The 144,179-nt window shown below is 37.4% G+C and overlaps 1 protein-coding gene and 1 long non-coding RNA gene across 10 annotated transcripts; one reads left to right on the forward strand and one right to left on the reverse strand.

Annotated features, from left to right (window-relative positions):
• The first annotated feature begins 44,356 nt into the window (after positions 1–44,356).
• LOC105488605 (microtubule associated protein 9) lies at positions 44,357–76,226 on the forward strand. Of its 3 annotated transcripts, none has more exons than XM_011752822.3 (14): positions 44,357–44,541; positions 45,473–45,615; positions 46,369–46,453; positions 47,956–48,276; positions 52,463–52,689; positions 58,996–59,095; positions 60,725–60,972; positions 63,575–63,645; positions 65,181–65,349; positions 65,910–65,999; positions 67,832–67,993; positions 68,115–68,260; positions 68,442–68,574; positions 73,984–76,226. In XM_011752822.3, the coding sequence occupies exons 2-14, from the start codon at positions 45,541–45,543 to the stop codon at positions 74,104–74,106; spliced, it is 1,950 nt and encodes a 649-aa protein (XP_011751124.2). In that variant the 5' UTR covers positions 44,357–44,541; positions 45,473–45,540; the 3' UTR covers positions 74,107–76,226. The 3 variants fall into 3 exon arrangements, with proteins under 3 accessions (XP_011751124.2, XP_070949005.1, XP_070949004.1); XM_071092904.1 differs by having other exon boundaries at positions 44,358–44,541; positions 52,466–52,689; XM_071092903.1 differs by lacking the exon at positions 44,357–44,541 and adding an exon at positions 44,678–44,977.
• LOC105488606 (uncharacterized) lies at positions 53,881–119,302 on the reverse strand. Of its 7 annotated transcripts, none has more exons than XR_011620878.1 (9): positions 119,130–119,302; positions 85,713–85,784; positions 84,728–84,809; positions 82,298–82,462; positions 71,668–71,744; positions 69,936–70,123; positions 63,894–64,007; positions 60,675–60,855; positions 53,886–54,009 (listed from the first exon to the last, which is right to left on the reverse strand). It is a non-coding gene; the product is annotated as an uncharacterized lncRNA (long non-coding RNA). The 7 variants fall into 7 exon arrangements; XR_011620880.1 differs by having other exon boundaries at positions 69,936–70,167; XR_011620879.1 differs by having other exon boundaries at positions 71,668–71,789.
• Between the last annotated feature and the right edge of the window lie 24,877 nt (positions 119,303–144,179).

Consider the following 144,179-nt stretch of genomic DNA (forward strand, 5'->3'; position numbering starts at 1 on the left):
TTTTTCTTTTTTTTTTAAGTTTAAAGGAAACAGTTGAAGAATCCAAAAATGATGTAATTATATCAAAAAAGGGAAACTGGTGGCAGGGAATGAGTAGGCTCAATCATATCTGTCATAACAGAAAGTAAAAAAAGATTTTAAAATTATATATTAAAATATGGTAGCTGAATTATATTAAAGATGGTTTTTATGAAAATTCATTACAACTAAACCAATTGCTGGGGTCTGTCCCGCAGACCCTGACCCAAAGACGGACGAATAACATATACTGACACAGATATTTTGGCTGTCAGGCCCGCTGAGGGTCCAGGCCACTTACAGACACCAAGGAGGGTGCTGTAAAGAGTTGTAGCCCCGGCCTCTCTTGGCCAGCAAAGCTCACATTTATTTAGTAGAAATTAAATGACAAAGGTTTTAAGTGAACACCGCTATAGGGTAATTGACATTGCTGACCTCCTGCATTGAGAGCAATTACGCACCTGGGGTAATCAAAGGTTGGTCTTAGGACCACATGAGTAAACAAGCTATTTGGATAAGCTCCCTTAAATTCCTGTGTACGTACTCTAAGTTATTTACTCAAGGTAAGGATTAGGCTGCCTTCAGCCAGATTTATTACTGGAGCTTATGCAAACCGCCTGGCCTTCCAAGAAGGTTTGTGCCTATTTTTTATAACTATCTTTAAAATGTTTCCCACTAGCCTGACTGAACTCCCACACTCTTAAACATTATTTATTGCCTTTAGAAAGACTGGGTGCCAAAAGTGTTGGATTGAGAGACCAAGGGTATCATTGCCTGTTATTGTAAGTTCTTTAGTTCTCTTTGATTTTTATATTGTATACTAGTCATTTTAATTAAAAGGTTGAAGATTTTCAATAAAGTGAAAGCCACGGTTATTTGAAAAGATGTAGATCAAAAGCTACAAAGAGTCTCAAGGTACACTGTAATCTGATCTAAACTTTCTGTTGGTCAAGTGATGCTTCAAAGAGCAGAAAGGAGCCCTGTTGTTCTCAGGCTGAAGATTGCTAATATTTTTACAGAGAACAGGAGCATCTAAGAAGTTCTCATCAAGTAAAGTAAAATGACATTTCCTGACAATACAAAGGCTGCCTGCAGAAGAATATGAAAGGCAATCCAGGAATCATCTTAATGTTTAAACAAAGAAAAAATGTATCCAAAATCTCTTGGATTAAGAGTACCTTCAATGTCCACACAAAAGATATGGACACAATCCCATATTAAAAGAATACACACTGTAATAGTTGCCCCTATAAGCAAGAAGCTTTGTTGCCTCTACAAGCAAGAATCTTTGCAACAGATGCAAAATCTTTAGAGATGCTTGCGTTTTCAGAACCTCTGCCATCCTCCTGAAGTGAAAATGGGTTTAAAATAAAAGATAATAAAATCTTCTGAATTAGGCAAATTTCCTGGGAAGTACAGCTATGAAGCATCCCAAAATATGTATATCATTCTTAATCATTTTAAGAAAGCCAGAAAAAGCAATGGAAAGAAAATTAAATTGAATGTGTGGGATTCAAATATGGGAATGCAAATTGGACATACTTGAATGACTCTTAGTATAACAAGCTATTTTGGTGTTCCTTATGTAAATAAGTTCAAACAAATTGCAGAGTTTGAAAAGAAAATCAAGCCTCATGCCTGCAAAATCTCACATCAAAACCAAAAATATTTTAAGTGGAATCATCTAATATTATGCAAAAAGATAAAACCTTTCATGCTCATGTATATATTCATAAACTGTACATTATAAGGAACTACATGCCTTAATGATGTTACTATATGCATTAATGAATGAAATGGCATTACAATAAATTTTGCTACTTCTAAATTCATTTAATATTTTCTTTTTTGGCACAATAAGACAATGAGGTTTTTCAAGACATTTGTCCTGTGCCACTACTTTTTACTTTGCCTTTCAGCTGATTTCTATTGTATTAATTTTACAAAAAAAAAAAAAAAAGTTTCTTGGGTAACACAGCATCAGACTTCTGAATTTGCAAGAAATTAAGCATTTAATAAAATAAAGTGCTTTTTTTGTTTTAATTTTTTAGAATAAAAGCTATTTTAAGACAAATAGCATGAACTAAATAGCCTATAAGCCTTTTAATGCCTGTGTGCCCATATCCTATAGCTCCCTTCTAAAGGGATTGTTAAACTGAGGGTCAAACTAGAGACCACTTATTCTCACCCTCCTTGGCCACAGCTAATTGTAGCAAGCCTGATTATCTAACCCAAGAATTGACAATCTACAGGCTGACGGGCTGTAGATTGAATTTGGTAGATTGAATTTGAATTTGGTGCCTAAATTTTGCCCAAGAGGATCATGCTACTAACTGGACCAATCAGGTCATCATTGTCTCTACTGAAGTAAGAAATTAAGCCTTGAAGATACATGATGTAAGTAGCAAGAATAGGAGCCAAAATATCACAAAATGCTAGCTGAAATTTAATAAAATAGGGCCTTAGAAAATGGATCAGAAAACAGTAGTTAAGTGAATATCTTAAGTCAGTTTCCCCAGAAGCACACTCTGAAACAACTTCGTGTGCAAATCATTTATTAAGGAATAAGTCCTAATAGACACTAATAAGGGTTAAGGAAAGCAGGACAGTGGAGAGGAAGATAATAATATGAACTCAAGCAAAGTACCAAGTAGGTTTGCATGGGCCTGAAGGGGGTTCCAGGACATGAGAATTTCAGTGCTAAAAGTGGAAAAGTTGGGGGCAAACTGGGATGAATTGGTCACCCAGCTTCAGACTGCTCTGGCAGGGAACTCAGGAATGTAAATCAGGTCTCGGAGTTATCTGATGGGAGGAAAGGGAGTTAAGGCTCTTCTAATCTCAGGCCAGTTGGTCATTTTTTAAAGGACTATCTGGAAGGAACATAATTTTCTAGGGATTTCGGGATTCCAGAACACGAACAAAGAAAAGATCCAGTAGCCCAAAGGCTACTGAAAAACATTTGCAAATTCTAGCTATTAGATGTGGAAAATGTCAAAGGAGAGGAAAGAGGTGACAAGCAAATAAAAAAACAAGCAAATAAAACAACCCCTAAGGGATATGGGTGGAGCACCATTAATATGTAATCTGTCTCCAGTGCTATTTGAATCTCTATTTGGAGCTTTCCAGTTGTAAAAATAGATTCTAATCAAGGCTTCACTGTTCCTGGATTCCCAACTGTATTCTAGAGATGTTTGCCTTCCCTATTTTTATAAGTATATTTTCCAATAAACCTCCTAAATATAGCCTGAAAGAATCTCTGTTTGTTGAAAGGTGAAAGATCTAATAGCATGCAATATTTATTTGTGAGTATAAATCAACAAGGCAGAGACAAGAAGCCCAACAGATATATGAACAAGACATATGATCATGCAATTCACAGAAGGGAAGCCCAATTGGCCCATACAGTTTTTGAAAATATGGTCTGAAAAAAATACTCAAATGTACTATTACTAATATTAATAATAGCAAGTGTTACCAAGATCGTGGAATTTAGACATTCTGATACTCTGCTGGTGCAAATACTAACTGGTAGAGTCATTTTGGAAAACAATCTGATAGTATTTAATTACGTACTCATATATCCAGTTACTTATGATGTATGTAATTATGTTAAACATACTTCGGCACAGAAAGTATTAATTTATGTATATGTCAGTTTGATTTGTAACCTAGATGGGATTGTTACAGTAGGTACTTACAGGGACATGAGCAGGCAAGAGAGGCTCCCCACCTCCAAGGAATGGCAAGTGACCATCAGGTGATGGTCAGGAGGTTGTTAAACTCTCTCTCTAAAACAATAATTGGTTGCAACCGGCACCAGAGAAAGGTAGCCTCGCAACAGAGAGAAAACACCTGAAGCTGATGATTAGCAGCTTCTCAATAAGATCTCAGGAGTTAGGTGAGCAGGCTCAAGCATGCGCAGTAAGAGAAAAAATGGCTGAGTTTAAACAGTATACGACCTTCCTCTAGGAAGGCTCAACTGGTAAGGGAAAAACACCTCAAGCGAGCATGTGCACAACTTCAGTAAACGCACTGCATGCGGCCACTCCCCAGTACTGGCTGGCCACCATGCATGAGGACAGTCCACCCAAGGGAAAAATCAAGGGAGGAGAAATGGAAACCTCGAACTACGCCGATGTATAAAACCCCAAGTCCAAATAGCGCACTTGGATCTCTCAAGTCACCCACTTGGCCCTCTTCCAAGTATATTTTAGTTCCTTTCATTCCTGCTCTAAAGCTGTTTGTTTGTTTTTGTTTTTGTTTTTTTTTTCTGAGACGGAGTCTCACTCTGTCTCCCAGGCTGGAGTGCAGTGGCGCGATCTAGGCTCCCTGCAAGCTCCGCCTCCCGGATTCATGCCATTCTCCTGCCTCAGCCTCCCGAGTAGCTGGGACTACAGGCGCCCGCCACCACGTCTGGCTAGTTTTTCTGTATTTTTAGTAGAGACGGGGTTTCACCGTGTTAGCCAGGACGGTCTTGATTTCCTGACCTTGTGATCCTCCCGCCTCGGCCTCCCACAGTGCTGGGATTACAGGAGTGAGCCACCGCACCCAGCCTCTAAAACTTTTTAATAAACTTCCCCTCTTGCTCTAAAACTTACCTTGGGCTCTCACTCTGCCTTGTGTACCCCTGCCTAATTCTTTCCTCTGAGGAGGCGAGAATCAAGTTTACTGCAGACCCGTTGGACTTGGCTGCTGCTAACAGGATCGATTGCCCTACTTGGGAAAGGAGACTCTGTCATTGGTCAGCCAGAATTCTAAGCAGGAAGTCACCAGGAGTTATCTACTACAAAAATTTCAATGATTTTTATTTCCAACACTAGAGGATTTGCTAAGTTGCTTGATACATATTGGAAATGGATTTTCATTGGTAAAATTAATAGTATCATGATCTTTCTGATCCTTGCACAAATGGCATTAAGAGTTTAGTGAGTCAAGGAGATTGTACCCTTTGGTTGTGGTAAGTAATACTTGATCCTTAAAATGTCTTTCATCCTTTTGTAATGCCTAAGGTTCTTGTCTAGCCACGCCAAAGAATTGGTGTGGCGGCTGACCGCGGCGGGGGATAGAGACACGGACGGAGGGTGAGAAAAAGCTGTGGGCTTTATTGAGCAGAGTGAAAGTACAAAGCTTCCACAGCATGGAAAGTGTCCCAACAGGTAGCCAGACTTAGATTATACGATTGCCTTTTAAACTCTTTAAGGTGGGAAATCCGTGCGGCGGGAAGATGTTACCAGAGCCAGAAACAAAGACAATTAACCATTTGTGACATGTCCTAGAGCTTGAGGAAAACCGGAATTGCAACTTAGGTTTTATTTACTTTATGACCTTGCAGCAGCATGGCAAAGGAGGCAGGATCTTACAGGACTTTTCAAAGTAGGTTCACAAAGAATTGGAACTGGGAGTATAGATAAGGTCCGCTGGTCACAGAAAAACGGGCAGTTAACATTTCCTTTACTTTAGTTTCAGAGGAGGGGGAAGGGAGAGAGGGAGAGAAGACACAGGGAAAATTACGAAATTTTCGCTGTTTATAGCTTTCTTGGGGAAGAAAACACATGCACAAATCCTGGTGTTAGGAAAAGTTTAAGCACATATCTGCAATATTATTTATCCAGGACCAAAGTAAGTCCTGATGCAGGAAATGAGTGAGTTTCACAGCTTTCTGAGTCCCTACTCGACCCAGGAAGCCCAGCTGGCACCTCCTCTCACTTTCATCAGTTCTCAGAGGATTTTGAGTTTTTTTACTTCAGTGGATGATGGGCCATAGTCTGCCATGGGAATCTTGTTTTGTTTTCTTGAAGTAGAAATTTCGAATAAGATATTTTTGAAGCCCCAAAGAAGACAGGAAGCTTGGATTTTGATTGAGATTATACAAAATATTACATGACCTTCTGTTGTCTGTGTAGCAGAATGTGCCATGAAACTTATATTCATGGTAACTTTATGACAAGGGTGTAGAAAAGCAGTTGATCCTAATCTGCATTTAACTATTGCTAGGTTTTGAGTTCTATCACAAGTAGGCTAATGGTCCTATAGGCCAAGGTGAAAGGCCAGTTCAGTGGTCTGTAAACATTTTGCTTATAATCCCCTAAATGACTATGTATAAACTGTGTTCTCTCACAAACATTAGTTAACCTTCAAAAGTTGTGTTAATTTCAATGAGATAGAATTTCTAGATTTTTCTAAATATTGGTATTAAAAATAAATTATAAGATACTCTATCCAATGTATCCAATAGAAATTAAGTAGTTTACAATTATGCACTTGAAAGAATTAAAACAACATATCAACATCTGAGAAAAAGACATATCCTAATTAAACTACTCTGGTTTTATGAAATTCAGGGACAATTTTTTAAGATAAGACTTGGGGAGCATTTTCTCTGAAACTCTAATAGAAGTTCTGCCTTGAAGACTGCAACTGAATGATCTTTGTTGAAATAAATAGCAAACCAAGGAATGGCATTGGTCCACTGGTAATTTTAAAGCTTACCAAATGTGTATTGATTATCTTAATAAATACATTATTGACAGAAGATTTCAAAGCTTGTTTTTATTTTGTTAATCTAAATGTAACAAATACATGGTGTCAAATCTGCTAACATTCCATTGGCCAAAGCAAGTCATATGCCAGACACCAAAATCAAGAAGCAAGGAAATATGCTCGTTTTTCATGAGAAAAATAGAGAAGTCATGTAGCAAAGGACAGGATACAGGCAGAGGTAAAGAACTGGTGCTATTTCTGCAATTAAATAGGTAATAGGCTCTTGCACTGTTCTGAATGGAGCAAGCATAAAGAGAGCAAGCCTCTTACTTCCAAATTTTAAGGTAATTATTTCCAATCAAATGAAAAATGAACCAATCACTTTGATGAGGCAACTGATTCAAATTCTGTGGAGGAGCAAGACATGGGTTAAGAGGCTATAAGGAAAATTCTTTCTTTTTGTAACCAGAAAGTAAAAAAATAAAATAAAATAAAACATTCTTCTTTGAGCTATAAGAACAAATGTTTATTTTTTATTTTAAAATCATTCTTATCAAAAGCTATCAATTTGGCATTTATTAAATGTTGAATTATTTTCTCACAATCCTTCTCATTTTATTTTTTTAGGTCTCTTGTGAAAATGAGAAAAGCATTGACTCCTAGATTAAGCATTTGTAATAGTCTATGTAACATTGGTAAGGGTTAACAAACTAAGAATGAAAATAGTCCATAATTGAAAATGTTTATATTTTATTTGGATTTTTGTTTTGCATTCTTTTTATTTTAGTGTTCTTGTTTACTTAATCAAAATAAATTGTGTGCTTGTTTCTGAAGGCATACAATAGTTTTGATTACCCCATTAAAGGGAGCCAAACAGAGACATTTCATGGTTGAAGTAACTCCTTTGAAGCATATTATTGGAAATGCTAGACGGTATCTGGAAAAGAGCACCCCCTTTCTAATCTGCTCCTGGGAACCTCCTATGAACCAGCCATTGTGCTGCTTCAGGCAGAAAAGATCATTTGCAGTTGTTCCTGGTGAGTCATGCACCATCTGAGTTCCTTAACATCGGCAATGACTTCCAGTCCTTCCTACCCAAAGGCTTTTCTGTAGTTTTGTAATCCTCTAATTCTCTGTATCACATTCCTTCTTGCCTGAAATGTTTGGAGTAGTTTCTGTACTCCTATGCAACTCTGGCTGATGCAGTCAGTATTTGCTACTAGAAGTAGATCTAGGTCCATCAGAAAGCTCCTATGACTACCCTAAAAGAGTTTCTTCGGCCGGGCGCGGTGGCTCACGCCTGTAATCCCAGCACTTTGGTCGGCGGAGGCAGGCAGATCATAAGGCCAGGAGATCGAGACCATCCTGGCTAACACGGTGAAACCCCATCTGTACTAAAAATACAAAAAAATTAGCCGGGCATGGTGGTGGGCGGCTGTAATCCCAGCTACTCGGGAGACTGAGGCAGGAGAACCACTTGAACCCGGGAGGCGGAGCTTACAGTGAGCCGAGATCGCCCCACTGCACTCCGGGCTGGGTGACAGAGCGAGACTCTGTCTCAAAAAAAAAAAAAAAAAAAAAAAAAGAGAGAGAGAGAGATTATCTTCACCCTTGTGCCCCAAGGACATTGTTTACCAAAGCAAACCTAATTTTATCTCGGTACTTACATAATTACAGTGCAAGTTGAATTCATAGTCTTACCAGATTTCCTTTATGAAAATTAAGACATGGTTGGGAAAGTGTGTTCCTGAAGAACTGAACTTGAGTAATAAGGACGGATTCAGAATGATTTGTTTATCCTTGTGCTTTGGGTTCTATTGTGCCTGTTTAGAAGAAATTAGTTGACTTCCTTGGTCTCAGGGTTAGATTTCTTCTCTTGGAAACCTTTTACTATCTTGATTTGAGGCAGTTATCCTATTATTTGAAATGTGCTTTCCCTACTTCTTGTTGTCTCTAGATCCATAACTAGAGTTAGATCTCAGCATGCTGCATGCAAACAAGTAGAAAGTATGTAAAACATTAAGATCCCAAACTATAAAACCACTATGGAAAAATATAGAGAAAATACCTCAAGACATCAGTCTGGCGAAGATTTTATGGGTAAGACCTCAAAAGCACAGACAACTATAACAAAATAGACAAATCAGATTATATTAAACTTAAAAGCTTTTATACAGCAAAGGAAACAACAGAGTGAAGAGATACCTCTTGAATGGGATAAAATATTTGCAAACTATTCATCTGACAAGAGACTCATATCCAGAATATACAAGGAACTCAAGCAATCAACAATTGAAAAAGTCCCATTAAAAAGCAGGCAAAGGAATAGATGTTTCTCAAAAGAAGACATACAAATGGCCAACAGGTATATGAAAAATTGTTCAACATCACTAATCAGGGAAATGTAAATCAAAACCAGAGTAAGATATCACCTTACTCCAGTTAGAATGGCTGTTATTAAAAAGACAAAACATAGCAGATGCTGGCAAGGATGGAGAGAAAAGTAAACGCTTACACACTGTTGGGAATGTAAACTAGTGCAGCCACTGTGAAAAACACTATGAAGATTTCTTAAAACTAAAAATAGAAGCACTACATTATCCAGGAATCCTACTACTGGGCATTTATACAAAGGAAAAGAAATCTATACATCAAAGGTCTACCTACACTTACAAGCTTACTGCAGCACTATTCACAATAGCAAAGATATGAAATCAATCTGTGTCTATCGGCAGACAAATGGATAAAGAAAATATGGCATATATGCACAATGGTATCCTATTTGGAAATAGAAAAATAATGAAATTATGCCATTTGCAGCAACAGGGATATAATTGGAGGACATTATATTAAGTGAAATAAACCAGGCACAGAAAGACAGATACAGTGTTCTCACTCACATGTGGGAGCTCAAATCGTTGATCTCATGGAGATAGAGTCTAGAATGATAGATACCAGAGGGTGTAGAGGGCAGGTGGGTGGGAGTGGGGGATAAAAAGAAGTTGGTTAGTGGTTGCAAACACAGAGTTAGATAAAAGTAAGCTCCAATATTATCTAGTAGAGTAGACTGACTACAGTTAGAAACAATGTATCGTATATAACAAAGTAGCTAGAAGACAACACTGGGAATGTTCCCAATACATAGAAATGATAAACACTCAAGGTAATCAATACCCCAAATATCCTGACTTAATTATTACCCATTCTATGCATGCAACAAATACTCACATGTACCTCACAAATATATAAAATATTTTGCAGCAATTTTAAAATGTGTGTGAAAGTAAAAGGGAGAGAGAGCACGAATACCAAAATAATCACAATATATTTTTAATTTATTTTAGTTCAAACCTGAGGAATACTGGTGGGAATAGATTCTAAGGGTGTTAAACTGGGGAGGAACTCATCTAACATTCTATCAGGCAGAAGATATTAACAGACTACATTTATCAGAAGTGCTTTATTTAATGAGCAAGCTCAAGCAGCTAAGAGTAGTTCCAATGGTTGATTGTTTGATGGAAATCTGGACTCAACAGTGTCTTATATTAGTGAACTTGAGATTCCAGAACTTTGTGTATTCCAAAGAAGTCAAAAGAAAAAAAGGAGATAAAAATGTTGTTGTAGCTTTGTTATGCGGATCTTGTTCACCCAACGCCTGCTATATACCCTAAGAAGTCCTAGAATATATTCCCTCTGCAGCACTAAGACATATAGTGGGAAAGGGAGCTCTATTGCCCTTGGAAAGCTCTAAAGTGGTTCTTTGCAGGTCAAGAATTATGGCAGATATGATTCAATAAAACGTACTCCTTGATTTTACGGGTGAAAAGTGGAATCTGAGAGAGGCAGAGGCCAAGTGACAGCACTTAATCTCTAGATACAAGGTGTCTTCTGATTCTGGAATAGGCATCAAAGTTGGAGCAATAACCAGAACAATGTAACCTGTAGAGATCTTTAGAGGCAGCTAACTGCTGATGTCAATTAGATTGATGGGAAGCCTACAGAAGTCTCATGGGATCTCTAAAACAAATACACATAAGTCTAGGTTTTTAAACAGAGACCAGATATAGGTCACTACAGTTGCCCCTAAATCAGTTTCCAGACCCGAGCCATTTCACGAAGCCACTTGAAGGGGAGGATGAATATTATTGAGGAAGGGCCATGCAAAAGTACAAGTATGAGCTGTGAATCTCCTTCTAATCTCCCTGAAGGGGACCTGTAGCCATTCTATCATGGTGACTAAGCACCGGGGAAAGAGAAACACTGAACACTGGTTCTAAGAGAAAGCTAATATCTGGGGATCCAAAATATCATAGTGCTCCATTAGTTAAAGGAAAGGCATACTGGAAATGCTCCCAATACATAGAAATAATAAACACTCAGGTAATAAATGTTTCACCCAAATGTTTCACTGTAGGCCCATTTAGTCTGAGAGTCAACCTTCTGCTAGTTTTCAAATTTGCAGTTTGGCAGAGACATATTCTTCAACTTGCAAAATCCCTACCTTGGTTCTCTCAGTGTGGATTGAGGGCTATGGTGGGAGGAAAAGTAAACAGGAAGACCTGGAATTGGCTTCCCTTCCAAATAATCAGTCAAAAGTAATAGTGCATTACTGAGGGAATGGTAAAGGGCACTGCTTTTAACAAAGACCAGAAGAATGTAGGGGTAGGGATTCCTTTACTTAATCTTTATTGAACTCACCTATTTATTCTGTATGGAAGACAGACTGATCTTGGAAAATAACAATGATTTACGGTAGACATTTTAAGTGGTAACTTTAATTGCAACTGTTGTTTCAGATGTGATCTCATTATGGAATGAAATCCCCAGAGCTCATGACTTGCAGCGATAGATCACTAAGAGCCTTTTTTCTTCTACATATTGATTACCAAAGACAATTGGATCAGTTTATTTTCATGTGGCAGAAAGAGTACCATACCTTCTCTGTCCTTACTTAGGGCTACATGATCTTGTTCTGTCATAACCTAGGGCACAAAATAATTAGTAGATGTTCTTAGAATACCACATTGACCACCATATTTAGACCTACTGAACAGGAAGTAGCAAATATCTTAGATGTCCTGGTAAGATACATGCATACCAAAGAGTGGGAGGTATATCTCCATGAATATTAATGAGCCACCCATCTCAGGAAAGTGTCTAGAGGTCCAATGTCCTGGATATATTAAGATGTTAACTTCAAACATAAAGATATATTATTATATAAAGATATATTGTTGTATCTTGTAACTCTTCCCACCAAGAGAAAAGACATTATGCTTGGTGGGTATCTGTGTATTTTGGAAGCAACACATAAAACAAGTGAATTTGTTGCTCCAACCCAGTTACTAAGTACCTATAAGGCCACCAGTTTTGGATGGGCCCAGAGGAAGAAAAGACCACAGTTACATGCCACTTTGAAACCTGACTTAATGACCCAGTAGATACCATGGTGCTCAAAGTATCTGTGGCATATAGGTTGGTTGCATGGGGCTTCTGACAAGCCTTGATAAGACCAATGCACAAAAGCCAGAGCCATACTTACTTCTGCAAACAGCTATTTCTTTGAGAAAGCCTCTGGCTTGCTACTCATTCCTGGTTGAAATTGATAATCTTAAAAACATGAATTGTTGCCTGACTTTCCAAGTGGTTAAGTTGAGGGTATAAAGCAGCACACTATTATCAAAGTGAAATATTTCATGCAAAATTGGGCTCAAACAATTTTGGAAGCAAAAGTAGAGCTACATGAGTAGGTGCTTCCTATTTCCATGGCAACTACTCCACTCAAGCTGCATTTCACTTTCTCTTCATCCTAAACAAATACCTCACTGGGGATTTCTTATGACCAGTTGACTGAAGAAAAAAATGTAGGCTGAATATTAATATCAAACAGAAGTGGACTGTGGTTGCACTATTTCAGCCCCTGAAAGTTAGCGAGAGTGGAAAATCCTCCAGTGGACAGTGCTCCAGTGATCTGTTTATTCACGTTTCATGGAGTAAAAGAGGGATTATGATTTCTCTACACCAATTCGTGGGTTAATAATTTTTCTTATGATCTCTTAGGAATGAAAAGATTAGAGAATTGGTGACATGGAGGTCTGTGAATAAACGGTTTAAAATGGGTGCAAAGTTTGAGTACAGGTACATCTCAATTTATTATGCATCATCTTGTTGAGCTTCAGAGATATTACATAGTTTACAAATTGAAGTTCTGCTCCCACAAGTATATCAGCACTACTTGTCACACAGTGTGTGCTCACTTTGTGTTTCTGTGTCATATTTTGGTAATTCTCACAGTATTTCAAGTTTTTAAATGATTATTTTATATTTAATGGTGATCTGTGATCAGGTATCTTTGATATTACTATTGAATTGTTTTGGGGTACCTCAAACTGAGCCCATATAAGACATCAGACTCAATCGATAAATATTGTATGTGCTCTCACTGCTCCACTGATCAGCCATTCCCTCATCTCTCTCCCTCTCCTCAGGCCTCCTTATTCCTTCAGACACACAGTATTGATATTAGCCTGATAAATAAATCTACAATGCCCTCTGAGTGTTCAAGTGAAAGGAAGAGTTGTACATATCTCACTTTAAATCAGAGACTAAAAATGATTAAGCTTAGTGAGAAAGACAGGTCAAAAGCTGAAATAGGCTGAAAGCTAGACCTCTTGTGCCAGACAGTTAGCTAAGCTGTGAGTACAAAGGAAAAGTTCTTGAAGGAAAATGAATGTGCTACACCAGTGAATATACAGCTTTATTGCTGATTTGGAGAAAGTTTTAATGGTCTAGATAGAAGATCAAACCAGCCACAACATTCGCTTAAGCCAAAGCCTAATGCAGAACAAGACCCTAACTCTTGAATTCTATGAAGGCTGAGAGTGGTCAGGAAGTTGCAGAAGAAGAGTTAGAAGATAGCAGAGATTAGTTCATGAGGATTAAGGAACTGAGCCATCTCCATAACATGAAAGTGCAAGGTGAAGTAGCAAGTCCTAATAGAGAAACTGCAGCAAATTATACAGAAGATCTACCCAACATCATTCATGAATTGAATGGCTACATTAAACAATAGATTTACCACGTAGATGAAGCAGCTCTACTGGAAGAAAATGCCATCTAGGACTTTCATAGCTAGAAGAGAAGTCAAGCCTGGCTTCAAAGCTCCAAAGGACAAGCTGGCTCTCTTGTTAGGGGCTAATGCAGCTGGTGACTTTAAGGTGAAACCAATGTGCATTTACCATTCAAAAAATCCCAAGGTCCTTCAGAATTAATGTTAAATAGACTCTGCCCATGCTCTGTAAATGGATCAACAAAGCTGGGATGATGGTACATCTCTTCATAGCATGGTTACTGAAGATATCAAGCCCACCATTGAGAACTACTGCTCAAAAAAACAAAAAGGATTCCTTTCAAAATATTACTGCTCACTGACAATGGATCTGGTCACACAAGAACTCTGATGAAGATGCATAAGGAGATTAATGTCTTTTTATGGCTGCAAACACACCATCCATTCTGCAACCCATTCATTGACAAGTAATTTTGATTTTAATGTTGTATTATTTAAGAGGCATATTTCGTAAGTTTATAGCTGCCATAGATAGTGATTCCTCTGATGGCTCTGGGCAAAGTAAATTGAAAACTTCTGGAAAAGATTCACCACTATAGCTGCCACTAAGAACACTTATGATTCATGGGAGGAGGTAAAAAAAAAATCAATATTAACAGGAATTTTTAAAAAGTCGACTCCAACCCTGGTAGATAACTTTGATGGATTTAAGATTTTAGTGGAGGAAGTAACTGTGGATATAGAAATAGCAAGAGAATTAGCATCAGGGGTGGAGCCTGAAGATGTGACTGAATTGTTGCAATCTCATGATAAAACTTGAATGGATGAGGAGTTGCTTCTTACGGATGAGCAAATAAAGCGGTTTCTTTAGATGGAGTTTACTTCTGGTGAAGACGGTGTGAACATTGTTGAAATGATAAGAAAAGATTTTAAGTATTACATAAACTTAGTTGCTAAATAGCAGCAGGGCTTGAGAGGACTGACTACAATTTGGAAACAAGTTCTACCATGGATGAAGTGCTAACAAACAGTACAAATACTGCAGAGAGACCTTTCATGGAAGGAAGAGTCAATCAATGAGGCAAACTTCACTGTTGCCTTATTTTAAGAAATTGGCACAGCCACTTCAGCCTTCAGCAATGACCATCCTGATCAGTCAGCAGAAGCAGCCATCAACATTGAGGCAAGGCCTTCCACCAGCAAAAAGATTATGAATCCTTAATTCTCAAATTATCATTAGTACTTTTTTATCAATAATGTATTTTTTAAGGTATGTCCAATTTTTTAGACAAATACTTTTATGAATTATGAAAGAATAATTATGAATTATTCATAATGGTGATGAATCCTTCATTCTTAAGATTAAGAATTTATGAATTCTTAATTCTCAAATGATCATTAGCGGTTTTTATTAATAATGTATTTTTAAGGTGTGTCCAATCTTTTAGACAAAATGATATTTCCCACTTAATAGACTACAATATAGTATGAATATAAGTTTTATATGCATTGGCAAGCCAAAAAACTGGTGTGACTCACTTAATTGTGATATTTCCTTTATTGTGGTGGTCTGGAACCAAATCCCCTATATCTGAGGTATGCCTGTGTTTTTGCTTTAAATGAATCCTCTGTGTAAAAGCCAGGACTGTTGACAGTCTGTGAACATTAGCCGGTCTTTCTTTAGCCACCACAGTGTTTGCCCAAAGGAATCCTTAATAAGTGGCTGTCGCAGCAAGGATGGAAGTTATGCATGAGCTCAGCAAATTAAACTCACCTTCATCATGCTGATTTGACTATTTTTACTACTGAATGCCTAACCTTGCAACAGCAGACACTAACACCAAGCCTTTGCTAGGACACCATATTCAGAGGTGACCAATTGGCCACCTTTATTCAGTAAGGTTGTTTTGAATTGTACCCATCATAGAATGAGTTGATGTTTGTGCTCAATACAATTTGCGTATTTATTCTGTATCTGGATTTGTCTTCTGTTTAGATTCCTGTGTCAGCGTCACCACCCATTTGACTGAGGAATTCCTTTTACAGAAGGAATAAGTGATGCACTGGCCTGACCCCATGAGATTCCCGGTTGTATTGTGAATCTCCTTACTGCAAAGCAATGTGCCTAATGTTGCAGTTGAATGTCTTATTGAAGTTTCAATGGCTGCATTGGTCAGGGCAGGGTGCTCTCCTACAAGATGCAGTGCATGCAGTCAATCAGTTCTGATATCTATGGCTGATTCTCCCAGAGGTAAGTCGGGTTCAGGAAAAAAGGGTTGAAGTAGAAATGAATAAATAATCTGAACACTTTGTGCTTTTTGTATCTGAAATATTAAGCTCTGCTCATATGAAGATCTTGTTTCCTAAAGGATTAATGCTTGCATAACTAGACAAAACAATGGTTCCATTGAACTGGAAGCCGAGACTGTGACCTGGCCATTTTGGACTACTTTTGCCACCACATAAACACTGGAGTGATTTATCTTGATTATCAAGGGGGGAAATGGGGTTGTTTCTACACAATGGAGGCAGGGAGGGGTTCATCTGGAATGTATAGTATGCATTATATGACATAGAATAGGTGATTGACTATGTAATAAAAAACACGTAAGGTATATCACACATAAATATGTATTCACAGCTCCATAACACTTATTGACTCTTCAGGCTGTGCATTAGGGGAATGTGTTACATGTTTATCTCTAACTTTTCAACATCAGTCAGAAATAGAGATTTCCAATTTTTTCTTCTGTTTTGCAGAAGAAGACACTGAAACTCAGAGAGGTTGAGTAACTTACCCAAGGTCACAAAGCTACATCATGGAAGAGTCAGGGTTTGAGCACAGGGCCCTGATCCTAAAGCCAAAACTTATTTAATACATTTACAAAAACAAAGTATCACTATTTAAGACACACAAACACAGTGGCAACTTGCAACTTCTTGTTGAAATTCCAGATATAAAGAAAAGTAAAATATAAAACAAGTATTTAAAAACAGAAATTATAAAACTATAATTTTATATGTAGTCATGGAAATTATAAAAAGAAAAAGCAAACATAAGGAAAACAGTGGATTAAATCTATTGAGATAATAGCAGAAATTAATGCATCAGGACCAAACATAACATAAATCTAAGATCTGGTTCTGTTAATAAATAAAATTTGGTAAGTTTAAATCTAGTTTTGACAAGCATCAAGAGCATTTATAAAACTGTCCACTAATTTAAAAACTAAACAGGTGGTGACAGAGTGACAGGTGTAATCTGTACAATATTATTTCTGTTGATTGATTACAATTCTTCCATCTCTGACATTGATTTACAACCTTGCTTATTATCTTCCTTCTGATCTTTCCCTCTCTAAAATATAATTTAATTCATTTTTCTTGCAAAAATATATTTTCTTCTACTTACTGCCATAAATGTCCAACAATAAGAATATTCTAAACTCAAAGGGAACATTAGTTACTCATGCCATCTTTGAAATACACACAAGACATTCTGTTTTGTAAGATCTCTCTGGGCTCCCTGAAAGAGTAATATTAGCACCTACAAATAAATAAGTAAAATCCAGAATACAGAAAGATAAGCAGAGGCAAGCTCACAGACTTTTAAATAATTCATGCTGAAAAAGATATGAAGTACAGATTACTGAAATAGGTATGGTAGCTGATTCAAGAAATAGTCTGTCTCTTGAAGACAAAATTAACACCATTATTATCATTACCATAATCTAAAAGTACTTAAGCTCTCATAAATTCACTGTACTCTCCTGGGAAAAGACTGTTAAAGTTTACCCCTCTCCAATAACAAATACAAAACTGAAAACAAATACAAATAGTATATAAGGTAGCATTTAACTAAAGAGGTACGTAACCACCTAAGGTTTACAGCACACACGCAAACCACACACACACACACACACACACACACACACACACACACTCCACATAATATCACTTAATTACCATTCATCAAAATTATATACAAGAATTATTTTGCCTTCCTCTATAAATGCCCCCCATATGTTAGAGATTAAATGATAGAATCTCTTTTATTATTTTTATTTTTATTTTTTCTTTTTTTTTTGAGACGGAGTCCTCTCTGTCGCCCAGGCTGGAGTGCAGTGGTGCGATCTCTGCTCACTGCAAGCTCCGCCTCCCGGGTTCACGCCGTTCTCCTGCCTCAGCCTTCTGAGTATCTGGGACTACAGGCGCCCGCCACCTCGCCCGGCTAATTTTTTGTATTTTTAATAGAGACGGGGTTTCACCGTGTTAGCCAGGGTGGTCTCGATCTCCTGACCTCGTGATCTGCACACCTCTGCCTCCCAAAGTGCTGGGATTACAGGCGTGAGCCACCGCGCCCCACCAAATCTCTTTATTTTAAGATTAGGACAGCAAAGAATAAAGATAGATATACACAGAGAAATTATCACATTGTATTGGGTTAATAATGAAAAGTTTCCTGGAGGATGTGAAACTGGAAAGGCTTTTGAGTGATGGTATATAGGAAGATTGGAATAAGAGATGTTTCTCTTTAAAAAATGCTTCCAAAATGAAGTGTATGTACAACAATAAAGCATAGATTGTCAGAAAAGAGTGACACAACAGGCTAAGAAGCAGATTTGCAGTCACAGAGTTATGTATTTCTTTTAACATTCATTTACAATTTTATTACTATTAATTACATGTTTAGTCCATTTCCAGTTACAAGTTGTCATAGGAAATGAAATTGTCTTTTAATAATAGTAGACAAATTAAGTATTATGGTTTTAGGGTAACTAGTTTTCAGGTTTCACACAACCCCAGGAAATTACTTTAACTTTCTTTTTCTGTTCCCTTTGAAAAGAGTAGTCTATATTCACCACATCAGTGGCTATCAACATTTTTGTCACTGAATACTGTAAAAAATATATTTTATACCACAACCCAAGTGCACATATATACATATACACATAAATATATCTTATATATGCACATAAATGTACATGGTCTACTTTTCATACACAGTATATTTTTATATATGGAAACACAATCTTTCTGAAATGGTCCATACCTTTTCAATTTGTAATGCGCTGAGTATTTTTTATTAATCTAGTCTAGTTTATGCTAAAAACTTCTTTTTAATCATGATTCCAATTATATAAATGTGATGACCTACTAGATGGTCCCCATTCGTAATTTGAAAAATGTTGCACCTCTTAGTACAGCACTCACTGGTTTAGTCTACAGCATTGGCTGTTTACCCCGTGCCTCATTCTTTCTACCCTCTGTGCATTATTCTGCAGTTTTCAAGCTCTTCATCTATCCATACATATGGCCACATTGCTTCTGTTTTAAGTGTGCAGGTTAATCAATATCAAATAGGTTTGTTGAACATTTGAGGTAATCATCAATTTTTCTTTTTTTGTATATAGTCTGACTGCTCAACTACACTGTGAATTTCTGGTGAAAGCAATAGGAACTATATTATAGCTTTCACTGCATTGCTCCCAATTCTATTCATATTGAAAGTGTTAAAAATTTACAGCTCCATATGTTTCCTTCTTTCAAGATTTAGACTTATATTGACATGGATATAGAGCATATGCTTGAGCTTTTATAGGAATAAATACAATAAAGGTAGTATAATAGGAACATAGCAAAATCTAATCCCAGAAAATAGAAAGCAATGCATAAAGTGACAAATACTTTACACAACAAGAGTAGAATCCTATTTAAAAACTGGTAAAGTTTTTCTGTGTGTGTACCAAAAGTATGATCATGAAATCAAGCAGAGTTAAATATTCTCACCAATAACAAAATGTCTAAAGTTAAAAAATAAAATAAATGGAAACACATTTATTGGTGTTTCCTGTAACAGAAATGTAGTTTATTCTGTGATTTTGGATAATTCAGTGTGTAATATTCAAAAATAGAATGCTTACATTCCATGAAATTTAGTCAGCTTAGTCTATCACTGTCTCCTAATTCATCTTAAAACCATTTGGACGATTTCCTTTTGCACTTTTACTCCATGACTAAATTCTTTATTTGCTAAAATAAAAGAAAATTATTAATGCCTTTTAATAGTTCAATTACTGAAATATCTCGTAATAGTAACTTTCTGTAGCACAATTCTGTCCTCCCAAAAATCACCTTAAATATAACAGAGTTCAGGAAGCTTTGGAAAGGAAAAGCAACTTCCAAAAAATCGCAGCAGAGAGCAGGCAGATCACCTCAGGTCAGGAGTTTGAGACCAGACTGGCCAGTATGGTGAAACCCCGTCTCTGCTAAAAATACAAAAATTAACTGGGTCTGGCGTCATGTGCCTATCGTCCCAGCTACTCGGGAGGCTGAGGCAGAAGAATCACTCGAACCCGGAAGGAGGAGGTTGCAGCGAGCCAAGATTGCGCCACTGCACTCTGGACTGGGCAACAGAGTGAGACTCTGTCTCAAAAAAAAAAAAAAAAAAAAAAAGGTTCATCAAATAAGATGAGATTGTCTTCCTAAGAAAGAAGTCTTCCCGGCCAGGCGCGGTGGCTCACGCCCGTAATCCCAGCACTTTGGGAGGCCGAGGCGGGCAGATCACGAGGTCAGGAGTTCGAGACCAGTCTGGCCAACATAGTGAAACCCTGTCTCTACTAAAAATACACAAAAAATTAGCCGGGTATGGTGGCATGTGCCTGTAATCCCAGCTACTCAGGAGGCTGTGGCAGGAGAATCGCATGAACCCGGGAGGCGGAGGTTGCAGTGTGCCAAGATTGTGCCACCGCACTCCAGCCTGGGTGACAGAATGAGACTCCATCTCAAAAAAAAAAAAAAAAAAAAGAAAGAAAAGAAAGAAGTCTTCCCAATAGAAATTGAATCTATTTCTGAACCATAATCTATTCCATCATTCCCTTGGCATCATAGCAGTATCAGGGCTTACTTAGACTTGATTCTCTTGTCCTTCAGCAGCCATTGCCAAAGACAAGAGAACTAAGCCTAAGTAAGCCCTGATACTGCTATGCTGCCCTGGGAAAGAGGGAATAGATTGTGGCTCAGAAATAGATTCAATTTTTCTAAAATTGTCCCACAGAAAATAACAAAATCACCTTGCATTGAACCTGATTAGAAACATACCCATGAATGTGGATAAATTAATTATCCTAGTAATCTTTTTAGTAATGGCTTGTATAAACAGGTGCCAAGCAGATATACTTGTAACATTTAAATATGAAACTGAAAAATAGTATGTTGGATGATAAAATAGAACTCAATAAGTTGTCTATAGATTGAAAGATTGAAAAAGAGATGTCCCAAACCAAAAGACAGTCTTTAACATATTAAAATTTAAAATCCTACATTTGGGTTTAAAGAATATTTGAATCCTATGGGACCTGGAAAACTTCAGCATTTTGGTTGATTACACGCACACAAGGTAAATGAAGAGTGGAGCCTATCTGCTGCCAGGAAAACATTAATGTAAGCTCAGGTCGTGTTAGCAGTGTCCATACCTAAAAATAGGATTACTCCTTGTTCAGGTTAAACAATATCTGGGTTACTCTGTTTATCTTAAGGTACAACTCTTAAGGGATGAAATCAAATGGATTATCCAAAAAACATAACCAGGATGGTGATGGGTTTTTGAAACAATGATAAATAGCAGTACATGATAAATAGCAGTAAAGGAAAATGGTAAATTGAAGACAGTGTGCTAATAATTAACATAAATCTTTCCGCAAGTGAAAATTTTGTCATGTGAAAGGAAGATTAGATTTATTCTCTATGACTCTGCAAAACAAAACTACGGTCAGTGTACAGAAAAAGGGGACGCAATTTTGATCAAGCATAAATAATAAAATTGTGATAATTAGAGCTGTTCAATAATGGAACACATGTGTCATACGCTGATGTACTCATTCTATGTCCTTGGAAGTTTTCAAACAGGTCCCATAATGTTATTCAAAGGATTCATGTACCAAGAATTACATTATTTCCAGGGCATTCTAGGATTCTAACTACATACAAGTAAGTGTAGCACAGTTCACCTAGACAGTAGAACTCTCTGACTGAGACATAATATTCTTGAATTGCTTTGTCTAAAACACATTTGAATATAAGACTGATGTTCATAAGCTAGATGCAAAATCATGTCTCATTATTTCATTGTCTAACTTCATTTAAAACAGTGAGTTTTTAAAATGTGGGTCCAAACTTTCAAAAGATTTGACTTTTGAAATATAAACCCTCTCAAAAAAAATTTGTACTATCTTTACCTTTTCAGATATTACAGATTTTTTTTCTCAATACCTACTAATCTCAGACACACATCACTCCAAATTTTAAAACAAAACAGAAAACAAACATTAAAATAAAAAAAAAAAAACAGAAAGAAGCAGATTCGCTGTGAGATAATAGGGAGAATTTGTCTTATCTAACAGATATAATGTTGACTTTCCAAAGGAAAATATTTGTGGGCTTTAATCACAGAAGAGAAAGAGACATGTAATATATAATGCAGGAAAAAGAAGTTTGTATAAAATTTTTACAGGGCACATTCTTTGTTCTTTGTCCATACTAGAAAAAATTAGTTGGCTATGGGTTGCAAAGAACATGCTGTTACAAAACGAAAAGTTGACATCTGGATCCAGCCCAAAGAATAAAAGCATCACCCTACAATATTTACTTAAGAATCACAGAAGTTCATTTTAAGGTTAAGAAACTTGCATAATAGAAACTTTTAATCAAAGTTTACTCTAAGTTTGGCTACAGTGTATGTATATAAAATGCCTAAAATGGAGTATGTAATTGGGCAATGTAGTGCCTTTGAAGTTACATAAAGTATTTAGTAATGCCTTACCGTCATTGCCTGTTTTAAATATAAAGAGCTTTCATGTTAGTTCCTGTGACCTAATGAATTTCCTCAAGAGAACTTTATTAAATTGTATCTTCCTAATGCTAGGAATAATAACTATAGGAATAGATTCAATTTAAAATGATTTATTTTTACCCACAAAAGACCATTTCCCAGTAACATTTAAATAATGTCTTTTTTCTTTAACGTTTATTTTGAAAACAAAATAAAATAACATTTTACCTTTATGTTTTTATTTCACATCTAGTTTTCACTTTGAGACAATAGATCAAATGATGTTTAAAGGAGACAATAAGTAGAGTTGCATAAAATAAAATGAGAATAAAATCTTGGAAATAAAATTGCAATTGTATTTCACCCTCTTCTAAGGGTGAAACGAGAGCATCTAATGAGCAAATTTAGGTAAAAAATCATTCTCATAATATTCACAGGAATATATATTGTAAAGACTTTCCTGGAAGGCATTTTGGCAGGAAGGATAACCACAGTTAATTTTCATATACTTTAACCTGGTTATTCTACCTCTAGCATGTATTCTAAATAAATATCCTAGAATATATCCTAGAATGCATCTAGGATGTATTCTAAATTAAAAAAAAAACCAAAACTATAAACAACTAAATGTGCCACAAGGCTGCTCATGCAACCTGAAAACAACCTAAAGGACCATAATTATAAATATATACATATAATTATGTAACCATAAAATAATGCACAATTCAGTTTTTGATTAACCTGGAAAGATTTTCAAGTGGCAAGACCAGGTTATAGAAGAATATATGTAATATACCATTTTTGTGTGTAGAGGATAAAAATATGGAAAAGAACCCTAACTATGAACAATGATCCAGGTTGAGTTTGGGTGGGTAGGGAAAGGATTGGGAGGTGAGCAGCTTATATTAAGTCTTTTAAACACATGGATTTAAACAATATTTTCTTGACACATTAAACTAGTAAGTTTCTACTTTCTAATAAAAAGAAAAAGCTAATCATTCAAAAAGCTTTATTAAATGGCGTAGTTTTTGTTTCAATGTAACTTTTAATCACTCTAAGCAAAATGAAGTATCTCAAGAATATTAATGAGTACACGCATGTTCCCTCCAGATAGTAAATCCTTTGCTGCCATCTTCTGGAACTTGATCACTAATATATACTCTGAGCTTCCCAGAAGAGACAAAAGAATAATTACATTCTTACATGAGCACAATGCTAACCCCAAATTAGCTGTTAGGCACATGCTAAATAATTTCTTTTATTCTCATTAACCTACAGTTGGGCTCTGGATTTTCCTTGAGAATCCTTAATGGGATTATTTTTTACAAAGAAATTCCCACTAAGTAATGCCTGGGATTTCTTCAGTGCTGGATTTTAATTCCACAAAAACTCATAATCTTACAAATACATATAATGATAACAGATAAAATAGAACAATTTGAATAAAGAGTAACACGTAAATAAGTGATTTTAAAAACCTGAAACTAGGTTTACCACCCCCCCCCCCTTTTTTTTTTTCAAACATTAGTTTGGGGCATTTTATTTAGGAAATCTTACTCAGAAATCCAACATACAAACAAAGAGAACTGGGCATCCACTTGTATCTTTTTTCCAAAAAGTGCCTAAAAGTGTATTTGCTTTCGTGTGTGAAACTAGATTTGTCTTAAAGGGATGCTGTACAAAGCAGGAAGGAGCCAAGCAATTCCAGAAAGGTGGATGAACAGAGGAGCTACACATGGGAGAAATGATACAAAAAAGACAGTGTGTGCTAATCGATCAGGAAAGAAGGAAAGCACTGGGTTAATTTCTTACATAAGAATAATGTGGTTTTGTATGTGTGAGACGCCATTAAAAGTAAAGATTTCTTAAAATTTCAGTGATATAATAGAGGCTATGTAATCAGTCTCGTCTGTGACATTTCCAGGAAAAAGCAATATTCTTTCAAACCTACCTGGGTCTTAAGATGTGACTGTACTGTGCCCTTTCCCTTCACCACTCACGTCTGGAAAGATAATGAACTCCCTCAGCCCCACTTCCTTATCTTCCATTCACTTGCAGACTTACTCAATCATGCTTCACCTTTCTTCTCTCCCTGTTGAAGCTGGTGAATGTTTAACTCTTAGGGTGGGGAAGGATGTAAGAAGGGAACACCCTGATTTGTAATATTGTAGCATTTGCTGATTTCAAGTAATTCCACCGCCACTGATTTAAAGCTGATGCCATCGAATGCAAAGCTGGGCTTGGATGTGCACAAGGGACTCTCCTGAGTAGGTATGAGCTCCAGCACACCTCCCTCTGATCCCTCTACTGAAACTGCTCTTACCTAGGCATGGTACATTTCCCGGTGACCTCCTAGGGAAAGATACAGTTTGCTTCTCCACTTGACTAACAGGCAGCACAAGAAACTCCCTTATTGGTGAGCCATTCTCCTCTTTGGTTCTCTTCCTATTTCTCTGGCAGTTGCTTGCCTTTCTGTGCTATGTACGACCTCTGCCCATAACCTGACAGATGCTTCCCAGGGTCCTATCCTCTGCTCCCTTCTGTAGTCACTCTCCTTATAATCTCAGCCCCTCACCCACTCCCATATATCACAGGCACCTCAAACTCAGTCCGACATCGTGCTGTCCCCTCTTCCTTTTTTCCTGCACCGGCACGCACTTCAATCGTATTATTTACGATAGTTTAAAAATGTATCTATTCTTTTCTATGTTCACTGCTATTGCCTAATTTTATCTGCATGTCGTATCTCTTCTGAGCAAATGCCACAGCTTTTTGAGTGATTTTTTTGTTTGTTTGTTTGTTTGTTTGTTTGTTTGTTTTGAGACGGAGTCTCGTTCTGTTGCCCGGGCTGGAGTGCAGTGGCCGGATCTCAGCTCACTGCAAGCTCCGCCTCCCGGGTTCACGCCATTCTCCTGGCTCAGCCTCCCGCGTAGGTGGGACTACAGGCGCCCGCCACCTTGCCCGGCTAGTTTTTTGTATTTTTTGGTAAAGACGAGGTTTCACCGTGTTAGCCAGGATGGTCTCGATCTCCTGACCTCGTGATCCGCCCATCTCGGCCTCCCAAAGTGCTGGGATTACAGGCTTGAGCCACCGCGCCCGGCCAACAGGAGTAATCTTTCTAACGTCCATGTTCCTACACAATTTTGTACACCAACTTAATTTTTATTCTTTCCCTACCTGATTATTTCCCTAACTGGATAGTGAGTCTTCCTGGACTCAGATAGACCCTACATGACCTCGACAAAGGTTTTCAGCTCTCTGAGCTTTTATTTCCTCATCTGTAAAAATGAGTGTAATAATCCCTCTCCGCATTCCTTGAGCCCAGGAGTTTGAGATCAGCGTGGGCAACATAGTGAGACCCTATCACTACAAAGTAAAAAAAAAATAAAAATAAGAAAATGATAACTCTTCTCCCTCAGGGAGGCTGAGAAATGTAAGGAAAATGAAGCAAATAGGCCTGGCACACAGCGGTGCTTCACACATGCTTGAATAGACAAAAGATGGAATGCATTTTACAGGAGAAGAAACCAAGGCTTCTCTCTAGGGACATGACTCCCATGTGGCCCATAGGTGCTTGTTCCAGAAGACACATCACTACCACCTGTGCAGTGCATTCAGAACCAGGCTGTGGACCAGGCTGTAAGAAGGAACAAAGTCAAAAAATGGCCTGATCAGCCTTAAAACTGAAGTCACCCACGTTGTCGTGGGCTTTTTCAGATAACCTGGCAATAGATAGAACGGCTCCGAGAGACGTAGGGGAGAAACATCCTGGGAAGGCCAGGAGGTGATGTGGGTGCCCTCTGTTCATTCAGTTACCTTCTGAGCCATTTGTCCTCCACTTTCAAAGCCCTTGCCTGTCTGGCACCATCAGGGTACCCCCCGTGCTACCTCACTTGCAGTTTCTTGCACTCGTCTCCCAATCACCTCTACTCATTTATCGCGGGCTCTAGATTCCCCTCCACACCAGGCTTTATCAGAGCCTCCAATCCACTTTCAGTATCACCTTTTTCACTATCACCCACTCATGTCCTTGCTTCCTTCCTAACCCCGTGTTGTTAAATCGAACCATGGCAAATCAGACCTATCTGTATGTATAGATCTATAGATAGAATACGATAAAATTTATACATTAGACTTCTTCAAAATTCAAAACTATTGCACCTCCAAAGACAACATGAGGAAGTCAAATTGTCCCTGTTTGCAGATAACATGATTGTATATTTAGAAAACCCCATCGTCTCAGCCTAAAATCTCCTTAAACTGATAAGCAACTTCAGCAAAGTCTCAGGATACAAAATCAAGGTGCAAAAATCACAAGCATTCCTATACACCAATAACAGACAAATAGAGAGCCAAATCAGAGTGAACTCCCATTCACAATTGCTACAAAAGTATAAAATACCTAGGGATCCACCTTACAAGGGATGTAAAGAACCTCTTCAAGGAGAACTACAAATCACTGCTCAAGGAAATAAAAGAAGACACAAACAAATTGAAGAATATTCCATACTCACGGATAGGAAGAATCAATATCATGAAAATGGCCATACTGCCCAAAGTAATTAATAGATTCAATGCCATCTCCGTCAAGCTACCAATGACTTTCTTCACAGCAGTGGAAAAAACTAAAGTTCATATGGAACCAAAAAAGCCTGCATTGCCAAGACAATCCTAAGCCAAAAGAACAAAGCTGGAGGCATCACGCTACCTGACTTCACACTATACTACAAGGCTACAGTAACCAAAACAGCGATATAGACCAATGGAACAGAACAGAGCCCTCAGAAATAATACCACACATCTACAGGCATCTGATCTTTGACAAACCTGAGAGAAACAAGAAATGGGGAAAGGATTCCCTATTTAATAAATGGTGCTGAAAAAATTGGCTAGCCATATGTAGAAAGCTGAAATTGGATCCCTTCCTTACACCTTATACAAAAATGAATTCAAGATGGATTAATGACTTAAATGTTAGACCTGAAACCATAAAAGCCCTAGAAGAAAACCTAGGCAATAACATTCAGGATATAGGCATGGGCAAGGACTTCATGACTAAAACACCAAAAGCAATGGTAAACCAAAATAGACAAATGGGATCTAATCAAACTAAAAAGCTTCTGCGTGACAAAAGAAACTACCATCAAAGTGAACAGGCAACCTACAGAATGGGAGAAAATGTTTATAATCTACCCATCTGACAAAGGGCTAATATCCAGAATCTACAAAGAACTCAAACAGATTTACAAGAAAAAAGCAAACGACCCCATCAAAAAGTGGGCAAAGGATATGTATAGACACTTCCCAAAAGAAGATATCTATGTAGCCAACAGACACATGAAAAAATTTTCATCGTGACTGGTCATCAGATAAATGCAAATCAAAACCACAATGAGATACCATCTCATGCCAGTTAGAATGGCAATCATTAAAAAGTTAGGAAACAATAGATGCTGGAGAAGATGTGGAGAAATAGGAACACTTTTACACTGTTGGTGGGAATGTAAATTAGTTCAACCTTTGTGGAAGATAGTGATGATTCCTCAAGGATCTAGAACTAGAATTACCATTTGACCCAGCAATCCCATTACTGGGTGTATACCCAAAGGATTATAAATCATGCTACTATTAAGACACATGCACACGTATGTTTATTGCGGCACTATTCACAATAGCAAAGACTTGGAACCAACCCAAATGTTCATCAATGATAGACTGCATTAAGAAAATGTGGCACATATACACCATGAAATACTATGCAGCCATAAAAATGGATGAGTTCATGTCCTTTGCAGGGACATAGATGAAGCTGGAAACTATCATTCTCAGAAAACTATCACAAGGACAGAAAACCAAGCACCACATGTTCTCACTCATAGGTGGGAATTGAACAATGTGATCATTTGGACACAGGGTGGGGAATATCACACACTGGGGCCTGTCCGGGGGTTGGGGGCTAGGAGAGAGATAGCATTAGGAGAAAAACCTAATGTAAATGATGAGTTGATGGGTACAGCAAACCAACATGGCACATGTATACCTATGTATCAAACCTGCAGGTTGTGCACATGTACCTTAGAACTTAAAGTATAATAATAATAAAAAAGAAAGAAAGTGAAAAGAGGCTGGATGCAGTGGCTCACGCCTGTGAACTCAGCACTTTCGGAGGCCAAGGAAGACAGATCTCTTGAACCCAGGAGTTTGAGACCAGTCTGGGCAACATGGTGAAACCTCATCTCTACAGAAAATAAACAAAATTAGCTGGGCATGGCGGTACATGCCTGCAGTCTCAGCTACTCGAGAGGCTGAGGTAGGAGGATGGCTTGAGCCTGGGAAACAGGCAAAGGTTGCAGTGAGCCATGTTTGCGTCATTATACTTCAGCCTGAGCAGCAGAGCCAGACTTTGTCAAAAAAAAAAAAAAGAAAGAAAGAAAGAAAAAAAAAGAAAGAAAGCATTCCCACCCTTTGCCCTACCTTTGAGGCTCTGTCAAATGCAGGTGATGGTGGCCAACTCCCTTCTATAGCAAACTGAATAACTGACTTTGCTTGTTCTCATTTGAGTGCTCTTTGCTTATTTCTGCACTTTGGACTAGGGATGGCAAGAGTGATAGGGACAAGGGGACAAATTGAGGTCTATTTTGGAGATAAAACAGGTCAACCTTGATAATGTATTAGAAGGTAGAGGGTTATACAGAAAAGAGAGGCATCAGGAAGACTCCTTGAGACCAGGCATGGTGGTTCACGCCTGTAATCCCAGCACTTTGGGAGGCCGAGCACTCTTGAGGCTGGGAGTTTGAGAACAGCCTGGCCAATATGGTAAAACCTTGTCTCTACTAAATATAAAAATCAGCTGGGCATGGTGGCACACTCCTGTAATTCCAGCTACAAGGGAGGCTGAGGAAGGAGACTTGCTTGAACCAAGGAGGCAGAGGTTGCCCTCCAGCCTGGGCAACAGAGCGAGTCTTTGTCACAAAAATAAAAGTAAAGATAAAGAAGACTCCATGGGTGTCTGTCCCTGGCAACTGGGTGGATGGTGGCATCGTTTACTGAGATGAAGGTCAGAAGAGGAGCAAGTTGGTGGGGTGGCTAAAAGTCAAAGTTAATTTTTTCATGTGAGATAACTATCAGATGAAGGTGCCAAGGAGGCAAGTACTCCCTGAGTCTGTGCTCAGAGGGAAACCAAGCAGGAGAGAGGACATGGGAGTAGTCACACAAAGATGTGTTTTACAGCCGGGAATATGGATATCACGGAATGAGACAGTATAGACTAAGAAGAGATGAGGAAGCAGGACTGAATATGTAGGAATCCAGTTTCTCTTTGTAAATATTTCTTTTCTTCTTCTTTTTTTATTTTTATTTATTTATTTATTTTTGAGATAGGGTCTCACTCTGTCACCCAGCCTGGAGTGTAGTGGTGTGATCAAGGCTCGTTGCAGACTTGACCTCCTGGGCTCAAGCGTTCTTCCCACCTCAGCCTCCTGAGTAGCTGGGATCACAGGTGTGCACCACCACACTTGGCTAATTTTTTATTTTGTAGAGACAGGTCTTGCTATGTTGCCCCAGCTGTTCTTCAACTCCTAGACTCAAGTGATCCTCCCATCTCAGCCTCCCAAAGTGCTAGGATTACAGGCATGAGCCACCGTGCGGAGCTTGTAAATATTTATTGAGTGAATAAGACATTCTTCAGCTCTGAGTAAAGCTGAAGGCCTCCCGAGGGATTAGATTAGAAATTCCCACAGTCTAATGTGGGCAGAAAACGAGGAGGCAGCCTCAGAGACTGACAGGAGCTGCCACTGAGGACAAAGAAACCCAAGGAGTGTGGGGTTCATCCCCCACACTCCTTGGCACAGCATGGGCTACCCTGGGCCACCTGCCTGCTGCCTTCCTCTTCAGTATCATCTCTTCCTGCCATCCCTTTTGGGCCAATTGTAGCATTTCCCTAAATGTATCCTATTGCTTCAGACCTTCACATGTGCTGTCCTCTCTCTAGGATTACAAAAGTCATGTGAGCTCATTATTAGTAAGTGAAACACAGTGGAAGCACATGACAGAGAGAGTAGAAGCTGCCCATCACCCCCAACTCTCCATTCGTAGGCACTGGTGATCGGTGTCTGGAGATGTTTTCTGTGCCTATTCTAATGCATTCTCTCACACACACATTCACACCATATTTTCCTCCATGCATCCAAAATGAGAAATACCTCATTTACTGCATGCTTTTTCCTCTTAATGCGGACTCTTTTCATGTACATAGAGAGTACATACTTACTTATATTTCAGTACAAATGTACATACAATACAGTTCAGTACACAGAGAGGTGCCTCGTTCTTTAAGACAGATGTTTATTAGAGTTTGTATGAATGAATCACAATGTATTTAAACAATCTGCATTAATGAAGCATTCCTCTTTCTTTTTTTCTTCCTTTCTCTCTCTCTTTCTTTCTTCTTTCTTTCTTTTCTTTCTTTCTTTCTTTTCTCTCCTTCCTTCCTTTTCCTTCCTTCCTCTCTCTCTCTCTCTCTCTCTGTCTTTCTCTGTTCCTCTCTCTCTCTCTCTCTCCCTCTCTCTCCCCACCTCTGTCACCCAGGCTGTGGTGCAGTGGTGTGATCACAGTTCACTGCAGCTTCCACCTCCCTGGCCCAAGTGATCCTTCCTCTACAACCTCCTGATCACAGGTGAGCACCACCGTGCTACAGTTTTTGTAAAGACAAGATCTCACTATGTTGCCCAGGCATTTTTTTTTTTTTTTGTAATTATAAATGTGGCAATGCTCTACTTTGTACAGTCTGTACAAACACATGCCCTTAGACAAATAAATTCTTAGAAGTAGAGTTGTGAGGTAAAAAATGGTGAATGCTTTTAATTTAATAGATATTGCCAAACTGTACTCCAAAGACTTCAGAACAATTTTTGCTAACAAGTGTGAATTAAATTCCTTGTTTATCTATGCTCTTGCCAAGACTGGATATTGTCAAGCATTCAACTCAGTCAATTCTATAGAAAAAAATTGATATTGTATTATTGTTTTAATTTGCATTTCCTAGAATATAAATAAGGTTTCTAATAGGTTTTCACATTCTTTGACAAATTTTATGTAGCCTTTTTAACTTTTTGATTTGTAAAGGTTATTGGTATATTAGCTGTCTTGTGTAAGTATTGCAAATACTCTTTTTTATTTAAAAAAATTTTTTTTTTTTTTTTTTTTTTTGAGACAGAGTCTCGCTCTGTCGCCCAGGCTGGAGTGCAGTGGCCGGATCTCAGCTCACTGCAAGCTCCACCTTCCGGGTTTACGTCATTCTCCTGCCTCAGCCGCCCGAGGAGCTGGGACTACAGACGCCCGCCGCCTCGCCCTGCTAGTTTTTTGTATTTTTTTTAGTAGAGACGGGGTTTCACCGGGTTAGCCAGTATGGTCTCTATCTCCTGACCTCGTGATCCGCCCGTCTTGGCCTCCCAAAGTGCTGGGATTACAGGCTTGAGCCACCGCACCCAGCCAAAATTTTTTTTTTACTTTCTTTCTTTTTTTTGTTTTAGAAACAGGGTCTTGATCTGTCACCTAGACTGGAGTGCAGTGGTGTCATCACAGTTCATTGTATCCCAGATCTCCAGGCTCAAGCGATTCTCTCTCCTCAGCCTCCTGAGTAGCTGGTACTACAAGCACGCATCATTACACTCGGTTAATTTTTGCATTTTTTGTAGATATGGGGTCTCACTATGTTGCTAGGCTATTCTCAAACTTCTAGGCTCAAGCGATCCTCCCACCTCAGCCTCCTAAAATGCTGAGATTACAAACATGAGCCACCACACTCAACCGCAAATACTTTTTCTTTACTTGTCTTAATTATTTGTTCAAATATAAATATAGATGGGCTATATGTTGCCCAGGCTGAAGTGTAGTGACTATTTACAGGTGTAATCATGGTTCACTGCAGCCTTGAATTCCTGGCCTCAAGCTGTCCTCCTGCCTCAGCCTCCTGAGTAGCTAGGACTACAGGTATGCACCACCATGCCCAGCTAATTTTTGTTTGTTTTGTAGAGACACGGTATCACTATGTTGCCCAGGCTGGTCCCTGGCCTCAAGCAATCCTTCTACCTTAGTCTCCCAAAGTTCTAGTATTACAGGCATGAGTCACCATGCCTGGCCAGCTTGTTAATCTCCATTTTTGCCTTATAAAGTCTTAGAATTATATGTAGTCAAGCTTATGAAGGCCCTTAATATTCTAATTTTTTTCTAAAACCTACTCATCTTTATTCTAGAAAGTTATTGGTTTCATTCTCTTACATATAAGCATCTTTGAACTATCTGTAATTATTTTGGTGTTGAGAGGGTAGGAATCCAGCTTCTCTTTGTAAATATTTATTGAATGAATGAATGAGACATTCTGCAGCTCTAAGTAAAGTCAATGGCCTCGCAAGGGATTAGATTAGATGGTTAATAATATTGTCTGTTCACTCTACAAATATTTCTAAACCAAATGCCTGCAAGGAAGAATGCAATGGTGAGTAAAATCAGATATAGCTCCCACCCTGTGGCTACTACAGTTGATGGGACAGGCAGACATTGGCCAGATAATAGAAATAGATGTAAAACTTACAAAGGAGATACGTGCTCTGGAAGAGCATATAATAAAGAAAATTACCCTAGCCTGGGAGGTCAAGAAGGTGTTATTGGCTAAGGAAGTTTCTTGGGAAGTACCCTCAGGACCAGCACCTGTGAGAGGGGGAAGCTAGCCGGCCTCAGCAGGCAGAGAAAACTGCATTGGAGTTGCAACAAAGGTCTTAGCCAATTCCACAGGGAGCTCTAGAGGGTAGATGACCCTTCAAAGTTGCACTGAATTGAGGCAATGGGTCTGAGCTTTTATTGCCCACCCCATCTCCCTCCTCCAGTGGACCAGGCAATGGATGCAGGCTGACCCCAGGTAGCTTTTTTCAGCCAGGGCATTTCCCAGAGTGAGACTCATCTGTGAGCATCAGCCTCCAAGTCTCCCAGCAGCTGGGGAATGAGGGCCCGGTCCTGAAGTGACATCTGGGTGGCAGGTCACAGCATCCACTGCAGAAGTCTTCCATAAAGAAGTTGGGGAGACCTTGAGTAGAGTACTGATGGGTAAGTGGAGATTAACTAGGCACAGAGAACGAAGACTTTTACTAAGAGCAACATAATTTCTCCAGCACAACGCCATGGGAAGGCTTTCTACATCACAGGCAGGAAGAGAAGTAAGGAGACTAATTAGGAGGTTACTAAAGGAATAGGTTTATATAATACATTAAAATCTAGATATGAACATATGAAAAACTAGAAAGACAGAAAAGGTAAGTCTCCTGATAACCCCAGTCCTCAGAGACAACAACTATTAAGGGTTTTTGTGTTTTTATTTTTTGTTTGTTTGTTTCTGTTTTTGGGGGGATGGAGTCTCACTCTGTCACCCAGGTTGGAGTGCAGTGGTGAGATCTCGGCTCACCACAACCTCTACCTCCCAGGTTCAAGCAATTCTGGACCAGCCTCCCGAATAGCTGAGATTATAGGTGCACACCACCATGCTCGGATAATTTTTTTTTTTTCAGTAGTAGGGATGGGGTTTTACCATGTTGGCCAGGCTGGTTTCAAACTCCTGACCTCAAGTGACCCACCTGCCTCAGCCTCCCAAAGTGCTGGGATTACAGGTGTGAGCCACCACACCCAGCCAACTATTAATGTTTTTGTGCATTTCTATTTTAATATTTTTTATTTTTATTAAAAAAAAAAACAGAGACGGAGTCTCACTATGATACTCTGGCTGGTCTCAAACTCCTGGGCTCAAGTAATCCTCCCACCTTGGCCTTTCAAAGTGCTGGGATTACAGGCATGAGCCCCCATGCCTGGCCTACTGTATTCCTTTTCCATCTTTCTTCTCTGCACATTTTACTTAAAAGCTAGGATTTTATTGTATATGTGATTTGGTTTTCTGCTTTTTTCTACACATTTTTTTTCTATACCATTACTGTTTCTAATCACAAAAGCAGTACACGCCAATTACACAAACTCAGAAAGTACAAATTTTTAAAAAGAAATAAAGAATACTTCTGACCAGGTGCAGTGGCTCACACCTGTAATTCGGCACCCCACAGTTTCCAGAGCTCCTATGTCCACGGTCCAGCTCAGCACCTGGCATGCTGAGAATACTTGGGAAATGCCACTAAGGACTGTCACCTCAGGAGGGTCTCTTCTCATCTCCAAAGCTGTCTTCCGCTTAGTGAAATGCATGCAGACACTGGGCAAGTGTGTATTGAGCTTCTAATCTCTCCCAGATACTGGAGACACATCCACAGACTGACAGAGTCCCTGCCCTTGTGCTGCTCTCCCCTTGAAGAGACAGACAATGGTGACAGGTAAAAAGCTAAGACATCCTGAGCTGTGAAGGAGGCAAGCAAGGGCTGAGGGATGGAGGCAGCAGAGTAGGAACAGGTAGTGGTGGCCTGAATGTCTGGAACCCACAGCCGGGGCAGGACCCTGCTCTGCTCTGCTTGGGGAACTAGCTGGGCTCTGAGTCATGAGGATGGACAGTGGGCAGGGTGAGGCTGGCACAGTGAAGTCCCTTCCCCACTGCTGAACACGTCACCTTCGTGGGGTGGGAGCACAGATTTGGGGAAGTTGAGAGCCATCCTGATCCTAGAGGTGGTTGTTTCTGAAAGCAAAAATCCAAGGCTTATGCTCCTGGGACAGGGGAACTCTGAGACTTCGAGTCCTCCCCATGGCCTTCACATTGGGCAGTGAAGACGTCTTCCTATTAAATCTGAAGGAGGGAGAAGTGGTGTCACTTGGGGTGTCAGCTTTCATCTCACTTAGTCCTTAAAGTGGCCCTGCGAGGTGAGGACCACCATCAGCCCAATTTACAGATGAGGACACTGAGCACTGAGGCTCAGAGAAGTTACGTGGCTTGCCCAAAGTGACACAGCTACTTCGTGATTGAATGAGATTGAACCCAGGTCCTTCTTAGACAGCGCAAACTGTTGATGGAACACTCTGGCTCACAGATGAGCAGGTAAAGTGGAACAAACACTTTAGAATGATTTGGCAATATTCACCAAAGCTAAACATTTGCCTCCCATGAACTAGCAATTTCATCCTTGCACATGTACCTTACACAGATGTGTCTATATCTTCACTAAAATACAAGTGATATGGTTTGGCTCTGTGTCCCCACCCAAATCTCAATCTCATCTTGTAGCGAGATGATTGAATCATGTGAGCGAGTCTTTCCTGTGCTGTTCTCGCGATAGTGAATGGGTCTCATGAGATCTGATGGTTTTAAAAATAGGCGTTTCTTCGTACATGCTCTCTCTTTGCCTGCTGCCATCCATGTAAGATGTGACTTGCTCCTCCTTGCTTCCTGCCATGATTGTGAGGCCTCCCCAGCCATGTGGAACTGTTAAGTCCAATAAACGTCTCTCTTGTAAATTGCCCAGTCTTGGGTATGTCTTTATCAGCAGCATGAAGCAGACTAATACAACGAGTAAAACAACGTTCATAGCAGCACTATTTGTAATAACCTCAAACCAGAAACTTCCCAAATATCCATCATAGAAGTATAGATTGAAAAAAACCATGGTACCTTCAAAATTAGAATACTATACATCAAAGAAAACGAATAAATTATGGCTTCAACGTGAATGAATCTCACAAACCTCATGTTGAGTTAGACCTATAAGAATAGACAATGTGTGATTCCATTTATATAAAGTTATGTTCAGGCAAACTAATCTCCAGTGATAGAGTTTACCTGGAGGTAGGGGTGCAGGGAATTGAGCCTTCTGTGTGGCCTGAAATGTTTACAGTAGTCCCTCGACATTTGTGGGGAATCAGTTTCACTACCTTCCACGGATACCAAAATCCACAGATGCTCAAGTCCTGATATAAAATGGTGCAGTATTTGCATATAACCTAAGTATATCTTCTAGTATATTTTAAATCATCTCTAGACTACTTATGCAATCATGTGTCAGATAATACATTTCAGTCCATGCCAGAATGTATATAGGATGGTGGTCCCACAAGATTATAGTGGAGCTGCACTATACAGGTGTACCATTGCTAAAAATTGATATTTAAAAAGAGGTGGGGTCTTTTTATGTTGTCCAGACTAGTCTAGAACTCCTGGGCTCAAGTTATCCTCCTAAATTGGCCTCCCATAGTTCTCAGGATTATAGGCATGAACCACCACAACTGGCCAGGCATACCAGTTTTTATTGTTTATATTGTATTTTTATGATCCTTTTGTTTTTCGATACACAAATAGCCACTATTGTGTTACAATTTTCTACAGTTCTCAGTATGGTAACATGCTGCAGAGGTTTGGATCCCAGGAGCCATCAGCTCTACCATTCAGCCCAGGTGTGTGTCTGGCTGTACTCTCTGGAGGAAGCTAAGGAGAAATGACCTAACAGCAGAGGGTGAGTCTGAGGTGGGATCCTGGGACAGGTATGAGAAGTTGGGCAAAAGCAGGTGAAATCTGAATAAATTTCACCATATTAATATAATTACTGCATTAATAACCTTAGAGAATTGTTCACACTATCATGTAGTTAATAGGATTGCACCCATGTTAAGTTTCTTAATTTTTTAAAAGAGAAAAGGTCTCACTCTGTCACCCAGGCTGGAGTGCAGTGGTGTGATCATAGCTCACTGCTTCCTGGAACTTTTGGGATCAAGCAATCTTCCCACTCAGCCTCCTGACTAGGTGGGGCTATAGGCACACACCACCATGCCTAGCTAATTCTTTTATGTTTCTCTAGAGACAGGGTCTACCCATATTACCAAGGCTAGTCTCAAACTCCTGGGTTTAAGCAAACCTGAGCTTCCCACCTCTACCTCTCAAATTGCTGGGATTACAAGTGTAAGCCACCACACCCGGCCTAAATTTCTTAGTTTTGACAAATGTGCCATGGTAATGCAAAATGTCATTATTAGGGGCAGCTGGATGGAAGGTGTATATCTAAAATCATTTCAAAAGTAAACATTTGTTTTAAAACAGGAAAGTGGTTATACTTCCGTGAGTGTAAAGTACAAAAGGCAGGCTCACAATGCTGTCAGAATTCAGAACACTGGTTTCAGGCCTAGGGGCACTGGGAGGGGCTGGGCATGGTTGGCTTTGTGATCTGGGGGCTGGTGTGTTGTATTTGTGAATGACTTTTGAGCTGCACACTTACCTGCAGTGATGTAAGTCATATCTTAATATATTTTCATAAGTTTAACAAAAAATAAAACGAGAATGGGAAGCTTGTTTGGGTTGTGGGGCCTCAGGTTCTTATCCAGCCATGAGCCCTGGCCCAGATGGTCCTAGAAGCCTGGAAGGAACTGAGAACATTCCAAGTAGAGGTGGCAGAGCCAAGGCGGAGCACACTGCTGCACGTCCCTAGCTGTGAATGAGGTGTCCTGGTCAGAAGCAGTGCTGTGTGCACTGCAGGGCGAGCTGGTCCATGTCCACATTGTGGCTCAGTGCAGTGAAAGCCAATCTCATCCCCTGCTGTGGCTGTAGCAGCAGCTGCAAGGCTTCGGGATCTCACCCAGCTTCTGCAAGGTGAATTGTGACAGTGGCAGAGCTCCACAGTGCCAGGGTCCCCTGCATGGTCATGCTGACTGCAGCTGAGAGCCCACCACACCCCTGGTGCCCCTGTCTTCCCAGGGCTGGGGTCGAGGCCAGGCCCCTCTCGGTCTGGGAATTGTGCCCTGGGAGGGGGCCTCTGTCCCACAGTTTGGGACAGAGGCCCCAGGACATGTTGCTGATAGACTGGGGCTGCTGGGATGCCATGCTCACCTTTCTCTCTCATGGCCTTGATGAGATCAGCTTCCACATTGAACAGGAATTTCCAAGGTGTCTAGGGCTGCGGGGTAGCTGGTGGGGTGCCACCCTGGCTCTTTCCAGGCATGCCAGTCACTGGCCACCAACAGGGCCAGATGCAGGTGTCCATGTTGCAGCTGGGGTATCTCCCAACCTCTCTCTTGGTCCTGATTGGTCTGGGCAGGGCCTGGTGTCGGGGTCTCCATGGGCTTCCTGGGCTAGACCTGTCCCAGTGACAGCCCTAGCAAGCAGAGACGACAAAAAAAATCAGCTCATATGGTCCAGCTTTGGGGTCTTGGAAGAAGTTGCTACCAGTATGAGGGCAGGAGGTCAGTTTCCTCCAAGATCCAGAGAGCATGTCAGCCATCCTTGGGGTCAGGAAAGGAGCCCAGCCTCTCCACCAGCCAGATAGGCCTGCAGTAGGATGGGGCTGGAGCTGGCCATGTGGATCACTTGGGCCAAATGAGGGGAAAAGGAAGACCATGGGGCAGAGGAGGAGCATGGGGGCAGCTGATGGCCTAAGGATAAGGCACTTGAGAGAAGGGGTCTGTATTAGTTTGTTTTCACACTGTCACAAAGGAATGCCTGAGACTGGGTAATTTATAAAGGAAAGAGGTTTCATTGACTCACAGGTCAGGAAACTTACAATCACGGCAGAAGGTGAAGAGGAAGCAGGCACCTTCTTCACAAGGCGGCAGGAGGGAGTGAGTGGAAAATGAGGAAGTGCCACACTTTAAAACCATCAGCTCTCCTGAGAACTCACTCACTATCAGGGACAGCATGAGGGAAACTGCCTCCAAATCCAATCACCTCCCACCAGGTTCCTCCCTTGACACATGAGGATGACAATTCAAGATGCGATTTGGGTAGGGACACAGAGCCAAACCTATCAGGGTCTCAGTCTGTCTTGCAGCTCCCCTGGGGCTGGGCTGAGTGCAGATCTGCTGGCCCTGCTCGACGGCACGTGGGGGATCTACCTGTATGCCACCATCTGTTGCTTCCTGGTTGCGGTGGCCTGCTTCCTCAAGAGGAGGGCAGATCAGCTCCTGCCAGCCTCCCACAGGATCTTGTGGAGCCCTGGCCATCCTTCCCGGATGAGGACATGAAACCGGGCTCCTTGCCCTTCTTGCTGCTTGAGTGGCAAACCTCGGGTCATCCGTAGGTCTCGTCACTGCCTCTGCTTCTAAATGGAGAGTGTTTTGCCAAACCTTCCTGGGAGAGGCCCTTTATTTGTTCTATGTTGATAAAGCCGGGTTAAGACGTCTTGACAAGCAGACAAGAGTAGCACCCAGGAAGGGTGGGTGTAGGGTGCTGGCCTTTGGACTTGCCTGGAGCTGGGGATTACCAGAAAGCAGGGATGTCAGGCCTAAAGTTAGGAGAAGGTGGTTATGCTGGGTGTGTGTGGCTGGCTTGAGTCAGGGCATAAGTGAGAGCTAAGGTTTGTCAGCACGCAGCAGGGGCGGCTGACACCTGACCTAGAGGCTGCAGAGTCCAGGGGTTGCTCTTAGTTCCTGGATCCAGGAGGAATTCTGGAGCCTGAGTCTGGGGCTGCCTAGGGGTGGAGGTGGTGGGAGGCAGGGGGAGGGGCAGGAGAGGAGGCTTTGCATGGCAGGGTGACGGACAGGAAGCCGGCCAGGGACCAGTTTGCAGTGGTTGCTCCCATCCCCGCCTCTACCCCCAAACCGACCCCTAGCCCCACCCTGGTGCAGGGTCGGGCCTGAGCTTTTGTCCTTTGCTTTGACCTCAGCAGATCACAAGATGGAAGTCACAATCACAAGTGGAAGCACCCGCGGGTGCGTCACTTGAGTCAGTGGTGACCTGCAGTTTCTGCTCCTTGGAGTGTTGGTGACCACCAGGAGAGCATGGAAAGGTCCACACCCCTGACCTTGAGGGCCCTGGGAGATGGGGGACCAAGGTCCTGCTGCCCTGCGTGTACACTGAAAGGTGGCCTAGGAGTCCTGTCTGAACAGTGGCAGGGAGGGAGAGGAGGAGGGAGAGAGAAGTGGAGAAGAAGGAGAGAGAAAGAGAGATGGGGAAAAGGGAGTGAGATAGAGAGAGAGGAAGAGAGACGGGGAGAGAGACAGAGGAGGCTGAGAGGAAGAGGAGGGAGAGCAATAGGAAGAGAGACATAAAAGGCAGAGAGAGACAGGGAGAGAGGCTCATGAATAGGAGACAGGGTCACTCTTGATCCCAGTTCCCAGTGAAAACTGTAGGTCACCATAGTAACCACACATGCAAGGAAGTCTTCTGCCTGCTGCTTGCAGTTCCAGAGAACTCCTTCTGGAGAGTAAAACCTTTGACTGCTGCCCTTCCTCAATGGATTTTGGTTGTGTTTTCTGGTGAACGGTGATGTCTCCCCTATTGCCTTCCTGGGCTCAAGGATCCACCAAAAGCTGACACGTCTTTGGGGGAGGCTCTGCACTGCCTTCATGTCACCAGATTCCCCGGGAAGCTTGTGAACTTGGCTTGGGCACTAAACAGCTGGTTACACTGGGCTGGGGCTCTGCTTCTGTCTTTCACTAAGAGGGAGAGCCAAGAAAGAGATGGAAGCATGGTCTGCAGAGAAGAACAAGGGTCTGAGTTGTCATTTCTCTTAAAAATACTCATTCCCTCCCATGCCACCTTTGTGAGGGCATGAGGCACAGCATGTGTGTGTGTGTGCACGCTGGTATGTGTATGTACGTGCGTGTGTCTGTGAGTGTGCACGTGTGTGTGTGCACACTGGTGTGTGTATGTATGTATGTGTGTGTGTCTGTGAGTGCGTGTGTGTGTGTGCACTCTGGTATGTGTATGTGTGTGCATGTGTCTGTGAGTGTGTGGGTGTGTGTTGCAGGGGTTTACAGCGGACGGAATATGGGAGGGCAGCTCCAGATCAAAGCTACACATCTCTCTGACAGAGTGATGAACGTTTCCGGGACCACAGCAAAAGAGTGTTTTCATTTGTATCCATTTTTATTGGCGTTGAAACCTATATTTTTAGTAGCATGTAAATCTTAAGTTGCTTAACTATTTTTAGAAGCATTTACACCAGCATTTACTCCAAACTTGTTGGCATCAGAGACCAGTTTTGTGGAAGACAACTTCTCCACAGACCCAGGAGAAGGGGAAGGGATGATTTGAGAATGATTCAAGCCCATTACACTTATTGTGTACTTTATTTCTATTATCCTTACGTTGTGATATATAATGAAGTAATTATACAACTCATCATGATGGAGAATAAGTGGGAGCCCTGAGCTTGTTGTCCTGCACCGATGGTCCCACCTAGGGGTGATGGAAGACAGTGACAGATCAAAGCTACACATCTCTCTGATAGAATGATTGAGGTTTCTGGGACCACAGCAAGAGAGTGTTTTCATTTGCATCCATTTTTATTAGTGTTGAAACCCATATTTTTAGTAGCATGTAAATCTTAAGTTGTATGTACATCTTAAGTAGCATGTAAATCCTTCGCATGGACAGTTCACAGTAGGGTTTGTGCTCCTATGAGAATCTAATGCTACCACTGATCTAACAGGAGGCAGGGCTCAGGCGGTAATGCAAGGGATAAGAAGGAGCTGTTCCTACAGCTGAAGTTTTGCTCTCTGGCTGCTGCTCACCTCCTGCTGTGCAGCCTGGTTCCTAACAGGTGGGGACCCCGATTTACCCAGTAAGATAGATACGTTATTATGGAAATTGAAATTATTCACCCTGCACCACCCAAAATTACCTTGCACACCTACATCCACCAAAGGGTCCCGTAGCACACTTTGGGAGCTGTAGACAGTAAGCCTGGAGCTCCATTGTGCACTCCATCTTTTCACCATCCACGGGCTACCAGGCTGTGTTAGTTTGCTAGGGCTGTCTTACAGACTGGCCACAGACTGGGCACCTTCAACAACAGAATCTTACTGTCTCACAGTACTGGAGGCCAAGAGTCCAAAATCAAGTTGTCAGCAGGCGGGTCTCTTCTGAGGGTGGAGCAGGAAGGCTGTGTTCCAGGCCTGTCTCCTGAGGTGTGGGTGGCTGTCTTCTCCCTGTTATTCTTCATTAAGGGTGTTTCTGGTGAGGGCTCAGAGGAGGAAAGCTGGACAGAATGTTTGTAGAATATGGAGGGGGCCAGGCATGGTGGCTCATGCCTGGAATTTTAACATGTTGCGAGGCTGAGGCAGGAGGATTGCTTGAGGCCAAGAGTTCAAGACCAACCTGCCCAACATAGGGAGACCCAGTCTCTAAAATAAAATAAAATAAAAGAATATGGAAGGGAAAGGTCATTCTGATAAGTCTTAGATGGAAATGAAGAACATGCTATTGGAAACTGGAGGAAAGGTGACATTTGTCACAAAGTGACAAAGAACTTGGCTGCATTGTGTTCATGTGCAAGTGTTTTGGAAGGCAAAACTTATGAATAATGAGACTGAAATTTGCTAGAAGAAATACCTAAGCAAAGTATTAAAGGAGCAGCTTGATTCTCTTGAATATGTATAGGAAAATGAAAGACAAGAGGAAGGATTTAGAGACAGAAGTTATCATCAAAAGGGAAGAGAATTTAGAGATTTGGGAAATTTTTAGCCTTCTCAGCCTGTCCATATTTTAACAAATAAAGTGTGGAAGAGAACACAAAGGTTGTGGATCAGAATACATGGATCAGGGCTGTGCTCTTCACCAGGACAATGAAAGAGCAACCCGGAAGGCGTTTTGTGGATTGCTTGGGATGCACTCTCATCACAGGCCCATGTTGCGAGAGCATTGAGGGCAGTACAGTTTCCAAGGAAGGCCCTAGGGTGCCCTGGGGATCTTGGGGTTTGCTTCCCAGCAATCCCTGAAGTCACTGGTCCCCACATTCTGGTGTGGCACCCCTTGGTTGCTCCAAGTGTTGCTCAGGGGGCCCTGGTGCAGTGGGGGACATGATGTCACCCCTCCAGAGGGCACAGGCAGAAAATCCTTTAGCAGCATCTACGTGGTGCTAATTCTGCAGGTGTGCAGATTTTGCTTTTCCCTTATAGAAATTGTGGAGGCAATGAAGAAATTAGCAGGGATAGATGTGTAGCTGACAGTTGAAGAACCTCCTATCTGTTGATATAAGAATGTGATTGGAGCTAGAAGAGCCTCTTAGAGAATACTCAGCAGCATTGAACAAAAGGAAACAAACAAGGAAGGAGGAGAAAAGCTAAAAATGGTTCGGGAATATAGGCAAATGGTGAGATTGTTGTACAATAGTTCCCCTTTATCCACAGTGTGAGCTACCTATGGTACAGTAAAATAAGATATTTTGAGAGAAAAAGAGACTACATTCATTTAACGTTTATTACAGTATGCTATAATTATTCTGTTATTTATCTTTGACTGAGCCTAGTTTACAAATTCAACTTTACCATGGGTATGTAAGCATAGGATAAAACATAGGATATATGGGGTTTAGTATTATTCATGGTTTCAGCACAGGCACTGGGGGATCTCCAAATGGATCCCTCTTGGATAAGGAGGAACTATTGTACTTTTAGGAAAAATGATTTTTAAAAAAGTATGTTGAGTTAATTTGTCCCATTCCTCTTTTTATTGAAAGACTCAGTTTTTATATCCAATGTTGTAGCTTTTAATCTTTGGGTTTTATACCACAGAAGTTAAAATAACAAGAGTTGACTTCTCTCCAGGCCCTTTGCAGCTTAGTTGCATGAAGAGCAGCATATCTAGTACCGAATACAATTTCAGGCACTCTTCCAAGTGTTCCGCTTGCATTATTTCATTCAATTTTACAGCAGCCTTTCAGTTGTCTATTATTAGTACACTTTTGTTTTCCCCCAGAGGAAGAAACTGGGTCATAAACACCTTAACTTGGGACAATCACGTGTGTAGGAAAGGGTCACCAGGATTCAAACATGCAGTCAGAAGCAGTGTTCTGCAAACGTCACTACCGTACTATTCTGTCCCATCCACTGACACTGTACTTGGATTCAGAGAACTTCACGTCCTAACTGTGGCAAAACGACGAATGTGCTTTATCTGCAACACGTGCAGATAAGGGCCCTTACTCTATTGGCAAGAGTAAGGCTATCTGGGTGGGAGTTGGGTGGGTCCTGTCTCCTAGGCAACAACACATGCACACAAGCGGCCAATAAAGAACCCCTCTCCCAAGACCCAGGAAAGTGATGTCACTTCCTTCGTCTAGGTGGTTGCCGCAGCGACACGTTAGGCCGAAGAGCGGTGTTGGGTACCCCAGAGACCCGGCAGTAGGGAAGTCACTTCCTCCCGGAGACGCTGTTTCCTAGCAACCGCCCTCCGCCTCTGTTATTAGCCCCTCCTCCTCGCTCGGTCCAGGACCGGCTCTGCGGGCGCAGCCAGGCCCAGGCCAAGGTGAGCAGGTCCTACCCGAGGCTTGGCTCTTGGTTCTCAGGGTCGCGGGGAACTGGCCACGGGCGTCCGGGGCTGGGGACAGAAAGCGGGACCTGGGGACAGAAAGCGGGACCTGGGGACAGAAAGCGGGACCTGGGGACCATGGGGGATCCCGACAGAGACCGCGCTTGGGCGTGCACGGGCCTGGTGTTCGCTGGTGCTCAGCGTATGGCGTGGTGAGGAGCGGCGAGCACCCAGACGTCACCTGGCCTGGTAGGGAACGGCACCCGGGGCGCGCACCGCTATGGGCGGCCCTGCCAGGCCTCTGCTCCGAGCACGGAAACCGCGATTTTAATGCGGCTCATTGCGAAAGCTTCCTCGTTTTGTTTACTTGGCTCTCTTTAACACTTTTGTGAGAGGAAAGTGGCTTGCAATCCATATCGCTGGCTGTTTGCGGGTTAGCATTAAGATCTTTTTCTTTGAATAGCGCTATATGCAAATATATAGATACGTTTTTTTGATGTGGTGCTTATAATTTTTACGCCGACGATCCTTTTGATGGCCTTTTAAATAAGACATGAGTAATTTTGAAGGCAATGTTATACTTTAGAAGAGAGGTGAAAAATAAGGTGTTCTATTTTAATTGGCATCATTTTGCCTTATTAACTTGTAATCATTTATTTGCAGAGTTTTTAAGTAGTTGCAAAACTATTTTAGGATATCTTCCATTTGAATTTTTATTTTAGGATATCTTCCATTTGAATTTTTTTAAAATAAGCTTGTGATAATTTGCTATTTCTTTACAAGAACTCCTTTTACATTTTTAAGTGAAGATGTAGCCCAATGTTCATATGAGATGCTTTTCTTTGACCTTTGCGGGGAGAATACAATCAAATGTAGTAAAATAAATTCTCAAGCATGCAAAGTCTGATTTGTTTTTTGTATATTTCAGCCACCATCAGAAGTTGAATTATTCTAATAATTAGCTATTTTAAAAAGGTAACGAGAAAAAAATACACTATGTCTGATGAAGTTTTTAGCACCACTTTGGCATATACAAAGAGTCCAAAAGTTACCAAAAGAACTACTTTCCAGGTAAAGTATTTTTATTTGGAATCATTTCACAGTGTAAGCACTGTATTAGATGGGTTGAAATTGGTGAGTCTAGGAACAGTCCTATATAAAGCAGGGGTAAATCTGATATTTCTTTTGAGGTTTTGCACATGATCATGTTTGGACTGCATTCAGTATTACAAACTCCCCTATATGGTTTTAAGACTGCCGAAGTAGCCTCAATACTAGTTTCCTACTAAGTTAAAAGTGGAATTGCAGCCTTAAATTGCCATTTTTATATAAAAACTTTTTTTTCTGTTGTAACATAATGTTTAAGTTTTTTTCTGTTGAGTCACTACAATTTTGAACTCAGCCTCTAAGTTTGCAATATTGATTGCATCCATTTCTGAAATATGCCGAGACAAGAGCTCTTAAAAATACCAATTTCTTTCAAAATACCAGTTTTTAATAAATTATAATCTAAATTGAGCCCCTTCTTGTTTGTTAACCTCCAGCTCTAATTATAACCCGCAATTAATTTATTTGATAATATGTGTCTCCTCTAGTTTAACTGCAAGCTGCATGAGGAAGGGCTCTTGTCTGTGATGCTCTGCATTGAGTATGAGGCATAAAGTGGGTACATGGCATAAAGTGAGCTTGCAGGAAATATTTGTTAGATGAATGAAACCTAAGTCTGAAAGCAGTTGTTAATCAAGCATTGTTTGTTTAAAGAATTACTTGTAAATATGATACTTCCATGTTTAGATGGAAATTGATTTCAGTATCTCATTTCAGGATGAGCTAATAAGAGCAATTACAGCTCGCTCAGCCAGACAAAGGAGTTCTGAATACTCAGATGACTTCGACAGTGATGAGATTGGTACGTGACAGTATGGAAACGTGAACCAGTTTTCTTCTTTTTGCTTCCTTAGTTTTGTATTTAGCCAGCCCCCCAACTACCCATCCCCTCAATCACGTATGTTAAAATAATACCTATGCAGTCACTAGTTTTAGACTTTCAACGTTTTAATTAGTAGAAAGCCACTCTTAATTTTCAAGAAGTCGTATGAGTTTTCTTGTTTTTTTTTGTTGTTGTTGCTTTGTTTTGTTTTGTTTTCTGAATGTGTATATGAAAATATAAATTAGTTGATGGCAGATTTGCAGTAAAAGGATGGCTGCCAGTGGTAAACCACATTGGAGAAAACAGGTTTATCTTTAAGATCAACCCTAGGAGATGCTATAGCTAGTTAGTAACTAGGTCCCACAGAACTAAACTTTGGTGCACATTAGAAGTACTTTTATAATGCTTACTATAAATCAGATTTTTTTTTGGGCTGTGATAAGGGGTAAATTTAAAAACCACAGACTCTTCATGTTTCATATATCAGTACGATTATAATTTTTTTTCTCTTAGCTATGTAACAATATTAATGTTTTAGTTTCAGGTGTAAGCATTAAGCATATGGAATTCTAAACTTGGTGTTTTATTCTCTTTTTTTTGTTTTTTTGAGATGGAGTCTCGCTCAGTCACCCAAGCCGAAGTGCAGTGGCACGATCTCGGCTCACTGCAACCTCCACCTCCCAGGTTCAAGCACTTCTCCTCCTCAGCCTCCTGAGTAGCTGGGACTCCAGGCGCCCGCCACCACGCCTAGCTCATTTTTGTATTTTTAGTAGAGACGGGGTTTCACCACATTGGCCAGGCTGGTCTCGAACTCCTGACCTTGTGATCTGCCTGCCTAGGCCTCCCAAAGTGCTGGGATTACAGGCATGAGCCACCGCGCCCAGCCTGGTGTTTTATTCTTTAAAATTTGGTGAATAGTTGTTAATGATTTCTGTAAAACCAATAATAACCACAGTTAAATCACTGCTATATAGTTAACTTAGCATTCCTTATGATTCTTAGTAAATCTAGTATTCTGGTGTGGATGGAATTGTAGTTCCAAAATTTTTATGGAAAAAAAGATAATTAGTAATTACTAATTAAATTCATCCATTCTTAATTTTATATGAGGAAGTAATTTTCAAATAAAAGTTTTACAGTCCATAACCTAATTTAAATGCTACATGGCTGATTGTTAGGGACCTTTGGATGGCTTTTTCCAGAGCAAACAGTATTTGGTTGTTTGGTACCCTAAAGACACACAATAAATACATTTTGAATAAATTAATGTAATTGGAATTTTTATTTCATAAATGTTAATGAAACATGCCTGAGTTAGCTGTGTTTTTAGAGCTGCAAGTCTATTCATAAAATACATTTGTGCGTATTCATTGTTAGAATTTTGTTTGTAGCTTTTAAGGTAAACTTTTTGATTAAGTTAACGTTACCTTGACAATTTTTAAAAATACTGTGGAAAACTTTTTTTCTTTTCAATTTTTCAGTTTCCTTAGGTGATTTTTCTGACACTTCAGCAGATGAAAATTCAGTTAATAAAAAAATGAATGACTTTCATATATCAGATGATGAAGAAAAGAATCCTTCAAAACTATCTTTTTTGAAAACCAAGAAATCAAATGGTAACATAACCAAAGATGAGCCAGTGTGTGCCATCAAAAATGATGAGGAAATGGCACCCGACGGGCGTGAAGACATCGTTGTAAAATCCTTCTCTGAATCTCAAAATAAGGACAAGGAATTTGAAAAAGACAAAATAAAAATGAAACCTAAACCCAGAATTCTTTCAATTAAAAGCACATCTTCAGGTAATTTGTTAGGATTACTGTAATTGCATTTCTTGGAAGTTTATTTTAAGATAATCAGTCCCAAAATTTTTTATATGGTAGCTAGTATATATTTAAGAAAAACAGACTTAACTTCAATTTTACAGACCTGTTGTATTTTGTCTTGCATCTAGGCTGTTGCCTGATAGAAGGCCAAAGCACCTTTAGTTATCCATAGCATCCGTAGCTGTGGATCTGCAGACACCTAGACGTGTGAGCTTCAGTTTTGTTTGTAGGCATGGAACTGGAATGGAATGCTGTCTAATCCCTCTCACACTCCAAAGATTAGAGTTACAACAATATTGGGACTAATCCTTAAAACAATCTTTGCCATACCAACATTGTGCCAGAAAATTTTCTTGACATTTGTGTATTTGAAGGATGAGTTATGTTATTGCTGCTGCTGTTTTTTGAAGCTTCTAGGTGCTCATTAAGAGAATCTCCATTTGGTCTCTGTATTGCCTATGAAATTCTACTAAGATTCAGTTTTCCAAAGCAAAGTTCCCAGTGTGATCTGGGGTTACAGTAGTTCTCCCCACAATTATACTGAGCTTTAAGCATAAAGGAACAAAGATAGAATGAAACAGAGACCAAGCCCTCTCACATACTCTGGGTCACCATTCATGAACTTGTATATGCAAGGTAAAGGATTTTGTGTTTTTCAATCTTCTTTCTGTTGTATAAAGGAATTATTAGTTGATGTTAACCATCATAAAAATCTCCTTCCATATCATCAGTAAATACAGTGCTGGTAAATATTTCATACTTTGTGTATTAGATACCAGTGGTAACATCAGACAAAACTTTATTTCAGGCATGTATTGGGGAACTGCTCATTTCTTCCTGACCCCACAATCTCATTAACTTTGAAATGAGCAAAGGATGTAAGCAGAGCAAAGAACACAGAATAATGTCCAGGACACCTGGGGAAAAGCCACTGTATATTAGTTATATATGACTTCAGCAAATAAGCTTCACTATCCTCATGACGAAGAAGCTAAAAATAGCCCTCTTTCTATTCCTGCAAAATTGTTGTGAGAATTTATTGAAGTGCATCTCATAAACTATAAAAAACTACAAAAATGCAAACAGGATGCATAATGAAACAGAATTAACTTGTTAAAATGTGCCTCCCAAGTATAGTGAGTGAAATCAATGCTGCAGAGAAGAGGAACATAATTGAACTTTCTTATTAAGAGAATGCGAGCATATAGCAGCTAAAAATTTGTCTGAGACAGGTGGACGTATGTAATTAGAAGTTTATGGTAGACAATCAGGAAAGCAATAATCTACCTATTTCATACCTTAAAAAAATAAAAGAAAAAAAAAACCTGTGGTACATTAAAATGGATAAGGAAATACTGTATTTTAACCACAAGGTGGCATCGGGATCCTAAATGCTCTACTTACATATGCAATGTTATGTTCAGTATGTGTAATATAAAAATTACCTAAATAGGCAATTGTATACATTGATTACCAAAAAAAGCACTTTTCTTAAAGTATAGGCATTTTTTTTCTTTTTGGGAACTTGACAGTACTTTTGGAAGTGATATTTTTGTAGAAAACATATTAAAGTTGTCATTCTCAGGTTCTTGTAAAAATTGAGGCTAGTGTTCCTAAGATAATATCTAGCATATAGAATATATTAAGTATTTTAATGAATAAATTAATATATGAATGATTTATCTTTGAAAGAGGGAATGTGGTTCATAAGTTTATGCTCTAAATTATTTGACTTTTTTTTTTTTAATACAGGTTTGGAACTCAATATTTTTAATGTGGTGAGATATTGCTGAGGAGCAAGTAGTGCTTTATGAAACTATTAGAGCTTGAAGGCTTTCTCTGTCCTTGCTTGTCTTTTGTAAAAAGTATAATAACCAGACTTCATAATCACTACTGAAGTGACAGTTGCTCTATAAAATGAAAGTATTTTTTGCAGGATATGTTTTTAACACTAACATGACTGAAATCATGAACTTTGGAGTCAGGATGCTTCTCCTTTAATCTGAGATCTAAAGCCTGCTAGAGTTTGTGACTTTGGGCATGAGACCTCTTTGTTCTCATTTTATTCATCTTTAAAAATGGGACAATAGTTGCCTACCTCTAGGAGTTTGAGGCAATTAAATGAGTTAACATATTTGAAGTGCTTAGAACAGTATTGGCATAAATTTAGCACTCTATAAATGTTCTGATTATTCACTTTATTATTTAGCATTTGTTTATAAACACACTCAGCAGGTATAAAGTATCAGTCATGTGGGATGCTTAAGTTCTAGAGATCTGCTGTACAACATTGTGCCTATAGTTAACAGTACTGTCTTTTGCACTTAATGTATTAAGAAGGTAGACCTCATGTTGTGTTCTTACCACAATAATACAAAAAATGGGCTCAATACCTTCTTTGGGGCATTATATAATACTCTGCTTAAACTGAGGTTCAAAAGACATGGAAGCATTTGTCAGGAGGAGAAGCAGGAAGTGGATATTCTAGGCAGGGGGATCAGCTTAGGTAAAGGTATGGTAGTAAGAGAGATTGGAGGGATTGTGGCATGTGTTCATGACAACTGTTAGCCCAGCATTTCAGAAACACAGATGACAAAATGGCTGTGGATAAGGCAGTGAAGGACAAAACCATAAAATCCCTTTTATGTTGTTCAAAGGCAGTTAAGCTTTTATTCTGTAGGATTGGATCATGGGGAGCCATTGAAGAATTTTGTAGAGAGGAGTGATGTGATCTGATTTGCATTTTGTAAATATCATGGAAGCAGTAATCTAGGAAAGAGTGGGTAAGGACCCGACAGTAGGGATGTAGAAAGTGGAATAAATGAGATATTTGGCAAGTAGAATCGATAGGATATATTGATACTTTGGATTTAGGGGATAATAGAGGGAGGAATCTAGGACCCTTGGATTTGGGGTTGAACATTTGGCTGGAGTTTAGGAGATAGCTAAAATTGTCAAGGAAATATTTATAATAATACCAACTTGGTATGGTTGTGGAATCTTCTGGCAGCGTTCATAAGCCTGTTTGTAGGTAAATGGGAGGAAGATGTTAATTAGAACAGTTTTGAAGTTTAGAGAAATGCATTTGTAGAACAATAGAAACATAAATGTGTATAGCAGGTAAAATTCAGGCAAAAAATATATACATGGAAAGTCTTCCCATTATGTTTCAAATGCTGGAGGCATATCAGCATTAGATTCTTGTTTTAAACTTGGAAGTAATGGAAATAGTGAAATTTTAATAACTGCTAAAGAAGTTTTATTGACTCAGAACAATTAACTCATAAAAGATTTCTTCCTCTAGTGAGAGTTAGCACTCCTATCCCTTGGGTGCCAACATCATCATCTTGATCCTTATAATAGCACTTACCTTTGTAATTTTGTTTAGAAAAATCAACCTGTAAAGTCCCTGGACAGGTCCATTGCTGCTTTGTTGATTATGAGGTTTAGTAATGTGTACAGGGCTTGGTACTCAAAGAGTTGATGGATGAACCTCTTCATTTTATAGTGGTAGAAACTGGGGCAAGATTTTGTTTTGTTTTTTAACATTTTTTTTGAATACTATAGGAGTTAATGTTGAAGAGTTAACTTCTTGTGAAACTAAACTATAGTGGTTACTTTCAGGATGACAACTTTTTTTTTACTTTGTTTTTTATTTGTTTGTTTTTGTTTTTTGTTTTTGAGATGGAGTTTTGCTATTGTTGCCTAGACTGGAGTTCAATGATATGATCTAGATCTCGGCTCACTGCAACCTCAGACTCCTGGGTTCAAGCAATTATCCTGCCTCAGCCTCCTGAGTAGCTGGGATTACAGGCATGAGCTACCACGCCCAGCTAATTTTTTTGTATTTTTAGTAGAGATGGGGTTTCACCATGTTAGCCAGGCTGGTCTCAAACTCCTGACCTCGTGATCTGCCCACCTCGGCCTCCCACAGTGCTGGGATTACAGGTGTGGGCCACTGCATTTGGCCTGATTATTAACTATCATTTATTTGTGACTTATTAGAGCTCTGTATAGAGAAGAGTTGTGGGCTTCATCTGGACTCTTCAGGACAGAGAGCGAAGGGGCATGGGCACAGGAGGGAAGTATGGTAGCACCCAGAGAGATAGATAAAGCCATGGTCATTTTTTTGTACACATGCTTTAAGCATTTTATTTTTCAGCAGAAAACAACAGCCTTGACACAGATGATCACTTTAAACCATCACCTCGGCCAAGGAGTATGTTAAAAAGGAATAGTCACAGAGAAGAGAAAGATGGACTAGAAGATAAAGAAACTGCCCTCAGTGAAGAATTGGAGTTACATTCTGCACCTTCTTCCCCTCCAATACCGAATGGCACACAAGTAGAAGCTGAGAAAAAAGCATTCTCTGAACACCTTGATCCTGAGGTTAGCACTACCACTAAACTGCTGCATTGTGTTCTTGAATTTGTGCTTTTTTATCTGATTATGAAAAAGAGAAGGAGAGAATGAATTTGTGTGTGTGTGTGTGTGTTTTACATATTTTCTTCTGCAACTGATAAGGAAATAATTTTTAAAAATATACTGTATTCCACCGAATCTAAAACTGCACCAATTATAAAATGTAGCATTATTTTACATACCACTAAGGAAGAAGGAAATGCATACAATTAAACTATAACACACCACTGATTGTAGAGTTTATCCAGTTTTAGAGAAAGTAAAATGTCAAAAAATGTTGCTTTTCTGAATCTATATAATAGTGTTTATCTTTAATAATTTTTTAAATTTATGTATCTTTAAATTATGGAATTTATGGCTAAGAACAATATAGTCAGTGTCATTTTATTTATTTGATTTTATTCACTCAACAAATGTGTGTTGAATGTTCATGAAACTCTTCTGCGTTCTTTCGGTTATGTTCCAATAGCATTAAATGTGGCCTTTCAGGTTTCTATCAGGAAGTTTACTATGCATTGTTATTAAGGGAGAACACTTCGTTTTTCTCTTTGTATTTCATTATGAGAAGCAAATTTTCCCTTATGAACATTTCAGAAGGGAAAAGTACAGGAAGAACATTTCTTCCCCGTAATTTGCTTGGACAGATTAGGGAACTGCATGCCACCTGGCCAAGCTTCTTTCTTTTTCTCATCGCTTGTCTGCAGTGTTGGTGTGTAAGGATCTGCTCCCTGGGAGGTGAGGCAGAAGGCGCGGAGAGGAGCTCCTTTGTGCGCTGACTAAATGGGGGAACCCCCCAATTCAGACCGAAAGTATTAGGAAGCACAATAGGTTATCGATTCAAATCTTGTTCTGCAGTTGAACTTTACCAGTAAAACTGACAATTTGATATACGCCTAACTGATACCACCATGCTGTTTCTTAATTTGTTCTGAAAACCAGAAGAAGAAACCCAAGCAATTACTTTATATTTAAGAAAGTTATCTGGTCAGTTGAATATTGTGCTAGTTTCTTGTAGCTGCTGTAACAAATTGCCACAGACTTAAAACAACAGAAATGTATTCTCTCGGTTCTGGAGGCCAGAAGTCCGAAATCAAGGTGTTTGCAGGGCCATGTTCCTCTGAAGGCATCATGGAAGAATCCTTCCTTGCCTCTTCCAGCTTCTTTCTGGTGGTTGGCAGCAGTCCATTAGCATTCCTTGGCTTGTAGCTGCATCATTCCCATCCCTGCCTTCATCCCATGTGGCCTTCTTCCGTGTGTTTTCTCTGCGTCTCTGTGTCTCTTCTTTCTCTTAAAAAAAAGATACCAGGCATTGGATTTAGGGCCCACCCTAATTGAGTGTGTCCTCATCTTAACTGTTTAAACCTGTAAACACCTTATTTCCTAAGAAAGTCGTATTTTGAGGTTCTAGATGACCATGAATTTTGGTGCATTAATGTTCATATGTTAAACCTAGCATTCCTGGGATAAACTCTGGTTAGTCATGGTGCAATATTTTATTGTGGAATTTGATTTGTTAAAATTGTGTTAAGATGTTTGCATCTATATTTATGAAGGCTATTGGTCGGTAATTTTTTCTTATAATGTTACCATCAGGCTTGGGTATCAAATGAGTTGGGGAATGTCTTTTCTTCCTTTATTCTATAAAGGTTTGGTATTTTTTTTTTCTTAATTGTACTGGTGAGAGGATTCACCAGTACAATTATCTGGGCCTGGAATTTTCTGTGTGGGGACATCTTTGTCATTAAATTTGATTTTTTAGATAGATATTTCAGTACTCAGTTTTCTGTTTTACCAGTTTGGTAATTGTGTCTATCAAGAAGTTTGTCCATTTCATCTGATATGTTGAGTTTATAAACATAGTTGTTCATGATAGTACCACATTCTTTTGTTGACTGTAAGATTATCATGACATTTCATTTTTTATTTCTAACATATATAATTTGTGTTTTCTGTCTTTCCTGCTAAATCTTGATAGGCATTGCTTAGTTTCATTAAACTTTTTTAAGAACCACTTTGGCCTTGTTATATGTTGGTGCAAAAATAATTGCAGTTTTGGCCATTACTTTCAGTGACAAAAACCGCAATCATTTTGCACCAACCTAATAATTTTCTCTATTGTTTGTTTCCAGCTTCATTAATTTTTAGTATTATTTCTTTTGGTTTAATTTGCTTATCTTTAGATTTGAAAATTTTCTCACTCATTTTTAAGATTTTCATGTTTTCTGCTAAACCTGTTGAAAGATGTAAACTTTCTTCTTTGTACTGCTTTAGTGGCCCCGATTTTTTGATGCCTTTTATTTTTATTATCATTTCTTTAAATATATATTCTAACTTCCCTTGTGATCTCCTGTTTTAGAAATTCATTTTTTTACTTGAAAAATAATAATTGTACATGGGGTACATAGTGATTTTTCGATACATATAATATATAGTGATCATTGTGATCTCTTTTTTGACCAGTTGGTTATTTTGTGGTGATTTATTTTATTTTAAAATACTTGGTTCGTCTCTACATATACTTTTCTGTTAATTATAAGTTAATTTTGTTATGGTCCAGATAATGTATCTTACGTGATTTCAAATTTTTACAAATTATTATTATTATTTCTAAATGGCCCAAGATAGTGTATCTTGTGGAAGTCTCATTTGCATTTGCAAAGTAGATGTGTTCTCCAGGTGCTGAATATAATGTTGTGTAGTTGAAGTTTGGTCAACATGGTTGGTAATATCATGCAGATCTTCTTTAGCCTTACTGATTTTTCATCTAATTTGTTTACCAGTTACCAACTTAGGGGTATTAAAATATCCAGTTACGTTTGTGGGTTTGTTTATACTTCTCTTTAGTTCTGTTAGTATTTTATAACTTTGTTATCAGGCACATACATATTTATTATTATTATGTTTTGAGCATTATGAAATGTCTCTACCTCTGGTAATATTCCTTTCCTTAGCTTGTAGATTGTTTTGTCTAATACTTCAGCTTTCTTATGACAAGTGTTTCCATGGTATATTTTTTCTATCTTTTCTCTTTCAAACTAATTCTGTCTTTCATTTAAGTGAATCTCTTACAATAAGGGTTTGGTGTCACTTTTTTTTTTAAATTATACTTTAAGTTCTAGGGTACATGTGCACAAGGTGCAGGTTTGTTACTAAACTATCGCAAGAACAGAAAACCAAATACCACATGTTCTTACTCATAGGTGGGAACTGAACAATGAGAACACTTGGACACAGGAAGGGGAACATCACACACCTGGTGTCACTTTTTTATTAAGTTTGGCAATCTGTACCTTTTAATGTAGTGTTTAGTCCATTTATGAATGTTTTGTCAATTTACTTTTAATGTAAATACTGATATGGTTGGATTTAGGAGCAATTTGTTTCTGTTTATTTTCTATTTATCTTTTTTTAAAATTATTATTTTTATTGTTGTTTCTCCTTTCTTGCCTTTTTTTGAGGAGATAATCATGAGTTTTTTAGTTTTTTATTTTTATTATTATTGACCTTTTATCTATATCTGTTTGCATTATATTTTTCAGAGTTGATCAGTGGATTAAAGAATACATCTAAACATTATCACAGTCTATTTAGAATTGATACGGTATTGTTTCACATTTGATATAAAAATATAGTTCCATATACTCCTGCATCCATTGTGCTATTGTCATTTATATCTACATGTCATATAATCCCCACAATAAAGTTATAACTTTTCTTTAAAGAGCCCTTTAAGTTTTTTCTATTAGACTTTTAAATAAAGAAGGCTAGAATATATATTATATATCTATTGTATTATATATTGTATATATTATAGATAACATTCTATTGCTAAATATATTATAGATAATACATATTTATAGATAATATCTATATATAGGTAATATATTCTATTCTCATATATTATGTAGATATATATAGATAACATATCTATAAATATAGATAATATATATCTATAGATAATATATATCTATAAATATATAGAGATAATATGTATCTATAAATATATACAATTTCTAGGGATCTTCATTTCTTCCTGTAGATTCAGATTATCATTTTGTGCCCTGTCAGTCTTACAAACTTATTTTACATTTCTTATAATACAGGTTTACTAGTGATGGATTTTTCTCAGTCTTTGCTTTTCTAAAAGTATTTGTCTCATCTTTGTTTTCAAAGGGTGGGTGATGTGATGATATCCTTCTTGTCTAATAGCTGCCTCCTTCTACCTCCAGCTCTTTATAGGTTTCCATTTTTATTGGCCTCTCTTGTAATCATTTATTTCATTGTCCTCTCTATATAATGTGTTGATTTCATCTGAATGCTTTCAGGAATTTTACTCAAGATTGTGGTTTTTATCTTTTAATTACAGCAATTTGACTATATGGTGCCTAGGTCTAGCTTTCTTTATGTTTATTCTGCTTGACGTTTGTTGAGCTTTCCAAACATATAAGTTGATACTGTCTGTGAAATGGGAAGATTATTTTTTCCCACCCTATTTTTCTCCCTCTCCTTTTGGTACTGTAGTTACACATGCATTGAAATTTTTAGTATATCTCACTGATCTCTGAGATTCTGTTTATATTTCTTAAATTTTTTTCCTCTTTGTTTTTCATTTAATAACTTGTATTACTCAGTCTTCAGGTTTACTGATTGCAGTCCAGAGAATGTATCTTTCATGATTTCAAATTGTATGAAATTGTCTTGTTTTGTTTTAATGGCCCAGCATAAGTGTATATTGTGAAAGTTCCATTTGCAGTTGCGAAGTATAAGTGTTCTCCAGGTGAATTTTTTATTTCACTTACTGTGGTGTTCAACTTTAGATTTTCCATTGGTATTTTTCATATTTTTTATATCTCTGATAAAATCCCCCATCTTTTCAGCCATCATGCATATATTTTCCCTGAAGTGCTTGAACATATTTATAATAGCTACTTTAAAGTCCTGTCCGCTAACTGTAAAATGTGAGTCATCTCTGGGTTGCTTCCTACTGACCATTCTCTTTTTTTTGTTTGTTTGTTTTTTTAAATAAGTGCCACCATTTTCTGTTTCTTTATCTAGTGACTTTTGATTGAATACTAGGTGTTGTGAATGATATTTTGTAGAGATTCTCGATTCTTTTATGTCCCTCCAAACACATTTTCTAGCAAGCAGATATCATCGCTGGACACAAATTCCCAATCTTGTTTCTCCTGCAATGGATATCAGCTGAAATTTCTGCTTAATTCTTTTCAGTTTCTAGCTTCTATGCTTTCACAGGATCCTCTGAGGTCTCCCTTATGCCACAAATAGAGGTGGTAAAGGTTTTTGGTGAATTTCATATGCAGATTTTGTGGTCACTGTCCTCTACTATTTTCCACAATGGCTGATCTCGTGGTCCTAGACTCTATCCTCTGTCCCCTCAAGTCATTCCACCAAGGCTGTAGCCTTCTATTACTGGAGCTGCCTAGAGTAGAGAATGCCTTCTGGCAAAAAGCTACTAATTTGCAGATCTCCTCAGGTGAAGCTTTGTCTTTCAGGGTAGACTCCAGTGTCTCAGCACTTCTTCCATTTTCTCAAATGCTTTCTCTCCATTGCTTTTGATATATAATTTCCTTTGTACCCATAAAATATTGCTGGGAAAGAAAATTAAAGGATTTGTACAACAAAGTGGAACTTCTTACATTATAATATCATCACCTTTAGGCTAGATGATTCTATGAAGAAATGTTTACCTTAGATACACAAATAGAATCATTGCATTTCAGATATAATTTTCAGAATTTTGAGGAAAACTCAAGTGCATGCAGTCTATGTGCTTTTCCTATCTAAAATATTTGGAAGTAGCTGCTTACTTGATTTTATTAAATGTTTTCATTTGGATAACTAGTAATACTTGCTTGGAACTAAAGTATTTACCTGTCTTCTTTATGCTTTCCTTCAAAGGATAATTGTAGGAAGAGCTATCAAAATCAAATCTTGGCCTTAAATATTATAAGAAATGTGATTTTAAAGTAATAGGAGTTTTGAAAATTGGTAAAAACAAATAGAGAGGTGGTGGTAGTTAGATAAAGAACTTGAATAACTCTTTCAGTGACCCCTTTTATTGACCAAGACATCAAGGCTTGAAAGTAAAGCATACTCACCTCCACTGGCTTGTCACACTTTGTGTTTCAGCAACAAATGACTAATAATGCAGATTTCAGAGTTACGCACTATTTTAATTTGTAGTTTTAATAATGCTATTGTTCCCTAAAATGTTAGTTACTAAACTTACATGGGAAATGTATTTTTTTGCAGAAACAGGATTCATGCTTAACAAGTCTATCATCATCATCACTTAAACAAATTCTTGGAGATTGTTTTTCACCAGGATCTGAGGGAAACACATCTGTAAAAGGTGGTTATATATAATAATTATATCTTATTTGTGAACTCTGTACTACTTAGACTCCTGTTTGTAAGAGAAATAATACTTCCTATAATTGCAAGAGAAATGCATGTTTTTATGAGTTTGAGTTTTAATCCTGATCATGTAGTTAACTAACTGTGATTTTGGATGCAGAACTTAATCTCTCAGGGCCTCAATTTCCCTAAGTTATATTATCTGTCTCATAAGGTCATTATGAAAATTAAGTGATATAGTGCATTTTAGCCATTAGCCTAGTTCACAGCCCACGTGGAGTGAGCACCTGAGATAAGCTATCGTTATGTATGTGTTGCTTTGATATTCTGCAGGACAACATAATAGCTAGGTGGAATTTTAAAGTGAGACTAAGCTAGATTTGAATACAGGCACAATTACATAAACAAAGTAGCTAACCTTTCTGACCTTGTATGTTGATCTTTAAAATGGGTAAAATAAGAGTAATCTGCCTTATACAGTGGTGTAAGAATTAAACATGTAAAGCATTTACAGCAATACCATAGTAAGCACTTACTGTGGTATGTGAGTTGTGAATATAATTTCTTTTCTTAGTGATATGTAGCTTAATGAAAGCTAAAAGACATAGCTATTTCTAGGTCTGAGATATGTAACAAACATTTATTAAGTGCTTACTATGTAGCATCATTTTTGTCATTTTACAGATGAGAAAAGCTGAAGTGCAGTGACTTGGGAAAACATACCCAAGGTCAGTGATGGAGCCATAGTTAAATCTTGAGCTCCAAAGTTCTTGTTCTTTTCACTGATTAGATTAACAGCTCCAAAGAATCCAATAGTGAATTGAGTGATTTTAAGCCCATCGTACCTCAAAAGAAATTTCAAAAAATGGTCATAGTGAAACCAACAGAATTAAGACTTTTGATAGTGAAGATTCAGGTTTAGCTAGGAGGTGGATCTTGGTAGAACTGAAAGTTGGTGATCCCATTCTAAAATGTGGTAGAATCAGAATAGTAGAAGCAATTCTGTAAGTGCAAAACTGAACCTTCTTATGCCAGAGCTTGAGCCTGTTTCTTGGAGCACAGAGAGGATAAGCAATAGTCTTTATTGCTGCTTATGGTATCAGAGGCGGTACTGCATCTTGGTGAGATGAAACTCACTAGAGGCTGTGTAAAATTGCATTAATTCGTGGTTCTTTCTGCATCTATACAATTCAACAGTTGTATTACTAATAACTATAGTAGCCTAGAGAGGTGTGACACCTTCTTATGCAGCCTGTTGTTCCAGCTGAGAAACTCAGGCTTTAGAGCTGAACAAATATTGTCATCTCACTTGCTTGGTTTGTATGTCAACAAGCTCTTTTGACGTGTCTTTGTTTTAGGGTAGTTATTCCATTCTGTTTATTAATATGCTATTTTTCTAAGTACTAGATTTGGTAAGTGCTTCATTAGTTAAGCGTAGACTATTTTTTTTTTTGTAAATCACTTTTGAAAAAAGTTTGTGCAAGTTTAATATGATAGTTTTCTTCATATTTTGCAGGAAAAAAAGTTTATAGATAGTCCTCCTTTAAAAGAAAGCAAATGAATCTGGTATTTACCTTATTAATTCAGAAGGGGGTTTTAATGCTATTACTCTGTCTCAAAATAGATCCAAATGAAGAAATCACTGAAAACCATAATTCCTTGAAATCCGATGAAAATAAAGAGAATTCATTTTCAGCAGACCATGTAACTACTGCATTTGAGAAATCCAAGCAAAGTCAAGTGACTGCTGATGACCTTGAAGAAGAAAAGGCAAAAGCAGAACTGATTATGGATGTTGAGAGAACAGTTGATCCACTACTATCTAAATCTCAGAGTATCTTAACATCTACCAGTGCAACAGTGTCTTCAAAGGTATTTGTAAAAATTCATACCTTTCATACTACAGCTTAAAACTTGAAACAGAACTTTAAGAAATTTTATCTTCTGTGTTATATACTTCTGAATTACCAGTGGAAAATTTATCTTTTGATAGTGGTATTATATTGTCACATGGTTCTTTCTTAATCCAGTAAAATTTCACTTTAAGGAAAGTTTGTAGTGAATTTAATAAAACCCAGTGTTTAAAATTTATCAGAGGTGTATGATTATAATATACTTTTAAATATCTCAGAAATGCATACTCATAGTGTATATATTTCCATAGGTCTTCACATTTTAAAAATATAACTATCTGGAATAACTTCTGAGATTTTAAATTAGAGTTATGTTTTTGGATATCACTTTAAAACATGAAACATGTTAACAATTTTAACGAAAATCTTAAATGTTTTTCAACATCCGTGCTTCTTTAAAATAGATGGTTATCATCAGGAACATTATTATTATTATTCATATTTGATCCTTTGCCTTTATTTCCTAATTTTCAAAATAATGAGTTGGTGCCCTGGCACCTCTAGAGGTGATGAAATTGCTTTTTTTTTTTTTTTAAATTCATATAAATTTAACGGGTTCAAGTGCTTTTTTGTTACATGGATATATTTGTGTAGTAGTAAAGTCAGACTTTTAGTATAAATTAAAATATACATTGTATCCATTAAGTAATTTCTCATCCCTCACCTCCCTCTCACCTTTCCTAGTCTCCATTATCTATTATTCCATACTCTATATACATGTGTACACATTATTTAGCTCCCACTTATAAGTGAGAACATGTACCATTTGACTTTCTGTTTATGATTTATTTCACTTAAGGTAATAACCTCCAGTTCCACCCATGTTGTTGTAAAAGACATTTTTTCTGTATGGCTGAATAGTATTCCAGTGTGTATGTGTGTGTGTGTGTACATTTTCTTTACCCAATCATATGTTGATGTACACTTAGGTTGATTCCATATCTTTGCTATTGTGACTAGTACTGTGATAAACATATGAGTGCAGGTATCTTTTTTATATAATGATTTATTTTCCTTTTGGCAGATACTCACAGTGGGGTTGCTGGATTGAATGGTAGTTCTATTTTTAGTTCCTTAAGAAATCCCCATACAATTTTCCATAAAGATTGTACTAATTTATATTCATAAAACCAAGAGTATATAAGCATTCCCTTTTCTCTGTGTTCTCACCGACATCTGTTACTTTTTTAACTTTTTAATAATAGATAAATATTCTGACTAGTATAATATATCTCACTGTGGTTTTAATTTGTGTTTGATGATAAGTGATGGTGAGCATTTTTTTTTTTCATATGTTTCTTGGCCACTTGTATGTCTTCTTTTCAAAAAGTCTATTCACATTTTTTGCCCTCTTTTTAATGCGGTTATTTGTTTTTTGTTGTTGTTGAGGGGAACATTATTATTCTAACCTTAAGAAACAGATATGCGATTATGTAGGATTACTTGTTCCTAAACTAAATTGTGTCTGAGTGCTATACTTTAAAAATTTATGGTGTAGCATTTTCAGTCTTTGTTTCTCCTGAATTTTTCATTATCTCTTATAGCTGCAATTAACTAGCAGTGCTGTGTACTTAGTATCGGGGGAAGAAAACAGCGCTAGCTGAAAATTTGTGTTTGAGCAATACTTTTATAATATAAAATACAAGTTTTCTTAATGTTTATGGAGAAGGTTCATTAAGCCATGTGCCAGGTATATCATCCTTAGCTACGTTCCTTAAGAAAAAACACTGACGAGTTAGGGATGTGTTTATATCTGTGCTCTCACTTTACCACTAGCACCCATCAGTCTACGTAAAGTAGAAAAGTTATTCCTTACAAGGAGAAAGGATATTCTGGAGTTTATAGACAGGATTGTAGAATGTCTAATAGAGGCAATTCTAAATTAGAACAGGCAATTTATATGTAAGAAGTAAGGTTGTAACGTATTTCTTTTGACTGGACCCTTGGCTTCATTCTTATTCTCTACTGAGTGGCCTTTTCTAAACAGGAATAGAATCATTCTCCATTAAGTCTTTTTGTTGGTTTATCACAAGAATTCTGTCCAGACCCCTCATCGCCACCTAGTGATCGCACAAGGTTCTTCTCTGACCACGTCTTCCACTCTTCTCTGCCATTCACTATGCTTCAGCTCCATTCACCTCTCTGTTTTTCAAAGCTACCAAGCTCTGTCCCTTCTCAGGCTTTTACCACTTGCTGTTTCTTTCTTTCATAGACTTTCAAGTGGGCCCTTTGCACTCATTATCTGTCTCAGCTCTGATGTCAGCCCCTCAGGACAGCCTTCCCTGATCAACTTCTTCAGCCCCACTCTGGTCATTCTCTGTCACTGTACACTATTTTATCTCCTTCATGAGTCATGTTTGCTTATATATTTATTTTTGGTCAACCATCTCTAGAATTTAATATTCTTAAGGGCATTTTATTCATTGATTTGTTCCCAGTGTCTACTGTGTTTGACACATAGTAGATGCTTAAAGAATAGTGATTTACTGGCAGTTTGGCTTCTAAGCCTAACAAAGATAGTTGTTATGAATAAATCATCTTTGGCATTTTCTGTTTAATAGAAAACAATTGAAGATAGAAATATAAAGAATAAAAAGTCAACAAATAATAGAGCATCCAGTGCATCTGCCAGGTAAGAAAGTGATCAATATTTGTCATTTATGGGCTTGCATTCTAGCAAAGCTAGTTTTAATTTAACTTTCATAAAGTAAATTTCATTTGGTGTTACTGTGTTTTCTCTTTATTTGCATTTCATAAAATGAAAAGAGTAGTTACTTCGTGATAAAACTCCTTGGTTGATGATATTATTTGAAATAAAGTAATTCATAAAAAGTAAGCCTATTACTGGTTGTTTTAGTGCCTGGAATGTTTATGCAATACCTTCGCTCTCCAGGATCGTCCTAGGAATATTTTTCTTCTTTCTTAATGTCAGTGATTAGGGATTCTCTGTGCTCCACACTGCTTCTGAAATAGAGCTTCTTTCTCCTACTTTTCCTGAGACAAGCAATATAAAATGGTAATAAAGCTGAAGTCTAGCAATGATACTTATTCATTATCAAGTATCATTGTCTAACATGAGAAATTGTACTGAAAGCCTTCAGAATCTATGAACTAAGTAGGTTTATTAAAATGATTATCTATATGGCTTCATTCACACCAGTGATAATGAATGCCTAACTCATAAGTGCTAATCAAAACCTTCTGAATCTTTTAAATTATCATTAGTCAAATTATCATTAATCAAATAAAACAGAGCTAACAAGCTTTTTCTGTAAATGGCCAGTTCGTGCACATTTTAGGCACAGTCTGTATTGGAACTACTCATTTCTGCTATTTTAACAGGAAAGCAGCCACAGGCAAAACTTAAGTGAGTGATTACAGCTATGGTGCAATAAACTTTGTATACTAAAACCGATGGCTGGCCAGATTTTCCCACCAATCCCTGAAATAGATGGTACTATTCTTTCTAATTTTATATTTGGAATGCTTCATGTAACAAAATGATGAAAGAAAATAAATATTAAAAGAGTGATTATAACCCACTTTATTGTTTTTTCCATGTAACTTGAGAAGAAGTAACATGGTCCATATTTCTTAAAAAGTTTCTAATTACAAATATTTAAATAGAGCAATCATTTTAAAGCCATATAACTTAAAGGGGACATATTTAAATTATGTCCCCTTCAACATAATTTAATACTCTTCGTATACTAAGGCTGTACATTTTACCTACATCATTTTCAAAGTAAATACAATTTGTTAAATTATAATGTAGTTTTCAATTTTTTTTTGAGATGGAGTCTCATTCTGTTGCTCAGGCTGGAGTGTAGTGGCATGATCTCTGCTCGTTGCAACCTCTGCCTCCTGGGCTCAAGCTATCCTCCCACCTCAGCCTCCAAGGTAGCTGCAACTACTGGCGTGCACGACCATGCCGGCTAGTTTTTTGTATTTTTGGTAGAGACAGGGTTTCACCATGTTGCCCAGGCTGGTCTGTAACTCCTGAGCTCAAGTCATCCATCCATTTTGGCCTTCCAAAGTGCTGGTATTACAGGTGTGAGCCATTGTGCCTGGTCAGTTTTCAAATATTATATGTGCATATTCTAACAGATCTCTCTTGTACCAAATGCAATTGTAATATTTTATCTTGATTCATTTGGATCTTTTCAGATTAATGACCTCTGAGTTTTTGAAGAAATCTAGTTCTAAAAGGAGAACTCCATCGACAACTACCTCTTCTCACTATTTAGGGACTTTAAAAGTCTTGGACCAAAAATCTTCACAGAAACAGAGCATAGAACCTGATAGAGCAGACAACATAAGGGCAGCTGTTTATCAGGTAAAAAAGGAAAATATTTTTAAGAGGAGAAGGATGATCACTTTCATAAGCCAACACTGTTTATAAAGAATAAAGCAATCCTGATAGGAAATTATGGTTTAATACTTAATTTATTGAGAAAGATTTTCCTTATAATACATGAGTAATCCATAGATATTTTACTAAATTATTTGCTTCCACACTTTGCATAACCAATCATAGTTGTTTTTAAGGAAAGAATATGCCATTATAATTTATAGAAATATAACACAAGCCAAAACATTGTAAAGTCTATATGTTTTCATTTTTTTATTCTTGAAGTTTATATGAACAAAAGGAGTTATTATGAACAAAAAGTTAGTAAATTTTTTCTTTCCTAAGATATTGTTAGGCATACATAGAAAAAAGATTTTATTAATTTATTCACAATTCTAAAAAAGATCGTTTTTTGTCTTTTTTAAAGTAGAATAGTATACTTTAGAAAATTGTACATGTGAATTTCAGAGAAAATGTTAATATAAAGAATTCTAATTCATTTAAGAAATTTTAAATATTATATAACCTTTTTCTTGTTCTCATAGGAGTGGTTAGAAAAGAAAAATGTATATTTACATGAAATGCACAGAATAAAAAGAATTGAAAGTGAAAACTTAAGGATCCAAAATGAACAGGTATTCTGACATATAGAAGTAAAAATGTTTTGGATTTTTATTTCGGTGAAATATCCCTGAATATATAACTTTTCTAAATCAGCTTTTTAAATGGTAAAATAACTTGTATATTAAAGAATTGATTTCTTGTTTTATTTCTGTTTTACTTTATAGATTTTAGTTTGATATAACTGTTTTACATGAAAACAGATTTTAATTTTGTATATGTATAGGATAGCTTTGTTCCTGCTGATTATGAAGTTATTATTGTTTGTGAGCACCTAATTCACTCTTAAAAGTTGACTTCATTTAGAACTTAGCCAAGAAGGCCAGGCACTGTGGCTCACGCCTGTAATCCTAGTACTTTGCGAGACCGAGGCAGACGGGATCCCTTGAGGTCTGGAGTTCAACACCAGCCTGGGCAATGTGGTGAAACCCCATCTCTCCTAAAAATACAAAAATTAGCCAGGCATGGTGGTGGGCACCTGTAATCCCAGCTACTCGGGAGGCTGGGGTGGGAGGATCACTTGAACCCAGGAGGTGGAGGTTGCAGTTAGCTGAGATCGTGCCACTGTACTCCATCCTAGGTGACTGAGACTGTCTCAAAGAAAAAAAAAAGGCATAAGAAGATAAAGGATCATTAGACACTAGCTAGCCTTCAGTTTTCCTCTTTTCTCTCTTGAATTTTACTATACCACTTAGCCTATTACAATTTATTTTGATATAATTTGTTTAGTACAAATTATCAAGTCCAACCCCTCCCTGAGCTCTTGATTTTTGTATCCTTTCCCATCAACTGGAGGTGAACTTTTGTTCCTTTCTCTTCTGTACTGAGTCGCTTCCTCTAACTCCTGCTTAGAATACGCTCAGTTGTTTCCTATATTTTAAAGTCAAACTTCTGAAAAAAAAACTCCAGTGTGCTGTTCAATATTAAAATAGATTTAGAAGAAAAATATTTTTTCCAAAGTGAACAGCACGATAATGCATCAGTAGCGAAGGGAGCCGCCCTCCAGGGGGCGTGCCTGTCTATCTTGTTAACCAAGTTCATAGCAGTATGCTGCTGTGGTCAGTGCCATACCCCTTCTCATTTGATCTTCACAGCTCTGTGAGGTAGACAGTACTTTGACTTCTAAATTATGTTACCCCAATATTAAGGTTTTATGTCATTTAATATTGAACAATAAAGCAAACATAGAATATTATGGGATTAGATTGAAGGAAATAAAATAATAACTTGCTATACAGTCTCCAACCTATTTTTCAGTTGAGCACATACTTTCAACATTTGGAATACATTTGTATAGTAAGAACTTCATGTTTTGATACTATTCAAAATTAAGATTTAAACCAAAAATCTGCATCTTACTGCATGACTTGGCCAATTTGCCTTACTCTAACTTAGTTGATAAGCCCATAAGTTTACTGATTTTTTTCAAATATATTATTATGAAAATTTTACTATACCACTTAGCCTATTACAGTTTATTTTGACATAATTTGTTTAGTACACTTTCAAAAATAATAGTTGACATCTTTCTCATTAATAGGTCAATATGTGATAAATGTTTTTAGAAAAGGACATTTTAAAATCAGTGAATAATTCAGATAACATTCTTTGTAAATTAACTTATCTAAGCCATTTTAAATAAATTACTTTGAAAGTTAACTTCTAAGTACAATGAATATCAGAGGATTAAAGATAAATGTATATGTGTATATTTATATCTAGCCATATTTGTCTAATATTTACATCTAGCCATATTTGTCTAATATTTATATCTAGCCATATTTGTCTCTCTCTCTATATATATATGTATATATGTATATCACTCTATTATTTTTTTCCAATGTAGAAAAGAGCTGCTAAAAGAGAAGAAGCATTAGCATCATTTGAGGCCTGGAAGGCTATGAAAGAAAAGGAAGCAAAGAAAATAGCTGCCAAGAAGAGGCTTGAAGAAAAAAACAAGAAGAAAACTGAAGAAGAAAATGCTGCAAGAAAAGGAGAAGCACTACAGGTATTCGGGAGCTTTGCACATCTTAATTATTTTAAAACATTTGAAATTCAAATTAATGATTAATGTATTTTTATTTATTTTCAAATATTCACAGTAAGAAAATTATTCTGAACTTTTTCAGGCTTTTGAAAAATGGAAAGAGAAAAAGATGGAATATCTTAAAGAGAAAAATAGAAAGGAGAGAGAATATGAAAGAGCAAAGAAACAGAAAGAGGAGGAAACTGTTGCCGAGAAAAAGAAAGATAATTTAACTGCTGTTGAGAAATGGTAATCCCAAATCATACATATTTTGACATATTTTAAATTAATAACACTTCAGAATTTTATAAAATTTATTTACTTGAAATTTACTAATGCATTTCAATTTCATTACTGTCAAAGATGTACTAGGGAATCTTTATTATGTATTTTCCTTTAACTGTCCAGTGTTGTATACTATCCTCTGTAGGAATGAGAAAAAGGAAGCTTTTTTCAAGCAAAAGGAAAAAGAAAAAATAAATGAGAAAAGAAAGGAAGAACTGAAAAGAGCTGAGAAAAAAGATAAAGATAAACAAGCTATTGATGAATATGAAAAATGGCTGGTAGGTATTATTTGTCAATGCGCTTGAGTCTTTTTCATCTACCTTTTATGTCTTTTCTGTCTCTAATTCTATTGTGCCAGACCTACTGATTATTTCTACCTGGAATCTGCTTTGTTGAATTCAAGCTCTCTTCCTGCATATAGCATATTTTCTTTGATTTAGTCATTTAATGTTTCTACTATTCGCTCAAACACCTAGGCTTAAAACTTGTTAAAGTCTTCTTCCTTACCTGCATCCCCACATTTACCATTTACTATTGATGCCCATTCTTCCTTTGCTGTGATTCTCACATCTAACATCATAGAAAGAAGAAAAGTATACTATCGGGGCTACTACTTGGTGGAACTTGGTCATAACAAAAAGTAACACTGAATTTAATAGTGAGAAAATTAGTCCATCTTTTATTCTCTTTTGATATTTCTGATGACCTCAAGGAGAATCTCTTATTTAGGTGTTTTTAATGAGAGAGCGGGTTTGAGATTTAGGAGGAGCAATAGCTAGCTGAACCAGATGTATGTATATATTTGATTTCACTTAATCTTTATAAAAGTTACTTTTTGTTGATGTCAAGCAAAATGTTACTTTCCATTTTAGAATATCAATATAAATATGCATTTTTGTCAATTTTTATATAAGTAATACATTATGAATAAATACATAAGTAGGTAACACATTCATATGAATAATTAACATATTCATTTGATTCAGCAACCAAAAAGTATAACATTTTTGCACTGGAAGTCTATCCAGTCAGGTTTCTTATCAAACTTTAAAACAACTCATACCAATCGACTAGTTAAAAAAAATCATCCAGGTTATTTTTGATTTGCATTTCTCTCATTAGAATTGAGCTCGAAATATCTTTTCATTTGTATACAAGCCATTTATCTATTATTTTCTCTGTAAATTGTCATTTCATAGACTTTGTACACTTTTCCGTTAGATTGTTGGGTTTTTTTCTTACTGATTTCTAGAACCTTTTGTTTTGTACTAAGGAAATTAACCTATCATTTTTTTATATGAGTTTCAAATATTTTTCCCCACCATACTGTTGGTTTCCCAACTTTCCTTAGGTGTCAAATTTATCAATCTTTTTTTTTTTTTTTTTTTTTTTTTTGGCTATTGATTTTCAAGCATAGTTGAAAAGACCTCCACAATTTGAGGTTAAACAAAATTCTCTTATTTTTCTTTTAACAACTTTGTGACTTTAATACCTTAATGTTTTAAAATTTATTCTACTTAGAATTTACCCTGATAATGGTGGGAAATATGATTTTAACTTTAGTTTTTCCAAATGTATCCTTTATAAAGTAGCCCATTTTTACCCATTGATTTGAGGTGCTGCTTTTATTATATGATACCTTCTCATATTTTCGGGTCTGTTTCTTAACTTTCTGTTCCATTGGTCAGTCTTGTGATTCCAGTGCCACACTTCATTATTAGACTTGATATTTCTAAATATCTGCTTGGATTCATCTCCCTTTATAGTTCCGCTTTCACAGTCTTTTTGACCAGTCTTGTTTTTTTTTTTTTCTATAAACTTAAGAATCTGCAGCAGTTAGAAAGGCACATCAGACATCATTTAAAAATGAGCTGTTTAAAGATAGGATAAAAAGATAAAACAATAATATACTTAAGAAACATGCCAGACCAACATAAAGAAAATTGTAGAACTCTCCTGAACAACACAAATGAAGACTTGAGAAAATGGATCAGAACTGCCTGTGCATAGAAACACACTTATAATGATGTTATAAAGATGTCAGCTCTCTCTGAAGTAATTTAATGCACTCGTAACAAAAGCCAACAGGATTTACTCTGTGTGTTGACTTTAGTACTGCTATATGCTAATTCTGTGCAGAGAAATAATAATAAGGTAATCAAAATTGGTTCAATTTTGAATGAAAAAGGTAGTGTTTCTTGATGATTTCCTTAAGTTAAACTTTTAAATAAAGCTATGTTCCAAAAAACATTTTAAAGTCCACTTATATTAAGAAGATATATACTGACCGCTGCAATCAATTAGGGAAATTAAATGTAAATGTTTGAGTTTTCCATTTTAATTTTGTATTTTCATGAAAATGAAATAGAATTGCCTTAATAAGTCACATTTAGGTACACTATTTTTAATTATAGTATTTAATTACATTGTCATTCTCATCAGTCCTCTGAAGAACAAGATTTCCTTAAAGACCAAAGACAAAATAACATGATATCTAGTAAAATGTCTGCAAATATAGTACACCTATAAACACATAAATATACATGTTACAGATCCATTCTGCTTCTTACCAAATTCTTATTGAAATTTGTTTGCAGATAGAACAGAAAAATTGTCCCTATATCGAAGTCTAATGACTTCAATTTTCATGTAAAATAATATCTCAAGCTTTTTATATACAAACTAGTTTGCACAGTAAGCATTTGGTGCATAGTTGTTTTAGGGGAAAGTTATAGCCAAAGATCAGATAAGACTAAAATATTTTTCTTGCCAATTCCCAGCTTAATTCTCATTACCTTTAGTAAGAAAATGAGCAAAAAGCTCAGTTTTCCACAGGTGAATGTCAGAAGGACTTTTTAACAAGGTTCTTTTAATTACTATGAAGGTAACTATTGATTCTTGTGAATTGATATTACAGTTAATATAATTGTCTATTAGCTACCCTGACCAGCTCCCGCTAGTAAGATGAAGCATATTTCAAGTTACTGTCCCCCCATGTTAAGTGGAATTAGAAAAAGAGATTTATTCAGTCAATCTCTGTGGACACAGTCTGGTCACTGCTTTTCTTCCGCCTAGCTAGATGGTCTGCCTCTCTCTAAAATATTAAAATGATTGAAGATGATCTAATGACAGCTTTGGTTTTCACAATTAAAATTCTGAAAGGAAGTTCCCTCTTTGCCTTAATAGAAATAGCAAGCAAACAAACATGCAAACATTCTTATGACATGGAACGAGGATATGGATGTTAAGATTGAGAAGAAAACAAACCTCCCACTTAACTTTGTTATATGTGAATGGAAACCTTGTGCTGTATTGCCATATTATGCTTGTGGCACTTATATATATATACTGATGAAAAGATACATACATACCTAATCATTTTCCATAATGCCTCTCCTCCCAAGCCATCAACCTACAGAGGCAGGTTTCACTAAGGGTTTTCCTGCTCCTTGAGGAATATGAGAAAAATACCACGATGAAGAAACCACCAAACCTTATAGTGTTAGCAGAGACATAAAGAAATAGACAATCCAAGCTGTAAGATGGAAAGACCAGATCCTACTAATATTTCAAGTATACCTAGATAAATATTTAGATTTCATACTAATATGCAGATACTCAGTTACTTCTTTGATGGGAGGACGTGCAGGGAAATGAAATGATTCTCAAATTCATCTGTAGAATAAAAATATGGGAGATAATATTTTGAGAATAATGTGAAGTAGGACTATCCCTATCAAGCAGTAAAATATAAATATACCATTCCACTTCTGTGAATCATCATTCTTTCTACTGTTCTCAATTGTTCCCGTCATGTTCCAGGATATATAATCTTCAAGAAAAATACACTCTCTGAACTCTGCATTTCCCTCTGTCTGTGGGCCCACTTTTGTCTGCTTTTCTTTATAGTGAAACATCTAGAAAGTTTTGCTTATACTTCCTTAGTTCCTCATATCTTTTTCATTCACTTCCCACTTCAGTTTTGTCTTTGTCCTCATCGCTACACCAAAATCACACTTTGAAAGTTCCAGGTTTGCATCTACACGGTCTATTGTGTGTTTCTGTCCTGTTTCAGAATATCTCAGCATTCTACACTGTTGATTTCTTCCTCCTACAGCTGTCACCTCCTTTGGCTGTCATGCTCCCCTGATGTTCTCCTCACTTCTCTGCCTGGCTTCTGTGTCATTCGTTGAATTGTTTTACCTAAGTTCTGCATGTTACCATGGCCTGCCAAGGCCCATATGATCTTAGTCCTCATCCATCTCTTTCTCACCTTGTGCCCCATTTCCATTTCTTGTCTCCTGCCTCTTGGCAAGCCTTAGTCGCAGTAGATCTTTTTTGTTTCCTCCCACATCACAAATTTTTTTCCCACTCTCAGAGCCCTCACTACTACTGTTTGCTTTGCTTGCAAAGCTCTTCCCCAATATTTATCACGAATGGCTTCTCTTATCCATCATTTCACACTTCAAAGGGACTTTCCCTGAGCCCATTTTTTGTTAAAAGTAAATACTCTTTTCTGTTCCTTCTCATAGTTTCAAAACACGTTTCCTAGAAATTGACACAACTTGGAATTATCCGTTGTTTATTTTCTTGTTTGTTTCTGTCCATTTTGAAAGTTGCCTGGGGGACAGAGACAATATCTGTGTGTTGGGATTTTAAAAAAATTTTTTATTTGCAATTGACACATAAAAAGTGTACATATTTATGGGATATAGTGTGATGTTTCCATCTATGTATACATTGTATAATGATCAAAAATGACTCACAAAGGTAGGCAAAATGTTTGATGCAAAGATAACATTAATATTTTTTATATGAAAGTACACAAATTGCTAAAAATTAAAGGCACTGATACTATACATTTAAATGGCCAAATAATTGAGCAGAAAATTTACAAAAGGGCTAAAGAAATGTTTGAAAATGTGGTCAAGTTCAATAATAAAGAAACATGAGGCAGATTTTTTAACTATTTGTAAAAAATTTGAAGTATCTCATACTGTCATGACATATTAAAACTTTGCACCCAGTAAATTTACTTCTGAGAATTTGTTCTCACAAAGTCATCACCAACTTATAATAGTTATTATCTTTGAGTTACAATAGTAGGTCTGTTTTTCTATTTTATACAATTCTTTTTTAATGTTCTCACTTTTATAGTTTAAAATATTAAGTGATATTAATACCTGTTGATATACTTACAAATTGGCAATGTTTCCTGGCTGTTTTTTTTCTTGTTTCCATTTTTTGTTTGTTTTTCTTGAGACAGAGTCTCACTCTGTTGCCCAGGCTGGAGTGCAGTGGTGCGATCTTAGCTCACTGCAACCTCCACCTCCCTGGCTCAAGCAATCTTCCCACCTTAGCCTCCTAAGTAGCTGAGACTATAGGTGTGTGCCACCACACCTGGCTAATTTTTGTATTGTTTTGTAGAGATGATGTTTCACCATGTTTCCCAGGCTGGTCTCGAACTCCCAGGCTCAAACAATCCACCCACCTCAGTCTCCTAAAGTGCTGGGACAACTGGTGTGAGCCACCATGCCCGGCCCTACCTGTTATTTCTTTATGATCTGTTAAACTAGGAAGTGATATATAAATATCCTATAATGGATTATTTTCTTCAGCAAGCAACCTGATTTGAAAATAATATTCATATATGTACATAAATGTATAGTGTTCTATTTTCTCTTTAGGAAAATAAGGAAAGGCAAGAAAGAATTGAACGAAAACAGAAGAAACGTCATTCCTTTCTTGAAAGTGAGGCACTTCCTCCGTGGAGCCCTCCAAGCAGAACTGTGTTCACAAAAGTGTTTTGATAATTCTAGTTCTTACATTATTTAGTTGTTTATCGGTTTGCCAATATTTGCCATAGATTTAAAAACATTCAATTATTTATAGTTAGAGGAATATATTTTAATTAAATGCCAGACACTCCTGCTGACAATGAGAGAGATACTTTGGAATGTAATCAGTGAAAGCATTTTTTTGAACTGTAGATAAACTGCCTCAAATGAAGATCTAATAATCAGATTGTTTTTACCATTAAGATACATAAAGTTTTATCATGTCCTGATAATTCTTACAGTGGAGTGATTCATGATCTTTTTCATTAAGCTCTGTGTGTTAAGTATATTTAATTTCAGTAATAGAAATTATTCCATTTGTGGATGATTGTGAATCTAGATTCAGGTTTTTAAATGAATGGTCGCTGGGAAGTGCACATATATTATTCCTTCTGAAACTGATGTTTAGCTCAAAGCAGTTGCATTTGTACTGTGCAAGTTAGAATTTTGATCAGTTGAGGCAGTAGTTCAGTAGAACTCTAATCATCAAGGCTTTTTATTTAAGAACTGCCTTATGTTTTAATATGAGTGTACTTTATCTGTTCCAGGCTTATGTGACAATCATAGGCACTTTATAATGAGTCCACCTCTGAAATTTTTCTTTTTGAATTCTATCTCACTGTATTATTTCAGTGATACCAAAAGACATCAATGTCACAGTAGTGATATACTTATGCATTAGTTATGGAAATTCCACAGGAGTTCACGGTCATTATCACTATAATTATTTTCCAGACTAAAGCCATAAAGGTGATTTAGGCAATTATTGTCATCTTAGCTAGTCCAGTTTTATAGCTTATATTCCGAAGACAGCTGTATGGGAAGGTAAATATGTTGACAATGTCCACAAAGCCTTTATTTATTTATTTATTTATTTGATCTCTGCGTGTCCTTGTAGTCATTGGTCTCATACTTGACCTGGTCCTCTGGTTTAAGACAGACCAAGTATATGCTCTCGGAGTTGAAATGCAGCATTAGTCAATAATGCAATGCAGAGATGATGGATGGGAATACACAGTTCCTATTTATTGAGCATCTAATATATAATCTCTACTGTATCTTTACAAATGTATTTAACATCTTTACAACAACTTTTCAGGGTAGGTGTTATTAGCTTCATCTTACAGATAAAAATACTGATGCTCAGATAACCCAAGTAATTTGCTATCCATCTGGAGTGTGCCTGAACTGGGATCAAACGGGATTCAGTCTGTCTGACTGAATCTGCCTCCTTCTGAAATCTCTGTGCTCTTTTTCACACTTCTCTGTAGCCTCAGAGACAGCTAAGTTCTGTCAAGACCTCTGCATAGTATCAACGTTACAAACACGTTTTAACTTTTAGAGCCTAAAATCATGTATTGTTATCCAAACATGATCTTTCTCTATAGAAATAGCTGCTTGTTGTTAGAGATGGTGGACGTCATTAAGTCTATCAAGTGAAATAAAAATCCATAAGATTTCATGAGTTACTCAGGCATCTTATAACTACTATCAGAATATCAGAAACCTCAGCACGTTATGTGACAAAGGCTTTGAGATGGTCACTCCAGACGTTTCACGCACTGAGCATCAGCCTTCTTGCTGCATTGCATGTGCAAGATAAGATGTCATAGGCGGCTTTGTAAGATTGTATCAGTGCTATAGACAATTAAGAGAAATTTCATAGATAAAACTAGAACCCTTTCAATATGGCCAGAACTATAATACTTTCTGAAATTGATCTAATTATCAGCAATATGTAGTATCAGCATGGAACTTAGGACCTCTCTTACTCATTCCTCTGTCCCCCATAGTTCCAAACACAGTGCCTGCCAAAATAGATTTAGTGTTTATTGTATTATCTATTTAGAGCTAAAAAGATATTTACAAATTCCAGGGAAGTAAAAGGAAAAAAATTGAAAAAGGTACAGCTACTTTTGGGGATGTGAGATCATGAATGTGTATCTTACAGATTTCACATTAATTATTTACTTTCCAATTATTTTCTTCTATATTATCATATTTAGTGGCTAACCGTTACTACCTCTTAGGTTGTTGTGAGAACTGAATTAATTAATGTAAAGTATTTGACACATAATAAGGACTTAAAGGTTCATTGTTGTCATTACTGATTTACTGTCATGAGCCCTACATTTCCCCATTTCATGAGTGTAAGAACATTAACATAGATAGGATTAATAATGGTTATTTGACATTACACATTTTTAGCAAGAAGAAATTTCTGTCTTGTTGGCCAGTCCAGGGTGTATCACTAAAAAAAAATACAGAGAGATTACATTTATTGATTTGTGTATGTTGAACCAGCCTCATCCCAGGGCTGAAGCCCACTTGATCATGGTGGATAAGCTTTTTGATATGCGGCTGCATTCGGTTTGCCAGTATTTTATTGAGAATTTTTGCATCGATGTTCATCAGGGATATTGGTCTAAAATTCTCTTTTTTTGTTGTGTCTCTGCCAGGCTTTGGTATCAGGATGATGCTGACCTCATAAAACGAGTTAGGGAGGATTCCCTCTTTTTCTGTTGATTGGGGTAGTTTCAGAAGGAATGGTACCAGCTCCTCCTTGTACCTCTGGTAGAATTCGGCTGTGAATCCATCTGGTCCTGGACTTTTTTTGGTTGGTAGGCTATTAATTATTGCCTCAATTTCAGAGCCTGTTATTGGTCTATTCGGGGATTCAACTTCTTCCTGGTTTAGTCTTGGGAAGATGTATGTGTCCAGGAATTTATACATTTCTTCTAGATTTTCTAGCTTATTTGCATAGAGGTGTTTATAGTATTCTCTGATGGTAGTTTATATTTCTGTGGGATTGGTTGTGAGATCCCCTTTATCATTTTTAATGCGTCTGTTTGATTCTTCTCTCTTTTCTTCTTTATTAGTCTTGCTAGCGGTCTATCGATGTGGTTGATCTTTTCAAAAAACCAGCTCCTGGATTCATTGATTTTTTGAAGGGTTTTTTGTGTCTCTATCTCCTTCAGTTCTGCTCTGATCTTAGTTATTTCTTGCCTTCTGCTAGCTCTTGAATGTGTTTGCTCTTGCTTCTCTAGTTCTTTCAATTGTGATGTTAGGGTGTCAATTTTGATCTTTCCTGCTTTCTCTTGTGGGCATTTAGTGCTATAAATTTCCCTCTACACGCTGCTTTAAATGTGTCCCAGAGATTCTAGTATGTTGTGTCTTTGTTCTCATTGGTTTCAGAGAACATCTTTATTTCTGCCTTCATTTCGTTATGTACCCAGTAGTCATTCAGGAGCAGGTTGTTCAGTTTCTATGTAGTTGAGTGGTTTTGACTGAGTTTCTTAATCCTGAGTTCTAGTTTGATTGCACTGTGGTCTGAGAGACAGTTTGTTATCATTTCTGTTCTTTTACATTTGCTGAGGAGTGCTTTACTTCCAACTATGTGGTCAATTTTGGAATAAGTGTGATGTGATACTGAGAAGAATGTATATTCTGTTGATTTGGGGTGGAGAGTTCTGTAGATGTCTATTAGGTCTGCTTGGTGCAGAACTGAGTTCAATTCCTGGATATCCTTGTTAACTTTCTGTCTCGTTGATCTGTCTAATGTTGACAATGGGGTGTTAAAGTCTCCCATTATTATTGTTTGGGAGTGTAAGTCTCTTTGTAGGTCTCTAAGGACTTGCTTTATGAAGCTGGGTGCTCCTGTGTTGGGTGCATATATATTTAGGATAGTTAGCTCCTCTTGATGAATTGATGCCTTTACCATTATGTAATGGCCTTCTTTGTCTCTTTTGATCTTTGTTGGTTTAAAGTCTGTTTTATCAGAGACTAGGATTGCAACGCCTGCCTTTTTTTGTTCTCCATTTGCTTGGTAGATCTTCCTCCATTCCTTTATTTTGAGCCTATGTGTGTCTCTGCACGTGAGAGGGGTCTCCTGAATACAGCACACTGATGGGTCTTGACTCTTTAACCAATTTTCCAGTCTGTGTCTTTTAATTGGAGCATTTAGTCCATTTACATTTAAGGTTAATATTGTTATGTGTGAATTTGATCTTATCATTATGATGTTAGCTGGTTATTTTGCTCATTAGTTGATGCAGTTTCTTCCTAGCATCAATGGTCTTTACAATTTGGCATGTTTTTGTGGTGGCTGGTACCAGTTGTTCCTTTCCATGTTTAGTGCTTCCTTCAGGAGCTCTTGTAGGGCAGGCCTGGTGGTGACAAAATCTCTCTTGGTAAAAAATTTTTGCAATCTACTCATCTGACAAAGGGCTAATATTTAGAATCTACGAAGAACTCAAATTTACAAGGAAAAAACAACCCCATCAAAAAGTGGGCAAAGGATATGAACAGACACTTCTCAAAAGAAGATATTTATACAGCCAATAGACACATGAAAAAATGCTCATCATCATTGGCCATCAGAGAAATGCAAATGAAAACCACAATGAGATACCATCTCACACCAGTTAGAATGGCAATCATTAAAAAGTCAGGACAAAACAGGTGCTGGAGAGGATGTGGAGAAATAGGAGCACTTTTACACTGTTGGTGGGACTGTAAACTGGTTCAACCATTGCAGAAGACAGTGTGGTGATTCCTCAAGGATCTAGAACTAGAAATACCACTGGACCCAGCCATCCCATTACTGGGTATATACCCAAAGGATTATAAATCATGCTGCTATAAAGACACATGCACACGTATGTTTATTGCGGCATTATTCACAATAGCAAAGACTTGGAACCAACCCAAATGTCCATCAATGATAGACTGGATTAAGAAAATGTGGCACATACACACCATGGGATACTATGCAGCCTTAAAAAAGGATGAGTTCATGTTCTTGGTAGGGACATGGATGCAGCTGGAAACCATCATTCTCAGCAAACTATTTCAGGGACCAAAAACCAAACACTGCACGTTCTCACTCATAGGTGGCAATTGAACAATGAGAACACTTGGACACAGGAAGGGGAACATCACACATTGGGGTCAGTCATGGGGTGTGGGGAGGGGGAAGGAATAGCATTAGGAGATATACCTAATGTAAATGACAAGTTAATGGGTGCAGCACACCAACGTGGCACATGTATACATATGTAACAAGCCTGCACATTGTACACATGTACCCTAGAACTTAATGTATAATAAAAGTATTTTATATATATATATGTGTATATATATATAGAGAGAGAGAGAGAAAGAGATGCCTTGTATTAGTTCTAAAAAGAACGCTAAGTAAGTATTAATTTCTTAGGCTTGCTTCCGAGGTAGGATGAGGTATTTGCATAGACCCAACAAGTCATTCCCTTCAAATTTTTTTTGTCTTACTATGATAAATAACATACTATTTCCTGTTTACAGCAACCTGTGATGAAATTAACTAGTTGAATAAAATCACCTCTTCTAGCACAAATAAAGCTGTGTTTGGGAAGGTGGGTGAAAATACAGTACTATTGTTTACTTCCTAAGATCCAAGGGAGAGAATCAAGCTTGATAATATTCTCTTGAATATATTTACTTATTTAAAAGGTATGATTTTCTCATACTTCCTTAGGAAGTATGTCATCTCAATATAGATATTTACTCATTAGGTTTACATTAATTTGTATTATAAAGGAATGATTAATTCAAATTAAGGACATTAAAAGTATATAGACTTTCATATAAAAGTTCTGGTTTTATAAATCACATTGGTCACTTAAAGAATGCAGAGATCTCAAAGTAAGGAAAACACATTTTATGAATATTTTAAAACATTACTTAAAAGTTTCCTTAGAAAGCACATTTGTGGATAAATTTAAATATTAATACTAAAAAATAAAGTAGTAAACAGAATTTAAGTTTCATAATAATGAAGAAAGTGGTAATGCTATATAACTTAAAAGATGCAATATGGCATTTTAGATCAAGAGGTTAAAGTTTTCTTAATGAAAGAAAGTAACTATTTATGGGATAAAAACATTCCAGTGGTTAGTATTTGCCTCATACTTCAAAAATGTTAATCCATTTATTGTTTAAAGTTATACTGAAACTGATATTTTCACTGTTGCCAAAGCAGTACCTGACAGTAGATAGGTATCCACAGTCTTATGTTCCTTAGAATTATAGAACTATGCCTCTGAAAGGGGTTTTAATACTTTAGTAAACCTGGCCTAAACTCTTTTATTTCTAAGTTGAAGAAACTGATTGTCAAGTACTTTTGACTTGTCCAATCTCCTACAACTAACTACAGTACATTTAGAGTTAGATCTCAGTATCAGGTGTCCCAATTGTATTCTGCTCACCATTCCACAATTTCAATATTGATAAAACTTCCACACTAACTTTTGAACTGTGGTTATTATTAATTTCATTGATTCATGTCCTCTTATTTATTTCCTTATTCCTCCACTGCCTTCTTCATAACTGTCCACCAGATCAAAGCTATTTGGGTACCTACACTATCATTTAAAGTAAGGGGAAATAATGAAGTTCCTTAAATTCTGTGTCATGGACTAAGATACAATAAAGAAAAGGAATTTCACAAAGTAGGGGAAATTACATGTTAGTCTTAATCATTCCTAAGAAAAAACTAGTAAAAGAAACTTAGATTTCCCTAATTTAATCTTGACTCCAATTTCAATAGTGCTATATAAAAAGGTATTTAAACCCATATGCTTCCTTTTACATAAAACAAAGGTATCAACTTTCCTAGTTTGCATTTACACTGGCTAATAGGACAATAAAATGCGGTGTAAATGTTAAACTGGAGCCTTCTCTGAGTTATTTTTACTTTAAAATTTCATGTGATTATGCCATTTTGTATATGTATATACATGTAATTGTATAATGTTAATTTAGGTAGGCAAAATTCTTGGTATTGAATTTAGGGTGTCTTAAAAATTATTAAGAATATGTTAATGTCTGCTTTTTGGTAGTATGTTTTCATGTAATGTTTAATGTATTAAAATCAACCATTCAAGATTTATTTTATTGGGTAACACTATTGACTGTGTTCCAAAATGCCCATAGTGTTAGGAAATGTGGTGTGAGTTTTATTTGTGGGCTAAGGATGAAACAATCGTATTATGCTAATATACCTTTTATTATAAATGACTAAAAATTTGGATATAAAACTGATGTTTTACTACACAGATTAGAGATAGATAATATAATTATATAATTATTAAATAATTAGAAAATGCAAATAAGCAAAAGTCACCCATGTTCCCAGTTCTCATCTCCCAAAGATAATTATAACTAACATATTATTGTGTACTCTTCCCATTAATTAGTTTCTAGTGTACTTTCTCCTGTAGCCGAAATTAAGCTGAGAAAAAAGAGATTGCTCCTCCCTCCTCTTTCTCTCTCCCACTCTGTCTCTCTCCTGTGCTATCTGTGTGTATATACAAATATGTATGCATATATATATATAATGTACAAAATATATATAAAATACAAATACTAATGTGCATATGTGCATATTTTCAAACATACACATATTTTTTATTATTTTAAATAAGAATGAGATCAGACTACATATTTGGTAGCCAGATTTTTTTCACTCAGTGATATATCATGAACATATTTCCATGCTAATATAATTTTCTAATAATTTTAGATGCTGTAACTACAATTTAATTGTTATTGGGCAATTTGTTGCTTAACAAATGGTAAAGCTTTACAAATGATAAATAATATGATCATTATTCTTGTAGCCAGTATCATTATTAGAAATGATGAACCTCATTAAAGCTATAAAATTAAATAAGAATTTATAAATATAAGGAGTTATTCAGACATCTTGTATCTAGTATTACAGTGTCAGAAAACTCAGCAGGTTATATGACAGACTTTGAGATAGTCACTCAGAAGTTTTCACATGCAGGATTAACCTTGCTGCAGTTCATGTGCAAGATTTAAAAAGATGTCATGGATCACTTTGTAATGTCATATCATTGCTGTTGATAAATAAAGGAAATGTTATAAATAAAACTAGATGCCTTTTTATATTTCCAGAACTACAAGACATAGGATGTGAGTTGTTTAATGGGCATAGAATTTCAGTTTTTGCAGGATGAAGAGAGTTCTGGAGATCACTTGCATGTCAGTGAGAATGTATGTAACACTACTGAACCCTACACTTAAAAATGGTTAAGATAGTAAATTTTACATATATTTGGCCACAGTTTCAAAACCACAAAGCAATAATAATAATGCTTACTTGCTCATATAAGAGGGATATAGAGAAGACTTCTTTCCTGATTATAGAATGTCTTTTGTTTGGTCTAACTGGACCAACTTGCTCATCTCCGATGAGTCATTATTGATTCAATTACAGTTGCTAGGAGAATGTCAGATGCTGAAGGACTTAAACCTGGATTGAATACTGAGGAAGAAAGCAACAGTTCAAGTAAGCCTAGTAACTCTTCATTTCAGATTTTGTTCTTGAACCCACTTTATTTTTGACATAAGCTTTAGGGTTCTTGTAATGCTTTTAAAACCAATTATATTATGATTTCTGGGAGACTTGTAGTAACCATACAAAATAATGGAATCCATTCACTTGAAGTAGATATGATGAAACAAATCCCCATCTAGAGATTAATTGAATTCAGTTATATTTCTATATGCATGGCCATATAACTTTTAAAAATAACTCCATGGTGTTCATGGATCCCCTTTGAGGAAAGTCTACTGTGATTCCTACCCATCCCACACACAGTGTAACTTACTCTCTTCTCTACACTGTTTCCCTACCCTAAATGACTGTTACTGAAGGCCGCACCTTTTAAAATGTATACGTCTATTTTCCAACTTAAATGAGCACTTTATGAGGACAGGAACTATATTTTCCACATTTTGACATATTTAGTTTATCAGTTGGTTCTGGATAATCTTTGGCTGATAGAATAGTAAGTTAAAAGTAAAATACAAAATAGTGCATGAATATGACCGGGTGCAGTGGCTTACGCTTGTAATCCCAGCACTTTGGGAGGCCAAGGCAGGCGGATCACCTGAGGTCAGGAGTTCGAGATCAGCCTGACCAACATGGAGAAACTCCGTCTCTACTAAAAATACAAAATTATCTGGGTGTGGTGGCACATGCCTGTAATCCTAGCTACTAGAGAGGCTAAGGCAGGAGAATCTCTTGAACCTGGGAGGCGGAGGTTGCGGTGAGCTGAGATCACGCCATTGCACTCCACCCTGGGGCAACAAGAGCGAAATTCCGTCTCAAAAGAAAAAAAAAAAATATATATATATATATATATATATATATATAGTGCATGAATGTTTGTAATGCATGTATATTATATAAACGAACAAGGACTTTATAGATAACATAGAAATTGTATGAGTATTAAAATGGAATTATATATTATGACTCATAACTAACAAATAGTTTGAAATTTTACTTACATATTACACTATTTTTTCAGTTTCAACAAAATAATCTTTTAAATGAAAAACCACATATGTGTGTATCATTGCATTAAGTTGGGAAAGAAAATAAGCTCACATATATTCTAATATTTACAACTAAGTAAGCACTATCCAGAGCACTATTTTTTTTCTGTCTTGGTGTCCTTCCTTTGTCAATATTAAATACATTAAAAAAAAAGAAATAAGCCCAGGGTTTACTGGTTCATTCAGTCTAAAAAATGAATCCCAGATAGAACTATCGTTTGAATAGAGCTGTAATTCAGATATGCCCAAGCGTGGATGCTGAAGTCAAGGTCTACAGTGATGCTTCTATCCTAGTGAGTATGCATGGTTGCTTGTGGCTACTTTTTTCTAATTTTTACTTTAGGGGCTTTTTCCCACACCCTGAACTATTTTTCTTGAAACATGAATTTGTTTCTATCACTAGATTTTTCATTTTAACAGACACAAATAAAAGAAATATTTGACTTTTTTCTGGTTCTACCACCAGAAAAATAATTGTAAGTGTGTTGATAGATGTGTGAGGACAAATGACCTCAGTATTGAACAGGCAAAATGGAGGGGCAAGGGTGATGATGAACTGGGGATACAGAGCCTACCTCTTCCTCAATAACAGCTAATGGTTGCCTTGACAGAATTTGTATTTTAAAATATCAGTGTCCATGTCAACTAAACAAACAAAACTCTTAAAGTGAACACTGCAAGGTCCAAATGAAACAGCTCCGCAAGCCTTCCTGGTTATGTTTTCTTCCCCAGAAATTTCCAACTGGTGTATTGAAGCACATACATGAGCTAAAGTGCACTGATACACTACAAATGCTGTGGGGGGGGGGGGGTTCCTGTCAGGGAGTTACAGAAGCTTAGGACAGAGCCCCAGTTGAGTGTGTCCCCTCTGGCTCAAACTGCTTCAGATAGGCTTCTAGAAGGGTGCCACGTGGAGACTCGGGCTTACTGGTGTGCCACTTTGTACTTGCAGGTTACTACAAAGTGAGGGACATGCACAGTCACTGCTTTACCTTGGCCATGAATATCCTCAATCATATGAAATCCTTTTCAGTAGCCAGCTGTAGAGTATGCTACTTGCCATGGATAGGGGCCTGTGGGCTGCTGGAGGGGTTCATTTCTCAGATGCCCAAAACACATCACTGTAGGGGATCGATCAGTGTGGTTGGAAAAATTATAGATATAGTTATAGGAAATAGACACAAACCTTCTTGGAAGGGTGGGGGTGTTGCATAGCTTCAGTAGATTTGGCTGAAGACAGGCAGATTCTCTTTTCAGGAACCAGAGAGCTTAGGGCGTAGATACAAAGAATATAAGGGAGTTTATCTAAATAGCTTGTTTACTCATGTGGTCCTAAGACTAACCTTTGATCATTCCCATGCAGGATGGCTCTCTCCTGGGGAGGGCGACCAGGTTAATTATCCACAGGTGTGTTGACTCAAAGCCTTTGTCATTAATCTGTGCTGAATAAATGCCCACAGGGCCAGCTAGTCAAGTTGTGCAACTGCCACAAGTCTTTCTGTATGTGGCCCGGCACCCTAACTGCTCTTTCACTGAATATTCAGGGTCTGAGTACATTATTCATCTGTCTTGCATCACTATGGTGGCCAGCCTAATGGCCAGACTAATAGAAGCTGGGTGGTGCCTGGAGGCTACATGGAGTCTCCTGGAGGGTACAGTTCTCTGTCTTCAAGTATATACTGCCTTTCATAGTTTGTGTGAACTTTTAGAGGCATCCAAACTAGCTACAGGGTGAATGCACTATCCATTCCAACCATGGAAGTGCCATTCATCAAACCAGAACTCCATGATTATCTTGATACACTGTATTTCACAAAATATTCAACATGATTTGAAGTTGCTTTATCACATGGAATCTTAGCATTTTAATTGTTAATGAAAGAAAAGAACACTGCTTGGTTACTTAAATATGATTCCAGTGCAAAGGATTTGATGATGCAGTATATGTTTTCAAAAATTGTATTATCTATTTATGCTAACAAAATGTTTGGTCTCTAAGGGTTTGATGAGATAATCTTTAAATGTCTTGATCAGGATTGCATGTGGACATCTCAAATATAAAGCTTGATATTTAAAAGTCACACAAGCAAAGTTAGTCCATTTTCATACTGCCATAAAGATAGTACCTGAGACTGGGTAATTTATAAAGGAAAGAGGTTTAATTGACTCACCGTTCCACATGGCTGGGGAGGCCTCAGGAAACTTGCAGTCATGATGGAAGTTGAAGGGCAAGCAAGGCACATCTTACATAGTGGAGGAGAGAAAGAGAGAGAGCGGGGAAATGCAAGACATATCAAACAAACATCTCGTGAGAACCCTGTCACTGTCATAATAACAGCATGGGGGAATCCGCCCCCATGATCCAATCACCTCCCATCAGGTCCCTCCCTCAACACGAGATTACAATTTGAGATGAAATTTGGGTGGGGACAGAGTCAAACCATATAATTTCTGCCTCTGGCCCCTCCCAAATCTCATGTCCTTTTCATATTTCAAAACCAATCATGCCTTCCCAACAGTCTCTTCCACCCATGAGCCTGTAAAATCAAAAGCAAGTTAGTTACTTCCAAAATACAATGGGATACAGGCACTGGGTAAATGTTGCTATTCCAAATAGGAGAAGTTGGCCAAAACAAAGGGACCCCATGCCCCATGCCCCATGCCCCATGCCCCATGCAAGTCCAAAACCCAGAAGGGCAGTCATTAAATCTTAAAGCTCTGAAATGATCTGCTTTGACTGCATGTCTCACATCCAGGGTACTCTGATGGAAGGTGTGGGCTCCCACAGCCTTGGGCAGCTCTGCCCTTGTGGCTCTTGAGGATACAGCTCCTGCAGCTACTTTCACAAGCTGGTATTGTCTGTGGCTTCTCCAGGCACATGGTGCAAGCTGTCAGGGGATCTACCATTCTGGGGTCTGGAGAATGGTGACCCTTTTTTCTCACAGCTCTGCTAGGCAGAGCCCCATTAGGGACTCTTTGAGGGCTCCAGCCCCACATATCCCCTCTGCACTGCCCTAGCAGAGGGTCTCCATGAGGGTTCCACCACAGCAGCAGACTTCTGCCTGGACATCCGGGTGTTTCCACATATCCTCTGAAATCTAGGCAGAAGCTCCCAAACCTCAACTCTTGTATTCTGAGACTGTGTAATTTATAAACAGCAGAGGTTTAATTGACCTACAGTTCTGCATGTCTGAGGAGGCCTCAGGAAACTTACAATCATGGTAGAAGGTGAAGGAGAAGCAAGCACCTTCTTCACAGGTGGCAGAAGAGAGAGAGTGTGTGTCGGGGAAACTGCCATTTTTAAAACCATCAGATATCATAAGAACTCCCTCACTATCATGAGAACAACAGAGGGGAACCACCCCCTTGATTCAGTCAGCTCCCATCAGGTCTCTCCCTCAATATGTGGGGATTAGAATTTGAGATGAGATTTGGGTGGGGAATCAAAGGCAAATCATATCACCCATTATACATTTTCAAACACCTTATTTTGACATTTGATACAGGTTCATTATTTTCTAATAATTTTTTATTTTACTTTTATATGAAGAAAAGGCAATTGTGTTAACCAAGCTTGATATAGGCACTCTTAAAACATTCAGAGTAATCAAAAATAACAATGATTTTTTTCTGATACCATACGACAAATTTTGGGAACCAGCTCTACCATTCCCCAGATAATCAGATACTTCATATCTCAGAGTACATAACCAAAGTTGTGACTCTTTCCAGAACAAAGAAGATCTGTCCAGGTCAACTTATCTTCTCTATGCTAGTTATAAAAGTGGATGGCAACATTTTCAATGATATCTTCTTTTGTTAAAAGAAGAGAAAATGTTTAATCTCACTGGGTAGTAGGCAAGTTTAATAAAATTTCCAAAGACAGTCCAGGCGTGGTGGCTCATGCCTGTAATCCCAGCACTTTGGGAGGCTGAGGCAGGTGGATTACCTGAGGTCAGGAGTTCAAGACCAGCCTAGTCAACATGGTGCAACCCTGTCTCTACTAAAATACGAAAATTAGCTGGGCGTGGTGGCACACGCCTGTAATCCCAGCTACTTGGGAGGCTGAGGCAGGAGAATTGCTTGAACCCTGGAGGCGGAGTCTGCAGTGAGCAGAGATCGTGTCACTGTACTACAGCCTGGGCAACAGAGCAAGACTCCATCTTGAAAAAAAAAAATTCCAAGGACAGAAAAAATACATAGTTTTTTGTGAGATATAGGAATGATTTTGGTCAGAGTAATGATTATCTATTATATGGAAGCCTAGTAAATGGATTGGATATGCCAAGTGCTCATCTCAGTACTGAGTATACCTAAATAGATAAAGCCAAGTTCCTGTGGTCACGTAATTTATTTTCATAGGGAAAAGAAATACTGAACAGATAAACAAGTACATATGTAATGTAACGTTTACTGATTATAAGTGCAAAAACCTCTAAGCAGGGTATGAGATTAGAGTGATAGAAGCTGTTTCATAGGATTGTCAGAGGTTTATCTAAAGAATACTGAGATAAACCTAAAAAGAGTGAATGAGCAAACCACGTGAATAACTACAGAATACCCATGTGAATTTGACCTGTGGGGCCTCATAGGGCACAGGCTTGGATTTTATTTTAAGTCTCATTTGTAAAATTGGAGAGTTAATAGCAGTGACTGCACAAGATCATATAACATAGATATTTTCCTGAGTGGACAACAGACTTTAGGGAACAAGGGTGAAGAGTTTAAGAGCTGTGACAGTTGTTCAGAAAAAAGATGATAGTAGTTGCACAGGATGCCAAGTCATCAAATTTAAGTTGTGTTTTGAGGGAGAAACTACAAGATGTGTTGGATGAGGCTGTGGGAAAAAATAGAATCAGGGATGGCATAGAGCAACATGGTGGTACCATTTACTGAAATGGAGAACACTGGGAAATCAAGACTGAAGGAAAACAAAGAATTCTGGAAATGTTAATTTCAAAAGGAAGTATCATGTAGCTAGTTTGGATATTCAAATCAAGGGACAAAATCTCTAGAAACTTAAATTCGGGAGTTATCAGCATACAGATGGGATTAGATGGGATCATCTAGATAGTAGGTATAGATTAAAAAGAAAAGGGGGTCCCTGGCCAGGCATGGTGGCTCACGCCTGTAATCCCAACACTTGGGAGGTCAAGGCAGGTGGATTGCTTGAGTTCAGGAGCTACAGACCAGTCTGGGCAACCTCGGGAGACTCTGTCTCTACAAAAATTACAAAAAATTAGCTGGGCGTGGTGGTGCACACCTGTAGTCCCAGCTACTCGGGAGGTTGAGGTGGGAGAATCACTTGAGCTGGAGGAGGTTGAGGCTGCAGTGAGCCGTGATTACATCACTGCACTCCAGTCTGGTCAACAGAGTGATACCTTGTGTCAAAAAAAAAAAAAAAAAAAAAAAAAGGGCTGGGCACAGTGCCTCATGCCTGTAATTTTAGCACTTTGGGAGGCCAAGGCAGATGGATCACTTGAGGTCAGGAGTTCGACAACAGCCTAGCCAGTATGGTGAAACGCCTTCTCTACTAAAAATACAAAAAAATAATCTGGGCATGGTGACATGCACCTGTTGTCCCAGCCACTCGGGAGGCTGGGGCAGGAGAATCACTTGAACCTGGGAGGCGGAGGTTGCAGTGAGCTGAGATTGTGCCACTGCACTCCAGCCCAGGTCTCGCAGTGAGACTCTGTCTCAATAAATAAATAAATAAATAAATAAATAAATAAATAAATAAACAAACAAATAAAAAGAAAGAGAAAGAAAAAAGAAAAGGGGTCCCAGACTAAACCCTAGGATAACCCAACATTTAGAGGTCAGAAAGATGAAGGGACTCAACACCTGAAACTGAGAAGGAAAAGCCAGTGTGTTTAGACAAAATCCAGAAGAGGTGCATTCCCTGGAAAACAATGGAATAAAGCACTTCAAGAAAGAGAATGGCCAAGTAATCAGAAGACGACGATTGACTTATTTCATAATATGGAAGTCAGTGGTGACCTAAGAAATTAAGATTTCAACAGAGTGATGGGGATGAAGACCTGGTTAGTGTTTTCAAGAAAAAGAAGGGAGAGAGGCTATCAGAATCAAAGTACAGGCCACTTTTCAATAAGATTTGCTAACAAGGAATGAAGAAAATTGGAGAGGGGATCATAGATGAAGGGGATATAGGGTCAAGGCTGGATTTATGTTTTTAAGATGGAAGAATTCATAACTTTTTTTGCAACAATTATTTAATAAAAATGAAATGGAATTATGCCTCCTGGGCTTTTACAGGCAGCACATATAGTAGCATTGCAGAAATCAACTAATTTAGGTGAAAATTATCTGTGCCATGCTGACAATAATGTTAGTATCTTCCCCTTTAGCAAGCACAATAAGGAAAACATAATCTTGAGTAACAAAGTCGAAATGCAATGCCTGTATATCATGGAGACTACTTGATATCTGTCAAGGTCCTTTCAGGTCAATTGCATACATTTCTGCTCTTGCTAAAAAAATATTGACCAGCTGTAAAAGCTGGCAATAATGAATGTTTGTTTGGAATATTTACAAACAAAAAATTCAAGTGTTTTGATAAATCTCCCTAAGTAACAAATATGTTTATATGAAAATTCATTAAAGTAATTGTAATTTACTATAAATTAACAAGTAATCACAGAAAATATATTATGCAAATATACCCACACATAATAATTTTTAAATTGAAGAAAATACTTGCAAGGAAAATAAACAGAATAATATACAAATACTCCAGATATATATATAGTACACTAAAATTTTCAGTTTAGACTGAATGTCTCAGCTAAAACTACCCCCATACTAAGAAAAGAAAACAACGACCTTCAAATAAATTATAATTATTACCATCCATGAGTCATGACAGCAAGTGAAATCTGTCATAAATATATAAAAGCAGCTTCAAGGTGTTTTTTCAAAGGGCAAAAGTCTATGTTTTATTAATGAGTCATACAGCAGAGTTGCTTATTTACAAACTCCCAATAAGATAAATGAGAAAACAAGTCGATGTGTTCTTCATTGTACTTAAACACTCAAACTAAACAAGACCATTACTTGACTAATTAAAAATTAAAATTAGTTAGGCCCTGTTTGTCCATCTTTCTTTGTGTTACAACTGCTTTTGGCAACTTTGTCATAAGTTCTTTGCCAAAGCTGATGTTCAAAATGGTGTTTCTAGGTTTTCTTCTATAAAACTTTTATAGTTTTAGGTCTTACATCTTTAATCCATCTTGAGTTGCTTTTTTAATATGGTGAAAGAAAGGGGTCCAGTTTCAATCTTCTGCATATGGCTAGCCAGTTATACCAGCACCATTCACTGAATAGGGAGTCGCCTCCCCATTGCTTGTTATTGTCGACTTTGTCAAAGATCAGATGGTTGTAGGTGTGTGGCTTTATTTCTGGATTCCCTATTCTGTCCCATTGATCTGGGTGTCTGTTTTTGCACCAGTATCATGTTGTTTTGGTTACTGTTGCCTTTTAGTGTAGTTTGAAGTCAGTAGTGTGATGCCTCTGTCTGTTCTTTTTGTTTAGGATTGCTTTGGCTATTCAGACTCTTTTTTGATTCCGTATGAATTTTATAATTTTTTTTCTAATTCTCTGAAAAAGGACATTGGTAGTTAGATAAGAATAGCACTGAGTCTATAAATTGCTTTGGGCAGTATGGCCATTTTAACAATATTGATTCTTTCTATCCATGAGCATGACCTAATTAAACTAAAGAGCGTCTACACAGCAAAAGTAATTATCAATAAACACACTTACAGAATGGGAGAAAATATTTGCAAAAAATGCGTCCAACAAAGGTCTAGCATCCAGAATCTCTAAGGCACTTAAACAATTAAACAAGCAAACAACAAACAACCCCATCCAAAAATGGACAAAAGACATGAACAGATCCTTCTCAAAAGAAGACGTACATCCAACCAATAAATACATGAGAAAATGCTTTACATCACCAATCATTAGAGAAATGCAAATCAAAATGACAATGAGATACCATCCCGCATCAGTCAGAATGGCTATTATTAAAAAGTAAAAAAAAACAGATGTTGGTGAGGTTGTGGAAAAAAGGTAACACATACTATGCTGGTGGAGTGCAAATTAGTTTAGCCACTGTGGAAAGCAGTGTGGAGATTTCCTAAGGAACTTAAAATAGAACTATCATTTGACCCAGCAATCCCATTACTGGGTATTTAACCAGAGGAAAATAAATCATTCTACCAAAAAGACACCTGCATTTGCATATTCATTGCAGCACTATTCACAATAGCAAAGACATGAAATCAACCTAGATCCCCATGAACGGTGGTTAAAGAAAATATGGTACACATACACTACGAAATACTATGTGGCCATAAAAAGAAATAAAATTATGTACTTTAGGGCTTGGCACAGTGGCTCATACCTGTCATCCCAGCACTTTGGGAGGCCGAGGCAGGTGGATCACGAGGTCAGATCGAGAGCATCCTGGCTAACACGGCAAAACCCCGTCTCTACTAAAAGTACAAAAAATTAGCCGGGCGTGGTGGCATGTGCCTATAGTCCCATCTACTCAGGAGGCTGAGGCAGAAGAATCACTTGAACCTGGGAGGCAGAGGTTGCAGTGAGCCAAGATCACACTACTGCACTCTAGCCTGGGCGACAGGGTGAGACTCCGTCTCCAACAACAACAACAACAAAAACTAAGCAATTTACAGCAACACAGATGCAACTGAAGGTCATTATCCTAAATGAATTAACACAGGAACAGAAAGCCAAATATTGCATATTCTTACTTATAAAGGGGAGCTAAACATTGGGTAAACATGGACATAAAGATGGCAACAATAGACACCAGGGACTTCTAGAGGAGAATAGAGAGAAGATGTGGGTTGAAAAACTACCTATCAGGTACTAAGCTCATGACTTGAGTGATGGGAGAATTCATACACCAAACCCTATGTGCAGGTTTGTTGCAATTTACCCACGCAACAAACCTGCACATGTACCCACTGTACCTAAAAGAAAAGTTGAAAAAGAAAAAGAAAATTAAAACATTAAAATGTGATTAAATATATAGCATATTAGAGACTTTAAGGATTTAACCCAAATAATTTTAAATATACTTTCTCTTTTCTTTCAAAAATATATTAAAAGTTATACAGATGAAACATTTTTATCTCCCTGTCTCATCTGAAAAAGAACAAAGAAAGCCCATGAACAGAGAGCTGGGTTTTCAGATGTCAAGTGGCTTTCTATGTGGAAACAGAAGTTACAAGCATGTGACGACATATAGCCTTTTCAGAGCTATAATTATTTCTGTCAACTTTTGGAATTTAGTAAAAACATAGTCCCTTCTGACCTTTTCTGGGTTTTTTGATATCACCTGTATAGACAAATAGCCTGAACCAAAAATCAGTCAGGTTAGAGTTCATTGTTAGCACTATGAGTTACAGACATTGTCAGTTACTTAGCCAAGAGCCATTCCTCAATTATTCTTTGATAATAGAACCATAGTTACGTCTAGGGCAATAAGGTGCCCAGTCAAATACTGACTTTGCATCTTTTCTGTGGCTGGTGGTGACCAGATGACACAATTCTGCCAGTGCAACTTGAGTTGTCTTCTAAGTTTAAGTAAGTTTTGAATTTCCTAATAAAAGGAGACAGATACAGTAAGTTTTTCTACCTTCTTTTTACCTTGTATGTAGACATGATGGTAGGAGCCACAGCAGTCATATGGTAATAATGAGGGAAAAGCAAGGGAATTCTAGATATATTGGCTACTGCAAAAAAGCAAAAACTGCTATTTCTGGACTACATTCTTATAAGAAAAATAAATAACTAAGTGTTAAAGCTGCTGGCAACTGGTTTTCTATTATGAGGAACCAAACAAAATTCTGAATGACACACTCATATTTTATTCATACATGCAGCAAAAACATGAACTGATGTTCCATAATATACACACCATTTGGATTCAGTAGTGTATTAGTCAAGGTAACTCTAGTTACCACAATAGGCAACATTCCAAATTTCAATGGCCTTAACGCAATAGAAGTATATTTTTCATGCACTTAAAACTCTAGGAAACAAAACCAAGGGTAGAGATGGTGGTGGTGGTAGCACTCAGTTCCTGCAGTCAGATTTGAGCCCTGCATTTCTTTTTTTTTAAGAGATTTAGCGGGTACAGATGCAATTGGGTTCATGAACATACTGCATGCAGTAAAGTCTGGGCTTTTCATGGAACCTCCACCTGAATAATGTACATTATGCCATCCCTCACCCTTCTGCCATCCCTCTACCTTTCTGAGTCTCCAGTGATCAGAGCCTTGCCATTCTTTGGCAAATGACTGCCAACGTTGAGCTGGCAGGGTGGAAACAGAACAGGTAGAAGAATTCATGGAAGGTTTTCACCTGCCAGATCTAGAAGCAGCACACATTTGTGCTACTCGTGCCAGTGGCAGGAACTCAGTACCTGCAATACCACATGTCAGTGGCAGGAACTCAGTACCTGCAATACCTTACTTTAAGGCACATAAGATAGCTGTGGACCCAGAAGGAAAGGGAAACAGATATGGTAAATAGTCTCTTTTATAAGTAACAAGTAGAGTTTTTATGCATATTTGTCAAATTTGTCTATTTTGCTAAATATTTATATTATGTGTATATGCATATATATACACACACATGTGCAAATAAGTGTAAATATGTGTGTGTATATGTGTGTGTATGTATGTCAGATTTTAACATCTATTGGGTGCTTACTTTATTCTAAGTACTACATGCTAAATGTTTTTGCAAGCATTTTATCATTAGCCCTCCCAAACATCCTATGAAGTAGGCACTATTATTATCTATATTTTACTGACAGATACTGAGGTTTAGCGAGTTGAAGTAATTTGCCCAAGAAAATAGAGAAAATAAGTGTTAGAGCTAGGAATCTTTCTTTATTCTGAGACATAACTCTATTTTTAAAGAGAACTTCTGCAACAAGGTTGTATTAATTATTAATTATGTCATATCCATTGCCAAGCTTGACAATATGTATTGATGTCACTTACATAAATAGATTAAATGTCAGGTCCTCTCTCATAAATATCCCTTTCTTTGTATACCTGCCCACTACCTTTGGTCTTTTAGAAACCAGAGTGATTTTTAGGAATGTTCTAGATGAAAATATCTTTATTACCAAATATTTGGTTGTATAAGCAATTAGCTTTCAGGTATTTCTGCTTTGTCTGATGGTAATTCCTAGTTAATTAGGCAATGCCTGATTTGCTGTATAGCTTACTTCAACCATGATCCTCTTGACCTTTCTGCTCTCTTCTACTGCCTAAAATTTCTCCATAGTCGTATTTGTTCTCATAAGCATTATTGCCCTTGAGGACAGCACTCTCCTTTAGTCCTATATAAAATGGGACTCAGCCAAAGTTGTCTTGATTCCAGAGCTTGCAATTGATGCCAGTCTTCTGCCTTTTCGGTGAAATACTTTTTGCCTGCCTTCCTTCCTTGCTTGCTTCCAGCTATCTAATTCAACAAATTGGTCTCTGGGTTACAATGACAAAAACACTATAGCATTTACATAAATTGACTAAAAAGGTTCTCTGCTCACCAAAAATAAAGTATGCAAAATAACAATGACCTGTCCCCCATTTTACATAAATTTTACATAGTTTTACCTCTATAAATGTAATGTATAGCATAAATGAAAATAACTACTGTGAAAAGAGTGATGACTTTTCATTTTGCACATCAAGTTTAACTATATAGGATACAAAGAATGATTTGCTTCTATTGCTACGTGTTTTAGAGATATTCAATTAATTTATTCTTCAGACAGCCCAATAAGTTTGGTTAATGTTAGTGTCTCAGCTTTATACATGTCTGACAGGAGTGAAATGGATACTGAATAACTAGTATTCAAATTCTTAGGAGTTTCAGATTTGAACTCCTAGTGTTCAAACAGTTTTTTCAATTCAAGATACCATCCCTGCTTGTATTTTCAAAACTCACTGATAAACTAAATCTAGTGGAATTTACAGGGGTAATTTTTAGTGAGTTTTTAAAGAATTATTTACTACTGATGTATAACTTACATAGAATAAAATGCTCAGATTAAGAATTTCATAAGGTCTGTTTGAGAAATACGTACCCTCCTAACACCACACAGAATAGTTCCATCATCCCAGAGTGTTCTCGTGTCCCTTCCCAGTCAATAGCCTCCCCACACCCTAGACTCATGTATCAACCACTTTAGAATATTTTTCCCTAACTTATCAGCTTGTGTTTCCATATATGAATCTTATACCTGACGTTTTTCTTGTAAGAGTCCTGATAAATCATATTTCATATTCAAAGAGTTTGCCTCAGAATAAGTAGAAATGAGCTAAGATTCTGACGTAAATAATATTTAAACTAATTAGCTAACTCTGTGACTATTAATCTATCATTCCATGGACACCATTGCCTGTAGCTGTTGTGAATAGAATATTTCTAACTGTTAATAATATTGCCCACACTCAGGTCAAGAAGCAATCAAGGTTAACACAGAAGACAATGTAGCATCATTATATGTTCAGATTTTTCCCTCTTGGCCTAGTGGTAGATCATTTTAAATTGAGTTTTTAGCTACAGTAGGGACAGCTGCTATTTCAATGAATAGCATTATTTAATAATTTACCCCAGTATCAGTAATGAATAGGCCACAGAGGATCATAGTTTTGTAAGAAAACATAGACTGGTATATGTATGTATGTATACATATATATGATGCAGTGAATTTTGCAAATTTCCTCTCCAGTGTTGTTTATCAAGGAAAACTTCTTGTGAAATTATTTCACAAATTCCATCAAAATATATACTAAGATGAGTATCCCATCCAAAACTGGTGTGCAGTCATCTATGAATTTTGTCAGTAAACAGCAGACAAATACCAATATATACCAGTAAATGCCAGACAAAATTTGACCAAAATTACAATTACTATAAAACAAAATAAGCACTATTTTTTAAGAAAATAATCCTGAAAGTAATTCAAAATTAGGATAATCTTTAACCAAATTCCATGGTGGGAGGAGAGTTGGAGTGTTTGTTAATAAGGGTAAAGTAGAAAACATGATAAATTTGAGATAAATGTAGATATTTGAATGTTTTTATTCATTTATATTGGTCCAGAAATAATTTAAATGGGCTAAGGGCCAGAGGTTCATCCAGCTCCTTACAACTTAAAACATTTTTTAGAAGGTCAGCCTGAAATGTGACCCTCTATTTGTGTAAGATTAAAATTGCTTAAATATTTCAATTTTGCTACTCCATGTGTCAGTGATGAGGTTGTAAATATGTGATCCACTCAGTATTTTGTGTAATTTTATTGGCAGTGACTTTCTTCATCCATTATGAAAAGAACAGAGTCTTCATCACTGCCTTCTACCTAATCTCTCACTCCCCCTCTCAATTTGCATTATTTATACTAGAACTACACTATCATTGTTTTAAACATTTACATTCCCCTCTATAACCATAAGAAGCACCACTTAAGTATTAGGTCTTAGTGACTTAAATGAACTCAGAGCTGACCGCTAGTCCCTTTCTTTATTCATGTCTTGGTTTTCTCAAGGCTACCCTGTGATACTTTCTACAAAAACAATCTTGTTGACAATTATATTTCCTGAGTTCTTTTATGTTTAAAAAGATGTAGGGTTATGGTTCTTTTATCTTGTGACAGTTTTGCTAAATATAAAGTTTTTGGGTGTTTCTTTTCTTTCTTTAGTGTAGTCCGTTTTCTTTTAGTACTGTGAGTGTATCTATGAAGAGGTATAAGACTGGAACCAATTTTTATCCTGTATAGGTGACTGTTAGGGACTGAATGCATGTGTTTCTCCAGATTTGTATGTTGAAACTCTACTAACCCCTAATGTGATAGGATTAGGAGGTAGGGCCTTTGGGAAATAATAAGGTTTAGATGAGGCTATGAGAGTGGAATCCTCAAGATGATGTTAGCATCCTTTTAAGAAGAGGAAGAGACCAGAGCTTGTTTACTCTCTGCCATTTTAGGACACAATGAGATGGTGGCCATCTGCAAGCCAGGAAGCTGCTCCACACCAGAACCTGACCATGCTGATAGCCTGATCACGGTCTTCCAGCCTCCAGAGCTGTGACAAAAGGACTTTCTGTTGTTGAAGCCACCCAATCTATGGGGATTTATTATGGCAGCCCATGCTGATTAGGACAGTGATTTTTTCCTTTGGTAAAAATGATCAAGGGATTCTTTTCCTAGTGTTTGAACCTAGTAATATGTACTTGGATATGTCACAGCTTGATCATTCTATATCAGTTTTTCCTGTGGCAGAGAACACTGTTAAAAATCTATGGATCCTAACTAGATTTCATTCTGGACAGTTTTTGTGATTATATATTTGGATATTTTTATCTTTAATTTGTCAGATTGCTTATTGAGGGACCCAATGATGTATACATCACACTTTCTTTGTCTGCCATCTATATCTAACATATTTTCTCTAATCCTTTTCGTCCTTGCTTACTATATTTTACTATCCTCACTTTTCTCAATCCTAAATTCTGTGTCATTTACTAGGATTTAATTGGCATCTATTCTGTTCTCCTGTTGGTTTCAATGTAACCTTCATTTATGTGATGGTTTTGCACCACTTTTATCCTGAAGTCTACTAGTTTATTATCCTCCTGTATTTTTTCTGTGTCTCTCTTAACCTCTTAGATCTCTGATTTGTGTTTTTTGTTAATTTCATGAAAGCTTACAGTTCAGATTGTTATGGACTGTCATTTCCTCAATGGAGATACTTGCATTTATCATTTCTTCTCACTTCTATTTCTTTCCTCTAGTGGTAGTAGTAATATGTATATAGACCTGTGGTAATTATTTTTATTTATTATTATTCACTTAGAATGACCTAAGTCAGTTCTGGTTCAGTTATTTTAAGGAAATTTATGTATAAAGTGACCAGAGAAGGCAAAGTGAACAGGATTTTAGTCTTATTCTCAGTGAAACTTCTGATGTTACAGAGTTGTATGTATAAGCATGATTTTTCTTAGCATATTTTTCTGAGCACTCACAACAGATTGGCATCTCTGAACAGCTCACAATTCACTCTCTCTCTACTTTTGTGTCATCTACACGCAGTCATGACATTTTCAATTTTCTCTCGTAGATCTAACTCTCCCATTACTCTACAGAGACACTCAGTCTTCAACGATAATCTCAGCAAGATATGCACCTTGTTTTATTTAATCCCTTTAAGCCAAAAGGCAAAGAGGTTTTTTTCCCTCACTATGCATTTCCATTAGAAAATGATGGTGTTTTGCTAGTTTGAGATCTGCAGTAGCGTGCACCCCAGTGGCATGGAGAGAGCCCTGTGTCTTTCTAGACCCCAGTGTGATCTTTCCTTGGCAGCCTTTCCTTATATATCATTGTTTAGGGCTAAGATGACCCCTTGTTTCATCATAGACGGATTTTGTATTTTCTATTTTTTAGATTTTTCTGTTATTGTGAGTTGATTTCTGTAGGAAGAAAATGACAGAGATGTCTTTATAATGCCATCTTAAAATTTTAAGGACATAAATGTGCTTTTGATTTTACAAACTTTTTTTTTTCCACCTCTACGGGTGTGTAAGGCAGTATGGCAGTGGAGCTCAACATGCATCGTGTGTAGCAAGTTTTAAGAGGTCCTAAAATCCTACCAGCTGACCATGCTATCACCTTTATTGGCCCCACTTCTATCTCCAAACTCAAAAAAATTATTAGAGAATTTTGGAGACTATGTTTAGGTTTCAAGGAATGAAGATTAATATCACAGTATTGAAACAGACTGAAACTCCCTCACAAAGCCCAGGGGAAAGTGCTTCAGCAAGATGGAAAACAGGACTTTCTCTGAGAGGGAAAATGAAAGGAAATCAGCTTACTCAAGACTCAGGACCAGACTTTTTAGGACAGGAGATCAGAATAAGGCACATATTAGAACCACACAAATAAATCTCTTGTGATTCCTGGAGGCCATTCTTTATAGAAGGATGAAGACTGAATTCAATATGTCTGCAAAAGCTATGGTGTTATTTCCATGCAGCAAGGCAGTGTATAGAGCTGTGGGTATACACTGTTCCCCTAGGGGTGCAGTTCATATGACCTATATTGTAACCTTGAAATTGGAGCCATCCCAGGTATGATAGAAGATTCACATTTTTCAGTAGAAAGCCTTTGTATTAGTTTTATATTGCTGCTGTAAGAAATTTTCATAATTTGAGCAGCCTCACACAACACACATTTATTATCTTGCAGTTCTGTAGGTCAGAAGGCCAGTGTGTGTCTCTTTGGACTAAAATCACAATGTCGTCAGGCCGTGTTCTTTTCTAGAACCTTGAGGAGAGAATCAGCTTCCTGCTCATTCAGGTTGAGGATTGTAGGACCAAGGTTCATATTTTGTTGCTGTTATGTTCTTGAGGGCCATTCCTGGCTTCTATGGGACACCAGTTTTTTTGCTGGTTTCTCCATGTTCAGAGCCAACACTGGAGTATGGAATCCTTCTAGTGTCTCGACCATCTGACCCACGCCTCCACCTCCCTCTTCTTTTCAAAGCACATGTGATTTGATTGGTTCCACCTGAAGAATCCAGGTACTTTTCTTTATTGAAGCCAATTGATTAATTTCCTTAATTCTGTAAACAACCTTACTACCTCTTTGGCATGTCCTTGCATATTCACAGTTTCTGGGAATTATGGCATGGACATCTTTGGGGAAGTCATTACTCTACCTAATACAGTCTCTCTTGCTTGCAAATAAAGGAGCAGAGGAAGGTCGAAGAGATAAATTGCATCAGGGAACAGAGTGGGGGCAAGAAAGGGCAGCAGCCAGAGGCCCATGAATAGGTTTGGAAGGGGAAGAGGATGCACACAGATGTGGAGGTTTGTGGCAGCATCACATCAGTGACTCTAACATAAGCAACAGCTGATCTCACAAGGCTTCCCAGTCCAGGCCTCCCCACGGTGCTGATCCCTTCTGCCTGGGAACTTCTCTCCATCTCATCCCCATTTACCTAACTAACTGCTCCTCATCCTTTATTGATTAGCTTAGCGTTTTGTTTTTGTTTTTGTTTTTTTCCTCCAAGCAGCCTTCTTTGAAAAGGCCACTCTGCCTGGATTAGCTGTTTATCTTTTTTTTTTTTTTTTTTTTTTTTGAGACAGAGTCTTGCTCCGTTACCAGGCTAGAGTGCAATGGAATGATCTCAGCTCACTGCAACCTCCGCCTCCCGGGTTCAAGCAATTTTCCTGCCTCAGCCTCCTGAGTAGCTGGTACTACAGGCACCACCACCATGCCTGGCTAATTTTTGTATTTTTAGTAGAGATGGCGTTTCACCATATTGACCAGGCTGGTCTCGAACTCCTGACCTTGTGATCCACCTACCTCAGCCTCCCAAAGTGCTAGGATTATAGGTGTGAGCCACTGCATCCAGCCAGCTGTTTATCTTTATACATCCATCTTATTCAGAAATATCCCTCTATGCCCATACCCTGTGCATATGTCTACCTCTTCTAAATCTACTGTAAGTTCAAAGAAGACATGCAAGTTTTCCCCTGCCCCCCACTGATTATGTTCCCTATTCTCAGCACAGTACCCAGGTCCTAGCGCATGCCGAATACACAAGTATTTGTTCAATGAAGGACTTGCTAAAATAAATATATTATATTATGACTCTGGGTTTTAGTGCTAGTCAAAAAAGTTTCCCTAGAACTCTAATTAGATAAAGGAGACAGTGGAGTGTTTTTCAGAAGGAGCCAAGCCCTGATAAGAGTTAGGAGTGACTTTAGAGTCTCAGCAAATCTGGGTGTGGATTTGAGCCAAACAACACTCTTATTGGAACCAGAGCTCTGATTTCCTCTATAACTATAGGAACTGGAAAAATTGTATTACATACACCCTCATGTCCTTTAGAGGGAAACTAGACTCGAAGTCTCTAAGCTTGCATTTGAGTCTCAATTCTGACCCTTTCTGGGTTGTCGGACCATGAAACAAGTCATACAACTTTCCTCACATATATCCAGCTTCCTGACAGTATTTATGAAAGTGTGTTAAATGCTAAAATTTGCTCTAACATGTAAGACATTGTTAGCCCAAATAATGAATGAGAGCTTCAAGTCACTGTTAACATCGGGTGGATCAAGGGGTAACTAGATTATCTGAATAACATGATCTCTCTCAAGCTACTGCACATATGCCTGGCGCCTATTGCTGCAGTACTTGGATGCTAGAACAGACACATTAGACTAAATTAATTACTCAGGAGTCGGGGAAAGGCCAGTCTTTTTCATTTCATCTGTGCTGTAGTCATGAGGGAAACAATTATTTTACTTTTCAGATGCACTCTGTCAAGAATTTGAAGGGTGAGAGGATAGTGAGGCTAATAGCAGAGCTTTCCTTGTCCCTAAAGACTGTGATATCTGCATCCAGTCAGAGGAGCGAAGGTACCCTTCACCACAACAGAATCTGTTCTCTAGAATGACCATCTTTTCACATCCTCCCACGAGGGACACAGCCACAGAATGTCTGTGCGAGGAAAAATCAAATCAGGTAGCAATCCATCCATTCGGGAGAAGACAGAATAAGTTTTTAATCTGTAGAAATTAACATCTGTTTAGGTTTTAGCAGACTATTATGAATAAAATTATTCAGGAATTATTTTTTGTCATTTTCAAATTTTTAGAGGTACATTGCATCATTTCACCATTTAGTCAAATACTTTTTGAATTTCAGAGCCAACTAAGAAATACTTAAGAAGTTTATGACCAGACAGACTCTGGAGACACCCAGGGAAACTTATTGTTATCAGGATATGATATAGGAATTTGAAGGTTTAACTATCATCCCTGAGTGACTGTTTTAGTAGTTCTGGAGTTTGACAATGATTGTACTGTGTAGCCTTTTATGGTCCATCTCCTTGTGAAATTGTACGATTCAATCATGCCAACCAACCATTCCTGAAAGAACCCAGAGGCCACCCTCTCAAATATACAGCCCTGATATTGATCTTTAAATATCTCTTGAGTTAGAGAGTTTCATACTTTCCCTCTAACTGGTGCCATAATGGAGAATCTTGTGTAGCAGTGCTACAGAGAGGTGCCCTAAGGATCTCACATCTTTCTCCTCCCATTTGAGCAGGGATAAGCCAATGACAAGTAAGGCTCACAGCCTCAGTAGGCTGATAGCTGCAGCAGGACAGAGCATATGAAATATAGCAGCCACAGCACTATCCCCATGAGTACATCTTCAATGTTCCTATGTCTATACAGGTGCCTGAGTTTTCATCTTTCAAACCCCATTCTTCCGTAGAAGATGTAGTCTAAATTTTCTGAAATATTCAGAATAAATTCTAGGGTAAAAAGGTGGGAGACAGAAGTGCAATGATGCATGACCAGTTTTTCAAAGGGATATACCAACTATTATTCCCCAAGAAAAGAATTAGAATCAGCCGGCCGGGCAAGGTGGCTCATGCCTATAATCCCAACACTTTGGGAAGCCTAGGCGGGTGGATCACTTGAACTCAGGAGTTCAAGACCAGCCTGGTCAACATGGTGAAACCCCATCTCTACTAAAAATACAAAAATTAGCCAGGTGTAGTGGTGGGCACCTGTAATCCCAGTTACTTAGGAGGCTGAGGCAGGAGAATTGCTTGAACCTCAGAGGTGGAGGTTGCAGTCAGCCGAGATGGTGCCATTGCATCCAGCCTGGGTGTCAAGAGAGAAACTCTGTCTTTAAAAAAAAAAAAAAAAGGAATTAGCATCAGCCTTGTGGGTATAAGTCAGCCAGAGAGAAGAGAGATGAACTATGAAGTAATACGAAAGGAAAAGTTACTTCTGCCTTTTAAGTTATAATTATTCAATCAGAAAAAAACCTCTTAAGCAAACAAGGTAAAATAGCTAATATTCCACAGAGTAATTGAAATTCACCCTGTGGTACTCTCCATTTTCTGCAATATTCTTATCTCTAAAGAGAACATGATGGATGGAGCCTATAAAGCCACAAAGGAAAAGAATAAGCTAGTAAAATAGTTCCTCCTAATGTTGAAATAAAAATGACTAATTGATATCATTTAGCCTTTTCCCAAATGATCTGTTATGAAAAGAACATTTGAATAGAGAACTCAGTAATAATTACTGAACCCCATGAGAAACCCTACATTAGACCACAATAATATTTCTTATGTTTCATTGCGATATCATTAAACATGACTATGTTTTCCATGAACAAATAAAAGTCATAATATTTAGGTTTTATTCCCCTATCCCCAGGAATAAAACTTGATTCGTAGTAGCATGTAATAATGGAAACAAAAATTTCAAAGAACACATCTTTGGAATTAAAATAACCTGGGTTTACATCTCAGTTCTCCTACTTAATAGTTATGTGGCTTGAATAAGAATATTTAAGCCTTAGTCTTCCTATGTATGAAATGTAGTGGCTTTGTAAAATTTTTTTGACAACAAAAGGATAATAAGAATAGTATAATGGCATAGAGGTGCCCTGCTGGAGATTACATTTGCTGTTAGGCAGTTGCTCTTCCGGATTTAGCCAGCGAGAGGGCTGCTAAAAGTCTCCTTGATTACCCAAGTGGGGACATTACTTTTCAAAGTGCTGAAGTGTCTTCCCTGTCTTTTAGAGATTGCATAAATAATGCTATTATCCAGAAAATGGAATACATGAACACTGTACATTTAGGCTTATTAGGTAAATATGCCAGATTCGGAAGGGGTAGGAGGGAGCTGAAGTGACCTGGGATGTTTTCCTTAAGGAGAATGAGAAGATAGTCAAGTTATCTAAGAGGATTGGATTAGACGGTATAGAAACTTGCGGTGGGAGAAGGTGGTCAGGGTGGTCAATAGTAGCCTATTTGTTTATGCCAATGGTCCAAAAATAATGTGCATTGAACATAATGCTGAAAAGCCCTCAGATCAGGGGATAAATCCGGAGAACCCATCTGGCAATATGTGTTCTAGTAAAGACCAAGTCAGTAGTAATGTTTCTGTCTTCAGGAAATATTTCCCCTTAATATCAACTAGTTTCTCCATAAATCAGGAACTGGGGGGCCTAAAACCTCTATTCTAGATATAAACTAGGACAAAGTCACATAAACCACATAAAATAGAAACTCCCCCACCCAGCATTTGTATCCTGCTTGATAGGACATTCATTACATATTTTTGTCTCTCTCCTGACCAAGACGATCTTAATGATTTCTTTAGCTTGACTAAACTTTAGACAAATTTCTTCCTGACTGTTGATGTCAGATCTTCTTTTTCTTCAATCATTTACTGTAGAAAACTTGCTGTTATAAATTCTTTCTCTGCTCTTTTGAAATGTAAATCTTCTCCCAGCCTTTTACCAGTTTGACAATCCAGGAATGTCTTTCTCAAGTACCTGGGATTCATTCCTTTGTAGTGCAATCATCAAGAAAAATTACATCCCTATCTTCCAGTCTCTGGGGTAAGGTAGAAACTTAACTTCCATAAGTGCCAAATTAGCAACACAAATGATCTGACCACATTGACACCTTAAGATCCTCCAATACTTTTCCACTTGTTCATCCCCATAAGAAAAACTCTCCAGGGTTCTTTGTTAGGAGAGTTGAGTTCAGTTTCTCTCTCTCTCTCTCTCTCTTTCTACTGCAATAGTTTTGAATAAAGTCTTCCTTGCCTGTTTAATATGTCTGGTGCAATGTTTCTTTGACACTCCAGAGGAATGTAAGCTCTGTGAGGTGAGTGATCACCCTGTTTTGTCATCGTTGTGTCTATCACCAATGCACTCACTCATTATTTATTGGATCCATAAATCATGTCTTCTAGAGTCAATTGGACCAAGCTTTGAATCCTGCCTTTTATTAGCTATGTGACTTTGAACAACTTGTTAATTCTCCAATTTTCAGTTTACCTCAGTAAAATGGGGAAAAATAAAAGCAATCTAATATCATAAATTTGCTACAAAGTTTATACAGTGTATTAATATACATAAAGCATTAGCAATAAGTGAAACCTTTTGTAATTATTGTTACAGTTTTATCTAGTGAACTTAGAGTGTTATATGTGGGCATTTTAAAAGGCCATGCTTTCATAAAAACAAAAACAGGAATAGAGAAAGTCCAGGAAAAAGGAAAAGGACAGAGAAGCTGATAAAAAAAAAATTCAAAAATTGAGAGGGAGAAGGTAGATAGGCTTCAGAAAAAAACTAAATAGTGTGTGATACAACAGGCTAAGTGGAATTCTATAGTTTCATTTTGCTCCTTTCTCAGGTGAGTAAGACAGTGTACCTCCACGCCAATTGTTACCATGGGTTAGCTCTGTAGCTCATTGACAGGTGTGGTGGCATTCCCAGAAGGTTGGCCTTCTTAAGTTGTGCCTTCTGGGTGGTCCAATAATGCTTTTTACAGGGTTGTCTGCTTGGAACCCATCACAAGAGTGAGCAACACTCAGTCTAACCCACCCCTATATTGCTCTGAGACTTAGTTCCTGGAAATAATAATATCTCCTATAATAAAGAAAGAAGGCATATTTAATGCATGTTCAAACAGTAAAATACTGTGTTGCAGCCAAGGGAAATATTTAATGGCATTATAAAGAAGAACACTTTCATCAGGAAAGAATGCAACCAAGAGGCCAGTTTCAGTTCAGCCTTATTCTGGAAATCTGTCCTTCCCACTGTGGAAGCATGGCAGAGAGACGTACAAGTTACTGACCAGAGAGATTTAGGCATTTAAAAAAAAAAGACAGGAGCACATGGGTCACTTTGCACAGAAGTAAATTATCCCCAAGGCTATAATAGCAGGGGACTATTGAAAAAGAGGGAAACCCGTAAAGGACCAAATTATATCAATCTGTGTAGGCAGGACAAGCAGTGAAAAGGGTTCTAGAAAGGTATGAAGAGATAAATTTAACATATGAGCTGTGAATGGAAATATGGAAAATTTCTGCCACTGATTCTGTGCTAGGGATATAAAATTTTATATTCTGAGACTCTATAGAATGGAATTTATGAACAAACTGGTGAAAGCCCAATAAGATACAAACTTGACCATGACAGAAACATTCTGTAGACAAATTTAGCTAAGGATATATCACTCATTTCTAGTGATTCTCTATACGTGTGTGTTTGGGGAGAGAGGGACAAGGAGTGAAGAGGGAAAGTTGGACATTAATACCAAAAAGATACTGTATGGTAGTCATGAATTTTGTATATATTTTACTCTTTAATCTATAGTATAGTAAATTACATGTGGTTTCATTCATTTGTGTAGTTTCACTCATTTTTAGTTTTTAATTTTATTTCCTTTACCCAAGAAAATGAAGCTCCCCAGAGGTTTACATATGTTAATATCCAGACCAAGTAGATGCCAGATGCCCATTTCAGCCAAGATGATGATGACCAGAGAATTACCCTTTAGAGCCCCCCACCCAACCCTTGTACAAAGCTTATTTCTCACTTATCCTAAGTTTTCAGACTCTCCTTAAGCTTTATTATAAAGGAAAGTAAAAGTCATGGAGTTGTAGTCACAACTGTTCCCCAGGGTTAAATCTTCAGTTCTTTATCCACTTCATGCAGTCCATTACTTTCTGAGATCTAACTTAAACCAAAGAATTCATCTCTTATGACACGGTGATGCCTTTACACATATATACACATCTCCCTTTTGATCTGAAGGCCCACACAACCTTCCATGCCTTACGGGATCAACACTCCCTCTTCCCTATTAACCCTTTGCATTATCATTTATGTGACACATTTGCAGTTTTTAGAGCTGCCAATTAGTTTTCAAAAAACTCAGAAAAATATGCCATAAAATTTCAGAAATTATTTTGTTACCATTAATAACATAAAACTTTGTAACATTCTATTTATGGAGATATAGAAACACAGTTATATAAAAGCCCATTTCATAGTTTCAATTTATGCATGATGACACTCCAATCACTAGTTAGAAGATAATATTTGCTTTTTGCTCATTTGCTTATTCAACAACTAATTGCTGAATGCTACCATATGCCAGGTACTTGTTCTAGTTGCTTCAGATACATCAACGGCAAAACAGACAAAAATTCCTGTTCACATACAACTTACATTCTAGCATCACTGAAAAACAAAAACAAAACAAAACAAAAACCAGAAAGCAGCTATGAGGTTAGTCACTAGGAAATAACCCTTCCTAAAGAACCAATTTACTAATGTGAAGATCCAAATGTGTACTCCCAGTTTTGTCTTGGTTCAGATTAAGATAATCTTACTCCAAAAATTTAATAGATTAACATAATGAAATAATTGACCTTGTTCATGCAAGTGCCTAATGATACACAGTTGCTAACATAATACAACAGCACCTCTTATTCATGCAGGTGCTCAATGGAGGCATCACTGTTAGCAGTGACTTTATTCCACAAGGTGCTTCAGCAACCCAGGTCCTTCCATCCTGTGTTTCCACTCTTTGTTAGCAACTCAGAGTCTTCTCCATTCAGTAGATGGAAAAAATGTATGGAGAAAGACAACCTTCTCCTTTACAGGATTAGCTTGTGTATTAGTCTGTTCTCACACTGCTAATAAAGACATACCCAAGACTAGGTAATTTATAAAGGAAAGAGGTTTAATGGACTCACAGTTCCACATGGCTGGGGAAGCCTCATAATCATGGTGGAAGATTAAGAAATAGAAAAGGGATGTATTTCATGGCAGGAGTAAAGAGAGCATGTGCAGGGGAACTGCCCTTTATAAAACCATCACATCTGTGAGACTTATTCACTATCACAAAAATGGCATGGGAAAAACCTACTCCCATGATTCAATTATCTCCCACCAGGTTCCTCCCATGACACGTGGGGATTATTACAATTCAAGGTGAGATTTGGGTGGGAACACAGAACCAAACCATATCATTCCACCCCTGACCCCTCCCAAATCTCACATCCTCACTTTTCAAAACCAATCATACCTTTCAATAGTCCCCCAAAGTCTTAACTCATTCAGCATCAACCCAAAGGTCCACAGTCCAAAGTCTCATCTGAGACAAGGCAAGTGCCTTCTGCCTATGAGCCTGTAAAATCCAATGCAAATTAGTTACTTCCTAGATACAATGGGGTACAGGCATTGGGTAAATACAGCCATTCAAAATGGGACAAATTGGCCAAAACAAAGGGGCTAACAGGACCTACGCAGGTCTAAAATCCAACGAGGCAGTGAAATCTTAAATCTCCAAAATGATCTTAGTTCACTCCATGTCTCATATCTAGGTCACACTGACGCAAGAGGTGGGCTCCCATGTCCTTGGGCAGCTCCACCCCTGTGACTTTGCAGGGTACTGCCCCCCTCCTGGATGTTTTCCTGTGCTGGCATTGAGTGTCTGCAACTTTTCCAGGTGCACAGTGCAAGATATTGGTGGATCTACCATTCTAGGGTCTGGAAAGTGGTGGCCCTCTTCTCACAACTCTACTAGGCAGTGCCCCAGTAGGGATTCTGTGGGGGCTCCAACCCCACATTTCCCACTGCACTGCCTTAGCAGAGGTTCTCCATGAGGTCCCTGCCCTTGTAGCAAGCTTCTGCTTGGACATCCAGGCATATCTATACATCCTCTGAAATCTAGGAGGAAGTTTTCAAACCTCAATTCTTGACTTCTGTACACTTGCAGGATCAACACCACATGGAAGTTGCCAGGGCTTGGGGCTTGCACCCTCTGGAGCCACAGCCTGAGCTGTTCCTCGGCTCCTTTTAGCCACAGCTGGAATAGCTAGGACGCACGGCACGAAGTCCCTAGTTAGCACACAGCAGGAGGAGCCTGGGCCCAGTCCATGAAGCCATTTTTTCCTCCTAGGTATCCAGGCCTGTGATGGGAGGTGCTGCCACAAAGGTCTCTGACATGACCTGGAGACATTTCCCCCATGGTCTTGGTGGTTAACATTGGGCTCCTTGTTACTTATGCAAATTTCTACAGCAGGCTTGAATTTCTCACCAGAAAAAGGGCTTTTCTTTTTTATTGCATCATCAGGCTGCAAATTTTCTAAACTTTTATGCTCTGCTTCCTCTTGAACAGTTTGTCACTTAGAAATTTCTTCTGCCAGATACCCTAAATTACCTCTCTCAAGTTCAAAGTTCCGCATATCTGTAGGACAGGGACAAAATGTCACCAGTCTTTAGGTATAGCAAGAGTGATCTTTACTCCTCCAGTTCCCAACAATTTCCTCATCTCCATCTGAGACCACCTCAGCCTGAACCTTATTGTTCATATCACTATCAGCATTTTGGTCAAAGCCATTCAACAAGTCTCTAGGAAGTTCCAAACTTTCCCACATCTTCCTGTCTTCTGAGCCTTTCAACTCTTTAGGAGATTTCAAACTTTCCCACATTTTCCTATCTTCTTCTGAGCCCTCCAAACTCTTCCAACTTCTGCCTATTACTCAGTTCTAAAGTCACTTCCACATTTTCGGGTATCTTTACAGCAGTGCCCAACTACCCGATACCAATTTAATGTATTAGTCTGTTCTCACACCACTAATAAAGACATACGTGAGAATGGGTAATTTATAAAGGAAAGAGGTTTAAAGGACTCACAGTTTCACATGGCTGGGGAGGCCTCACAACCATGGCAGAAGATGAAGGAAGAGCAAAGGGATGTCTTGCCCATGCAAGAGGGCATATGCAGGGGAACCACCCTTTATAAAACCATCAGATCTCATGAGACTTATTTACCATCATGAGACCAACTCATGGGAAAAACCCTCCATGACCTTCCGATGGGTTCCTCCCATGATACATGGGGATTGTTACAATTCAAGGTGAGAGTTGGGTGGGGACACAGAACCAAACCATATCAACCTGAAACTAACATTTCTTATGCTCAAATTTTATTTGTGAGAAGTAGTCACATGGCCCCACCTGAAGGTAAGGAATAGGGAGCTGGGACAGGTAGTACCTGGCTAGGCAGCTGCATCCAGCTGACAGCTCTATAACATGAAAGGAGAAGCACAAGTTTTGGTCCACGGAGAGCAGTCTCTACTGTAATTGCTACTGCAAACATAGCCTATGTTTTCCTCTGCATGTCACACATAAAAGCTTATTGAGCAAAATACATGAGAGGTTACAGTTGCCATGAACAAACATCCTAACATGCAGCAATGCTCAGGAACACTTCTCAACATGTATATAATACTCAGTATTACATTTTCTGCAGTAATCTAGGCATTATTTGTCATATCCAAGGAATACTGGGGTAGTTAATTTTATGACACTTTTACTAGGCTATTGCTATAGACTGAATGTGTGTGTCCCCCCAAAATTCATATGTTGAAACCAAATCCCTAATGTGATGATATTAGAAGGTGGAGTCTTTGAGAGGTGATTAGGCCATGTGGGTGAAGCCCTCATGAATGGAATTAGTGCTCTTATGAAAGAGGCACTAGAGAGCTCTCAACCCCCTTCACCATATTCAGGGAGAAAACTGCTGTCTATGAAGCAGAAAGTGGGCCCTCACTAGAAGTCTAATTTGCCAGAGCTGATACTGGACTTCCAACACTCCAGAACTGAGAGGAAGAAATTTCTATCATTTTTTAAGCACCTCAGTTTATGGTATTTTGTTTAGCAGTCCAAATGGACTAAGACAGCATGGTGACCAATTGTTTGGTCAAACACCAGCCCAGAGGTTGCTGTAAAAGTAGTTTATAGATGTAATTAACATTTACAATCAATTGATTTTAAGTGAAGAAGATTATCCTTGATAACGTGGGTGAACGTCAACCAATCAGTTGGAGGCCTTAAGAGTGGAAACTGAGGTTTCCAGAAGGAGGAATTCTGCCTCATGAATGCAAAATCTACCCTTGCCTAAGTTTCCAAATTGCCAGGTTGCACCACGAATTTCAGATTTCCCAGGCCCCACTAACTCCTGAGCCATTCCTCCCCCACCCTCTGTTTCAAACTCTATTTCTCTCTCTCTCCTATTGGTTGAACCCTAGGAATCTATGAATATGATTTCTTTTATCAGCTAAAATAGATGCCTGAATAATTAGAAACATTACACAGATGACCCTGCTAAACGTTCTGAGAACCAGTTGTTAAGTAGGTTAAGAATTAATGAAGTACAAGTAGGTTTGAATATCAAACAAAAAAAATAAGGATTGCTTTGTAAACCACTGGACGTACACTTCTAAATAAATAGAAACCTACATATAAGCATGAGTGTCCATATTTAACAATTATATGTGTGCACATACACACTAACTTAACACACACCACACACCGCTGCTAACACCATTGCCATGATGAATTCACCTACATTTTATCATTTGAAAGGGTAGGGTTCTTCTCAGACAAACTTCTGGGATAATCTGTTGTTGTAAAGAGTAGTTAATTGGCTTTCAAATTCCAGCTCTGTGACTTAGTCAGTGTAAACATAGACAGGTTATTTAACCTTTTAAAACTTCAATTGCATAATATAAATAATGGGTGTGTTAGATATGAGTTCTAAATTTATTTTCAAAGAATCAATATGTCAGTGTGTTCAATTCTTTGACTTCTACTTTTAAACTTTCCTTCCTCATAAAGCAACCTTTTCCGATTACCTGCTCCACCCTGACTCATTTCAATCACCTGCTCCACCCTGACTCATTCCGATTACCTGCTACCTGCTCCTCCTTAACTTATTCTCCACCCTGCATAACCATTATTCCCGTCAAACCACTCATCCTGTCACTCTCTTTAAATTAGCCAATCAGAATTAGTTTAGCCTGCGCAGTCTGACCTTAGCCAATAGGGGAAGGGCACAGCAGCACGGGCTGTGTGTGTCAGGGATAAGAACCCCTTCCCTGTTCTTGTCCAAGTGTGCGCTCACCATTGCTCCATCTGTAAGGGCGCACGCTTCTATAGAAATAACTTGTCTTGCTGAGAATTAAAAAGAATATTTTATATTCGAGCGCTGTTTCTTTTGCGGCACCAAAACTTTATTTATAACAATTGTTATAATAGTTCCTAACTCATAGATTTTTGTGAGAATTAAAAGATGTAATCTGTGTGAAGTGTAAAACATTTAGCAGTATATAAATAGTTAATTAATGCTGATTATTCTTATTGTTGCTATTATTTTTAATATTAGACATTTTATTTCTTCTCTTTCAAAGATACAACAATAACATTTTTCAGATAAATTGAAAGGATGTAATGCCTTGGGCTAGATGTTGATTGATTAAAAATCCAAATGTCAAAATGTAGCTGTATATAGATAAGGTAAGAATAACCTCTTTTTTTGTCACTGCAGTGGAAAGAGTAACAGTAAAAATTCAAACAATATAAAAGTAATAAATAGAAATGTTAGAAAATAATACTTAAATTGTATGACTGCTATTTGTATTATTGGCTTGAAAGAAAAAGACAGATCCACTAAAACATCACAGATGTGTCATTAAAATTAAGGGCATATTTAATTATCTTTGGAGACAGACTTCACTTTTCAAAGTGTTCTACAACTCACATTATAGATGAAAATCTCCTTATTACTGCTTCATAACAGATATTAAAGTTCGCCGGATGTTTGAAAAGCCATAAAATGTAATTTAAAAGCAATCAGATGAAAATTTTCATAAACCTCCTTTACCACATCCCCCATTCATGCCAGCTTTTGTGCCCACATATTTTGCCTTCCTTTCAGTTATTGAAGTGAAATGTCTGCCTCCCCTGGTGGAAATATGATGCGTCTCATCACTTGGCTAATTCCTGATCTGGTACACTAGACCCTGGATTTACTTTCATCTCCCCTACTCAGCGACATCATGCCTCATTCTAACAGTTCTCTCCTCTGTCTTTCTTCTATGCCATCAAAACATCAAAACACTCTTCTCTACTGTATCCTTCCCATCTGTACAACTGTGCTTTTATTTCTGTCGTCCCTAATATACAAACAAACCTAAAACAAAAACTTACCCCTCTTCTCTCTCTAATTGCTGACACATCCCTCTATTCAATTTTGCACCCCAAACTCCTTACCAGACTCAGTTTCTCCAAGCCCCACCTCCTACTCTTCTTCACTTACTCCAGTCCACTTTCTGTTCCCATCACTCCATTGAAATGGCACTAGTTAAGATCACCCGTGACCTCCAAGTTGCTGAATCCTGTGACCAACTCTCAGCTCACATTTAACTTTATCAACAGCATTTGTCTGAGAGGATCATTCCCTTCTCCTGGAAACCTTTTCTTCTGTTGGCTTCCAAGGCAGCACTGTTGGATTTTCTGACCCCGAAGCCATGCCTTCTCAGTCTCTTTGGAAGTTCTCTTGTCTCACTAACTGATGTAGTGGCTCAGGGTTCCATCCTGAGTCTTCTCCTCTCTAGTCACACTCTTTATACCCAGACATTGGTTTGGTACACGTTTTGTATTTTGAAGATGCCTGTCCTAGTCTGTTTTCTGTTGGTTATAATAGAATACCTGAAACTGGGCAATTTACACACACACACACACACATACACACATATATCAATTGCTATATATATCATTATTTAATGATATATATATGAAGCAATTGATTTTTAACAGTTATGCAGACGGAGAAGTTCAGGGTTGAGAGCCCACATCTGGTGAGAACCTTCTTGCTGGTGGGGACTCTCTGCACAGTCCCAAGGCAGTGCAGAGCATCACATGGTGAGGGGACCGAGTGTGCTAACTGAGGTCTCTCCTCCCTCTGCTTATAAAGTCACCAGTCCCAATCTTGTGATAACTCAATCTATTAATCCATGAATAGATTCATTTATTCAGGAGGGCTCTGTCCTCATGACCCAATTACCTCTTAAAAGTCCCACCTCTCAATATTGCCACATAGGGAATTAAGTTTCAACATGAGTTTGGAAGGGACGGACATTCAAACCATAACAACACCCACAATTATATATTTAGTGCTGACCAACCTTCTCAACTCCAAATTCATACATTCAATATTTAAATGCCTACCATATAGTCTAAAAGACATCTCAAACTCAACATATTCAAAACAGAACTTCCCAACCCACTACACCTATATGCCATAACCACAGTGTTCTCCATCCAGTCAATGACAACTCTATTTATCCATTTGTTCATGGACTCCTTTGACAGCATTCTTTTTTTTTTTTCTTTTGAGACAGGTTCTCACTCCATTGCCCGGAATGGAGTGCAGTGGCGCGATCTCAGCTCATTCCTTAGCTCAAGTAATTCTCCCACCTTAGTCTCCCAAGTAGCTGGGACTACAGGTCCATGCCACCATGACTGGCTAATTTTTTATATTTTTAGTAGAGATGGGGTTTTGCCATGTTGGCCATGCTGGTCTTTAACTCCTGGCCTAAAGTGATCTGCCCACCTCAGCCTCCCAAAGGGCTGGGATTACAGGCATGAGCCACTGCACCTGGCCTGACATCATTCTTGAGTCTTCTATTTTTCTCACAGTCTACATCTAATTTATCAGAAAATCCTGTCTTCAAAATATATCCAGTGATCCCACCACTTCTTACCATCATCACTGTGTCAAAGAAAAAATGACACTATACAAAGTTACATAGGTAAGAAAGACTTTATTCAATGCTATTGCAATAGAGGAGAAAGGCCTGGTGTTCAACTTCTCTAAAACAAAGAGAAGAAAGTGTATAAAAGCTGTGTCAGGAGAGGATCATTGGCCACCTGTGTTTGCTAACTAGCCCTACCGAAAGAAAAAGTAAATTTTATCCTATCTTCAAGATAGGAGATAGTTTTACAATATGGAATAAGCCATTCCTGAAATTAGACTCCTAATTGCCATAGAAACTGGGAGACAGGGCCACAATCCTCTTTAATTTCATTTCATATCTCACTTAACTTGCCCCAGCGACACTAGTCTTTTTTATGTTCTTTGAATATGAGAACCACACTCCCTACTCAGGGCCTTGGCAATTGTTTTGGACTCTTATGTAACTTGTCCTAAAAACCTTAGAGATTGATTTACATCTACATAAGATAAGAACAATTATTATTTACATATTTTGAATGCTTTGTATTTCTATATTGAGGTACATAATTTCCTCAAAATATAATGTTAAACTTTAAAGCAACCCTTAGTGATAAGGTTAGAAGTTTTTAATTTTATAGACTTTTTAAAAAAACAAACGCACATGTCCATGTTCTAACATATTGGATCCTGCATTTGAGGGACTTTTTCTTATCCAGGAGTTGAGTCAACATTTTCTGGGTACCTTCCATGTTCCAGGTCCTGGTACTAAGCATGTAAATCTTCATACCTTAGTGCCCAATACAATGTCTTGCACACATAGTCAATACTCAGTAAAATATTTATTGGTGACATCCACATTGGTATCACTTGACTAAATGCTATACATGCAAAAAGTGGCATTTTTTGTGTGTCAAGAGCATCACTTATTCTATTAGATCCTCCAACAGTGCTGAGTAAGGAGTTATTTACATTTTGAAGATTTTGAAAAACAGAGTTTAGAGCAATTTTCTAATAGGCCTAAGGGATGGAATATGAGGCAAACTTTGGAATACAACCCTAGTCTAGCAGACCCCGCATTCCATGAACTTGCTGTACATCATACTGCTTTTCTCAATTTATAGGTGAGAAAACAGGTCCAAAGAGGCTATATGATTTCTGTAAACATTAACTTGCCAGAAAAATATAGCTTATAACACTCTGAGTAATGGCTGAGTCCCACTAAGTTGAAATAAAGGATAGTATGTGATTATATCAAAAGGGAACTGGAATATGAAAGAGGAAGAGACAAATGTGGGTGGGAACAGCTGTGAAGGCTTCATGGAGGAGGTGAGGATTAAGTCTCATAGAATGTAGTACTGAGGGAGAAGAAGGGAATGCTGTGAGAAACACAACTAGCGGAGTCTCAGAAGCAGGCATATGCATCAGCATTCAAGGGGAAATGAGGAAACACGCTGAGTGATAAGAAGGTGTGAGTTGGACAGTGGCATGAAATCAGGTTACAGATTGCAGGTAAACAGGCTCTGAAGACTTCGAATGACAAAATGAATTAATTGAATATATTGAATTAGTAATTGAATTAAAGATTTAAAGTAATTGACTTAAATTGAATTAAAGAATATAATTTATATATAATTTAAAGAATATAATTTAAGAGAGGACCCAGGTTGAGTTAAAAATCATCTGAGTATACCAAAGCCCAGGTGAAGAGAGATCTTATTAATCTAAAAAAATTACTATCAAATTTAGAAGAAAACACACACATTTAAGCTCAAAAATATAAGGTACTGAACAACATGTAAAACATGTTAACATTTGGTGAGAAAAAAAGACTACCAATTATGTATACATATGTATTTACATATCCATTAACCAACTCCATGACAATACACAATTAGAAACAGTGGTTATCTCTGGGAAGGGGAAGTGAGTGACTAGGAAACACAGACAAAAGAGAGATGTGATTTTCATTTTATTTGTCCTTTTATACCTCTGGGATTTTTCTACCATGTACTTGTATTAGCGATTGTAATCACCTATTTTAAAAGGACCAGAAACATGAACAAAGACAGAGAGGTTGGAAAGAACAGGATGTGTCTGAGATTTTCGGTGAGGCTGAGAGCCTGGGGAATGGGGGAATATAAGCCTGGAAGAAGTCAGGAAGGCATTGTGAACATGCTTTTGTGCTATTCTGGGGTTTTATTTATGATTATATCTCTGTCAGCCAACAATGCTGAGACACAGCAAGTATTGAATAGGTTAATAAATGAAAAAGAAGCAAACAGCAATCTGTGAAATTATTCCTGTATATTATGTTCTTCTCTGAGCCTAATTTCTTATCATTAAAAGCAGGGGTTTGAGCCTGGATAATTTCTAAGGTCCTTGCTTGTTTTTATAGTCTATCATTTGGATTCACAATTTGCCTCCTGTTGGCCGAATACAAGAGCATTGATTCCTTCAGATCACTGAAACGATGACCAAGAATCAGTTATCTTTTCTCAGAAGATATTACATTTAAAACTAAAACTTCATCCAGATTCCCAAATACTTATTATCTTTAAAATACATTAACTATCTTCTGAGTAGTTTTCAATGGCAATTTATTATAAAGATAATATGAAGCTATATAGGAGGGTATATTTTAATCAGGTTCTGTTCACTTAAAGTCCTAAGTAGGTAAGCAGTTACTAGGGATGGCTACTACACGGAGAAAATACAATTTCCAATCAGAACAGCATATATCCAAGAGCAAGCTTCTCATGGCTGCAATATCCTCACTCTCCCCACCAAACTCCCACCTGTCCCGACATAAATCATTTCTTCACTCTTGATAAAAATTAACTCATGCAAGTTATAAGACTTTTACTTGCTCTTTCTTGTTAGATTATCTCTACAGTGTCCTTCTCTTCTCCCCAGACTGAAGTATATGTCCAGAGTGTAAACACCAGTAAGATCAGATATTCATGAAGATAAATGTGTTTGTTTATAAAATTCTCCTTTTGTACTGTTTGCCAAAGACAGGATGTTTCTAGGATATTCTGTCACCTATTTTATAGGTGAGAAAACAGGTCCAAAGGGATTGGATTCTTATTGTTTGGCTGTTCAATCTCAGACAAGTCACTTTTCTTCACTTTTCAAGGGTCAGTTATCTCATATCTACAAGGAAGGGAAGTTAACTGAATGTATTCGAATTTGCCAATGTCTCCACCTCCAAATTATTTCCATGCCTAGTGGTGCGGTAGGAGTTAAGTAATTATTTTAGGCAGATAGAGAGGAAAATGGGTCCTTGGAAGTTTTCGTTTTTAAAGCAGCTCTAGAGCCAGGTCAGCAACCTTTGATAAGCAAATGCAGGCCATTAGAAACTGGGTCCACCCAAACATGGCCATTCCCTTGCCCTGCCCCACATATTCTGGGCAACATGGCTGCCTCCACATATCCCCACGTTTGTAGAATATCATGGCACCCTAGATTTGCATATTAAAAGGCTGGGGTGGGAGGGCCAACTATTCCCACTGGCTTCATAAATGACATGCCCGGTCAAACCAATCGCCTGAGCTCTATGCAAATCAAACACCACCTTCTCCAGCCTACTGGCTGGTATCTGTGGCACTTGGGGTTTCCTCTCTCAACTTTGGAGCCCCCTACCTTCTGTCTCTGTAAGGCTAGCCTCTTCCTTCTGCCTTCTCTTTTCTTTCTTGCCTGTTGAATTCTCTGCTCCTTAAAACCACTCCACGTGTGTCCATGTTGTTTTATCTAACTCACACGAAACAAGAGTCCTGGTGTTCCTGCACTCATCGGAGCCATATCAGTGGTAAAACTTAATCAAAACTATATCAATATAATATAAGCAGTGCCACCAAAGGTGGAGACTGCTCAGGAATAAAGATGAGGATAACCCCAATAAGAGCCATGACCATGTTCTAAAGCATGGCAGATACAATGGACTGAAGAAGTGAGTAAAAATTCCATAAGTAAATACATTATATGGTAGAGTTACTAACCTAATTTTTCCTTCAAATGATATGAATATCATAAGGAATACACTGTCTATTCATTGTGATTAGTGTAGTATTCCTCCATTCTGGACAGTAATTTACTTACATATTCCAATTCCTTAAGGAAACTCAGTAGAGAACTTTCAAAGGAGTCCTTCATAAACACCTCAAGATTATCAGATATGCAGCAGAAACTTGAACTGGGACCCTGCTTGTTCCACGTAGAAAAACAGCCACCCCATAACCAAATGCCAGTTACTGGAAACTAAAGATGTGCTTCCTCTTTAACATGTACTTCACCCAGAATTGCTACTATGAGGTAGTCAGGATTCTGAACCTCATAGCGACATAGTGACCTCAATATCTGGCTCTAGCACCAAAGGATGAAAATGGAAAAAGAAGAATAAAGAGAAATACTTCAAAGGAGATTGATCCAGGACTACCAGTAGTTCTCTACTAGGCTTACAAAAACTGATCCAGCAATGGAATACAAATGCGTTAGTGATCCCAGCCAAGATACCAGAACCTGACCCAGGTCAGGTGACCCATGGCACCTTTAGAAATAATGGATGGTTTTAAATAACTGTTTTGGGAGTGGTTTGTTAGGAAGCAATAGCTACTGATCTAGCTCTACTTGCCCTATGGGTGTTCCTCTTCTCCCCATTCCTTATTGGCAGAGCCCGCCTCCCACACCCTTGCTTTCTCAGCTCTCCTTGCACCAGCTCCACTGCTAGATTATAGGAACTGAAGAGAAGACTTCCAGGAACTTCACACAAGAAGCCTCTCCTTTCCTCCACGCTTTGCACTTTGTCTGGGAGGATATGAGGCTTGGTGCTACAAAGACCACCCTGTAATCATTAATATTCATATGGATACTAATAATACCAACCTTACAAGAAATTCAGAGGATTAAGTAAACATGTGTAAAGTACTTAGGAAAGTTCCTGGAACATAATGTCATTTAGTCTTAGCTAAAATTTGACTGCAGGTGAAGTAAATATACTAATGATATAACTTTAGTATATACGAAGAACATGGCATTTGGTTGGAACTTACTAAGTAATAACCATACTACTGTTATTAACAAAAAGGGGAGTCTTATTGAATTGTGAGATTTATGATAGATATACATACGTTCAATTTTACTTAATATGTACAGTTTTTGATTAATATAATTTAATTTAAAAACAAAGTAATTAAAAATTTTTTATTTTAATAATTTATAATTTTACATTAATAACTTAATACGTTTATTTAAAAATAAAAATTGAAGTTTTAAAAATAAAATGTCACAGTTAATAAACATTCATGAAGATATTAGTCTCTCTCAGAGACAGTACCTACCTAAAATATAATTTTTCACGTTTCCAACATTATTTATGGTTGCTTTTCTTTGAAAATAAAGAATGCCTTTTTTTTTTTCCTAAAGGCTTTTTCTTTTAGAACAGTTTTAGGCTCACAGCAAAATTGGAGATACAGATATTTTTTATATAGCCCTGCCCCCACACGTACATATCCTCCCCCATTATCAACATCCCCCACCAGAATGACACATTATAACTGATGAGCCTACACTGGCACATCATTATCACTCAGAGTCCATAGGATACATTAGGGTATATTGTTGGTGTTGTACATTCTTTGGGTTTGGACAAATCTATAATGACATTATCCACCACCGTAGTGTCATACAGAGTATTTTTACTGCTCCAAACTCTTTTTTGCTTCTCCTGTTCATCTCTCTCTGTCCCCTAACCCCTGGCAACCATAGATCTCTTTGCTAACTCCACAGTTTTGTCTTTTCGAGAATCTCATATAGTTGGAATCGTATAGTTTGTAGCCTTTTCAGATTGGCTTCAGTAACTTAAGAGTGTTCATTTAAGTTTCCTTCATGTATTTTCATGGTTTGATAGCTCACTTGTTTTCAGTAATGAATAATAATTCATTGCTTGGATATACCATAGTTTATTTTTTCATTCACTTACCAAAGGACATCTTGTTTACTTTCAAGTTTTGGCAATTATAAATGAAGCTGTTATAAACATCTGGGTGAAGAGTGTTTCATTTTTAATGCAATACTGTTTATATTCTGTTATCTTTAATTTTTGCATTGTTAATGAAAAGAAGTAAGATTATTAAAATAATTGGAATAATAAGCCCAAGTAGGAAAACATGAACTAGCAATCAAAACACCTGGGTTTTTTTCTTGATTCTTCTACCCATTAACTATTTGGTCTTGATAAATCTTTGATATTTCTGGTCCTCCATGTTTCATTAGTACATTAAAGAGACTGAATAGATTATTACTAAGATATCTTTAGATATGAGAGGCAATGAATTAAAAACATCTTTCAAGTGAATCCTCATAAAATCATACACTATTTTATATTCTTAATAACTGATTGAAAAGCCTTCATATGTTTTTCAACATGTTGGTCTTTAAATGTTCTTGTACATTATCTGAGTTTTATTATTGTTGAAAACTTAGAGCAATTGTTCCTACCACCAGTCCCTCTGTTGAAATTTAGCACTGAGGTGGGCTGAGCCCAGTGTACCTCATTGCATTTCCAGACATCTTTACTTTCTCCCAGAGAGACAGACTTAGGCTCTGGCAGAAACAGCCATAAAATGTTACTTAGCTGAACATTTTGCATTAATTATTTGTCCTTTCCAGAAAAAGAAATGATAACATTAACATTCATAGAAGATACATGTTTATTGCAGCAGTTCACAAAACGTCTATCTAAAATGGCTTTGCAATTTTGTTTTCCATTACATAAATGAGTATCATTAAAATTGTCAATACTCTTATAAAATAATTGTTGGTTTTAAAATTGTTATCATGTTCCAATACATTTTATAGTATATGATAATTTATTAATGTTAACTGTGAAATATATACATTTAGTCCTTATCTGTTTGTATTTCTATTCTTTTCTGTCATAGAAAAAATTCATAAATCTTTTTAAAAACAATTTGTATACAAAATATTTACATGGACTTGGGAGAAATTTTAGTGAGCCTATTTCTAGTCTTTATATCAGCATTTAGTGTGAAAGACCACATATTTGCCAATTCCACAGCTGTATTTTCTGTCTTTATCTTATTATAAATCCAACGTGATTTTTAATAGATATTCAGCATCCACAGTCTTTTTGGGCCCCTCTTAGGTCTCCAAGCTGGCGTACAATATGGCCTAAGCCAATCAAGACAATTCACTGTACTTGCCGGTGATTAGTTCAGGCAAGGGCATCTTGCCTAGAGGTATTTAAAGGGAAGCGTTGTGAGGCTTCCTGAGACAGTGTTTCTGTTTCTGCCTTTGGAGATTATTATGTGAGGCCCTGATGATCAGAGAAGCTGCAGCCATCTTCAGAGCATGAAGAAAAAGCTCAGAGGATCACAAGACTTTGAGCTAGAACTTTTGACTTTTTTGGGCTATTAATTTAACCTACGTTGGAACCATCTACCTCCAGATTTTTTTTGTTGTACAAAATAGCATGTGTTCTTATTGCTTAAACCACTTGAGGTAAGCTTTGCTGTAATTTGAACCTCAAAGAACTCATAGAATTTCCTTGGCCTGTTCCCATTGTTCTTAGGCAGTGAGGGGCTGAGAACCCTTTGCATAGGTCCTGTATGCCCAGCAGGTAGACTTGAGATTGTATCCATCAAATATCGGTGTTGGAGTGTTCCATCATTTCATATTAGTCATTATAAACTCAACACTATTGGAGAACATTTATATTATTTAACAAAGGAAACAGCACAGAAAATGCACATGCTTCATTTTTGTCTTATAAGCAAATATAAATATTTTCGATTCTCCAGCTATTTGTAATACAGAAAATTCTGTACTTTAAACTATTTTATTTTCTCTTTATTTATCTTTATTTATTTCTATTTATTCTTCAAAACCTCTTTTGATATCTTAAATGGTTACTAACACTAATAATACAAGATGTCAGAATTTTCCTGGAAGTCATATACAATACTTCTGTTTATATCTTATTGGCCAGAATTTGTCACATGACTACTTATTGGGAAAAAAAAAAATCTGGTAAGTAGATTGTATGCCTACCAGCACTTTTTATTACCATGCCTGTGTCTCCATATTCTTAGTTGCTCCATCATTTCTAATTCTCTAGCATTTGGCAGGTTAAGATAACTATTGTTATCAATTTTATTTCTTTTATGACTAGTGATGCTGAGCTTTATCTTCTAGATGCTTTACACAATGTAATTAATGACTTCATTACATTTACTAAGGCAGTGTGGTGTATCTAAATCATCATACACTAAGTCTTCAACGTTGTATGCAAGGCTGGATAAAATTTCTTCCTGCCATGATTTTAATCATTTTAATGGCAAGAAAGTCACTTTATATTTTAAAATGTATCTCTGTTAAGTGGGCACACAAAAAATAATGAATAAATTAAGAAATAAAGAATTTTAATCTCAAGTCATTTAAAAATTCTGTAGTTTCTGATTGTTCTTAATTATTCACATAATTAGAAATTGAATTCATAACAATTTTCACTAAAAAATGCCTAGCTGCATATCTAACACATAGTAAGCACTAAATAATTATTTGTTAAATGGATACCTGAATGAAAAAATAATTACCAGCATTGGTTTTATTGGGAATAGAATCTATTATTTTTGTGTTTTCAACATTTTTAAGGTTATTTTATCAAGATTATGGTGGTGCTAGAAATATTTTTCACATTTTCTTTCAGTTTTAACAAAATTAAAGATTCCTTCTCAATGTTTAGAATTTCACAATTGGATTTGATATGTGAATTAAGTTGTGGCTCCAGGGTGTGTAAAAGTAAATATTATATTAACTGAAAATTAATTATCAGTAAGAGACTAAAAAGGCATCTCTTCATTACAATATTACATTTGAAAGAATTTCACAGTATTCTTAGGATAAACACATTCTTCATTGTATGCTGCATTTTTTTCTCTTCTCATACATAGAAATTAATTTTGATTCCATTAGTTCTACACATGGTAATAGTTTTAGATTTTCTGTATTTGTTTTATTTTCTGTGAATGTTAATAATTTTGTAAAATTTTGTGCACTGTAAATAAGATGTCTATCCGAATCTTAGATAGTTACAAAGTGTTTTTCTATATTAGAAAGATTTGTTTAAAAACTGGCAAGTTTGGGCCAGGTGCAGTGGCTCAAGCCTGTAATCCCAGCACTTCGGGAAGCCAAGGCGGGCAGATAATTTGAGGTCAGGAGTTTGAGACCAGTCTGGCCAACATGGTGAAACTAAAAATACTGTGTCTCTATTAAAAACATGACAATTAGCCAGATGTTGTGATGGGCACTTGTAATCCCAGCTACTTGGAAGGCTGAGGCAGGAGAATCACTTGAACCTGGGAGGTGGAGGTCACAGTGAGCTGAGATTGCACCATGGCACTCCAGCCTGGGCAACAGAGTAAGGCTGTCTCAAAAAAAACAACAAAACAAAACAACAACAACAAAAAAACAACAAAAAAAAAAACAGGCAAAGTTGTTAATGTAATTGGTAATACTATATTACGAAACTAATATAATTCGTAGATTTTGATAAAATAATACCTTCTACTTTGAACTTGTTATATTTTATTCCATACATCTTGAGGAGAAAAACTACTTTATTTTACACATCTCTAAGATGGGAACAATAATGATACTTACCTCAGGATCATTGCAAATAATAAGACAAATTAATGGCTTAGAACAATGACTGGCATGTGTGAAGTGTTCAATAAATACCTGGCTGATTCTTTTCCTTCTTACTCTTGTTGTTACAATCTTTTCATTGCCTATATTAACTGTTTAATGATTAGCAAATGAATTAAAATATTTGGATATTAAATCATAGACCTTTAGAAGTCTGCATGAACAGAGACCACACTTTGGACATCTTCTGTGTCCTGCACAGGGCCTATCATAAGGCTGAGCGTTGTGTCAGTATTAACTTGGCTATCTCCCTGATCCCATGTTCAAGTATGTCATATTATCTGAATTCATCATTCACAATTGATTCTTAAACATTTATTATTTGTCATGCACCTTTGGCAAACAAAAAGATAAGAATAATAAAAGAAATGGACCTGGGTCTTGTTCTCATATAAACATATGGGAACCTACAAATACTCTTCAGAATATCTAAATATTTGTAATAAAGAAATTCATACTGTTCCTTAAATCAGTTTCTTATAGTCCTCTCTTTCCAAAGTTATTTTCATATTATTTATGAAGAGACACAAATTAACAATCATCTACAGTATAGCATTAGATGTTCTATATTAAAACTTTAAAGAGTGTAGATGACTTATTGAAGAAGTATAATTTAAACCATCTCTGCTTGCTAGCACAGAACCATGTAAACCAAAGCCTCAAATAAGCGAGTTTATGAGTATATAAAGAATTGCTTTAAATGAAGAAAAGAATAATTTGTTTGTACTTTCTCATTATCATCAAAAACATTTTCACTGATGGCAGTATGGATAGTATAGTTAAATGTCATTAGGAAATATGAAAAATCTTCTATGACTTCTTATGGCATATTAACTAACAGGGTGGCACAAGGCTCAGAAGATGACTGGGTACAGTGATATGGTTTAGATTTGTGTTCCTCACCAAATCTCCTGTTGAATTGTGATCCCCAATGTTGGAGGTGGGGACTAGTGGGAGGTGTATGGATCATGAGGGCAGACTTCCCTTTGTGGTGCTGTTCTTGTGACAGAGTTCTCACAAGATCTGGTTGTTTAAAAGTGTGTGGCACCTCCCCTGCCTTACTCCTGCTCTGGCCATGTAAGATATGCCTGCTTCCCCTTCACCTTTCACTATAATTGTAAGTTTCCCAAGGCCTCCACAGCTATGCTTTTTGTACAACCTGCAGAATCATGAGTCAATTAAGCCTCTTTTCTTTATAAATTACCCAGTCTCAGGTATTTCTTTATAGCAATGTGAGAACAGACTGATACACAATTTTAGTACCAAGAGTGGGGCATTGCTACAAAGATAACTGCAAATGTGGAAGTGGCTTTGGAACTGGGTAATGGGAAGAGGTTGGAAGAGTGTGGAGGGCTCAGAGGAAGACAGGGAGATGAGGAAAAGTTTAGAACTTCCTAGAGACTTGTTGAATGGTTTTGACCAAAATGGACATTGGACTCCAGGCTGATGAGGTCTCAGATGGAATGAGGAACTTACTGGCAACTGAAGCAAAGGTCACTTTTCTAATGCATTAATAAAGAACCTGGCTTTACTGTGCCCCTACTCTACAGATCTGTGGAACTTTGAACTTGAGAGTGATGATTTAGGGTATCTGGTGGGAGAAATTTCTAAGCAGCAAAGCATTCAAGATGTGCCCTGGCTACTTCTAACAACCTATGCTCATATATAAATGACTTGAGACTGGAAATTATATTTAAAAGGGAAGCAGAACATAAAAGCCTGGAAAATTTGTAGGCTGGCCATGTGGTAGAAAAGAAAAACCCATTTTCTCAGGAGGAATTTAAGCAAGCTGCAGAAATTTGCGTAAGGAGTCGTCAAATGCTGATAGCCAAGACAATGAGAAAAAGGCCTCTAAGGCATTTCAGAGACCCTGGGGGCAGCCCATCCCATCACAGATCCAGAGGCCTAGGAGGGAAGAATGGTTTCACAGGCCAGGACCTGGTCCCTGCTGCCTTGAGCCTTGGGACACTACTCTGTGCATTCCAGCTGCTCCAGCTCCAGCCATGGCTAAAAGGTCCCCAGGTATAGCTTGGGCTGCTCCTTCAGAGGATGCAATCTGTAAGTCTTGCCAGTTTCCATGTGGTATTAAGCCTGCAGGTTCTTAGAGTGCAAGAGTTGAGGCTTGGGGGCCTCTGCCTAGATTTCAGAGGACATATGAATAAACCTGGATATCCAGGCAGAAGTCTGCTGCAGGAATGGAGCCCTCATAGAGAACCTCTACTAGAACAGTGAAGATGGGAAATGTGAGATTGGCACCCCCACACAGAGCCTCCACTTGGGTACTGCCTAGTGGAGTTGTGAGAAGAGGACTACTATACTCCAGACCTCAGAATGGGAGATCCACTGGCAGCTTTCACCCTGCACCTGAATGAATCTTAGGCACTTAACACCAACCCTTGAGATCACCTGTGGAGGCTGAACCTTGCAAAGTCACAGGGACAGAGCTGTCCAAGATTTTGAGAGCCCACCCCTTGTGCAAGCCTGTTCAGGATATGGGACATGGAGTCAATAAAAATTATTTTGAAGTTTTAAGATTTAGTAACTTCCCTGCTGGTTTGGAACTTGCACAGGGCCTGTTGTCACTTTGTTTTGGGCAATTTCTCCCGTTTCGAACTGCTGGGTTTACCCAGTGTTTGTACCCTCATTGTATTTTAGAAGTAACTAACTTGTTTTTGATTTTACAGGCTCATAGGGGGAAGGGACTTGTGTTGTCTCAGTTGAGACTTTGGACTTTTAACTTTTCAGTTAATGCTGGAATGAGTTAAGACTTCAGGGGATTGCTGGGAAGGGATGATGGCAATTTGCAATGTGAGAAGAATACAAGATTTGGGAAGGGTTGGGGCAGAATGATATGATTTAGATCTGTGTCCCTGACCAAATCTCAAGTTGAATTGTAATCCCCAGTGTTAGAGGTAGGACCCTGTGGGATCATGGGGAGGAACTTCCCCTTTTGGTGCTGTTCTTGTGATAGAGTTTCATGAGATCTGATTCTTTAAAAGTGTCTGGTACCACCCCCACTCCCACCCACTTCCTCCTGCCCTGGCCATGTAAGATGTGCCTACTTCTTCTTTGCCTTCTGTCATAATTTTAAGTTTCCTGAGGCCTTCCCCACCATGCTTTCTGTACAGCCTACAGAACCTGTGAGCCAATTAAACCTTTTTTTTTTTTTTTAATAAATTACCCAGTCTGAGGTATTTCCTTAGAGCAATGCAAGAATGTACTAACACATACAGCTTTTAGGTTTTAAAATAAATGTGAGAGTTGAAAAATACTGCCTCATAAGGTCAATAGCCAAATTAATGTGCTTTAAATAAATCCATCAATGCTCATTTGAGACTTTTTTCCATTTAAGAAATGCATCTACATGAAAAGCATGTAATATTCAAATTTGTTGTGAGCTATCATAAATGGCTCCCCAAAAGACTGACTTAATGACAATTATCAGATGCCAAGGAATACACCTTATTGCATCAGCACAGTGAGGGAGGTGGTCTGGGCAAGGAATGGACTCATTAAGAAAAACAGTCTCTGGTGAATTCTCCCCAAATCTTTTGTGTTTGAAAATCCCATCAGCACTTTATCTGTAAGTTGGTTGCTATGTGAGGTAACCGGGGTCAAGGCTTCTAGAACTACTACTGCTTTCAGAACACGAACTGATTAATTTTTATTCTAGATTCAGCTGTGTTAGCAATGTCATAGTCCTCTCTTAACACCTATTTGTGGGATCTTCTATTTCTCTTCAGTTGTTCATCAACTAATGTTCAGAGCCCAGGATAATCACCCAGACTCATTTTTTGGGTGTCTCTATGTGGATACTTGAAGCAAAATAGGGAATGTTGCTCTAAATTATTGACCATTTGGGAATATTTTCTCAACTCCACACTTGACACATTTGGTTTATATTAGGTAGTTTAGAGAAGACAGTATACATCCCAGCTTGCATTTCCATTCTGCCGACCCTCACTACTAGGATCAGACACACCTAGACATACTCAGTGGGCAAGCAGGTTAGTTTCTTCAAGGGATGCTTGACATAATTGTTTGAGAACTTCTGAGTAAAGAAATGAGACACATAAGCTCTTTCTAAGATTGATTTCCTAATATCAGAGAGAAGGGGTGATTTGGAGAAATTTATAGCTCAGTGTTTTGGGTTAAATAGTGTCCCCAAATATCTATATTAAAATCTTAACCCATAGTACCTTCAGAATGTGAACGTATATTTAGAGATTAGGCCTTAAAAGAGGTAGTTAAGATTACTGGAAGAAAAAATCTTTCTGTCAACCTAAGGCCAGATGATCAGAACCTGTGAATTAACAGACATTCTAAGAGGAGAAAAGACAGGTTTAGTTCACACATATATAGGAACACACAGTAATGAGTGACTTGGTGAATATCTGGAGGTATAGGTCTATATAATAGCTAAACAAAAGGAGGGTAAGCAGCTGTGGCCAGTGTCTTGGGTTTCAGTGGGGAAGTATGGAAAGTCCTGTTGAGCTTTATGATGCAAATAGAAATGGCAGTGTTCTTCCAGACTGAAATCTCAGCCTGAAGTGGAGGGGGGTGTTACAACAGTATAATTTATACTTCCTGCTGCCAAGGGCCAGTATTCTCCTGTATCAGGGTTCTCCAGAGAAACAGAACCAAAAATATATATTGACATATTATTAATAACAATTATATATACATATCTATATGTATATATAATATATACATATATGAAGAGATTTATTATGAGATATTGGCCCACATAGTAGGAAAGTTGTCAGTGTAATTTCAGTCCAAGTCTGAAGGTCTGAGACCAGGGAAACCAATGGTGTAAATCCTGGTCCAAGGGTAGGAGAAGACTGATGTCCCAGATCAAGTATGTTGCAGGAAGCAAAGGGGTCAAATTCTTCCTTCCTCTGCCTTCCTCGATAAATTGGATGATGCTTTCCCACCTTAGGGAGGTCTATCTACTGAGTCCACTGATTCAAATACTAATGTCACCGGGAAACACCCTCACAGACATACCAAGAAACAATGTTTAATCTGGGCACCTCTTGGCCCCGTTAAATTGCCACGTAGAATTAACCATTCTAGCCCTCAAATAGGAAACTGCTTTGGAGGGGGTCAATGGCAGCTGTATCTGGGGAGTCTCTGCTAAGTTTGGATGATGTTTCTCTATGTGGCTGCTGATTGTGTAGATATTCTTAAGTTAAAGTAATCTTCATATCACTCTGGTGAGCTGTTAACCCCTTCAAGGTCAAATTTATTAGGGTGGGCCCTAATCTGGTATGACTGGTTTTTTTATGAGGAGACACAGACACACAGAGAGAGCACTTCATGTAAACATGAAGACAGCCTTTCTACAAGCCGAGGACAGAGGCTTTAGAAGGAACTGACTTTGCTGACACCTTGGTCTTGGACTAATACCCTCTAGAACTGCAAACAAATTTCTGTTTTTTAAAGTAGTCAGTTTGTGATACTTTGCGATGACAGCCCTACCAAATTAATACACTCAGTTTTTTTTTTTAATCCTATGAGTTCTGTCAAAAAGAGAAAGAAATGTCTGTGTGACAAAGTTAAACTTAAAAATATGTTAACTCATAAAGTCTCTGTGAGATGTTGGATGTTCAAAGAGGCATTTTCACAGGTCATGTGTAAATATAGCAAGAAAGAATGGGCTCACCATCACACAGGAGTGTCAGCACTGGGGTTATTCATAGCAGGAGACACCACCTCCAGCAGTGGATTCAGCTATAGCTTACCGAGGCCATTCCTTTGAATAGAACTTAGAGCCCTCAGAGGATAAAACTGCAACAAAGCCCAGCTTTGCAGGCACTATAGAACTCAGTAGACATTGGAGGCTGAAAGGACTTGCAACTATATATGAGGCTTCTCTGAAAAGTTCTGGAAGTAATTTGAGGAAACACTGGGGGTGCAGGATGGTCACAGAGGGATGTGGATTTATAATTTACTATAGTTAGATGGTGTCAGCACCAGAGAAGTAATTATTTATTTACTTATTTCTTTTCACATTAAAGCAATATTGATACCTCCAGGCTGGGTCAAATACACATGACATCAGGATAGAAGAAGATCCTCACATTGGCATTAGAATAAAGAAACTATAGACATATCAGAGAGGATTAGACTTTGTGGGCAATAGATTATTGTGTCTCCAGCATCGAATTTGATCCTTCTACATTAAATCTACATGTATTTTGTTTGAAATAACATTTTATCCTTCTCAGATGTGAATTCACTTAATAAGTGACTATAGATCTTCATCTTTAGTAAGGACTTGGGCATCCCATGAAAAGCAGCTGGTTAACTGATACAGAATAGTACCCAGCAAGTGTAATTGAACTGGCAAAAATCTGTCTTTCTAAGATGGCAGCCTTTAAAATGATTTAATAAGAAGAAAAGAAAAAAGGCCAATTCAATAATTTTGAATAATAACTTTGATTTTATCTTCAGAATGTTTCTTAAATTAAAAATACTATAATACTGCATTTGAAAATAATCCTTGTTTTCTTAAGGCCTTCAAATAATGTATTAAGGTGTTATTACATATATTCTAGCTCAATGTACCAATATGTAAGTATTATCACTGCCTTTTTTATGGAAGATTTAGAACTCTTCTTGATGTTTTACAAGCTGAGTCAGTGCCAGAGAATTAAAAAATAATAGCAAGGTGTTTGCAAGCCTCAAACCATATTAAAGATTATAACTGAGACACAGAGAAATGACTGAAAGAGAATACAAGCAATTGTGATGTAAACCAAACATAAAATCCTAAGCTCCCCAACCAACTAAATGGTGTCCTCCTTGTGGCCAAGGGCATTACAAATTTAACCTGAAACACTAGTTCAGGCCATGATGGGACGGGGGAGTCATACATGCCTCATTATATTCTCCTCCCTTTGGAATTCAGTTACATCTGACCAGCATTAACATTAAAACAGAGACCTTATGACTGACAAAGCAGACTTTTTGTAGCAATATGATACCAACATGATAAATAGCAGACCCTGAAGGAAAGAAAAGTGTTTTACCCCCAAGTATATATTTTTTCAACATATTTTGAAAACAGCCCTACAAAGCTGTCTCATAGGGGAAAATCTAAAATCTGAAGAGAATTTCTTTTTCTTTCCAGGTCTTTTTCCTGATCCAGTGGAGAATTAACTAAAAGTCTGGTACTTAATAAGTCTGATAATAAAGTTTTAAAATCTATTCTCTCTGAAGCCTGCTACTTGGAGGCTTCATCTGCATAATAAGAACCTTGGTCTCCACCATCTCTTATCTTAACCCAGACAATCCCTTTATTGATTCTAAGTCTTTAAATAAACTCTTTAAACCAATTGCAAATGAGAAAATCTTTGAATCCAGCTATGACCTGGAACACCTGATCCCCTTTGCTTTGAGTTGTCCCACCTTTCTGGACAAAACTAATGTACATCTTACATGCACTGATGAATGTCTTATGTCTCCCTAAAACATATAAAACCAGTACCCTGGGCACATGGTCTCAGGACCTCCTGAGGATGTGTCAGAAGCATGTCCTTAACCTTGGCAAAATAAACTTCTAAATTGATTGAGACCTGTCTCAGATATTTTTTGTTCACAGTGAACAAAAGGGAAAACACGTGGATAATTTTGCTCTTTGTCTAAGGTGATATGGTCCGACTGAAAGTCCAAATCTACCTCCTACTGCCCTCTACCATGTTCACTCCACTCCAGGCTCAGTGTCCTTGGTGTTTCTAACTCCTCGAGCATGGTATTCTTGTTTAGGTGTTGTTACATCTGTTTTTGTTTTTGTTTTTTTTTCTTTACCTGGGATGCTCCTTCTCCATAGCTTAGCTCTCCTCTGCATCTCTCTAAGGTGACACATCCTCAGACAGGTGCCTTATCTCAAACAGTATTCTCCTTCATTACTCTAGTTTTCATTGTAGCACCTATTCTTCCTGCATTTAATAATACAAGTTTACATTCCTTTATCCCAAACCTTTGAGAATAAATGTGCTTCCAGAATAAGACATTTTCTTCCCAAATTTTAGAAAGATAATATAGGACATTTACTGTATATTATGTAATCCCCCTCCACCAACACACTTGGCCTCAGCCACCGATTTACAATAAAATTCATTACTAGTAATTACTTTTAAGTGGGATAAATAAAGTCTATAAAAAGCTTTATGTCAGTTCAAGACAAGTTTTTGCCAACAAATAAGTTATAAAAGAATCTTTGGTTTTCAGAACTTCTTGAATTGTAGAACTGTGGGTAGGAGATTTGGAGAATACATATAAAAATATAAATGTAAATATACAGAGAGACTTGCTTGCTTGTGTGTTTGTTTGCTTCTCCCGCAAAATGTAAGCTCCATTGGGTCAAGGGCATGGTCTATAAGTACTCAACGAGTATTTCGTAATTAAATTAATAAGACTATTTTCCACCTGACGAGTCTTTTGTACCATTACCAGTAGATACTGATGTAGACTTTCAAAAATCTCCCATATATATGTAAGAGCTGTTGGTCTGAAAGGCACTGGACTCTGAGATGTCATAAGTAGTATAACATAGTGGATAAAATTCCAAACTTTGGAACCAAGCTGAATTGACTTCCAAGCATGATGTTGGTCCTACTATATTCTGTGGGAACCTCAAAGAACTTTAATTTTCTCATCTATAAAATGGAGACTATAACACATTGTGGATAAACAAGAACACCAAAGAGAGAGAAAGCAATAGGGAAATAATTTCCTAAGCCATGAGCAATCTCAATCCTTTTCTAATTGGAAACAAGTTCTGTTAAATACCCTCTACATTTTAAAAGATTCATTTCTTCCTTTTTGTCCCTAACCAACGAATATAGATAGATAAGAGGGTGGCATGAATTGTTCTCTATGTTATAAAGGTAAAGGGATTTGAAAAAAAAAAAAAGCCATGTATGCCAAGAATCAAGACAGTTTGGTGTTAGCAGAGGGACAGAAGGACAGATACATAGATGAATGGAACAGAATAGAGAACTCATGTATAGACCCACAGAAATATTCTCAACTAATTTTGACAAAGGTTCAAAACAATTCAGTGAAGGAAGTGTAGTCTTTTCAATATCCATTGCCCAAGCAATTGAACATCCATGGGCAAAAATATGAACCTCAACCAAATTGTACACTCTTTACAGAAAGTAACTAAAGATAGAAGATGAACTTCAAATTCAAACTTTTAGAAAAAAAATGAGTGAAAATATTTGAGACTTAGGACTAGGAGAAAAGGTATCAGTTTTGACACCCAAGAAAAAAAAAAGATTCATAAAAGGAAATAAAGATAAAATAGACCTCTTCAAAATAAAAATAAAAAAATAACAAGTTATCCTCTGTGAAAGATTGTGTCAGGAGGAAGAAAACACGAGCTACATATGGGGTCAAAATATTTGAAAATCACATACCTGACAAAAGCCTTGTATCTAAAATATATAAAAACTCTCAAAATCCAACATGAAACACCACCACAACCACCACCACCAAGTACTCCAGTTTGAAAGTAGGCAAAAGACATAAATAGTTATTTCTCTGAAAAAAAAATACACATGGTAAACAAGCACACGAAAAGATGATTAGCCATTGGGGAAATGAACATTTAAAACCACACTTAGTAGACATGCCTATATGCTTATTAAAATGGCTCAAAAAATAGTGATAATGTCAAATGCTGGTGAGAATGCAAAGAAACTAGACCACTCATTTATTGCTGATGAGAATGTAAAGTAATATAAACACTCTAGAAAAGAGTTTTATAATTTCTTGGAAAACTAAATCTGCACTTACCACATGACCCAGCAATTTGACCCTGTACATTTATCCCAAAGAAATAAAAATTTATGTTCACAGAAATTCAGGTACACACATTCGTAGAAACTTTATTCATAGTAGCCCCCAACTGGAAACAACCGAGATAGACTTCAGTGGGTGAATTATTAAAAAACAGTCACACTATGGATTACTACTCAGCAACAAAAAAGAACAAACAAGTGGCACATACAACCACTTCAATGGATCTCAAGGGGATTATGCTATCTGAAAATAGCTACTCTCAAAAGCTTATGCATACTATGAGGTTTCATTTGTGGAAAATTCTTGAAATGACAAAATTATAGACATAGAAAATATATTAGTTACTGCTAGGGACTGAGAAAGGTGGAAAGGAACAGGTAGAAGAGTGTGTAACCATCATAGGATTCTTGTGCTGATGGAACTGTCAAGTGGCTTGATGGTGATGGTTGTTAAATGAATCTATACCTGTGACAAAAATAAAATGGAATGAGGCACACACACACACACAAATCAGTGCATGTAGAACTAGTGAAATTGAATAAGGTTAATGGATGGCATTGTCATTTTCCTGGTGATAATTATGTACTGTAGTTACGCAAGATGTTACCCTTGGGAAAAACTGAAGGGTATATAGATTTCTCTGTATTATTTTTTTATCAACTGCATGTGAATTTACAGTTAACTCAAATAAAATGTTTAATTAAAGCAACATGTAATCATGAGCTTTTTTTTTTTTTTTTGGTCAGGATAAACCAGTAAGCAGGATATATTTTCTCTGATTCAATATAATTTTATAATTTTTATCCTTTTAGTAATCTGCAATCTTTCCATCACTAGACAATAAATGATTCATATAAAAGAGTTAGCAAGTAATTGGAATCCATTAATTAGAAAGTTAAAATTATGAAGATGAATCAGCTCAAAATGAAAACATTTATTTTCTGGAAAAATTTATCTTGCTATTTCACATTGCAATTGTCTCTAAAATGCATGAGTTTATAACCAGGTAAAAGTAAAAATTTCCAGAATCTTGGTCCAATAGATCATTATTTCACATAAACACTGGATTGTAGTAACCTCAGAAATGGAAATTTGCTTTGGTTATGATTTTCCTATAAAACCAATAGGCAATCATAACTGTATTCACAAGCAATGATTCAAATTCCTGCTTAACTAAGTTGTACATACTTGTCATAGATGAAGATGATTTCATTAGTGACTTGAAGCAAAAAATTTATTTTTTAGAGCAGTTTTGGGTTTACAGCAAAACTAAAAGGAAGTTATAGAGATATTTCATATACCACCTGCCCCCACACATGTACAGCCTCCACCCTATTGAAATTCCCCACCATATTAGTACATTTGTTACAATTTATAAACCTACATTGACATATAATTATTATTCAGAGTCTGTATTTTACACTGGGGTTTACTTTTGATGTTGTATATTCTATGGGCTCAGACAATTGCGTAACATTTATCTACCATTATAATATAATATAGAGTATATTTAGAGCCCTAACATTCTTCTCTGTTTCACCTATTCATCTCTCCCTGTCTCCTAAGTCCTAGAAACCACTGATTTTTAAAATCTTTATAGTTTTGCCTTTTTGAGAATATCATATAGTTGGAATCATACAGTACGCAGCCAATTTAGATTGTCTTGTTTCACTTAATAATATGTACTTTAGTTTCCTTCTTGCATTCTCATAACTTGATAGCTAATTTCTTTTTAGTGCTGAATAATATTCCATTGTTTGGATGTACCAAAGTTTATTTATCCATTTGCCTACTAAGCGACATCGTGGTTCCTTCTAACTTCTGGCAATTACAAATGAAGCTGCTCATTACTCATAATAATAACCATCTGTGTGTAGGGTTTTGTGTGGCTGTAAGTTTGCACTCCTTTAAGTAGATACTAAGCAGCACAATTGTTGGATTGTATGGTGAGAGTATGTTTAGTTTTGTAAGAAACTACGAAACTCTATTCCAAAGTGGTTGAGCTTTTTCTCATTTCTGCTAGCAATGAATGCACGTTCTTGTTGCTCCATATCCTCACCAGCATTTGGTGTTTGATAGAGAACTCTCATATACCCCATACTCAGCTTCTCCTATTATTAGCACATTACATAATTATAATGTATTTGTCTCAATTAATGAACTAATATTGATACATTATTCTTAACCGAAATCCATACTTTATTCAGATTTACTTAGTGTTTATCCAATGTCTTATGTCTGCTTCAGAATCCCACTAGGATGCCGTAATGCATTTAGTTATTATGACTCCTTACACTCCTCTTGGGTACAACAGTTTTTCAGACTTTGATTGGTTTGGTGACCTTGACGGTTTTGAAGATTACTGGTCAAGTATTTTTTAGAATGTCCCTTAACTGATATTGTTTGATCTATTTCTCACTATTAGAATGGAGTCATGGGTTTGGAAGAGAAAGACCAGAGGTAAAATATGCACATCATTATATGTATATTAAATATGTCATATTTATGTTATTAAATGATTTAAAATATCATATCATGGTTATTAAATATGATTTTGACATCTGGAATTTTGCTATGAGAGCATCCACAAACAGCTCTGGAGACGCAACCAGGTCTCAGTTCTAACAGAAGCAATTGGAGAGCTGTAAACCATAAATTTACCTTTTCTAGGTTTCTGTTTGCTCACTGGAAAATGAAATTTTCTTCCATTGTAAAAGTTCTGTTACTCACATTAGCCAAGGGCACTGGGCCTGTTCTGTGACATTAGGGCTCACAAATTCCTTGGAATGTGGGCCATTTCCTTTGAACAGATACATCTGTGATATACATAATGCTGGTAAGATTGGCCTATGGGCCTGCATCCTAAGTCAAGGGGCCACTGTGATACAGTGCACAGCACCTACTTTTTGCCTAGTGGAGAATTTTAGCAACACTCAACAAGAAACTTTGCTCAAGAAATGAAATACGTTATCTCTCCATACCTCCTCTGCTTTGCCATCCCTTTCGTTTCCCTCTCACATCCATCTCAGAGTTAAAGCTACACTTTTGTTATTGCAAGTTCAATAAATTTAAATTATTATACCTAATTGAACCATAAGTAGAGCTATATATGTTTCCATTTGTACACAGAAATTAAAATTATATTTGCTTAGAAGCACCATATCTAAAAACTTTAAGCATTCATTTTTCTTATTTTATTTATTTATTTTTATTGATTCTCTCACCATCTGATAATAGTTTGGAAAAGCACTACAAAGGCAGAAGGTCAATGCAAATGAAAAGAAAGAGGTGTGGACAGTCCATAAATTGGGTCATTTGTGTTGAAAAACTGATCATTTAACTCTACTGAGTTGTGTCCTATGCCCCACTTGGAAAACTCTCAATCTCATAGAAGTTAGAAGCTCCTTCCCTCTCCACATGTCACTGATTGTCAGTCATCAGGAGAAAGCTGAGCAGGTACACAGCCCAGATTCCTACAACATTCAGAAAGTTTGACAAATACAGATGGTGTATTCTAAGAGATAGGGAAATAGATAATTTTTCATTTAGTGGAAAACTGCTATCTACAACACAGAGTTTTCTCTGTGTAAGTTTCCTTACACTGATATTTGGAAAATATCAGTATTCACAGATGGGAAGAACAGTCTACTAGCAGTAGAATTAGAGGAGTTTGCCATTTTTAAATAGGCAAACCACTAATCACAAGGTGGGTATCATTAATATATATTTTTTGCTAACTGTTATTCTAAAATAGAATATTTTGTATTATGATAGTCTTTTCCATTAAAATTTTCATTTCTCTTCACTTTTTGTACAGAAAATGTTTTGCTGTTATTATCCAGAATTAACCTTGGATTTTGAGGAGTGACTTTTAAGTTTGGCAGAAAAGAAGCAGAGTCAAGGCAGGAAAATGTTTACTTTGGAAGCGTAGGTCTTTAAAGAAAACAAACAAAGTAAAAATTTGCTTATTATTTCAAACTGGTGGTCCATTAACTGGATCATTTGTATACACTTATTGGCTACTAAACTATATACTTCATTTCTAAAGCCAAATGGAAACCTAAGTATTCAGTTGAAATTTCAGTGCACACCTATTCTGTTTACCTCTATGCTCTCTGGCTCTTTAAATTCACAAAAGGTACCTCAGAAGTTGGGAAAATGTCTAAAATTAGCATTCATATCTAAGTCTCTATGCTCTAGATCTAGAGTTTCACTCTTATATTTCTCCCCTCCACCAAAGTATAGCAATATCAGTATTGAGAAAAATAATGAATATTTGCTGATAACTAAACATTATATTCAATACCCCCCAATATTACCTTTGTTCTCTAAGAATCTGGTTCAGAAAAGATTATTAATATTTTTTATAGTAAAAATAAAATTATTTTAATTATGGAGTATTTGTGTTATAAGTGCTGCCACCAGGTAGAAAAAAAGTTTGGTGTTCAAATTTTTTCTCTTATTTTTCCTTTTCCTTGTCCAACAAGAAAAGTTTCTTGTCCTCAAGACCAGGAATTGCTTCAGTAAAATTGCAAGATACCAAATCAACATGTCAACATACAAAAATGAATAGCATTTCTATATCGTAGAAATGAAACAGCTGAAAAAAGAGAGCAATCTCATTACAATAGCTACAAAAAAAGGGATCAATTTCACCAAGGAGGTAGAAAATCTCTGTAAGGTAAAAAACATAGAACACTGATGAATGAAGTTGAAAAAGACAAAAATGGAATGTCATCCCATGCTCATGAAGTGGAAGAATTAATATGATTAAAATGAACATACTTCCCAAAGCAGTCTACATATTCAATTCAGTGTATACCAAACTACAAATGCTATTTTTCACAGAAATAGAACAAAATCCCAAAATTTGTATGGTACCAAAAAAGATCTTAAATAGTCAAATTCTGAGCAAACAGGGCAATGCTAGAGGCATTACACTACCTGAATGCAAAATACATTTTCGTTGTAAGACTACAGTAACCAAAACAGCATGATATTGATATAAAAATAGACCCAGACAAATGGAACAGAATAGAGAACCTAGAAACAAATCCATATATTTACAGCCAATTGATTTTTGACAAAGACATCAGGAACGTACACTGGAGAAAGAACACTCTCTTTGATAAATGGTGCTGGGAATATTGGATGTCCATATACAGAGGAATGAAATTGAACTCCTATCTCTCATGATATACAAAAATCAACTCAAAATGATGAAAGATTTACATGTAAGATGTGAAAGTATAAAACTACAAGAAGAAAGCATAGGAAAAACACTTCAGGACAATGACCTATGCAAAGATTTTATGGCTAAGACCTCAAAAGCACTGACAACTAAAACAAAAAATAGATACATGCGACTATATTAAACTATAAACTTCTTCACATCAAAGGAAACAATAGAGTCAAGAGACAATCTATTGAATGTGAGAAAAAATTTGCAAACTATTCATCTACAAGGAACTAATGTCCAGAACATATAAAAACTCAACAATAAAAAATAAATAATTTTATTAAAAATGGGCAAAGCTATGAATAAACAATTCCCAGAAAAATACACACAAATAGCCCACAGATATATGAAAAAATTCTCAACATCATCAGGGAAATGCCAAGGAAAAACACAATGAGGTATCACCTTACATCAGTTACAATGGCTATTGTTAAAAATACAAAAAAAAAAAAAGTAGACGCTGGCAAGGGTGTGAAGAAAGGGGAACTCTTACATACTGTTGGTGGAAATGTTAATTAGTACAGCTACTATGAAAAACGATATGGAGATTTCTCCAAAAACTAAAAATAGAACTGCTATATTGATTCACCAATCCCACTACTGGGTAACTATCCAAAGGAAAAGAAATCAGTACATCAAAGGGATACCTGCACTCACATGTTTATCACAGCACTATTTACAATAGCAAAGATGTAGAATCAACTCAAGTGTCCATCAATGGATGAATGAATAAAGAAAATATGGTATATATACACACGGAATACTATTTAGTTATAAAAAAGAATGAAATAATTTTATTAGCAGCAACATGGATGGAACTGGAGGTCATCATGTAAAGTGAAATAACTGAGGCACAGAAAGACAAATATTACATGTTCTCATTCATATGCAGGATCTAAAAAAGTTGATTTCATAAAGCTAAGAGTAGAACGATAGATTATTAGAGGCTGGAAAGGATGGGTGGGGGTAGGGAAGTGAAGAAAAATAAGTCAGTGGGTACAACCATACAGTTACACAAAGGACGTAAGTTCTCATGTTCGACAACAGAGTAGAGTGACTATAGTTAACAACAATGTATTGTATATTTCAACATACTTAGAAGAGAAGGCTTCAATTATTCCCAACACATAGAAATGAAAAATACTCAAAGTGGTGGATAACTCAGATACCCTGACTTGATCATTACACATTCTAAGCATGTAACAAAATATCACAGGTACCTCATAAATACATAAAACATTATGTATCAGTCAATAAATACAAGGTAAATTTAAAAAAGAAAAATAGTAGGAAAGAAATTGGTTATGTGTGAATATTTCGATTGTCACAAGTGTTTGACAGCAAGTGAAAAAGCTCTAAGTATGCAGCTGTCAGCATAGGGAGACCCTCCTTCTTCAACCACACTCATCCCTGTTCTCCTTCATCCTTTCAAGATTTCTCAATGGGGGGATGGTTTTTGTTCATGTGTTCCCGGGGACCAAGCTAGATCTGATAAATCATCTATGAGAATGAAGAAGTCCCCAAACTACTCAGGATCGTATTTTGTATGTACAGCTTTAAAGCTCAGCACAGGAGAAAAAGGTATTCAAAAAAGTTGAAAAAGGTTCTAGGTTAATTAGACTATAATTTTGAAATGTGAATGGTTGCCCAAATATTATGTACTTAAGCATCTTTCCGATTTTTTTACCCCATGCTCTGCCTTCCTCCTCTTTCTCTGCTATACACTCCCTTCTTCCTCCTTATCCTCTCTCATTTCTTCTCCACCCAGATCATTATTTTGTGTGTCTATTCAAGCCAACAAGGCCAAATGAAGAGAGAGGCACCTCAGACTTCATTTGTCTGCAAGGAAATTTGAGTTACTGAGTTCAGAGGATGTATCAGTTTTCCATTGTTGCATAACCAATTTACCATGAATTTAGTGTCTTAAAGCAATGCACACTTGTTATTTCATAGGTTCTGTGTACCAAGAACCTGGGAAGAGTTTAATTGGGTTCTCTGCTTAGGGTTTCACAGTGAAGGTGTTGGTGAGGATGTATTCTCATCTGGAGGCTCTACTGGACAAGAGTCTGCTTCCAAGTTCACTCAGATTGTTGGCAGAATTTATTCCCTTTCTTTGGAAGGATTAAGCGTCCTAGGTGCTTGCTAGGTATTGATGGTAATGTCATATCATGAGGCTGCCCTCAGCTCCAGAGGTCACACACAGTTCCAGAGGATGGCTTGGATTCCTAGGTATATGGTCTTCCCAACATGGCCACTTACTTAAGCCAGCAAGAAGTATCTCTAGCATGAGTTAGAAAATTTGCAGTGTTCTTACCCAATCTCTCCAGTGAATATGATATATATTTTATGTTATATATATTTATATATATTTACAGCTTTCTATCTTGCATTCTTCGAGATCAATCTCTGGGAATGGCTACAGGCTGGCACTAAACTTAAATATAACGTAGCATGTTGATACATTCCATGTCTTATACATATAACCAATGTGCTCAAGACTGACTGTTTATTGCAAATTATGATTCCTTCTAAGGAGGCACACATAGGAGTCTACAGTGGGCTCCTTGATATACTTACACGCTGCCCATTTTGTGTATTTATGCACAGAAACACTCTACATTAGTGTTTCATCTACAGTACCCTCCCACCAAACCTGCTTGAGTCTGTAGACTAGCATATCAAGTGCTTAGTGTCTAATTAATACTGCAAAGAATTCAACTAAATACTTTGGCCACAAGAAAAAGCATATTATGATGACTTAAAATTTAAACCCCAGAAGGATTCCTAGAGGATTTTTACACGCTATGCTCACAATTCTACTCATTTTTCATAATAGAATTATCAGAATTGGTAAAGTCAAAAAAATGTGCCCCAAACTTCAGAAAAATAATGAAGCATATATCATTTTTACCTAAAGCATATATCATTTTTACCTAAAAGTATTAGCTTTTAAACCTTTTTCTTTCCTGTAAGTATCTCTACTCTCACAAAAGAATTAATAGATACAGTGCTTGCAAAGATCATGTATAATGTATTTGAAAATCACTAGCTCATGTATGATATACACCAAAACAGACTGATAACATGTCCCTTGCACTGTTTAAATCCCAGATCAGTAGCTTCAGAAAATAATGCCTTTATTTAAAACATGATGTTAGAATTTAATCAAGATTGTCATGGTTTCTTTTGCATTAACTATTCTCTCTTTACATATTTTTGGAAGGAGTTGTGCAATTATACTACTTAAATACTGTTTTGATTTCTCTCCTCCTCCTCATCTTAGCAATCTCACCTGGACTATTGTCGTGATCTGCCTACCTTTATCCACTTTCTCTACAGTGTAGTTTATTCTTTGCACAAGCTCAAATGTGATTTTTCTGATTAAAAATTTTCAGTGGCTCAATATTACCTGCAGGGGAAAGCCTAAATTACTTAAAATGGCATAAAACTCTTTCATTATCTGGCCTCGACCTGCCTTTGCAATATTAATCTTTGTTGCTCTTGTGTAATTGCATACAACAAATGCTCATCCATCTCTAAATACGTGTGTTATTTTTACAAATTTTCCTTTATATAAATAGCATATGTGGAAGTTGTTCATGAAACCAATTTTATTCTCATGCTTTTCATGTTGATCTTCAATGCATTGATCAAGACCCAACTGAATTGTCCCCTCCCTTGTGAAGGCCTCCCCACTTCTCCCAGGGATTAAAAAGAGTCCATATTCTGATCATATTTTAAACATACATACATAATTGATCTATAATGTAATTATTTGTTAGTTCTCTACTCTGTGAAATCCTTAGATACTTTGTCTTATATTTCTTTTATTCTAAGCATGTTCCATGACATCTGCTTCATGGTGAAAAAAAATCCATAATTGTTTATTAAATTTATATTTTATTTTATGCATATCTCAAAGTAGGCTTTTGATACCTTTTCATTTTTATAATTAAATTAACACATGTATTTTTATGTAGCCAACTGTGTTATTTTTTCTTTTCTTTTCTTTTCTTTTCTTTTTTTTTTTTTTTTTTTGAGACAAGTCTCGCTCTGTCGCCCAGGTTGGAGTGCAGTGGCGTGATCTCGGCTCACTGCAAGCTCCACCTCCCGGGTTCACGCCATTCTCCTGCCTCGGCCTCCCGAGTAGCTGGGACTACAGGTGCCCACCACCACGTCCGGCTAACTTTTTGTATTTTAGTAGAGACGGGGTTTCACCGTGTTAGCCAGGATGGTCTCAATCTCCTGACCTCGTGATCCACCCGCCTCGGCCTCCCAAAGTGCTGGGATTACAGGCGTGAGCCACTGTGCCCAGCCATTATTTTTTCTAATTGAGAAAACTAAGAAAAATATAGAGGTGTTTCAATAAA

Source organism: Macaca nemestrina, chromosome 3 (assembly GCF_043159975.1).
Source record: "Macaca nemestrina isolate mMacNem1 chromosome 3, mMacNem.hap1, whole genome shotgun sequence".
NCBI classification, from domain to species: domain Eukaryota; kingdom Metazoa; phylum Chordata; class Mammalia; order Primates; family Cercopithecidae; genus Macaca; species Macaca nemestrina.

Coding starts and splice junctions, on each gene's coding strand:
- LOC105488605 (XM_011752822.3), top strand. CDS start 45,541: ATGTCTGATGAAGTTTTTAGCACCACTTTGGCATATACAAAGAGTCCA. Junction 48,277..52,462: donor AATTAAAAGCACATCTTCAG/GTAATTTGTTAG, acceptor TTTATTTTTCAG/CAGAAAACAACAGCCTTGAC. Junction 60,973..63,574: donor GTGCAACAGTGTCTTCAAAG/GTATTTGTAAAA, acceptor TCTGTTTAATAG/AAAACAATTGAAGATAGAAA.